This window comes from Lytechinus variegatus, chromosome 4 (genome assembly GCF_018143015.1).
Source record: "Lytechinus variegatus isolate NC3 chromosome 4, Lvar_3.0, whole genome shotgun sequence".
In the NCBI taxonomy this organism is placed as follows: Eukaryota; Metazoa; Echinodermata; class Echinoidea; order Temnopleuroida; family Toxopneustidae; genus Lytechinus; species Lytechinus variegatus.
This window is the reverse complement of record NC_054743.1, coordinates 12812756-12956934: the sequence shown is the minus strand read 5'-3', so window position 1 is coordinate 12956934 and position 144179 is coordinate 12812756. Positions and strand designations below refer to the sequence as shown.

The 144179-nt window shown below is 36.4% G+C and overlaps 6 protein-coding genes and 2 long non-coding RNA genes across 8 annotated transcripts; 2 read left to right on the top strand and 6 right to left on the bottom strand.

Moving 5' to 3' along the window:
- Positions 1–171: 171 nt before the first annotated feature.
- LOC121413422 lies at positions 172–1680 on the top strand. Its single transcript, XR_005969740.1, has 3 exons — positions 172–528; positions 992–1092; positions 1549–1680. It is a non-coding gene; the product is annotated as an uncharacterized LOC121413422 (long non-coding RNA).
- Positions 1681–7458: 5778 nt separating this feature from the next.
- On the top strand, positions 7459–8010 carry LOC121412808. The gene has a single exon (XM_041605569.1). The coding sequence runs from the start codon at positions 7459–7461 to the stop codon at positions 8008–8010; it is 552 nt and encodes a 183-aa protein (XP_041461503.1).
- Positions 8011–38755: 30745 nt separating this feature from the next.
- LOC121412807 lies at positions 38756–43786 on the bottom strand. The gene is made up of 6 exons (XM_041605567.1): positions 43730–43786; positions 43305–43409; positions 42203–42304; positions 41503–41583; positions 40368–40445; positions 38756–39987 (listed from the first exon to the last, which is right to left on the bottom strand). The coding sequence occupies exons 1-6, from the start codon at positions 43784–43786 to the stop codon at positions 39037–39039; spliced, it is 1374 nt and encodes a 457-aa protein (XP_041461501.1). The 3' UTR covers positions 38756–39036.
- Positions 43787–54298: 10512 nt separating this feature from the next.
- Positions 54299–56632, bottom strand: LOC121412806 (baculoviral IAP repeat-containing protein 7-B-like). The gene is made up of 4 exons (XM_041605566.1): positions 56029–56632; positions 55534–55685; positions 54928–55042; positions 54299–54558 (listed from the first exon to the last, which is right to left on the bottom strand). The coding sequence occupies exons 1-4, from the start codon at positions 56630–56632 to the stop codon at positions 54299–54301; spliced, it is 1131 nt and encodes a 376-aa protein (XP_041461500.1).
- A 17371-nt stretch (positions 56633–74003) lies between these two features.
- LOC121412561 lies at positions 74004–82776 on the bottom strand. Its single transcript, XM_041605351.1, has 7 exons — positions 82739–82776; positions 80949–81053; positions 78986–79057; positions 78788–78853; positions 77855–77914; positions 76734–76805; positions 74004–76114 (listed from the first exon to the last, which is right to left on the bottom strand). The coding sequence occupies exons 2-7, from the start codon at positions 81051–81053 to the stop codon at positions 75176–75178; spliced, it is 1314 nt and encodes a 437-aa protein (XP_041461285.1). The 5' UTR covers positions 82739–82776; the 3' UTR covers positions 74004–75175.
- Positions 82777–84079: 1303 nt separating this feature from the next.
- LOC121413195 lies at positions 84080–86954 on the bottom strand. The gene is made up of 3 exons (XR_005969691.1): positions 86909–86954; positions 85269–85323; positions 84080–84181 (listed from the first exon to the last, which is right to left on the bottom strand). It is a non-coding gene; the product is annotated as an uncharacterized LOC121413195 (long non-coding RNA).
- A 2745-nt stretch (positions 86955–89699) lies between these two features.
- LOC121413421 lies at positions 89700–102016 on the bottom strand. Its single transcript, XM_041606235.1, has 7 exons — positions 101907–102016; positions 101435–101766; positions 100654–100862; positions 98914–99013; positions 95309–95620; positions 91619–91821; positions 89700–90815 (listed from the first exon to the last, which is right to left on the bottom strand). The coding sequence occupies exons 2-7, from the start codon at positions 101742–101744 to the stop codon at positions 90669–90671; spliced, it is 1281 nt and encodes a 426-aa protein (XP_041462169.1). The 5' UTR covers positions 101745–101766; positions 101907–102016; the 3' UTR covers positions 89700–90668.
- An 8772-nt stretch (positions 102017–110788) lies between these two features.
- LOC121412805 lies at positions 110789–122159 on the bottom strand. The gene is made up of 7 exons (XM_041605565.1): positions 121851–122159; positions 117651–117844; positions 116436–116450; positions 114742–114841; positions 113240–113551; positions 112613–112815; positions 110789–112016 (listed from the first exon to the last, which is right to left on the bottom strand). Exons 1-7 carry the CDS (start codon positions 122131–122133, stop codon positions 111870–111872), a joined length of 1254 nt encoding a protein of 417 aa, XP_041461499.1. The 5' UTR covers positions 122134–122159; the 3' UTR covers positions 110789–111869.
- Between the last annotated feature and the right edge of the window lie 22020 nt (positions 122160–144179).

Sequence of the window (144179 nt, the reverse complement as noted above, 5' to 3'; positions counted from 1 at the left end):
CATTCATCGTAAACCCAGATTACTATATAAATGTAACAGAAAATGGAATTTGACCGTCATTTTAATGTGGTAAATTGAATTTTATTGCAAAATCATTTTTTCTTAGCGGAGACACCTTACGAGAATTTAAAGCGAAAGTGTATTTCTTTTTGGTCGATATGTTCCGTTGGTTACTCACCTGTTACATGTACGTAACGTCAATGATGTTATTACTCAAAGAAGTGAAAGTAGTTCCTCAGATTTATAGCTGATTATTCTCATAAATTCATGATGTGAATGATGTTTATGTTAAATTCATAGTTGTTTTCATTATACTTTTCATTTATACTAAATCTAGTAATATGTCATAAATATTTGTGATGTTGTGGAAGGATATTTACATCAGATAGCGTTCAAGTGTAGGTGGCGCGAAAGAATAAGCGTTTATGTTGTTACGACGGTAGGATAAATCAGAAAGCGATTTGTGACGACAGTGTACGTTAGGGGTATTATGTTCGTTCTTCCAAGTCAAGTTCGACAAGGAGGCATGTAAGTTTGATTCTAAGTTATATCGTTTTATCAATTTAGCAGCTAAGATTTTGACTACGTTGATATTCTTAAGAAAACAATTATCACAGTGAGTAGGGTTGAATATGTCAATTCAATTTTGTATATCTGGTACATGATCGTTATATGCTTCATGTTATTGTTATAGTCAATTTCACATTACAAGGTGAAGATTTCTTATGATCAGTTTATAAAATTAAATTATATTATGTTCTTTTCTATGATGAGATCGAGTACATTAGACGAAGTTTATATTCTTGTCAGTACTTTGCCATGATCAGTTTTGTACACCCCCCCCCGTTCGCTGTACTTAGAAAGTGAATGAACTTTATTTATTTTGATTATAATTGCCGAGTGGTAGTAGTAGTCTTGGAAATTCAGACTCGATTGAATTAGATGAGTTTTAAGGAACCATACTAGCTAATTTTGTTATGTCAATTTTTAGGGAATTTCATTTGACGTACTACCATGTATGAGTGATGCCGAGTGAGGTCTCCAGAGGGTGATTGGTGGATGTACCCTTGTTTTCTCTTGGCCTATAGTAGGGTGAGTTAGTCAGGATGGCCAAGTTATGGTTATTTTGTTATGATTTACATGTATAATAATTAAGGCAATAACTGTTCAAATGCTATGATATAATGTGCTTAGAAAGAATGATTTAAAATCAGTGCTACATTATTGTGATTATTATCATTGGTTAATTGGAATATATTTTTGTAAACATAAGACTTCATTGAAAAGCGATCAATAATTCTTAGTAATGTGATATAGCCTTACGAGCAAGAAATGAATTATGTATACTTACATGCAATTTATGTTGAATAATTTCTACTGGTACTTGAATTAAATTGTTATTGAATTAAATCCATAATCATGCAATTGATTAATGAAATACAATTTAACGATTAATGATATACCATTTATCAAGATATGATATGATAATCATGTGATCTTGGATCAGTATTGATTAATTTTTTATATTCATTGTTCCCTTATTTACAGGGGTTTGTTTTCCCTGTTTTTGCATGATCCACCGGCTGTCAATAAATGGCTGACCCACCCCTACTTCTTGTCTATGGTTCTATGGTTTTCCTGACTGAGTACCCAACCCCCAACCCATACTACCACCCAAGCCCAGTTGACTACAATGGTGTCAGGAGTGGGATCACCGGTTTGAGATTGATGCAACCCCCTACTACGTCAGAGGACGCCAGCAGGTCAAGAGGATAAGAAGACGCAATTAGATATAAGATATATTAAGGTTGAAAGGTAATTTGGTTGAAATAATTGAAACAAGTTAAGAAATAGTAACTATATTCTGTAAGAAGTTGTATTGTTTCAGAATTGTCATAGATTTCTTTCCCCAAATAAACCAGCAGGATGCCTGGAGGTAATGTTGGGACTGGGGCTGGTGCGACCCCTAGCACTAGCCTCGAAGACATGATTGCTTCTATGACTGGCGCGTTTCGAAGTATGTCTATGGCTAGGTCAATGCCCTCGATGAAGTTGCCTAAGTTTAAGGGCACTCCACAGAAGCCTGGTGATTTGACTGTACGTGAATGGTTTGATGAATTCGATGAATACTGCCAATATTACCAGTTATCGGAGAGAGAGAAAGCACAAGTTCTTGTGACTCATCTAAGTGGTCCTGCCAAGGATGAAATCATGTGTAGGGAGGCAAGCCTTCGTGAGGATCCGACCGGCCTGAGAAGGGTTCTGATGACTCGGTTTGGCTTAAGAGAGAGCGTCCAAAGCTTGAGTAGTGAACTTCACAGCCGTGTCCAACTTGACGGAGAATCACTTGCGGATTTCAGTAGTGTTCTCATCCGTTTGCATGATAGGATGGAAGCAGCCGCTTCCATACCTGAGAAGGAAGCTCTGCAAAGATTGAGAGACATGACCCTCAAGGAAAAATTCGTGAGAGGGGTGCGGGACAAACAGATCCAGAGAGAGCTGAGGAGGATCCTAATTTCTAGCGGATCTGGGACATTCCTGACGATGAGAGAAGAAGTCCTGAATTTATTTCAAGACACAGATACGGTCCCAAGACCTAGGGTGAGAGAATGTGAAGTAGAGACTGCTAGGGTCGAAGCATCTTCTGAGACAGCTGAGATAAAAACAATGAGGGAGGAAATATCTCTTCTTAAAGAGGGACTTAGTGAAGTTGTCAAGGAAATTCAGGCCCTACAGCTCCCCTCTCATCTTCGACAAAGGCCAAAGAAGAAAGGAGAGTTACATTGCTTTAATTGCAAACAGAAGGCCATGTACAGAAAAATTGTGTTAAACCACCTAGATGTTATGGCTGTGATAAGCCAGGTCACTTCAAGAAAGATTGTCCAGAGGTTATGGAAACGGTGAGCGGTAATCCTGGAAATCAACCGAGTGAAGGATCCGCTGAAGTCCTCGCAGTATCCAACCCTTCAAATTATCTTTCATCGCTGGTATCAGAAAGTCCAAAAGCCATAGTCAAGATAGCTGGAGTAGAGACTGGATGTATTCTAGACACAGGTGCCGAATCGAGTCTGGTTCCACTGAGTTACTACGAGAGATGTTTAGAGGGGATCATTGGGGATCTCGAAGGCACTGATAGCGGTTTAAGAGTGAATGGCATCTCAGGAGCCGTCCCAATCGTAGGTTACTTCAGGGCACCAGTTACAGCCAATGGGAAGACTGACGAAGTAGGATTTATCGTGATCAAGGATGTAGTCCCGAGTAAGAGAAAGGAATACCCAGTTTTATTAGGCTCCAATGCTCTTTATAGCTTTGTGGGAGATGATGAGTCCCAAAGTGAAAAAACTGACTGGCAGATGGTTGCGGAGGTCTTAAAGGCATTTCCCAAGTCTGTGTTGAAACCGGAGACTTCAACTGTGCTGAGGACTGGAGACGACAATGAGTTGATATCACCACTCACTGTCGGGAGATTAGAGTGTCACGGGGACAATGCAGTCCAGTGGGATGGTTGCACTCAGGCGAAGGGAGAAAGTCTTCAGGTGACAGTAGTCAACCGGAGTGAGCAGCAACTTGTCATTGAGCCCAATACAATACTCGCATCTGCTACCAGGATTGAAAGAAAGAGTGAAATAGTACTACAAGAACAGAACAATACAGTGGAAGTCATGGTCACTGATATAGAAGTTGAGCCTGGCGCAGTTAATAATGAGGCTCCAGTGAGTAATGCGGTTGACGGACCAGATACTGATAGTCCAGTACACACTTGCCTGGACGGTCGCAATCTCAAACTACCTATTAGAGTTAATTTAGATGGACTGGAAGCTAAGAAAACCGATGTTTTTGGTTCATTCAGCCTCGAAGAACTGAAGAAACTCCAAGAGCAGGATGAATCACTTGGGGTGATTTGGGACTGTTATCGGAAAGGATGGCAACCAGGTCAAGTGATCTCTGAGGATAATAAAGAGGTGCGAAGTTGGCTGAAAGAGTGGACAAGTTTGACTGAGAAGAAAGGTGTACTATATCGACAGGTCCAAGTGATGGGGAAGGACGTCTTACAATTGTTAGTTCCTGAGAAGCTCCGGAAGACAATTCTTGAATCCGTTCATGACAGATGGGGACACCAAGGAGTGACACGAACCTTGAGCCTGTTGCGTGAACGGTGCTTCTGGCCTGGTCTACATGGTGATGTTAGACGTCATGTGAGGAACTGCTTGAATTGTAATGTGGCCAAGGCTCCATCACCAACAGTGAAGACACCCATGAGGCATCTTATAGCTTTCAGACCATTGGAAGTGTTGGCCATAGATTTCTTGAAGGTTGACAAGGGGAGAGGAGGCTATTAAGATATCTTAGTCATGTCTGATGTTTACACGAAGTACGCCCAAGCTGTTGCGTGTAAGGACCAAACAGCGGTGACAGTAGCAAGAGTGCTCCGTGACTCGTGGTTCTCACATTATGGTATACCACAGAGAATACACTCTGACCAAGGCAGGGACTTTGAAGGGAAATTGATACAGGAGTTATGTAAGTTGTACAATATCAGCAAGTTCAGAACCACCCCCTACCACCCAGAGGAAACGGGCAAATTGAGCGTTTCAACCGCACCTTGTGTACTATAATTAGGTCGATGGAACCTAGTGAGCGCAGACACTGGCCAGAGATGTTATTCCATTTGGTGTACATATATAATAGTACACCACACCGAGTTACTGGTTACTCACCTTACCGACTGATGTATGGGAGGGTCCCATCAATACCTCTTGATCAGCTCTTATCTCAGCAGCAAGGGGACTGGGATCAAGACTATGTTGCAGCTCAAGCTGATGCTCTTACTAAGATGAATGCAATAGTAGAGAGCAACACGAAGAAGGTAGCAGAGTATAACAAGAGTAGGCATGATCTAGGGCTGAAGGAAAAGAAGATCACGATTGGGCAACATGTATTATTGCGAAGGACCGCATTCAAGGGAAGACATAAACTAGCTGATCATTATCATAGAGACAAGTATGTCGTAGTTTGGATCAATCCTGAAGAGGATGTGTGTAGCATCAGGCCTTTACATGGAGGCAAAGTACAGACAGTAAACAAGAAATATCTATTGGAGTACCCGAGAGAACCTGAAGAAGAAGGGGATCCACCAGAATTATGGCCTCCAGTAGAAGATGATGAAATGTCAGACACCTCTAGTAATGATGAAGATGACGAAAATCATATCATGCTCCCTAACTTCAATGATAGACTTCCAGTTCGGGAGGAAGTAGGTCAGAGGCAACTACGACGCTCGACGAGAGTAACCAAGGGAATGCATAGTAACCCTTATAACCTGCCCAGGACGGCAGTGAGATGATTTTTCCTATTTCTCTTCTGTCATTTTTCTTTCCATAATGTTTGATATTTACATTTTTTCATTTTGGAGATATTAAAACTACTCAGATGAGGATTTTTGCTTGAAGTATAAGTATAGATTTAAATATTTAATAATATGAGCATTTTACATGATATATCTGTTAAAAATGCAATTTTGTAAAAATGGTATGTCTATTTGAAGAATTGAAAAAATAATTCTAATAGAATGAATATTATTTGTAATATGGAAAAAATGTTATTCTGTCAGGATGGATTGTGGTAAATTGAATTTTATTGCAAAATCATTTTTTCTTAGCGGAGACACCGTACGAGAATTTAAAGCGAAAGTGTATTTCTTTTTGGTCGATATGTTCCGTTGGTTACTCACCTGTTACATGTACGTAACGTCAATGATGTTATTACTCAAAGAAGTGAAAGTAGTTCCTCAGATTTATAGCTGATTATTCTCATAAATTCATGATGTGAATGATGTTTATGTTAAATTCATAGTTGTTTTCATTATACTTTTCATTTATACTGAATCTAGTGATATGTCATAAATATTTGTGATGTTGTGGAAGGATATTTACATCAGATAGCGTTCAAGTGTAGGTGGCGCGAAAGAATAAGCGTTTATGTTGTTACGGCGGTAGGATAAATCAGAAAGCGATTTGTGACGACAGTGTACGTTAGGGGTATTATGTTCGTTCTTCCAAGTCAAGTTCGACAAGGAGGCATGTAAGTTTGATTCTAAGTTATATCGTTTTATCAATATAGCAGCTAAGATTTTGACTACGTTGATATTCTTAAGAAAACAATTATCACAGTGAGTAGGGTTGAATATGTCAATTCAATTTTGTATATCTGGTACATGATCGTTATATGCTTCATGTTATTGTTATAGTCAATTTCACATTACAAGGTGAAGATTTCTTATGATCAGTTTATAAAATTAAATTATATTATGTTCTTTTCTATGATGAGATCGAGTACATTAGACGAAGTTTATATTCTTGTCAGTACTTTGCCATGATCAGTTTTTTACACCCCCCCCCCCCCATTCGCTGTACTTAGAAAGTGAATGAACTTTCTTTATTTTGATTATAATTGCCGAGTGGTAGCAGTAGTCTTGGAAATTCAGACTCGATTGAATTAGATGAGTTTTAAGGAACCATACTAGCTAATTTTGTTATGTCAATTTTCAGGGAATTTCATTTGACGTACTACCATGTATGAGTGATGCCGAGTGAGGTCTCCAGAGGGTGATTGGTGGATGTACCCTTGTTTTCTCTTGGCCTATAGTAGGGTGAGTTAGTCAGGATGGCCAAGTTATGGTTATTTTGTTATGATTTACATGTATAATAATTAAGGCAATAACTGTTCAAATGCTATGATATAATGTGCTTAGAAAGAATGATTTAAAATCAGTGCTACATTATTGTGATTATTATAGTTGGTTAATTGGAATATATTTTTGTAAACATAAGACTTCATTGAAAAGCGATCAATAATTCTTAGTAATGTGATATAGCCTTACGAGCAAGAAATGAATTATGTATACTTACATGCAATTTATGTTGAATAATTTCTACTGGTACTTGAATTAAATTGTTATTGAATTAAATCCATAATCATGCAATTGATTAATGAAATACAATTTAACGATTAATGATATACCATTTATCAAGATATGATATGATAATCATGTGATCTTGGATCAGTATTGATTAATTTTTTATATTCATTGTTCCCTTATTTACAGGGGTTTGTTTTCCCTGTTTTTGCATGATCCACCGGCTGTCAATAAATGGCTGACCCACCCCTACTTCTTGTCTATGGTTCTATGGTTTTCCTGACTGAGTACCCAACCCCCAACCCATACTACCACCCAAGCCCAGTTTACTACATTAAGAACAGTTGTGTAGAATATAGGATGTTGCCATGGATCATCACAGACATTTGATAGTTGCAGCCATCCAACAACATAACAATCTTCTCTTCTAAGTTCAAAGTTTGATCCAAATACAGAAAAGAAAGCGAAGGAGAAATCAAAGAGCTGTCTGGGTAAGACCTTGGATTTGCAGAAGACTAGGTCTGAGCATGTAAGATAGATTGATGGTGGAGCTGCGTAACGAAGATCCACGTGCCTTCCAGAACTTTATGAGAATGCCCCCATACATGTTTGACGAACTGGTGAACCGGCTCACTCCTCGACTGCTCAAGACACAGACCAACTTCAGAGCGAACTTAGAGCCTGGACTCAAAGTGGCCATAACCCTACGCCATCTTGCCTCTGGTTCAAAATACAGGGACATGCAGTACGGTTGGAGGGTCCCTCACAACACAATCAGCAAAGTTGTCAGAGAAGTATGTACAGCCATATCAGAAGAGTACCTTGATGAACAGATGACTTGCCCTACCAACGATGAAGAATGGCGTGAAATTGCCAATGACTGGTTGCAGAGGTGGAACTTTCCTCACACAATCGGCGCGATTGATGGCAAGCATGCGGCATGCAAAGCTCCCCCAAACTCAGGCTCGGAATATTACAACTACAAGGGCTTTTTCAGTATCATTTTAGTTGCCCTGGTCAGTTCTGACTACAAGGTTCTTTGGGCTGGCGTATCAGGAAACGGTTCCGCACCAGATGCTCAAATATACAACTAAAGTGAGCTGAAGCAAGGTCTCGAGAACGGCGACATTATGGGTTGGCCAAATCCAGATCCCTTACCCAATGACACCCAAGATGTCCCATACTTCATTGTGGGCGACGATGCTTTCTCTCTGAGAACATACCTAATGAAGCCATACAGTGCAAAGGCCCTGACCAGGGAAGAGCGTATCTATAACTACATGCTGTCGAGGGCCAGGAGAGTCGTCGAGAACACATTTGGTATCATGGCGAATAGATTCCATGTTCTTCTCACGACCATGCAGCACCATGCCGACACAGTCAGGCTGATACTGAAGACTTGCATTCTGCTCCACAACCTAATGCGCACCCGCTACCCAGTCCTACAGAACAGGCTTGTGGACCGGCAGCTGGAGAATGGACAAAATAGTTCCTGGAGAATGGCGAAGGGGCCAAAACCTTGTTGACACAGTGGAGGTTCAAGCACCAAACACAGCTTCAAGAGATGGCAAGAGGCAGCGTAACCTCATCAAGCATTGGTGCGGTGAAGTTTAACGTACCAAGTATGCATACCCCGCCACCATCCCTGTAGATGCTCTGATGTTATCTCAAGCTCAGTGGCTTTTTCTTCCCACAAAGCTTTCTTTCTGTCTGTGTCTTTAAACATCCTACTTCCCTTCTCCACAAAAGCTCATTTTCTGCTAACCATTCGAAGGCATTATCTTCTTGGTCGGGTTTGAGGGTGAAGCTCTTTCGTGGCCTCTTCTCTTTCTTCTTTTCAGCTTTGTCATCTCTAGGCTGACTTGGACCAGGGACCTCATCGGCGCCAGGGAGGTCTTCTGGAGGTGGACTCGGTGACCTTGGGGATTGTGGAGGAGGTGGTACTGGTGACGGAGCCCTCTCTCCAACTTTGCTTGTCTTTTGTTTCTTCTTTCCTCTTGATTTGGCTCTTGTTGACATGTTGCTACTTTCTACAATGTTGATAAAGATAATGACGCTGAAGAGTGGAGTGCTCTTCTTTTATATGGTCTCGATTAAAATGTATCACATTCGCAATGCGACGGTTGTTTCCGCACCACGTGCGCATTGCATTTTCTATGCATACGTAATACTTCCGCAATAATCGTTTCGCATCCTATATTTGTCCGCAATGCATGTGTTATACTTCCGCATTACTTTCGTTACATTTTCGCAATGTCTGCAATACATTCCACAATTTTACAAGCAACATCCCTCGTAAAATAGCAATCGAAATGTAATTCGTTTTTATTCGTGATATTTCTGCTTTTAATCGTAATTTGTTCGCTGTACATCTTTTATGTATCCGCAATTTTAAAGCGGATTTTTATTTTTTTTGCCAAATTTAATGCGGATGACAACGAATGACCGAAACTTGTATTCGCAATTCATGCGTAATTCAACTTCCCCCCAGTGGGACAGGGTCTTAAACGTTTTGCGAGAACTTTTTAACCATCAAACAATGAAAATTTAGCTCTCATGACAACATTTGATGAGATACTGCTAAATTTCGTTCGTTCTTATACACCCCTGTATTTTAGACATTTTTAATCCTTTTTATATTTTATTTGTTTCTTCTCCCCCTTTGTCTCTCTGGAATATCTATACAAAACAAATATGCAGTTTTAGCGCCCTCTACACCTGCTTTTTATAATCCAGTAACTCTTTGTTACTTAATTCTGTTTCTAAGTTAAATGTATTTTTGTGCTTTCATCCGGGTCTTATTCTCCTTCAGGTTAATTCAGGTTAACCCAAGTTAATTGGAAACAATAAACAAATCATTAGGATAACACAACTGAATCACCACACTCTTAAAAAATGTTGGGCAACACAATGTCCACACAACAATTGGTTAAAAATTTTATTTCTTTAATTCTGGGTAGTTTTAGACCAATGATGTGAGCTTTGGATGAAATACACTGTGTTTGTTGAAAACTACCCAGAGTTGGTTTAAGTTATTAAACAATTGTTGTGTGAACAGTATGGTGCCTAGCAATTTAAGATGCAGGTATAGTATTTGCTCCAAAAATGTTGTTTTTTTAAATACTTGCCTACATTTTAAGGTGTTAAGGTGTGGTGGGGATATTAAATTTTCTTTTTTAAAGTTTTTGTTTTGTATCATACGACAGTAGTATAATAAACAAATATTGACTATTGGGGTGTGTAATATAAAATTCTTTGGACCGTCGGATTTATATTTTCCTCTAGGGGTTACATTTTATTGAAAAGTAATACCTCAATACATTTTGTTTATGAACCTGCAATTACACAGGAAATGAGTCTTTTTTATCCTGCTATTATTATTATTAGTAGTAGTAGTAGTAGTAGTAGCAGTAGTAGTAGTAGTAGCAGTAGTAGTAGTAGTAGTAGTAGTAGTAGTAGTAGTAGTAGCAGTAGTAGTAGTAGTAGCAGTAGTAGTAGTAGTAGTAGTAGTAGTAGTAGTAGTAGTAGTAGTAGCAGTAGCAGTAGTAGTAGTAGTAGTAGTAGTAGTAGTAGCAGTAGTAGTAGTAGTAGTAGTAGTAGCAGTAGTAGCAGTAGTAGTAGCAGTAGCAGTAGCAGTAGCAGTAGTAGTAGTAGTAGTAGTAGTAGTAGTAGTAGTAGTAGTAGTAGTAGTAGTAGTAGTAGTAGTAGTAGTAGTAGTAGTAGTAGTAGTAGTAGTAGTAGCAGTAGAAGTAGTAGTAGTAGTAGTAGTAGTAGTAGTTGTAGTGTCATTAATATTATCATCGTCATCATCATCATGAAGTCTTGTTTATCCAGGGTAGCCTCAAAAGTGACTCATACTGTTTTCCCAGAGGGCCCTGTTACATGTAAATAGACACAGATACAAAAAGCAAAGGACCACAAGAACTATATACAAAGATACAAACAAAATAAAGTTTATCGAGTTGTGTCTAAAATCGTGAGCTTAAGTCTACGGGTTCTCAGACAGGTTGGAATAAAGGATTGTATGGTTGATGCCTTTCTTATTGTGGGCATTTAATACAGAGAATTGAACATGGAACTGATATTATATGAAGTGATACGACATTGTTTATATTTGAGGAAAAAAATGGAATTAGAGAAGTAATGTTCAATTTCTTATGTGTATAACTTGAAATTTTAATATTTTAATTGAATTTCAATTTTTGATATGTTTTTTTATCATTTTAATTTCCTTGTATTTAGCTCCATTTTGAATAAAACCTTTATAGTCTAATGTCATTTTTTTGCACATTGAAATGGGTGAACGCCTATATTTTTTGGGTGCGGTCATGTTCATGAATAGTACATGCGACATTGCAGATAAGCTATGTTCTCTATGTATTTCCCCTTCCCCTAACCCTCTCTGTCTCTCCACCTCCCTTATGTCTACATTTCCTCCTTTTTGCATCGGTAAACCTGGCAAACTTTACAAATAAAAAAAAACAGCTAGACAAAAAGAAATGTTATGAAAGGATGAATGAGAATAGTGCAGTTTCATTTTGCCCCTGATAAATTGAATGAAAAAAATATCTGTCGTATGATTTCTTTTTAAAAAGCGTTCACGGTACACCTCCGACGAATTCGTAAATAGCATTGTTAGGCCGATGAAAACACAATGATGAAATGTCTAACCGTGACATGCACTTCTAATTTAATCTATGTACATGCTGGGGCTTTTTGATAATTCATTGCAAGAGGATTTAATACTGGTCAATTTTACCTAGAGCTATCAGCTATTATTTAGTTGAATCCCTATTCTGTTCATGATTCGAAAAAGTACTACGAATGTCCCAGTTTTTAGGTAATTCTTAGCCTGTTCATGATTTGAAAAAGTGTCACGAATGTCTAGTTTTTAGGTTGTAAAATCATGTATGTATGTGTGTGTTTGTGTCCCCCCTACCTTCAAGGAGAGATTTCCGCGCCCAAGTATATTCGAAAAAATATATCAAAAAACATTGTTGTCCATCACGCCTATGAAAATTTCTTTTGTTTCATTAATATTTCAAGGGAATTTTCATTCTAAAATTGCGCAATGCTGAATACCTTTTTTACATGAACCTTGCTCCACTTAGTATTATGTTTGTTTTCGATTATTGCCATGACACAGAGAGATATCCCACGGTGTCAATTGTTGACTTGCTGTTTCGGGTGAATGCAATAAATGTAAAATATTTCTTCATAATCTATAATCCATAATCTTCTAAATCCATTTTGCTTACAGCATTCGTGAAATCTCATAAAAATGTCATAAAAATAGCCATGTAGGGTCCTCCCTGACTATAACATGATCCCTCTTTTATCTGCGACACCCCTCTCTCTCCACCCTGTCTGTTTAGTTCTATTCATCTCTCTCTCTTTCTTTCTCTTCATATCTCTCTCTCTCCATCTTTTTCCCAAATTATAATATGCCACTTTTATATTGCGATTAATGTTTCTAAGCGCTGCATACTATTACCTAGGCTTTAGCATGACTACACTAAACGGGTACTTATTTACTAAACCTGGGTGGAGAGTGGCAAATGTAGATAAACGCCTTGCCAAAGGCCCCGAGTGCCATGGTCGGGATTCGAACTCCGGACCTTGTAGTTCAAAGTCCAGCGGATTATCCACCATGCCACAACAACTTATCCCGTGGATTATCGTGCATTATTATTACATACCGTGTGAGTAAAGAAAAAAAATTATTATATACCATACGCTTGAATAATTAGTATGTATTCTTTGCAGTCATGAAACTTTTGATTTGCGCCAAAGTAAGGCATGATTGCAATTAATAAATCCAGACCTTTTCCACATAATCAACATTAGACTTTGTCAAATGAACACTTTTTAGTATCAATTTTAAAGTAAATTTTATTGCAAACAAGGGATATGCAAATATATTAACTAATTCATGTAGGATTATGACATCATTGGCTTCTGAATTCATTCATTGCAGTCATGCCTTACTTTCATTGGCAAAAAGTTCAAAAATTTGATTTTCCAGGTGTGAAGACATACTACATCAATATGGTATCCAGTCATCAAGTAGAAATACACCTGTATAAGTCTTTCAGGCCATAATTTGTTTTCATGAGATTTTTTGCGGTATGGTGACACTATACATGTACAACAGCTTTGGCAACTCTTTGTATTTAGATATGTTGTGAAAATCTGTTTATCTGACGGTCAATCGGATCGGGGTCGCCCTAGCCACTAACCCATCTCTATGGTCTAGTGGTTAAGGCACCGGCGTTCAAAGCTGGAGGCCCGGGTTCGATTCTCGGCAAAGACATTTTTCTAAAGGGCAGATAGCTCTGGGGAACCTTGATCTGGAGCTACGCCTACCATTGTTCTCTTCATTCAGTTCTTTCACAACATTCAAATTTATTTAAAATATATGTCATGGGGTAAAAGTTTGAGTCACTAGTTGACCTAAACTGGAATAGAGGTTTTTTTATCATTTTATTACAACGGGAAAACTCGGCCACATTTAAAACATACACACTAAGAAATGGGGTTCAATTTTACACCCCTAGGGGTGCACAGGCTTGTCCCTATACGAGTACCCCTAGCGGTGCACACGTACACCCCGAATAGGGGTGTAGAGTGTGCACCCCTATCTGGGGTGACCATCTGCACTTTAAAAAGTGTACACGTCCACCCCTCAGCGTGCACAATGCACCCCCGCCTAAATTAACAAAAAGATTTTCTAGATTTCCGGTTCATTCACTATTCTGTATCGTTTATTTAGTTACCTTAATTGGGATTCAAACTAACAAAGCTAACTTGCACATCGATGGGATTAAGGGGTGTACGCACGTATCGTTTACCCCATTTCCACCGGGATTTCTTAGTGTGTATGTGCTTACTGGTTTACTCAGATTTAGCACTCGATAACCGCTGAAGGATCGATTACACTTCTTTAAGTTATTTTTTAATATAAATTATTATAATCATTATTATGTATTCTCTGCTTGGGGCATCTATGTCTAGTTCAGAACAGTCTGAACAGGTAGTAGCCCTGTTAATGTGTAGTTTGTTGGCAGATTTTTCAACGATAAATATGGAGCTGTTGACAAAAGTAATTGAAATTGGCTAGTGTAAGAACTACGATAGTCGCATCAATTTGATCTTAATGAATTAAGACAAAATTTAAGTGACATGACTTGCTCAATCAAACTTTGCTATCCCTTTTTTTTTGGGGGGGGGGGTGTAGGGATAGATAACAATGATTATATTGGATAGCTTTACTTCATGGAATACCAAAAATATTCCACTCGTTAGGGCCAATATTCCACCCATCTGCGATTTTGTGATTATGCCCTATTCAACTCTGGGCCATGCAATAAAATATAAATATTATATGTGCAATGAATAATGAATATTGATTAAATCATAATTATATTAGATTACCAGGGCAGGAGGTGGTCGCCTTGTGTATTTTATTTAAGAAGTAAAAACAAAATATAAAAACGGAGAAAAACGAAAAAAGAGGGGGAAGTGAAAAAAAGGAGGAATAAGAGTATGAAATAAGAGGTTTGGACTACGATTCTCCCTTATAGTCTGCATTTTGATAAAGAAAAGTTAGACGTAGCTACAGTTGTCCTCAAAATTATTCATACCCCTTGTGGAAAAACACTCTTTAGTAGATTTTTCACTTGTAAAAGCTTTATGATGTAACTATCTTTGTATCTTTTGTCCGCTTGTTGCTATGCATCATTTGACATATGAGCTGGCTCGTCTTCATTTGCATAATAATAGATAGGGTCGAAAGTTACTTTTTGCACTTGTTCAGAATTATTCATACCCTTGCCAATACCTCAACAAAAATGTCCTTTTATGACAATGTGCATTATTTTTACTGTCTGGGAATGTGCTATTCTTTGTTCTATAGTTATTTCAAGATGTTCCAATGAATTAAATACCTTCTTTGTTAAACAAATCATTAAACAATGATAGAAAATAGCATCTTCTGTAAGTGTATGAATAGAGGAAAGCATTCTGGTCATTCTCAGTCTCTGATAATCATGGTCAAGAAGAAGGATCTCAGTTAGGACCTACGACAACTTCTTGTGCATGCCCACAGTGAGGAAAAGGGTTATAAAGGCCATTTCAAAGCAGTATGACGTCCCTGTAGCGACAGTCCAGAGCATAATCAAGAAGCACAAGAGGTACAACACTGTGAAGAACCTTAGTGGGCGTGGCAGGAAGTGCAAGGTGTCCCCTAAACTCGCCAGGAAAATCTGCTAAGAGGTCACTTATAACCCTCGAACCACAATCAAGGCCCTACTTGAAACGCTTGACCGGTCAGGGATGAAGGTGTCACGGTACACCATCGAGCAAGTCTTGCACGAAGGAGGTCTCCATGTACGAAAGGCCTCGGAAGACACCGCTGCTCAGGGAGAAACATCTGAAGGCTCGACTGGCCTTTGCAAGAGGTCATCTGAAGCAAAATCCAAGCTTTTGGTCAACCATCCTATGGTCTGATGAGACGAAGTTGGAGTTATTTGGCCATATGGATGTTGTATACGTCTGGAGGAAGAAAGGGGAAGCATACAATCCAAAGAGCACTGTGCCAACCGTCAAGCATGGTGGTGGGCACATAATGCTATGGGGATGTTTCTCTTCCAGTGGCACAGGGAACCTCGTTAGAATCCAAGGAATCATGAAAAAGAAGGATTACATCCATATCCTTGATGAGAACTTGAAGGAATCTGCTGAGAAACTCCTGGTTGGCCCCAACTGGAAGTACCAACAAGACAATGACCCAAAGCATATCGCCAAGCTGGTGAAGAAATGGTGCAAGGACAATGATATCAACGTCCTAGAATTGCCAAGTCAGAGTCCTGACCTGAATCCGATCGAGAACTTGTGGCGAGACTTGAAGGTCAGAGTGATGGCTAGGAACCCAACCAACCTGACCCAGCTTGAGGCCTACACCATGGAAGAATGGGCCAACATCCCGCAGGATACATGCAGGAAGCTTGTGGACATGTACAGGAATCATCTAGAAGCAGTCGTAAAGAACAAAGGCTATGCTATTAACTATTAATGAAAGACATTGGACTCAGAAAACCTAGGGTATGAATACTTTTGAACATGACATTTTTTGAATATCTATGAATAAATTACCCCTGAAAAGAGAAATTTCTTAAATTGTGCATTGTTGTTATTCTTTCACTAGTAGGTCACATACAAATCATAGAGAAACTTGACAAAATGCATTCATTTTATCACAAACATGAAAAAACACAAATATCAACAAGGGTATGAATAATTTTGAGGACGACTGTATAAGTCGCCCCCCACACCATGTGACAAACTCAGACATAGCAATGTAGTCAACTTTTGCTTCAATTGCCAGAAACATAAATATAATTTCCCTTTCATTTCGGCATTTTGACGTTTTCAACGAGTCACGAGTATGCCAACCACCAAATATAGGGGTCCACCCGCCAGTCATAAGGACCACTGGTCATAATACCCGCTAGTTATAAGGACCGCTAGTCATAATAGTCATAAGGGTCGCTATTCATAAGGGGCTTTGTTCATAGAGGTCGCAAGTCATAATCAACGATGGGGTTCGCCATTCATAATCAAACAAGAGGGTCGCTAGTCATAATAAAGGAAGAGGGTCGCCAGTCATAAGGAGGAAAAGGGTTCGTTGATCATAAGGGTCGCCATTCATAATAGTGGATGAGGGTCGCCAGTCATAATAGTAGAAGGGGTTCGCCAGTCATAATGGTAGATGAGGGTCGCTATTCATAATAGTAGAAAGGGTTCGCCAATCATAATAATGGATGAGGGTCGCCAGTCATAATAGTAGAAGGGGTTCGCCAGTCATAATGGTAGATGAGGGTCGTTAGTCATAATAGTAGATGGGGTTCGCCAGTCATAATAATGGATGAGGGTCGCCAGTCATAATATTAGAAGGGGTTCGCCAGTCATAATGGCAGATGAGGGTCGCTAGTTATAATAGTAGATGGGGTTCGCCAGTCATAATAATAGATGAGGGTCGCCAGTCATAATATTAGAAGGGGTTCGCCAGTCATAATGGCAGATGAGGGTCGCTAGTCATAACAGTAGATGGGGTTCGCCAGTCATAATGGTAGATGAGGGTCGCTATTCATAATAGTAGAAAGGGTTCGCCAATTATAATAATGGATGAGGGTCGCCAGTCATAATAGTAGAAGGGGTTCGCCAGTCATAATGGTAGATGAGGGTCGTTAGTCATAATAGTAGATGGGGTTCGCCAGTCATAATAATGGATGAGGGTCGCCAGTCATAATAGTAGAAGGGGTTCGCCAGTCATAATGGTAGATGAGGGTCGCTAGTCATAATAGTAGATGGGGTTCGCCAGTCATAATAATAGATGAGGGTCGCCAGTCATAATATTAGAAGGGGTTCGCCAGTCATAATGGCAGATGAGGGTCGCTAGTCATAATAGTAGATGGGGTTCGCCAGTCATAATGGTTGATGAGGGTCGCTATTCATAATAGTAGAAAGGGTTCGCCAGTCATAATAATGGATGAGGGTCGCCAGTCATAATAGTAGAAGGGGTTCGCCAGTCATAATGGTAGATGAGGGTCGTTAGTCATAATAGTAGATGGGGTTCGCCAGTCATAATAATGGATGAGGGTCGCCAGTCATAATATTAAAAGGGGTTCGCCAGTCATAATGGCAGATGAGGGTCGCTAGTCATAATAGTAGATGGGGTTCGCCAGTCATAATAATAGATGAGGGTCGCCAGTCATAATATTAGAAGGGGTTCGCCAGTCATAATGGCTGATGAGGGTCGCTAGTCGTAATAGTAGATGGGGTTCGCAAGTCATAATAATAGATGAGGGTCGTTAGTCATAATAGTAGATGGGGTTCGCCAGTCATAATAATGGATGAGGGTCGCCAGTCATAATATTAAAAGGGGTTCGCCAGTCATAATGGCAGATGAGGGTCGCTAGTCATAATATTAGAAGGGGTTCGCCAGTCATAATGGCAGATGAGGGTCGCTAGTTATAATAGTAGATGGGGTTCGCCAGTCATAATAATAGATGAGGGTCGCCAGTCATAATATTAGAAGGGGTTCGCCAGTCATAATGGCAGATGAGGGTCGCTAGTCATAACAGTAGATGGGGTTCGCCAGTCATAATAATAGATGAGGGTCGCCAGTCATAATATTAGAAGGGGTTCGCCAGTCATAATGGCAGATGAGGGTCGCTAGTCATAATAGTAGATGGGGTTCGCCAGTCATAATGGTAGATGAGGGTCGCTATTCATAATAGTAGAAAGGGTTCGCCAGTCATAATAATGGATGAGGGTCGCCAGTCATAATAGTAGAAGGGGTTCGCCAGTCATAATGGTAGATGAGGGTCGTTAGTCATAATAGTAGATGGGGTTCGCCAGTCATAATAATGGATGAGGGTCGCCAGTCATAATATTAGAAGGGGTTCGCCAGTCATAATGGCAGATGAGGGTCGCTAGTCATAATAGTAGATGGGGTTCGCCAGTCATAATAATAGATGAGGGTCGCCAGTCATAATATTAGAAGGGGTTCGCCAGTCATAATGGCAGATGAGGGTCGCTAGTCGTAATAGTAGATGGGGTTCGCAAGTCGTAATAATAGATGAGGGTCGCCAGTCATAATAGTAGATGGGGTTCGCCAGTCATAATAGTGGATGAGGGTCGCTATTCATAATAGTAGAAAGGATTCGCCAGTCATAATAATGGATGAGGGTCGCTAGTCGTAATAGTAGAAGGGGTTCGCCTGACATAATGGCAGATGAGGGTCGCTAGTCATAATAGTAGATGGGGTTCGCCAGTCATAATAGTGGATGAGGGTCGCTATTCATAATAGTAGAAAGGATTCGCCAGTCATAATAATGGATGAGGGTCGCCAGTCATAATATTAAAAGGGGTTCGCCAGTCATAATGGTAGATGAGGGTCGCTCGTCATAATAGTAGCTGGGGTTCGCCAGTCATAATAATGGATGAGGGTCGCCATTCATAATCAAACAAGAGGGTCGCTAGTCATAATAAAGGAAGAGGGTCGCCAGTCATAAGGAGGAAAAGGGTTCGTTGATCATAAGGGTCGCCATTCATAATAGTGGATGAGGGTCACCAGTCATAATAGTAGAAGGGGTTCGCCAGTCATAATGGTAGATGAGGGTCGCTATTCATAATAGTAGAAATGGTTCGCCAGTCATAATAATGGATGAGGGTCTCTAGTCATAATATTAGAAGGGGTTCGCCAGTCATAATGGCAGATGAGGGTCGCTACTCATAATAGTAGAAGGGGTTCGCCAGTCATAATAGTGGATGAGGGTCGCTATTCATAATAATAGTAGATGGGGTTCGCCAGTCATAATAATGGATGAGGGTCGCCAGTCATAATATTAGAAGGGGTTCGCCAGTCATAATGGCAGATGAGGGTCGCTAGTCATAATAGTAGAAGGGGTTCGCCAGTCATAATGGTAGATGAGGGTCGTTAGTCATAATAGTAGATGGGGTTCGCCAGTCATAATAATGGATGAGGGTCGCCAGTCATAATAGTAGAAGGGGTTCGCCAGTCATAATGGTAGATGAGGGTCGTTAGTCATAATAGTAGATGGGGCTCGCCAGTCATAATAATGGATGAGGGTCGCCAGTCATAATATTAGAAGGGGTTTGCCAGTCATAATGGCAGATGAGGGTCGCTAGTCATAATAGTAGATGGGGTTCGCCAGTCATAATAATAGATGAGGGTCGCCAGTCATAATATTAGAAGGGGTTCGCCAGTCATAATGGCAGATGAGGGTCGCTAGTCATAATAGTAGATGGGGTTCGCCAGTCATAATAGTGGATGAGGGTCGCTATTCTTAATAGTAGAAAGGGTTCGCCAGTCATAATAATGGATGAGGGTCGCCAGTCATAATATTAAAAGGAGTTCGCCAGTCATAATGGTAGAAGAGGGTCGCTAGTCATAATAGTAGATGGGGTTCGCCAGTCATAATGGTAGATAAGGGTCGCTATTCATAATAGTAGAAAGGGTTCGCTAGTCATAATAATAGATGAGGGTCGCCAGTCATAATAGTTGAAGGGGTACGCCAGTCATAATGGTAGATGAGGGTCGCTATTCATAATAATAGAAAGGGTTCGTCAGTCATAATAATGGATGAGGGTCGCCAGTCATAATAGTAGAAGGGGTTCGCCAGTCATAATGGTAGATGAGGGTCGCTAGTCATAATAGTAGATGGGGTTCGCCAGTCATAATGGTGGATAAGGGTCGCTATTCATAATAGTAGAAAGGGTTCGCCAGTCATAATAATGGTCGCCAGTCATAATAGGAGAAAGGGTTCGCCAGTCATAATGGTAGATGAGGGTCGCTAGTCATAATAGTAGATGGGGTTCGCCAGTCATAATGGTGGATAAGGGTCGCTATTCATAATAGTAGAAAGGGTTCGCCAGTCATAATAATGGTCGCCAGTCATAATAGGAGAAAGGGTTCGCCAGTCATAATGGTAGATGAGGGTCGCTAGTCATAATAGTAGATGGGGTTCGCCAGTCATAATAATGGATGAGGGTCGCCAGTCATAATAGTACATTGTAAAAAATAAGGTGCTAATTTAGCGCTTACAGTGATTGTATAGTGATTGCACTGGGAGTGTTGGTTTTCTAGTTTAAATTTGAACTAGAAAATCAGCACTAGTAGTACAGTCACTATACAAGCACTGTAAGTGCTGAATTAGCAATTAATTTTTACAGTGTAGTAGGGGTTTGCTAGTCATAATAGTAGATGAGGGTCGCTAGTCTTATTAGTAGAAGAGGGTCGCTAACCATGATAGTGGAAGGGGTTCGCCTGTCAGTAGAAGGGAACTTTGCTACATAATAGCTGAGGTGGGCGCAAAGCGTGAGAACACAAAAAATGTGATTTTCAAGCCTAATATGTATTATATTGTAGTTCAAAAAGGGTATTTAATTTCGAATAAGAGCACATTTTTATTTTGAAAAATGGGATTTTTTTTTAAATCATAACCAGCAGGAGCTATTAAAAATGACACCCTTTAGAAAGATAAATTATCTCATGTTATTGACATTACTTTTGTGACCATCCTGAAATGTTTTGTTGGACTTCAAGAACAGTATTTAGTTTTGAAAAAAGAGCACATTTCATTTTGCCAAAAGGCTTTTTCCTTTTGAAAAAGGGCATTTTTTTTTACCTACGGCGATTTTTTTTTCATCATAACCAGCAGAAGTTGTTAGAAATGACACCCTCCCCTAAAAAAAAATCAAATTATCTTTAGGCGAAAAGGTGTAGATTGTGAATGATTCCAATAACAAGGAAATCTTCTTTGAATATATGCATTTAAGATAGTGTTGACCTAAACCTGTACCACAGTATTTTCTAAAAGCCTTTTTTTTTAATAGAGGTTTTTTTTAAGAAAAATGTCTTTTCTATCTATATTATACTTTTTTTTAGTTGATGTTGAATATGATATGAGCATGAAATTATTCCTTCATATTATATATTTCATTTTTTGAAAAGGAAAAAAAAAAATATTCATTGTTTACAGGACACTCATTTTGTAAAGGATTTGGAAGAAAGCATCTTAAAGGAGTGGGAGGAAGGTTTTTTTCTCATATATATCATCTAATGCAATGCTATATTATTTGATAAAAACATACAACTTGTTATTAAGAGAGTAAAATGCGACACTGATGGAAAGTATGTTCCTTATTTCATTGATTTCATTGTATGGGCAAAATGACCCTAAATTTTTTAGATGTATTGAAAGTATCTTATTGGACTATGATGATCCTCATAAAATCCTATGTGGTGATTGGAACCTGGTCCAAAGTTTTGAGTCAGTGAGTTAATTTAGTTGATCCATGGCGTCAGTTAAATCCAAATCCAAAATGTTATACTTGGAGACAGCCCACACCATTGAAGCAAAGTAGAAAACATTATTTTTTTGATATCTTCAGATATTATTTCTTTGGTTAGAAAATGTGATATTTTTATTTTTTTTTTATTTTTTTTTTTTAAACAAGTGCACACCTAGTTACCAATAATGCATACAGCATTTCCATTTATTTGAAAGCAGGATAAAAGAGCATTGTAGATTAAATGCCTTGCTCACGGGCATAGCTGCTGCGGCCGGGGATTGAACCCCGGACTTTCCATGTATAGCCAGGCGCCTTAGACCACTCGGCCACGGCACCTCCACGATATCCTAAATATTGATTTAGGATATCGTACCGATCACACAATGATCAGTTTAGAGATTGTGTTAGCTAAATGTTTTTACAGTATCTTGATATTGTCTTCATGGTAAAGCTTTTGAAACTGTTAGAAAAGAGAAACTCAGATTTATTATTGATTATCAGTTGTTTTTTTATACACTGTTCATAGGCGGATCTAGGGGGTCCGAGGGGCCCACCCCCCCCCCCATTGGCGGAGCAAAAATATTAAAAGGGGGGAAGAAAGAAAGAAAGAAAGAGAGAAAAAAAAAGAAAAAGAAGGGAAAAGAGAGGAGAAAAAAGAAGGGGAAACACAAGAAGAGGAAGACGAGTGAATAAAATAAGATGAGGGGAAGCCTAGGAAAATGATTTTTAAAATCCTTAATGTCACTATAAAAAAAAATCTCTTGCGCTTCTCGCTTGCATTGCATGTAAGGTGATTTACATATCAATATGGAGATTGAAATATTAAAATTTGAAGTCAACATAGAAAACATATTTCAGCTCAGAAATCGTACTTTCATTATTTTGTTTGATTTACAAAGTGATTTTTAAAAAGTGCTCAGCAAAACTTTTTGTTTTATGGTCTGAATTTTTAAAAATTTCGGCTCGCGATTATAGCTCGCATTGATTGTTGAAAATCTATCAACTCATGCATCTTCTTCATAAATCATAAATACAAAAGTGCTTTAAATGTATAGTTTTCAGGTCATAATATTAATAGATTTCACGCTCTCACATTAGGCTTATTAGGTTAATAAATAAGATATTAATTTAAGAATCAAATTGTCCCTTTTTTTCTTATAGTCATAATTTTCATATGATGACACAATGCTCTTGGAATGTCCTGGTCCTATGTCAAAACTCAAAGTAATAATAATGAAACTTTTGAATGAAATTAAAATAATGAAACTCTTTTTTTTAAATCTCATCCATATCCACCTCACAATTTTTCCTACAAAGTGCTTGAAATACAGAGCTTAAATTGACCCTTTTCAGATCGGAATATCAAATGTTTTAAGCTCGCGCTTCGCGCTCACACTTTATCGATTTTAACGATGACAAAAGGTATTTAGAATGCCCACTCAGATTCTAGGTCTAAATCTGAAACACGCGCGCGTTTATTCAGATACGCAGCTTGTTCTCTGTATAAATCATTATCCAGTTTTATTCCACAATATAAAAAAAATTGTGCTCGCGCTTTGCGCTCAATGTAGAAAGATATCCAATTACTCATCCTTTTCATGATTTACAAAACATGAATGGAGTGTCCCGTTTTTAGGTGTAAACAGCGGCGTAACAGGGGTCGGTGGCCAAGGGGAGGGGGGGGGGGGCAAGAGACAAAAATTTCCCGGTCATATCATGGAATAAACATGCGCAATGGTGTAATTAGGCGACGATTTCGAAAGGGCAAGACATTGTGTATCAGGCAGAATTTATCTTTTAACCCTATCTAGGCCGGGGTATTTTGGGAGTTCCTATGGCCGGGGGGGGGGGGGGCCTCCCAGGCCCCCCCTAAGATCTCGGCCGTCGACCGCGCGATCGCGCCGAAAATTGGCACGCGGGTTGCCTGGGGCATAATCTACAAGATTGTATAGTAATTTATTTCATGCGAATCGCTATTAAGTGATTATGCTAATTTATGCGTAATTAGTATGCGAAATCATACTTTTCCCTCTAACTCCCTAAATAAAGCTCTAAATGTACTAATTTTTGGTATAGAAACTCTTTGTGGTGTCCTTAGCAAGCGTACATGAAAAAAATTGTGATATCAAATCATTTTCTTATGTATTATATTGTTTTTTGCAATTTCTTATGTATTTCTTTGTTTTTTGGGCCTTTTGTTTTTCATTGTTTTTTCAATGAAATTTGTTGGGGACTCTTCTGTGATCATTAAAAGCATAAAATGAATACATTTAGACTAGAAAAACAATAAATAATCATACATTTATGAATTTTGGTTGAAAACACAATTTGCATTGACTTTGTACACGAAATCACGTTTTTGAGCAATTTTCGGTCTGACATGCACTTACATAATGTTGCGTAATTTCGGAACCACGTACCCGGGTGATGCAAAATTGGTCTCAAAAGTTGCGCAAGACTTGAAAGTAAAAAGTCAGCGAGCGGTGCGGTCAAAAAATTTCGCACGGCGAAAATATCGCGCGATTCGTTGAGGGGGGGGGGCCTCCGAGGCCCCCCCCGGCCTAGATAGGGTTAAAAAAAGTTGCGAGAGAGCGATGCGAGCGAGCAAAAATTTTGACATTTTTAATACAAAAATCCAATTTTGTGATAGATTTTGACATGATATCCAGAGAATATATTTCACTCTTCTCTCTTTCCATCCCTTTTTTGTGATCTGTACGCCACTGTTAACAGGATTATTTGCGGCAGTAGCGTGCAGAGTAAAGAAAACCAAAATCAAGGGGCGCAGTATGGCGCATGTGCTAAAAAAGCTGCTTAATATAAGTCCCGAGCGAGCGAAGCGAGAAAAAAATCACCTTTTCATGAGAATCTAAATTTGAGATATCTTTTTTTACATGGTAAAACTTTTGGGGACCATGGCCCAACCCTTCCATACTCATATACGGCAGTGCTATGCGTTTGGGGTCTGCGGCGTAGCCCCCGGAACTTCTTGATATCAAAGCCATTTAAACCTCGCAGATTGCCGCTATTTAATCAAATTGCGGGTATATACAGAATATAGCTTTTACACAACACATTTATTCAACCCAGTTGAACCAAATATTTTGAGGGGGCAAAACATAGCAATGTGGGGGGAAGTCGCCAGCGAGCAAGCGAGCTGGAAAAAAATGCCTATTGAAATTAAATTCTAATTATGTGATAGATTTCTCCATTATATTCAGCAAATAACACATTTAATTGTTTCCATTCATTTCATTATACGTTGTCTCCCATAAATTCTTTAATTTCCTCTTGGGTGTTGAACCAAGACCCCCCCCCCCTGCGCCTGTACGCCAGTGATTGAAAGTAAAGCTTAATGTAGGAAGGGTCCCTAAAGGGGGGGGGGGCGTAATAGAGCCATTTGAAGGTCATAGATGAAGAGCCCCTACTGCTTGGGGTCTGGGGCAAAGCCCCGGTAGCTTTTTTTGCATAAAATTTAGCAAGCTAATAGCACAATGTTGTATGCAGTTCCTCTTTCTTCTCGCTCTTTATTTTCTATCCTCGTCAGCCCGGTCGTGTTATTAAGTTTTTATTTCTTGTCCCTTTTCTTTATTTTCCAATTTAGCTTTTGACTAATTCCATTCTACCTTCATTTCCTGCTATTGTTTGCCATCTTTTAATTTATTTCCCATCATGCTATTGCACTATATAGGTCTATTTCAGAATGATTTGTTCTTTCTCAAATGTTTTTCTTTCGTTCTTCCCGCTTTCCTTCCTTTTCCATTTCAAAAAATATATTTTTCCTTGTTTTCTTTTTAATATATTATATTAACAATTTCTGCTCGCGCTTTGCGCTCGCTATATTAAAGGAAACCAAAACCCAAGAAGAAAAGCAATTTCACTTGAAAGAGTAAAATGAAAGGATCAATTTAAAAAAAGTTTCATCAAAATCGGTTATGAAATAAGCAAGTTATGGGAGTTTGAAAACTCTTGTTGTACTTTCTAAGGGCATCCTTAAATTGGCAAACGTGCTTCAATATGGCTGATTTTGTGGACAACTCTCCATTTGTTTTGTACACAAATTTTCAGATTTTCCTCATTATCTTTCAAGTTGCATCTTGCCTCCTTCTGAGCACAACATATGTCATGGGAAAATATAATCCACACCATATATGTCAAGGTCAGGAGGTGATAATGTGAAATATGTAAAATAAAGGGGAAAATCTGAAAATATGTGTACAAAACAAATGGAGAGTTGTCCACAAAATCAGCCATTCAGTCAATTCTGCTCGCGCTTCACGTTCGTAGTAGTTATTTGCATGCACATCTTTTTCAGAAAAAATACAAAGGATTTCCAAAAAATTAGCTCGCGCTTCGCGCTCACATTATATAAATAAAGATGATATTGTCTATAAATGTTCATTCATAGGAATAAAGCTAAGAAGTGAGTATTAGGATTACCCCTTCAAAGAAACCAAAAATTATCTTCGAGTGGCCGATCGGGGAAAATATGTCTGAAAAAAATTCCGCCCCCCCCCCCCCCCTATTCAACATTTGTTGAATTGATTCATGATAATGGTACAGTATTGCAAGAACAAACAGACATCTTAAGAGAAATTGGGTCATATAATGAACAGTTATATAAATATAAATATCATGGAAATAGTGATGCTGAAGAACTTTTTTTATCTTATTAGAGAAGAGAGTTTCCATAGTCTTACAGAGGAAAACGATTCTTCTTTAGGAGAAATATCTTACAGTGAAGTTGATTTTGCATTAAAAAAATATGAAAAATAATAAGCCTCCTGGACGAGATGGATTTACAACTGATTTTTTTAAAGCATTCTTTCAGGACTTAGGTATATTCTTGGTACGAAGTATGAATTTTGCTTATATTTCTGGAAAATTATCCATCTCACAAACAATAATGGCTTGATAACATTAATTCCTTAAGGTGACAAAGTAAGACATTTCATCAAAAATTGGAGATCAGTTTCATTGTTGAATGTTGTTTGTAAACTGTTGTAAAGTTGTATTGCTCACAGACTTTAAAAAGTATTACCATATAATTATTCATGTTAATCAATCAGGATTCTTGTCTGGACGATTTATTGGTGAAAATAGGAAAATTTTGTATTATTTAATTGTGTATATGGAGAAGAAACATATTCCTGATTTCTGATTTTTCATGATTTTTTGTTTAAAACGCTTTCCATTTTTAAATTTGGCAAATCTTTCATGACATGAATAAAAATACTTGATCAGAATGCATTTTCTAGTGTTATAGTCAATGGGCAAATGACATTAAGATTCGTTTTTGTTAAGCGCTAGAAGTCTTGGGTTGTTAATTCGAAATTCACACTCTGCCAAACGAATTTATGTTGGCTTAAAAGAATACAAAGTTCTTTAAAATGCGGATGACACAGTTTATTTCTCAATGGTGCAGCTGCCAGATTCTGTAATGTACTAAATATTTTGGAATCATTTGCTAAATGTAGTGGGTTGAAGGTCAATACGCAAAATCTACCATATACCTCAGCTACCATTTTGACTGGCGAATCCCTTCTACTATTATGAAAATCGACCCCCATCTACTATTATGACTGGCGAACCCTTTCTTCTATTATGACTGGCGACCCCAATCCATTATTATGATTGGCGAACCCTTTCTACTATTATGAATAGCGACCCTCATCTACCATTATGACTGGCGAACCCCTTCTACTGTTGACTGGCGAACCCCTTTTAGTATTATGACTGGTGACCCTCATCCATTATTATGACTGGCGAACCCTTTCTGCTATTATGAATAGCGACCCTCATCTACCATTATGACTGGCGAACCCCTTCTACTTTTATGAATAGCGACCCTAATCTACCATTATGACTGGCGAACCCCTTCTACTTTTATGACGGGCGAACCCCTTTTAGTATTTTGACTGGCGACCCTCATCCATTTTTATGACTGGCGAACCCATTCTCCTATTATGACCGGCGACCCTCATTCATTATTATGACTTCCGAACCCTTTCTACTATTATTAATAGCGACTCTCATCTACCATTATGACTGGCGAACCCCTTTTATTATTATGACTGGCGACCCTGATCTATTATTATGACTGGCGAACCCTTTCTACTATTATGAATAGCGACCCTCATCTACCATTATGACTGGCGAACCCCTTCTACTGTTATGACTGGCGAACCCCTTTTAGTATTATGACTGGTGACCCTCATCCATTATTATGACTGGCGAACCCTTTCTGCTATTATGAATAGCGACAGTCATCTACCATTATGACTGGCGAACCCCTTCTACTTTTATGAATAGCGACCTTAATCTACCATTATGAATGGCGAACCCCTTCTACTTTTATGACGGGCGAACCCCTTTTAGTATTTTGACTGGCGACCCTCATCCATTATTATGACTGGCGACCCTCATCCATTATTATGACTGGCGAACCCTTTCTACTATTATTAATAGCGACCCCTATCTACCATTATGACTTGCGACCCCCATCTACCATTATGACTTGCGAACCCCTTCTACCATTATGACTGGCGAACCCCTTCTACTTTTATGACTGGCGAACCCTTTTTAGTATTATGACTGGCGACCCTCATCCATTATTATGACTGGCAAACCCTTTCTCCTATTATGACTGGCGACCCTCATTCCTTATTATGACTGGCGAACCCTTTCTACTATTATGAATAGCGACCCTCATCTACCATTATGACTGGCGAACCCCTTCTACTATTATGAATAGCGACCCTCATCTACCATTATGACTGGCGAACCCCTTCTACTATTATGAATAGCGACCCTCATCTACCATTATGACTGGCAAACCCCTTCTACTATTATGAATAGCGACCCTCATCTACCATTATGACTGGCGAACCCCTTCTACTTTTATGTCTGGCGAACCCCTTTTAGTATTATGACTGGCGACCCTCATCCATTATTATGACTGGCGAACCCTTTCTCCTATTATGACTGGCGACCCTCATCCATTATTATGACTGGCGACCCTCATTCCTTATTATGACTGGCGAACCCTTTCTACTATTATGAATAGCGACCCTCATCTACCATTATGACTGGCGAACCCCTTCTACTATTATGAATAGCGACCCTCATCTACCATTATGACTGGCGAACCCTTTCTACTATTATGAATAGCGACCCTCATCTACCATTATGACTGGCAAACCCCTTCTACTATTATGAATAGCGACCCTCATCTACCATTATGACTGGCGAACCCCTTCTACTTTTATGTCTGGCGAACCCCTTTTAGTATTATGACTGGCGACCCTCATCCATTATTATGACTGGCGAACCCTTTCTCCTATTATGACTGGCGACCCTCATCCATTATTATGACTGGCGAACCCTTTCTACTATTATGAATAGCGACCCTCATCTACCATTATGACTTGCAAACCCCTTCTACTATTATGACTAGCGAACCCCTTTTAGTATTATGACTGGCGACCCTCATCCATTATTATGACTGGCGAACCCTTTCTCCTATTATGACTGGCGACCCTCATCCATTATTATGACTGGCGAACCCTTTCTACTATTATGAATAGCGACCCCCATCTACCATTATGACTTGCGAACCCCTTCTACCATTATGACTGGCGAACCCCTTCTACTTTTATGACTGGCGAACCCTTTTTAGTATTATGACTGGCGACCCTCATCCATTATTATGACTGGCGAACCCTTTCTCCTATTATGACTGGCGACCCTCATTCCTTATTATGACTGGCGAACCCTTTCTACTATTATGAATAGCGACCCTCATCTACCATTATGACTGGCGAACCCCTTCTACTATTATGAATAGCGACCCTCATCTACCATTATGACTTGCGAACCCCTTCTACTATTATGACTGGCGAACCCCTTTTAGTATTATAACTGGCGACCCTCATCCATTATTATGACTGGCGAACCCTTTCTCCTATTATGACTGGCGACCCTCATCCATTATTATGACTGGCGACCCTCGTCCATTATTATGACTGGCGAACCCTTTCTACTATTATGAATAGCGACCCTCATCTACCATTATGACTTGCGAACCCCTTCTACCATTATGACTGGCGAACCCCTTCTACTTTTATGACTGGCGAACCCTTTTTAGTATTATGACTGGCGTCCCTCATCCATTATTATGACTGGCGAACCCTTTCTCCTATTATGACTGGCGACCCTCATTCCTTATTATGACTGGCGAACCCTTTCTACTATTATGAATAGCGACCCTCATCTACCATTATGACTGGCGAACCCCTTCTACTATTATGAATAGCGACTCTCATCTACCATTATGACTGGCGAACCCCTTTTACTATTATGACTGGCGACCCTGATCTATTATTATGACTGGCGAACCCTTTCTACTATTATGAATAGCGACCCTCATCTACCATTATGACTGGCGAACCCCTTCTACTATTATGAATAGCGACCCTCATCTACCATTATGACTGGCGAACCCCTTCTACTATTATGAATAGCGACCCTCATCTACCATTATGACTGGCGAACCCCTTCTACTATTATGAATAGCGACCCTCATCTACCATTATGACTGGCGAACCCCTTCTACTTTTATGATTGGCGAACCCCTTTTAGTATTATGACTGGCGACCCTCATCCATTATTATGACTGGCGAACCCTTTCTCCTATTATGACTGGCGACCCTCATCCGTTATTATGACTGGCGACCCTCATCCATTATTATGACTGACGAACCCTTTCTCCTATTATGACTGGCGACCCTCATCTACCATTATGACTGGCGAACCCCTTCTACTATTATGAATAGCGACCCTCATCTACCATTATGACTGGCGAACCCCTTCTACTATTATGAATAGCGACCCTCATCTACCATTATGACTGGCGAACCCCTTCTACTTTTATGACTGGCGAACCCCTTTTATTATTATGACTGGCGACCCTCATCCATTATTATGACTGGCGACCCTCATCCATTATTATGACTGGCGAACCCTTTCTACTATTATGAATAGCGACCCTCATCTACCATTATGACTTGCGAACCCCTTCTACAATTATGACTGGCGAACCCCTTTTATTATTATGACTGGCGACCCTCATGTATTATTATGACTGACGAACCCCTTCTACTATTATGACTGGCGACCCTCATCACCTATTATGACGGGCGACCCTTATGATTAATGTAGCCTCTTCCTTTTTATGACTAGCGACCCTTATCTAGTATTATGAATACCGACCCTCGTTGTTGATTATGACTAGCGATCCTTATGATCAATTACCCTTATGGTCCATTATGAATAGCGACCCTTATCTTGCATTATGAAAATCGGACCTTATGACCCATGGTCCTTATGACCTTATGACTAGCGACCCCTTTTGCCTATTATGACTAGCGAGCTTTTGGGTATAGGATTTTACACGTTATGACTAGCGGTCCTTATGACCAGTCAGTATTATGACTTATGGTCCTTATGACTGACGGGCTTATCCCCAAATATAAGCCTTTTTATGCGTTTCTTTTCTAGTCGCCCTGCGAACAACAGTATCGACTGATCCCACCACTCAGGAAAAATATGCGTAAGTGTGGAATGAAGATTGCTTGTTTTTTTAGGTAAATATGAGGTATATTCAAGAGAGTAATGGTCCCAGGATCGAATAATTTGATTTTATTTTCGTAAAAACCAGGTGTGTGTGAATATTTATCGTTGAATTGTTATTTCCCATCTAGTCTAGTCATTTTAAGTTTTCACTTGGAACAAATTGCAACAAAATTTATTCCAATGCACAACATTTCTTTGAGGTCCATAGAAGACCATACTAAAAGTCCCAGAAAATCCGAATAGGGGAAAGTGTTCTAATTTGCATAAACATAATGGTTAACTTTGGTCATATTCGCTCATTAAGTTTACGTAGCAGACGACGCTAGTGTATACTATGTACTCAGACCCGATTACAAATCATATCAATTCCGGCCTCGATATACTATAAACATTGACTTCCTCAAACTATCGCTATATCATAAATATCAGTAAGCAAAGATTTATACTACAAGAACATTGTTACTATTAACATTAAATGCATTAATTCGATTCTGTTTGGACTGCATTAATTGTTTAACATGAAAGGGTCTAGGCACGGAAACTATCATATGCTAGTCACGTGACATTGTACACCAAAATAATGACATTTTCTGCTTGCTCGATCTCAGAGTTCAAGAGAAAAATAAGATGTAGCTATTAGACCTGCCACATCCTATTATACTACAGTGTACTATTAAACTATATACCGAAGTCACACTTTTTCCGTATTTTGCCAATTTATGGGAAAATCTGTCAATTTGGAGTCCTTGAAGAGGGAATGGTCGATGCGCTGATAGACTAAACCTACTCATCTTTAAGTTTCAAGTAATAAAATTGACTGAACCATATAGCAGAAAGGCCTTTTGCCTGAATAGGAGGGGGGTCAAAAACTGCGATTTGGTTTTAAGAAAGAGGAAAAATTAGCAAAAAGGGTGGGGAGACTTAGGGAACCCATGAGGGGGTAGGCTTTGCTGAGCCAGCACTTCTTTATATGTAGCTGATAAAGGATTTTTTTATTGGTTACGAAACAATGAAAGCGGTTTGCTATATATAAATATATATAAAACATTTTTGCATCAATGAGGGCTCCGAATTAATAGATTTTTCCATAAATAGGCAAAATATGGAAAAGGGATTGTTATCTTCGGCAAACCCCTGAGAGGTTGGGTTTGCTGTGCCAGCACTTCTATGTATGTAGCTGATGAAGGAAAATCTAATTTTGTTATCTCCAAGTGGTTCCAAAGAATAAAAGTGGTCTACTGCAAAGGGGGAAACGACTTTTACCTCAATGGGGCTCCAAAATTTAGGAATGGGCAAAATACGCAAAAAGGGTGGGGTGATTTCAACAGCCCCCTAAAGAATGTAGGCTTTGATGTGCCAGCACTTCTTTATACGTAGCACATAGCAGAAAGGCTACTCTTTTGTTTCCAAGTGGTTCAAACAATAAAAGTGGCTTACATTGTAGCAGAAACATCTTTTTGCCTCAATGAGGGCTCCGGATTTATAGATTTTTTTCCATAACTTGGCGAAATATGGAAAAGGGGTGATTGACTTTGGCAAACCCCGTAGGGGATAGACTTTGCTGTGCCAGCACTTCTTTAAATTTAGCTGACAGAAAAAAATCTATTTTTACATCCCCAAGTGCTTACAAAGCCATTAAATCGGTTTACTGCAAAGGGGAAACGCTCATTGCCTCAATGGGACTAAAAATTGTGCGAATTTTCCAAGAAATGAGCAAAATATACAAAAAGGGGTTGGTGACTTCGAGAGCCTCCTGAAAGGGTAGGATTTGCTGTGCCATCACTTCTTTATATGTAACTGATAGAGAAAAGCCTGCTCTTTTGCCTCCAAGTGATGTCAAGACAATAAAAGTGTTTTTCTTTGTAGCAAAATACCGCTTTGTCACATTGGGGGGCTCCAAAAAGCACGATATTTTTAATAGTTGAGCTACGGATAAGGGGGTAACTTTGACAAGCTATTGCGGGACTATGCTGTGATGTTCTTGAACGGAATTGCATGCAGCATGCAGAGCAATGCATCCTCTAACTTTTTGGTAAGAGATTTCATTTACATAAAAGTTGCTTTAATATGTAGAAAAAGCCCTTTGCCCACATTATCAATTTAAGTAATATACACCTTTGTATCGCTATATGTCATTGTATTCACGTGTGTTCACACCAACAAAGGCGAGGCAAGACCGATTTAATATCATGAATATATTGTACTATTTTCAAAGGCATGCCAGCGATCGCGTTGTAGTCGATATAAAAGAATGACTGGGACACGGAGGTTGGTGTTTGGTGTCACTTTATCGCAATATCGCATAATACATTCGGATGTATATGCCCTTAATCTCAGCAAGTTAAGACATTAATACTGTTATGAAGAATTTCAATTTTCTCCTTGATATATCCCTTTCTTGTCGAATGCTGATATTTTACATTAGTTGTTGATGCTAATGATAAAACAGAAAGATTTCAACGCACATGTAATTTTTTGACCGAAAACATGGAAATTTTGACATAATTTCTCACATTTTTCGAAAAATATGAACCGGACAGTCCCAGAAACGATTGCAATCGATTTATGATATCTTAATCAAGTGAATTGCGTAATCATTTCAAAATTTTTCCATTATCTGTACAAAAACATTAAGGATAAGGCATATCAATCAATTTTGGTAGCCATCTTGGATTTATGCAAATTAGATGTCTTTCCCCTATTCGGAAAGTTTGGGACTTTTAGTATGTTGTACTAGGGACCTCACATAAATGCATTGTGATAAAAAAATCTGTTGCAATTTGTTTCAAGTTTGGTCAAAATTTGGGTTAAAATGACTGGGCTTATCCCTTGATGTATAGGGATAAGTAAGCTGTCATCAATGATCTTTAACATAATGTAGATGAAAAGTTATTACGAATACAATGTAAAATAATGTGAAATCATCAATAATATATATTTTAATAATTCACTTTGTAAGTAGCTAACCATATATCGTTGAAATGAAAAAAAGACTTACCCTTCACATAGAAGCTTGTCAGTACAGTGGTGTATTTCACAGAATAAGGGATGCGAGATGTGATTTCCTACATGAATACATATCATTAGGGTTCATAGTACAAAATCAGGGTTAAGTACACCAGCGCAAGCGTTTAGATAGATGGATGTCATTTGCATAAATCCTCTCCGATTGAACTCAGAATCACGTACCAGAGGCCGATTCTTTGCAAGAGGTTGTATGTCTAACCTACGTATGTTCTTGCCTCTGTAGACGGTTTGTAAATATGGCTTGTGACGAAAGTCAGTGTTTGCAGAAAGGGGGTTGAGTTGGGGTGGCCACACCCTTTCGAGACAATCAGAAATTTTTTTTTTCGAAAAGAATAGATGGAGGGATGGGAGTCAAATTAACGTTCCTGTTTTAATGGGAAAATCAAGAGTTAATATTTGGGCATATCTACCCTGCACAGTGTGCAAGGATGAATTCAGTCTAGCTTATTACCTAGCTACAGGAACACTGATTTGCTGTTTCTTCCACAGAGGTAGTCTTGTCGTCATACCATATTTATTGAACGAAACCTTCAATAATAAGCTTTGTTTTTCAGAAGTTTTCTATTTCATTTCATTACGTTATATTGTAATTCGCTTTACTTTGTTGAAATTTTGGAATGAAATAAATTCGTTATCAATCAATGAAAACCATCGACTGACGTGATACTGGCCAATGCCGGTTGTATATCTCAGTGCAACCTCACCAATTGCGGTGTTGCTATAGTGGCACGTAGAATTTTGAGCACGAACCGCAATTTTACTGTCTCCGATGAGGTTGCGAAAAATCCGTCTTGGAGTTTGTTTAATATGAAAGTTCAAAGTAGTAGAATCATTTTATTTGAAATTCAGCATACCCTTAGGAATACTAGAATAAGAAATTCTGCTATGTGTAAGCCTTATGGTTGAAGTAAATTCAACATGGGCTTCAGGTCGCATCCGATTATGACGTCATTCCTTTTTTAAATTCAATTTTGCTGTTGTTCTTACTGAGAGACTAGACATAGGCTGGATTATTGATTTCTGTATTCATACCACTAACTGGAATTTCGTATCAAATGCTATTTTCATTTTTGTAAAAATCGGATCCAAACGGTTTATGCCGTATGCGCCGTCATTTAGTAAGATAAACAGCGCTCAATGATACGATGCTCATTTCGGGTACCTTTTCCTTGGTGGAAAATTTTTGAACCAAAGAAATCTATGAGAAATAATCGACTACTCGGTAAAAAAATAGGAATGTACTGTACACGGTCTTCTTATGAAAATTTACCTGTTTTACATTTATACTAGCAGGAACCGCGGAAATGTTTTGGAAGTGGGGGGAGGGGGCAAAACTAAGTGAAAATGGGAGCTGGCGATGCAAAAATACATTCCGATGATAATTTTTACGTTTATGTACACGATTTTGGAAGAAGGTTGGGGGGGGGGGCTGAAGCCTACCTAGCCCCCCTTCCCCGGTTCCGCAGCCGCTGACTAGTACGTGAAAACTCATGTAACTGCTGCATCTGTTTTTCCCCTCCTAATACACTTCTTCTATTCATACAGTCGCCCACACACAGTTCATGTGCCTCACACACCCACACGCGATCCAACAGTCCCCAACTCTTGTAATTTTAATCGTTCTTTCTTCATTTACTTTCTTTACAAATCTCAAGTAGATCCCTTAACAGTAATATCACACATACACACACACACACACACACACACACACACACCCATACACCATAAAACTGCACACGCCTACACACACTCACACTACAAAACAAACACAACAGTTCAGTCTCAGAGAGAGAGACGGAACCTTTATGTTTCTCTCTTTTAATTTCTCCAGCATTTGCAACTATTTTTTTTCTCGTTGCCAATTGTCTTTATCAGAATTATATACAATAAAAAAAATAAAAACAGAGAGTAAATATTTGCCCAATATTGGGCAAGATGCATGTTTGAAGGGTAAATTTCAACGCAATATTGAGTAAAACTTACAAACCATTTGGCATCTTTTTACCCAACAAACATGCATGTTTCCATTTTACCCAAAATTGGGCAAACTTTTTTTTCAGAGTGTAGACTATTTCTTTGCTACTCTCTCTTTCTCTTTTACTTCTTTTCTCATCTCTCCTTATTAGGCCTAGATGCTATCTATAATTTTCTTCTTCAACCCTCGATTATCTATCATTATTCTTGTTTACTCTTTCATAATTTTTTTTCCATTCCTATCTTTAGAATGACATGACTACATCGAACGGTGTTGACATTAGGAAGACAATGGTGTATTTTGGACCCTAGATATCTGAAGTTCAGTAATCAATTTCATAAATCAAATTGTAGATATATTAACGTGGCAAAATGCCAAGCATGCTGACGTTGCCCCTGTTCAATTTTCTTCCTTCCTTGCAGGTGCAGGGGGGGGGGGCTTTAGCAGAGAGCCAAAGTGATTAGAAATACACGTTGTACTTGTAGCCCCATTTGGGGGGAAATGAGATCTTTGCTAAAGGATCTCTCACATTATTTATGATAATTACTTATCTTGCTTTCACTTCCTTTTCAGCTTTTTATCTAAAACAGATATTCACTCTTTGTGAGTGATATTATTTTTTTTTCTATTCTCTTTTTTTTGCTTCTCCCAAATACAATTAGCCATCACTTTGTGTTCCCATAAAATCCTGGACCCCACCTCACCTTCTTCTTTACAGTTCTCTTATATTTCATATTGATTAATTTCATTACGACATGAGACAAAAACAAGACGTCTTTAGTTTCAAAAGGCTGTAATTGGTATAAAACTTTTGCAAACTGGTGACTTTTAATATTCAAAGAGTAGCTATCTTACATTTTCATGATATTTGTGAGTTTTTACTTGAATAATTTTAGAGTCGAAATACGCATGAAGACATACAACATACATGTACAAACCATGTCAGATCTGGGTCCTGTTACGATTGATCCAATCAATCTCAACTATCTGGAAATCCATCCATACATTATTTTTTTCTGCAGGAAATTTGCACAAATCACAATGAATCTTCAAGAGAATGATGAATGAATGTAGTGCACCTTTATATCTAGAAAATACTGAGAACAAATTTGCAATTTAGATATTGACGTTCCTGGCCGTCCATAGTTGTGATTGGTCGGATCAATCGCAACTCTTTGAAAGACGGGTCCCTGGTATATTCTTTAAAAATAAAACAATTTATTGAGATGCTTATAATAAATAACAAAGTTTAGATAATGAAAACTTCTTTGGAAAATAAAAAAGCAATTGAATATTCATTGAATTTCAAAACATTTCATGTATAGTTGAAGTTCATAAATGCAGTTGGCAATATTTTTTAACTGCTTAATATCAACAAATAAGATATATTCGAAAACCCTCAAATTTCTCACACAACTAAATGAAATGTTTTATGACAACAAATTACATATCGGGGGATTTATGTGATCATATATACATTTATTTTGCCTTTAATATAACATTTTCTTGATATGTACATCTCAGCTAAACACCAATTGGATTCATTTAACAAAGATAGAGCCTGTAGCGTAAAACAGAATTTCAAAAGATGTGTGCTTTTTAAACCAACTAAACCTAACAAATCATGAAATAAACTAAAAATGCAAGTGAAGATACAAGCGCTATATTGCAAAGTATTCAAGTAAGAGATTTCTAATTCATCACTGCCCATGTATATATAAATGTCTTTATTTATTATGGTATACGATGGTATCGGTAACTCAGTTGAGTTATTTTATTTATTCAGTGACACTTTGGATAGAGATAATGGGTATACCATGGACCTACAGAGTAGTAGGTCCATGTGTATACTTTATAGGTATTGTGGCTAAGTGGAGAGTCTCCGGACTATGCACCACAAGGTCCTGGATTCAAATCCCACCGCAACACTCACGTCTTTTGGCAAGGCGTTTATCTACATTCGCTATTCTTCGCCGAGTTATAGTAAATGTGGTTCCCAGTAGGAAGGAATTCCTTATATATACTCAAGCGCCCGGTAAGGGTAACCGTGCTAAAGCCGTGGTAATAGTATGCAGCGTTTAGAAACATTTTGTTTAACTAAGCTATATAAATGTATCATATATTTATTTTTATTGTTGTACTCATTATCATTATGATAAAACAGACGTGTGATTTTTTTAGCAACAGATATATAGCTTGATACGCACAAATCCAAAGCACAAAACATCATCGCATAATTGATTGGCAAAACAATTATATTTACGATTCTCTTCAATGCTTTAACTTTAAATAATCATAATATATTTGTGTTAAAATTGTACTACAAAAGTGTATATTATGAATGAATAGGTTTCACTGTTTCAAATTTTGTTAATCAGTATCCTGCATTGCAGAACCATGACTATTATCTCCTTATGTAAATTTCCTTCTTATGTGTTCGAAAAAATAGCAACCCCATTAAAGCCATCGAAAAGAAAGAAAAATCCAATCAGACTTATAAAACGTGCATCGAACTTTGTTTTCTAGGTCGGTCATTTTGGTCATATGAATTGAAAGAAAATACAAAGAGACAACACATGAACTTCATTTTCATTGCGAGATTGTGTTAGGGATTCGATATGCAAGCATAAATGAAAAGCACGGCAAGAGAGATGATAAGAGCAGACCGGTTACTATTCCGATCACATCCCGAATATGAAGGATAAGGCGGAATGTTTTTATCTGGTTTGAATATGGGTCTTGTTATCTGCGGAATTTCTGTAGCAATTTTCGGAGGTTTGGGAGTAGTGCTAATTTTAGGGTATTCGTAGGGAAATCTGAATTGGTTACATAACGTTTGAGTAATAGTAACGCTTATGTCATGAGAACAACAAAATACTGGGCTGTCTATATCCATGAGCCAAAAATTCCGTCTGTGAACTACCTGAGAATCGCTCTCTTCATCGCCATTTAGGTAAAAATACGGAATTTTATCGCCTTTTTGAAAGCAGCTAAGAGTGGAATTACCAGTTCCGCGTTCAGAATGGCAATGAATCGTATGCCGATTCTGTGTAAGTGAAGTTCCACTGAACTTTATATAGCAAATCACCGGGCCGGGGGGAATGACTATAAAGACAGCTCTTTTCATGGTATGAGACTCAAGTGTATCCCCATGGACAATGAGTATTGCAATGTATGTCCCCTGGTCTTCGACGGAGACAGATGCTATATTGATTTCTATAGACATTTGATTGTCGTTCTCGACATATCTCACGTCGAATCGTCCAGCTTGGTCTGGTGACATCAGTCCTTCGGTGTCAAACAATCCATCTATGTAGAAAGGACGGTCTTTGTCCTCGAACTTGACGGTGTAGTATTTAGGCGCAGACGGTTGTTTGTTCTTGCACCCAAACGGAATGACGCCACTTTGGCCGGCGGTCAGTGTCAAGGGTGGTTCCTCCCTGGCACTTGAAGGTGTTGCATGTACCATTATCACGGAAAGTGCCAGGAACAATCGAATCGAGAACCCTGACGTAGACAATGTAATGCTTATGCCGTTCATGAGTCTGTCCAACTTCTGAGGAATTTGATAAGAACAAAATTGGAAAGGACAGTTAATCTGGAAGTTAATGCTAACCATGGACGTTTTATAGTCAAACATGATACAATAATATAAATGAAAGCGATTCTGTATAGCGATGATTTGAAATCCTTGTGTAATGATATGAAAATTAATATTTTAAAGTATTTTTCATAATTTCATAATACTTTATTGTATAATACAAAAACGTAACCGTTGTATGACATAGTTACCTCTTTTTTAATATCTGTTTTGTTTTTAATATACATATTTTGTGAATAAGCACAAATCTAAAATGGCATGAATTACGTGTTAACATCCGATCTTAATATGTTCAGTATTGTGCTTATTTTGCTTTTATATTATGATAACCTTACCATCTTCCCTGTAAGCTGATACGGTAATACATCTTTCACGTAGTCCTTGATCTGCGACCTAACTGGACTGATGTAATCCTGTATAATAATCATCATGGTATATGTGTTTGTGGTTATTCATATTACAAAGGAAAAATCCAAAGCATTTCATGCAATGAATCTGATGTTATTTTAATTCACGTTTCAGGAATTATATCTTAATTATATCTACTTTTCAAGTATCCCTTCGTGATGTTTGCCTTTTGGGGGTTTAACTAAAAATGATTTTACTGGTCAGGCCAGAGTTTTGCAGGATTTTTTTCTTTCATCTCGATTCCAAAGAGATTATTTTTAGCAACAATATTAAGTAATGTAATGGTATATCATTATAAACACTAATAATAATATTCCATACTCATCACTCTAAAAAATGAAGTGCTAATTCAGCTCTTAAAGAGCGTGTATAGTGACTGCACTTCGGAGTGCTGATTTTTCTCGTTCAAATTTGAACTAGACAAATCAGCACTCCGAAGTGCAGTCACTATACACGCTCTTTAAGAGCTGAAATAGCACTTCATTTTTAGAGTGATGATACAATTGATAATTAGTGAAGGGTAGGGTTAATGTGAAATTGAAACGTTAGAGGTTAAATTACGACAAGACAGCGTGCACTAGTTCAAGAGAATATTAAAAAAGAGTCAGTTTATTTAAGCAAAATGAAATAAGACCATGCAAGGCGAAGGCGTACCGCGAATACAGTGTAATATTTTCTGGTATCATTATACCTTCGTCATATTTGTAAATACCCCAGACGTGGTGTGAATATATTGTCTGAAAATATTGTTTGAAATATATTGAATATTGTTTACTGTATTCAACAAGGGCCGAAAGAGTGAAGCCGTTTTTTGCGAATAGATTTATACAACAGTTCGAAATGTATATAAAGCCAATGGTTAGCGAATTTAAGTATTGATTTATGTAAATTGATTGCGATACACATTTGGCTTCATATAATTCAGTTTTCTATCAAACCGTTATTTTTGCATACCTAACGAAGCGCTCAAATCACCCGGACTATATGATACTGACTCATGTAATGAAAATTTCATTGTTCACTGATGATTCGGTTATTCGTATTTTGCCAAATAAAACTTACCCAGATTCTGAATGACTCAGGCCCTCGTGGATCCTCCGAATATGTAATTTCATCATACTGCTGCTGTGGATAGCAGCCTGACTGTTGGAAAAGGACAATGTTTTGATATGAAAAGGACGAAGATAATAAACATTGTAAAAATGATAATAACAATAATAATATTGATAATCATAATAATAATAAGACGAAGAAGAAAGATAAAAAGAAAGAACAAAAAATGCATCTAATTATAATGATAATAGCTGGATTGTTACACATAATAGTTTCACCCAATTTGCCAATAAAAATCATTTTCATTCAATTAAACACCTTTTTTCACTTTCAGAATGTTGTATTCAACAAGCCAAGATGTAAATTTGTCCGATATGTGCCAAATGTCTTAACGAAAAACAAGTCTCAATAGCTATCATGTATTCCTTTGGGTCTTCATGAAAATATATGGGGTTGTGGGGCTCCATTTCCACTCACAATTCAAGACTCTTCGAGAAGTAAAGACTTTATTGCCGACAGAAATAGGCGAAAAAGAGGGGTGGGAGATACCAGTATTTGTATGTCACATGTTCGTTTTTTAATCAATACTTTTATTTGCTTTTTAAGAGAAAGAGTAAAATATTAGGTGGTACAAAGAGAAGGCATGAACTTCGATTCAAATGAAGTAACTTGATAAGTATAATGTAAATTAGCGATTTTGATTACTTACTTCGTACTGAAAATAAGGAGTAGTGAGTTCAAAGTAATAATCTTCTTCTTTTAAAGATCCGTTTCCAACTGCTTCAAATGCTGATTCAACGATCTCAAACATCTGTATGATGAAAAGAAAGGTATCTTACTGATTACACCGACAGATCCATAATGCAGCACAGATATTAATAATATGCGACATCAAATGAAATTTGTCTGTAAGCGCTGCGTTATATTACCCCGGCTTAACACGGTTATCCTGATCGGACGCTCGAGCAATCAATGATTTCCCTTATGGGTACCCATTTACTACACCTTAGTTGAGAGTGGCAAATGTAGATAAACGTGATTTGAACCCCGGACCTTGCAGTTCAACGTCCGGAGACTTATCCACTAAGTCAAAACACCCCACCGTTTCTATACGAGATACACCCATTTATATATTTGATGAGCATCTTTTCGAAAATATATCAACATAACAATGAACTGGAATATTGTAAAATATATGTCTTTGGATAGACTCTCACAACCTATATACCTTATCAAATAATTACAATTACATGCATGTTTTGAAGAAAAAACAACTATTAATTGAAAAAAAATTGCTTAAATTTCCTTTTCTATTTCTGAAATTACAACAAATAATAACATTAGAGACCAGGAATCTACTAACTTCTTCACTGAGCTCCCGACACCTATTTGATCTTCTTTCACCATGTTCACAGCTTCCAGCCTTTTAAATAGCAATAAAAATGGCATATTTCGATTAGTGATCTTTCCTCGTATATAAACAGTCATATTACAACCAACTACCGTACAAATGATCCTGTGCTTTACATATATGCGATTATGCAAATCGAATAAATACTATCGTAGATCGTACAGCAACTACGATTGCTACACAGAATTAAAATGGTCTGATAAAGAAGTAAATCATATTTATGTAATACGATTAATATTTCAGGAGAATAAATTGATGTAAACTAAAAAAAAAATTGTATGACCTCACAACGTATATACTATATAATAGAAAAAACCAAAGGTACGATTCCTCAAATAATCGTTGAGTATCAGTCTTCAGGATTAGATGGTATGTCAGGAAAAAGTGTAATTTGACTAACATATTCATTGGAATCAGCAGTGCAGAATTTGAAATAGTAGTCTTGCTTTTGCATCCTTCCATCTCGTACGGCCAATAGCGCAGATTCCAGGGCCTTCAACATCGCCTGAAAAACAATCAAAAGTGAATGGTGATTAATAAATATAGAAATTGCAACAATAATATGAATGCTACTTCTACTACTACTACTGCAGCAAGTAGTAAAATGATAATGAAAACAATAATGGTAATGAAAATATTGATAACGATGATGACGAATGTTTTGATAATGATAATAATAATGACATAATAAACAAAAGATAGTAATAACGATGATGATAAAAATCACAATAATAATAGTAATATTAACAATTATAATGATTACAATTATATTTATTACTACTTATGATGATGATGAAAATATATTAGTATAAAACAAGATTTTACCTCCTCTCCGACTTGTTCCCCATCCGTACTTCCCTGTGAGTGCGGTTTCCTTCCCATTATGCTGTTTGAATTAAAACAAAACTAATATATTTACTAATAAATACGGTAAAGCGATAGGTGTATGAATATTAACTTTTAACTTGAAAATTTCACTCGTATGTAGCATAAAGGAGACATCCATTTTCCACAGTATCTATCACCTAAACAAGACGGATGTCCCCGTTTAAACGAGGAATCAAGTAGTGCGTTGGGATCATTAATTCAAAATGTTCTTGTTGTTGAAAACAGGATGAATGGATGCTAGTCTTCATTGCTTTATTTTGATCCTAAAATACCACATATACCACATTTTGTACGGTTTCTGTTTTTTGGTGCAATTTCTAATCTCATTTTCCGTAACATAAAGAAACATGAATACATTGACTTTTTTCAGATTTAAGGATTAATATGTAAACGATTACATTTCTAAATATAACAGAATTGAAGCTGCCAAATAAGATTCACATAATGGACTACATGTATCAATATACAGTGCGTATCAAAAAAAGTTTACACTTTGAAAAAGCCCTGGGAATTAAAAAATATACAACATGTGGGTAATTTTTTCACATATAATTATGGGTTTGAGTCTCATCTATCCAATGAAGGTAAAAGTTTTGACAGAATGTTACACTTGAGTGAGCACTGTCCATTTTTGTAAAGCTCGCAGAAATCTGTTTGCGCAGAAATGCTTGTTTTCACGCTGTGTCAAGGGGAAAGGGCGAAATCAAACTTACCCTGTGAAGCATTTCTCATACATTTCCCTTGCACTTTTAGCCAATTGAAATAAAACGGATACATTCAAGCATTTTGTAATAATTTTGCCGCCCAAATTTGAAATTTCAACACTTAGTAAGCACAACCTTTACCCTTTTTGTGCCAGCTGGATCTGAGGACATAACTGAATCTGAACAAAAGTTTATATCAGACATCTCCACAATTTTCACTAAGTTTTTAACGTTGATTTACATTTCATTTTCATTTAATACTTGTTTCTCCACACTTTTCCCAAGCTTGGCAATGATTAACACAATGAAAATCAAGCCTAAGCCATTTCATGTAATCACAGCTCAGTGTAAAGCAAATATCGTCACGATGGACTCGGTGTGTGGGGGAGTGGGATGGGGCGCAATGCACTCTTCGAAGTGTTTTGGGCAAGGAAACAAGTTTAAAAAGGTAAAAGATATCTTCATATCAATTTTACTTGCTAATTTCCTTGTGTTCTTCATGATTAAGGTCTACTTTATTCGCATAACTATTTCAAAGTTCTACGCAAATCATTTTTCACCAACTTTTCAAAACTAAGTGGTGCTCACTCAAGCGGAAATATTTTTCGACAGTTATATCGTCATTTGCTTAAATGGATCTGTACCAATGCTAAAATGTGGAAAAATCGTCAGAATATTACAAATATATAATTTTACAGGATTTTTTCTAAGTGTAAACTTTTTTTTGATACGCACTGTATATACAGGTATTTTAGTAGAATACATTAAATAGCACAGCCGTAAAAGAAAGTCGTTTAAATATATCAATCAACTCATATTTATATGCAGTATGGGTTAATATCAGATCGACTTAAATGAAAGAAATTGTGATGGCAATGATGGAAATTATGATTATGATTAGGAAAAAAATATCTTGAATTTCATATTCATCACAAGAAGTATGACCTCTCAAGTCTCAATGTTGATTATTTTGAAATATTTCAGACGAGACGAAAATCACGAAATGCACGATTATGATGTATAATATATTACCTTCTTTTTGTGGTTTTCTCTGCTTGAACTGCAAGTTGATAGTTGTCTCCTGGGTTGGGTATTTTCCGTTTGGTTAAATGAAAAAAAAAAGAAAATAAAAAAATGAAGATAAAAATATCATGCTATGATGCATGACAGACTTGCCTTGTTGATGTCATAAATATGATCTATGATAAAGGCAAACAAACTATTGTTTGCTTGATATGAAGCTTGGAATTGATTGGTTATAGACCATCGTTATTTATTGCTATTGTATGCACATTTTTTGAGGTCTCGATGGAAATACCCAGCCTACACGTATTAGATAATCTGTGATAAGTCTTGACTGTCTGCCATTTCGGCGTAATCCTTAAGGCATCTTAATACTTTTGTTGTACTATCATTATTGATCGCTTGATAAATGATTATCTTATATTCCTGACACAATCTTACGATATCTAAAATAAAAATTATAATATCTTATATGAAATATTTTCCTAACAACTCTCACCACTCTCTCTATAAGGATTTGTCTCTCCTTAAATATTTATGTTATTGTTTACATCTTCTAGTATATCAGCTTCATCTGTTATCATTGAGATCCCGTCTTTCATTTTTTTAATTATCTTTTATATTTTTTTCAGTGCACATGAAATGTTACCAGTGACATTTTGCTTGCTGATTGCTTATTAAACGCAACACCATAACTGAAACACGACCACACTGAAACATGCGAAAAAAGCAATGCAGAATAACATTGTGGAAGACAATTAGTGCACCGACTCAGTTCAATGCTATTAGTATTTTAGTCCAACTGTATTTCTTGTAAACATGGTAAACTGAAATACATACATTAATATGAGCATAAAAATACATTTAGATGTAAAATTGTAAAAATCAAAATAATGCCACACTTACTATCTATCTGCAACGTCTCTCCGTTTTAACAATTGATGTATGTTGTGTCTTTGCGTCTCAATGCTCAACGTAGAGTGATTCGATATCTCTGTTTATAGATATAATTTCTGGGCCGTGCGTAAAGTAAATATTTGACGCCCGTTACATTGGATATCACGTGATGTAATGTAGGGTCGTGATTGGATCAGAAGAACGTGATATCAGACCCCTACGACAAAGATTTGGAAACCCGACTGGAAAATCATTGCGAAATCTATATCTGATGCATTACGTCATATATTTCATTTCCTGCAAGATCATGATCTATTTTTTGCCAACCCACCTAGATAAACGTTTTGGCTGGAGCTCTTTAACAATCAAACAACGAAAACTTAACTCTCATGACAACAATATTTGATGCGATACTGCTAAATTTCGTTCGTTCATTTACACCCTCTTTATTTTAGATATTTTTTGCTCCTTTTTAGTATTTTATTTGTTTCTTCTCTCCCTTTTCTCTCTGGAATATCTATATAACTATATGCAGTTTTAGCGTCGTCTACAACCGCTTTTTATCATCCAGGAACTCTTTGTTACTTAATTGTGTTTCTAAGTTAAATGTATTTTTGTGCTTTCATCCGGGTCTTATTCTCCTTCATTAATTCAGGTTAACCAAAGTTATAGAACGTTTAAAATCACGCCAGATCTAGTGGGTTCCAAAAGAGATGGGTAACAATAAACAAAAAATTGGGAGAAATCAACTATATCACAACACTCTTAAAAATGTTGGCATCATACTGTCCACTCAACAATTGGTTAAAATACTAGATTTGGGTGAAAACTAAACAATATTAATTGAAAACTGCCCAAAGTTGGATAACTTATTGTTGTGTTGACAGTACGTTGCCCAACATTTTAAGAGTGCATGCATAGTATTTGCTTCCATTTTTGTTTAAATACCTGCCTACATTTGACGGTGTGGTGGGAATACTATATGTTTCTTTTTATTTTTGTTAGGTATTATACGGCAGCAGTATAATAAACAGATATTGACTATTGGGGTGTGTAATATGAAATAATTATAAGTAATACCTCAATACATTTTGTTTATGAACCTGCAATTACACAGGAAATGAGTTTTTTTCACCCTGCCTAATTAATATCATTATCATTTTAATTCTCAATATTATTCTCATTATTATTACTATTATTATTACTACTATTATTATTATTAGTAGTAGATGTAGTAGTAAGAGTAGTGGTAGTAGTAGTAGTAGTCGTCGTTGTCGACGTCGTAGTAGTAGTAGTAGTAGTAGTATAGTAGTAGTGGTAGTAGTAGTAATAGTAGTAGTAGTAGTAGTAGTAGTAGTAGTAGTAGTAGTAGAAGTAGTAGTAGTAGTAGTAGTAGTAGTAGTAGTAGTAGTAGTAGTAGTAGTAGTAGTAGTAGTAGTAGTAGTAGTCATGGTAGTGGTGGTAGTAGTAGTAGTAGTAGTAGTAGTAGTAGTAGTAGTAGTAGTAGTAGTAGTAGTAGTAGTAGTAGTAGTAGTAGTAGTAGTAGTAGTAGTAGTAGTAGTAGTAGCAGCAGTAGTGGTAGTAGTAGTAGTAGTAGTTAGTAGTAGTAGTAGTATTAGTAGTAGTATCATTACTATTATCATCGTCATCATCATCATAATTAAGTCTTATTTATCCAGGATAGCCTCATCAGTGATTCACACTGTTCTCCCATAGGGCCCTGCTACATGTAAATGCACACAGATACAAAAGGCAAAGGAACACAAGAACTATATACAATGATACAAACAAAATAAAGTTTATCGAGTTGAGTTTTAAATCGTGGGCTAAAGTCTACGGGTTCTCAGACAGGTAGGAATAAATGAACAGGTTGGAACAAAAGATTGTATGATTGCTACCTTTCTTATTGTGGACATTACAGAGAATTGAACATGGTACTGATATCATAATTATATATATATATATATATATATATATATTGTTTTCAGAGGGTCGTGTGTTCGAATCCCACCATGGCCTAGCGTCCTTTGGCAAGGCGTTAATCCACACTTTGCCACTCTCCACCCAGGTGTTAAATGGGTACCCGGTAGGATGTGAAAGCCTATATGTAGTATGCCTAGCAATTTAGTCTTGGAACTCTTGATGGAATGCTCCCCAGGGAGTGGAGAAGGTGCATACATTGTATGCGGGCATGCAAGGATCCGATGACCAGGGTAATAATATGTCTGTAAAGCGCTTAGAGACGTCGCACAGTGGGCCAAAAAGAGAGCAAAAGTGCGCCAAAACTGTTTTTTGGTCATGAAACAAATTTTGTTTTTTCACGTTCTAAGCAAAGATAAGAACCTGTAGGATGTCTCCATACAATATTTCTCCATGAAATCGATTATTAGTTGCCCATTTTATTCAATAATAATGGAAAATTACCCTTTACGGCTACCACATGTGAAAATGACACGTTTTTAGATATTTCACTGTTTTAACAAAACGGATTGCTTGATTTACTTCTAATTCACGGTACTCTTTGATGAATGATTGTTTTATGTGTTAAACATTTTTAAAGATAAAATGATAATCCGTTCAGAGGAAATTTTGGACGAAACCATTTGACAATTGGGGGTTTTAGCAATTTTTTTTTCATGAGCATTTCTTTTACAAATTGCTGCCGACTGCTGCGCTGTAAATACCATGACGGTCTTTGTTATAGTTCACGCTTTACAATGATACCAAATTTAGCTGCATATACGTGCATTTTCTGGAGATATAACCAATTTTCCAACCACATGTATTTATCACAAAAATCGTTCCAAGTTAGTGTCCCATTATGCGCGTGCCAAACGTTATGGGTGACATTAAACTCCCCGCTCCCTTTGGGACCGTATAAGACCGTATCTCTCTGAAACTCACACCGTCGCGTGGTAGGAGAGAGAGAGGGGGGGGGGTGTCTGGCTCAGGTATCTTCTTTTGACTGGTATCTTCATAAAATATTTTCGTTAAACATACGTAAAGACAAGCTTTCATTTCCACTTCCACTAACTATATAATAATACAATCATGTAAAGCAACTCCATTTCAAATGATGTCAAACTGTTCCATCCCGTGTTGATTATGCTGTCATTCTGAGAAGATTAATTCTTAAGGTAAGATTCTCGGATAAGATTATTAATTTGTTTTGTTGTTCATAAACCAAGTAGGGGCTACTGTATATCGCTACAACACATGACTAGGGATGAGATTGGTCTCACTCAGTTTTCTGCCAAAATATAAAATGTGCAAAGGACAGATACGTGGGATCTATACATAAAGTTGCATTATCATTATTAGTATTTATCCCCCCCCCCCCAAAAAAAAAAAAAGAATGTATAAATTCGTTCATCTCTTGGCTCATTCTAAATTTGCTATAAATTATTGTTAAAATCAATCAAGAAGGAAGTGCATATTATCATTTCAAGGATTGTTTGGTTTATGACTCTTATTGACTTTATATGTATTCCACAGACTAATGGTAACAAGTGACATTGTGATTAGTAGCAAATTTTTAAGAGTACAACAAGCACAGCCTCTTCCCCCTGATGTTCAAAGTATGCTAAAAGATCCTCTCACCAAAGACATAATGGTTGGTGAGATAGCAGAGAGAGACTCTGTTTCGGAATAACTTTGTATACGCCGTTCTTGGTGAAATAGGAAGGCCTTGTACCGATTAACCTGCAGAGGACCCGGCCTGTATTATTTATCATTGGAATAATTATTTCAAAGATTTCACTGTCCACTTCTGGTATCCATTTTTATTCATGTAGGTGTGGTTAATCATTGTACCCAGGGAATGAAAACACTCCTTTGCATTTTGTTTTTACAATATCACTTTGAATTTTACAATTCCGGATTCATGGTAGGGCGCCCTCTTTCAGGGACACACAAGTCACAAATTGAATTGTTTGTACCCCGAGCACAGACTTGTTTGTTTGCCTGTTTATGTGTTTGCTGTTTGCTAATATGCTTCCTTATTGCTGAAATTTTTCTAAAACTAGTTTCTGAAAATTTGAAACTTGTTGTAGAATTGGAAACATGTAATTTCTTCTTAAATGTTAACAGCCAGTCAGAAGAGTATTTTAACAACGTCATCAATATTTGAAAATACTTTTATTGAATTCTACGGGTGAAATTACCCCTATCTACCAAATTTAATCGTACAAATTTGTGAATTAAGGGTTTTGGCGCACTTTGGGTTAATTCTGGCCCACTGTGTGTCGTTCCGATGTATTGAGCGCTATATAAATGCGGAATATTATTATTATTATATGAAGTGATACGATATTGTTTATATTTGAGAAAAAATGGAATTAGAGAAGAAATGTTCAATATCGTACGTGTATAACTTGAAATTTTAATATTTCTTTTTTTTATTGAATTTCAATTTTTATATGTTTTTTTATCATTTTAATTTCCTTGTATTTAGCTCCTTTTTGAATAAAACCTTAGTCTAATGTCATTTTCTTGCACATTGAAATGGGTGAACGCCTCTAATTGGGTGCGGTCATGTTCTTGCTTTCTCGCAACCAGTACAATGGATTTTTTTTCATGAACCTAAGTGGGGTCTTCAGTGATCCCTCCCAAATTACTAACTTCCTGTTGAAATAAAATAATGGAGATATCAAATTCTGTATACATATATGTATGTATTTCATTTATTAAAAAAAACAGAGTGATAACAAAATTCAGATAGCATGTGAGTCATTTCTACTGAACATATTGGGTCGATTATTTCATTCTTATAATATCTCCAAATAAAAAAATGATTTGAACAGTTTAATATTAAACATACATCGAATCAATCGATATGAAATGGAACAATATAATTTTTTTAAGATGACCCATAATGAATCCCGGTAGCAAGGATAGAATTTCAAATTTTATTTACGAAAAATTAAGTATTTTATTTAATCAAAATCAATTGGAACATTTAATCTGATGGAAATTATATACTGAAATAAATAACTGTTTCAAAAAAAATCTTTCGAAATATTTATATTCTCCTCAAAATTTTATCGTAATTCAAGATCATGAGGTCTAAAGGAAGATAGACTTGCATGATAATTTTGAATCATTATTTCCATTGCATCCACAATTTCAAAGTGTTCTCTATGCATGCGCATTACAAGATAATGGTATAATGCAATACGATGAAAACATAATGAAAGTACTAAACGATAACAAAATAAGGAGCCGTATATAAAGCATAAAGAAAATTAAATATTTTCATTCCATATTTTCCTATAATCATCACTGTAAACAATCAAATATTTAAAGGTGGATAAAACATGTGAGAGTAATTTAGGGAACATGTTAATTAATGAGCTAGCTAACCTTTTAACCTAAAGACAGACAAAGTGTTGCTTGTAACCTGTGATAGATGCGTGGTAAACTTGGTAAACACTGTGGTAAAATATGAACCCCTTTTCAATTTTTTTTCACTAAAAATCTTGGTCCCATTTATATTACTAATTAAAGAGAATATATGAACCAACAAAATCATGGGTTTACTTATTCGTGATATTCATGTTGTAAATTTGCAGCTTGTTAAGTTAATGATTGGTGTCATATGATTTTACTGCAAATATACTGGATACAAAGGTGCGTGATGATCTATGCGAAGACAAACATGACACCCACCCCTGAATCGGTCCTAAATCGATAATAACAAGACTTTGGCCTCATATGAATTGCTTATCAAATAGTTAGAAAATCTGATAAACAAACAAACAATATATTAATGGATGGATTACTACTTTACTCATGAACAAGATTCATGCCACGTTTTGCAACCTGTTTACTTGGTGATATTTTCATTCTTTAATAAAAGCAAACGTACATGTACTTTGTATTATAGGCCTACTATCTCGGTTGTATCTGAGCCGCCATGATCATGATGATAAAGACACCAGTTTGTTGCGCCTTGGTATTGGTATTTATTTTCCATATCACAATGTCAAAAACAATACAAGGTAAATGTATGTACATAATAAAATCAAAAGTATGGTGACATGACGTCCAGTGGATGGATGGGGAGAAGCAAAATTCAAATAACCCGAATTATTTATCAATTTCTGAACTATTTCGCATGAACATTATTGATCTATCTTTAATACTCCTTTCTCGATCAAATCCTTATAATTTGTAGTTCTGTTATTTCTAGATTTTATTAAGGATTTTATTTTTGCTTGATTGCAGGCCGAGACATTGACGAGAAAAGATCATGTACAAATCAAACCACTCTTCTTTACTTACACTGTAGTAGGTTTGTTATACGAATGGCAGTAGATTATCCATATTCGATAATTTATCAATTTTTGCTGATGTAGGTCTATGAAGTTGAATTATAATCATGAAATGGAAACTGATTGCTAACTTGGCCAGCAAAAGTCAGTTCAATTAGTCTATGACTCGAAGTAACAAATAGCTTTCGATTTTCAGCGTTCTGTGAAATTTCATGCAATAAGACTCTATTTACATGTTCATGTATTAATATTTCATTTTGATTTCAACTCGGCTGTCAAAAACCTTACCGTGTTGAAATATATTTAACTTTCTATCGTATCACGCTAAACGTCAAATGCAATTCGCCGATAGCTGGTAATGTGTACGCCACACGATGGGCATTTGACAGCAACGCGGGTACATCGAAGACATGCCACTTCATGGTTACATGGAAGCAATTTGGTAGCAACATCTTGCGTCCTACAGATCAAGCAGGATGCACTCCGAGTAGTCTGTGGATAGCCAGTCCGTGGTGATGTTGGCAAGGGTTCTGCAATGTCGAGGAGATGGGTTTTGTTATAAGACGTTTGAGCAGATGACCTCTCAATAATATTTTGAATAATGCAAAATATGTTTAGCTGTCTTACATGTCTAATTGATCAATCACCAAAACACTGTGAAAAGGGGTTAAATTTTTTGCACCCCTACAGGTGCACCCGACTGTTACAATAGCAGCACTCTATAGGGCGCAAGTTTGCACTCTTAATATTGGGTGCAAGTGTACACCCTTAAGAGGGTGTTGATGGTGTTGATATTGTATCAGTCCAGGGTGAAAAATCGAACCCTTTCCCCATGGTGTCCACCTGCTTTCAATGAATAAAATAAGTTATAACTATTTATAAAATTATTCCTTAAGTTGGAAAATTGATTTGTTTCCGGATTGTCAAAATCTTGCGATGATGTGAAGAGGACACAATTCGAGGTCTATATCCGACTTTTGTGACCTTTAACATATTTAAGTCATTCCGCGTAGGCATAGTTAATATATGTAATGGATAGAACGCCATATTCGGAAGGTAAAAATATGGGCTTTCCATCTCCATCCCATCCTAAAAAATATTACTCACGATTAACATCTGGAGATCTTGAAGTGCCGAAGCCGTATTGATCTGATCGAGTGTTATATGAATGAAACTGTCTGTGACCACCGTCTAGTTCAATGGCAGCAAGCCTTTGCCTCTGTGTAATTAAATGGAAAAAAAACAATCTTGACATTGTCTTCCTTCCATTTCTTGCTTTTGATGAGACATTTTGTCATTTGCAAGCTTGTTATGAGCGACGTAAATTGTTCATTATTAGTTATCTTTTACATTTGGTTATTCTTGGTTTTTCTCTTATTTTCAATACATTTATCATTATCATATTTTCAATATAACTGTACAACAAATGCAATCTATATTCAATATTTGAATATTTGAGAATCAAACTTCAAAGAAAGGTCTATGGATCATTCTGAATGTTAACCATATTATTACTTAGTTATGATGTAAACATTATCTTTCATTCATTTCCTTATTTTCAAAGCTGTGTTATTTTCATAATGTATTAATTTGTACTTTTTAAACAACAATTATACATTTTGACCAATAGTACACATGTTACTGTTGTTCACCTGCATCTCAATATTGGGCACTGGAGATTTCGGGTTGTTCTTCTCTGCTGCCTCTAAAGCCTTGATGAAGTTGTCTGAAGATGAGAAGTCGATGCCTGTTTGACGCAGTTGCTCCTCGAGGACGCGGCATACAAGGGCTGCGTCGAATCCAGTCTTGAGAATGATTCTCACTGTTGGGCTGTCCATCATCTTTACTAAGTCGTTCGCAGACACTTGATCTGAAAAAAGGGTATATTAAACTTTGCTCTGTAGAAGTTTTTCCTTTTAATCCGATTACCTTGAACAAACAATTAATATTACAATGGCGTCTTAGCATAAAAACACCTTAAAGTACTTTCCGATGTATATAATATCAATCTTGAACAATCTTGATTGAAATCAACCTTCTGATGATGTCCATTTAATACATCAACCAAGCCTTTTTATGTTACTTAATTTAAAAGTATATCTGTATTTGAATCAGTCTGTTAGATGGAATTTTCAAATTATTGTTGTTGGATTTATTTATTTAGCACTATGTGTAGGGTGCATATTGACTTGGAGCAACACATTTAAACACTATACATTCCTACTATGAGCATCATTACTTGTCTTGATTGGGGGTGACGCAGGAGCATTCTGGTGATTCAGCGAAGAAGCAGTTGAAGTGTCTCTTGATTTCTTCTCCTCTTCCTCGCGTGTTTTCTTGTTCTTAAAGTAATCCTGTGAAACATGTCATAAGTTATTTCTAAATTTGATGCATCATGGATAGATAATTTATATATTTGTAATTTTCAAAACATTCAATAAATGAAGAAGACCACATAAAATTAACACATAGACAAACATTGTGGAGAGATTGCCCACAATAGTTAAGAAAATCGTATATTAACTATTAAAATACAAATCTTTGTAGACTCCACGAAGCAAGGCAAACAAACATAAAACAAAAATAAAACAATGACGAATATGAGGGTTGTCAATCTATAAAACATTATGTAATACCAGCAACATACAATTCACCATTCGGGATAGACTTAATTTAACGCATTTTAAGTTGGAAAGGATAATGAACGTCTTCATCAAGAAGCTAACAAATTCAGCCAATGGGCTGCGAACAATATATTACAATATGTTAAAGTTCAAATGAACCAATGGTATCGATCAAAATTGAGAATACGAAATATCAATAGAGACTGAGATCCCGAACTGACCTGTACGTCATTGACGAAGTCCTCGCCCTTCACGTCAAGAAGCCACTTGCATGTAGGAAAGTTTCTTGCATGCTCGCACCAAGGTTCATCATCTTCCTCCCAGCATTCAATACCACCACCGCAATAGAAACATCTAGTCCTGTCACCAGGACCTGCAAAGTTGAACAGTTAAAATAATTGTAATACATGCTTGCGGAAAGTAGAAGTAGTAGTCCCTGAGTGGGGAAGGGGTAATAGCAATATAACAAGGTATAACGTATTTAATGTAGCTGGAGAAGTGACAGGGTATAGGCACCCCAAGCAAAAACAACAACAAACAAACACACAAATCAAAACAAACAAAAAAGCAACAAAAAAAAATCTCCCAGAACCTTCAAATCAAGTGTGACGCCCATAATGCATCAAAAGAAGATAATTGATTGCAAATAATTGATAATCATAGCATGTATTAATAAAACACCTTGTTTTAAATACTCTATTACTTTATCGTCATACCATTTTTGAAAAATCCAGCGTTGGCCAGCCACCTTAGGGATGAGGAAGGCAGTTTGAATTCGTCTGACCACTTATCACGGAAGGTGTCGAGTCTATCGAGTTCCCCCGAATGTTCAGGGTATTTAGCTAATGTCAGCCTTCCAGAGAAAGATGTTCCACAGAAAGCGTCTACATAATCATCTGGCATGTCTGGGGTGATCAAGTTACTGGTATCGGATGGATCCATTACCACTTCTCCATCAGTTTCACTTGTTGACTGAGGGCACTTCTTCATTTCATTCCACATTTCAATCGTAATATTAAACTTCTCCTCATTTTTCACCATCTTACATAGTGAATTCTTCTCTTCATGTCGACCCTTAGCGGTTTGTCCCTTTTCCCACTTATCAACTTGGACTCTGCAGGAAAAGCACTCCACTAAGTCAAATATTCCAACGTAGAAAAAGCCAGCCTTCGCAAGAGGTGCCGGTCGAATCGGGCATGATTTGCTCCATGTTTTGAATGTTTTTAGTCTTTCCACTTCAAACCTCATTTTCTGCAGGTCATATCTTGCCTTGAACTTGCCCCGTACGCTAGTACGTGGGAGGGTAGTATTGGCAGCCATATTATCCAAGCATATAACCTTTCTTTTTAGAAGAACTCGTTGATCTCAAAGTTCGGCGTTTTCGAAAACTAGTTGCACATGGTATGCCTATATATTAGATTTGGCATTTTGAGACACTCTTGTACCTGTAGAGTTTAGACGGATAAATGAGAAGAGAAATCGAACAATGAAACATTTAATATATATGCAACACATGAGGCATACAAGATGATCAAACTTGGGCGTTCGTTTCAACATGATAAAGAGCTAGCCTAGCAAAATTCGCAGTATTTTGCTTTGAGAATGTCTGTTGAATTATTGTTGTTTATATCTTCTTCTTGTTTGTGTCTACAGGGTCATTGACACATCGTAGTCTTATTGTGGGTATTTAGAGCATAAGTTATCAAGTCTTTACGAACTCTATGTTGAAAGTTTACTTCACGTTTGACCTGTTGCATAAGATTTTATGGTTAGCACGCTTCTTCCATTGAAGAAGAAAATATAAATTGTAAATGATAGAAAATAATCTGAATTTTCTTTGATGTGCTATTATATCATTACAACATTATCCACCCACTGATCTCCTCCCAAGCACTCTTTTTATTTGAAAAGGGGTGGGGTGAATGAGCCACAACCCTCCAAGCTAATAACCACAAGTTATTCCCTCTGCCACTGCCGTCATGATCGTACGTCAACTTGATAATTCCTCGTTCCATTGTCGTAACAGATCGCGATTTTTTTTGAAAAATTCAAAAATATTCTACTATCAACACGATTGCCGAGATTTATCTGATATGATCTGATACGATCTGAAAATATAACTACGATTACACCACGATTAAGTACGACGTTTGGATCTTGGCGCAGATCGTGACAGTGGGAACTGGGTATAATGAAGTAAGATTAACATTCTTGTACACTTTTACAATTTTCTTTTTTTATGAGGGGGGGGGTAATTGCGTTGGCCTGAATAAAGAATATGACATTATTTTTTAACTGGCTAAACCTGAGTCGAGGGTGCAAATTAGCAAATGTACCGCTTAAGTAAATCCAACAAAATAAGTTAAGATTAAGTTAGGCAAAGTAGTATAGGCGACATTAACTGCATGCGCTTTCCGTCATTTTCACGCCCGATTACATCATGTTTGCAACTCCCATATTTAGTGCTAAGGGATTTTTTTATTCAGAATTTCGAAATGGTGCGAGATATTAATCTGAACCTTGTGATTCTTGAAAGTAGTGTATTATCATATTTACATTGATTTTATAGGAGCAATCATGATATGGGTCATACATAGTAGAAGATAACTATTGACGGATAATTCAATAAACATAATTTAATTGTGATTGCATATTCTATCAATGTTTAACTTCATTCATCTGATGATAGATTAAAATCATGATAAAGGTAATTTATGGTCAACTATCACAACAATCAGAAGTATATTTAAAGAGTAAACTGAGCTAATGAAGTTACATGCGAGTCGCACTCTTTTGTTGTCGTTTCTCCTTTCCTCTCTCTATTTTTATCGCTTTCACTCTCTTTCCCTCTCTCTTCCGCTCCCCTCCCCTCTCTCTCTTTCCACACCACCTTTTTTGCATCCACTCCTCTTTATTTAAAAAACGATCTCTTCAAAGTAGATCAGACATTCAATTCCGAATATCGGGTACAATATCCTTTTATAATGACAATCAAAGTTATCTCTGTGATCCACCAACTTTGCGTTATGGGCAGGAGAGTACACTGTTAGAAAATTTCTACTAAAAGGGATGGTCCGGGATGAAAATATTTATATCTAAATAAATGAAATAAAAGTAACAAAGTAAAATGCTGAAAGAAATCATCAAAATCGGATAACAAATAACAAAGTTACTGAATTTTCAAGTTTATCAATATTTTGTGAAACAGTTATATGTACATCATCATGAATATTCATCATGTTCATTAGGTGGGCTGATGATGTCACATCCCCACTTTCCCTTTTCTTAGGTTTTTACATGATATCATAAATGTTTATTGTTTTCATACATGTGTAAATGAGGTGTTTCATTACAATTAAAAGAAAAAGTGGGGATAAGACGTCATCTGCCCACCTCATGAATATTCATAAAGACATGCCTCGAACTGTTTCGCCGAAATAACGCAAATCATTAAAACTCAATAACTTTGTTATTATCCAATTTTGATCAAATTTTCAGCATTTTGCTTTGTGAATTTTACTCTATATTTTGAGATATAAATATCTCTAGACTGGACCATCCCTTTAACAGAATTAAAATTCCTGCAGCAGAGTCTCGAGAACACCTGTAATCTTACTGTACTGTGTAGTCTACCACGCATTTGTGTAAGATTACAGAAAAATGGTATTTGAAGTATGTAACCTTACAAATTTTATTGTTATAAAAATGTTTCCTACTGTTTTAAAACAGACCTGTTTGTACAAAAATTGTAGAAAATCTTTCCTGTTAAAACAATTTACAGATTGATTTGTTATTTCTTTCTGTAAAATATATGGGTTTTTTAAAGCATATTTTTCTTCTGTAAAATCTTCTGGGGCCTGTTGCAAAAAAGTTCTTACCTGAGTAACTCTGGTAAAAACTGAAAACTAAGGTTAGCCTTATTTCTGCCATTGACTTTAACACATGCAGGGCAAAAACTCTGGTAAAAACAACCCCAGTTTTCTCAGGTAAAAAGTTTTATGCAACGGGCACCTGTTTACTAACAGTGTATATAGGCCTTTCCTCCCTGAGAGAACCCTATCCGGATGTTGATTTGAACAAAATATATCATAGAAACAACCCGACAAGTATACAGTGCGTATCAAAAAAAGTTTACACTTAGAAAAAATCCTGTAAAATTATACATTTGTAATATCCTGAGGATTTTTCCACATTTTAACATTGGTACAGGTCCATTTAAGCAAATGACGATAAAACTGTCGAAAAATATTTCCGCTTGAGTGAGCACCACTTACTTTTGAAAAGTTAGTGAAAAATGATTTGCGCAGAACTTTGAAATAGTTATGCGAATAAAAGTATACCTTAATCATGAATAACACGTGGAATTTACCTTGTAAAATTGATTTAAAGATATCTTTCACCTATTAAACTTGTTTCTTTGCCCAAACCACTTCGAGGAGTGCATTGCGCCCCACCCCACTCCCCCACACACCGAGGCCATCGGGACGATATTTGCTTTACACTGAGCTGTGATTTACATGAAATGGCTTAGGCTTGATTTTCATTTTGTTAATCATTGTCAAGCTTGGGAAAAGTGTGGAGAAACAAGTATTAAATGGAAAACGAAATGTAAGCCCACTTTAAATGATAAAAACTGAGTGAAAAAATGCTAGAGATGTCTGATATAAACTTTGGTTCAGATTCAGATATGTCCTCAGATCCAGCAGGCACAAAAAGGGTAAAAGTTGTGTATACTAAGTGTTAAAATTTCAATTTGGGTGGCAAAATTGTTAGGAAATGCTTGAATATATCCGTTTTATTCCAATTGACTAAACGTGCAAGGGAAATGTATGAGAAATGTTTCGCAGGGTAAGTGTGATTTCACCCTTTCCCCTTTGCACAGCGTACAAACGGGCATTTCTGCGCAAACAGATTTCTGCGAGCTTTACAAAAATGGACAGTGCTCACTCAAGTGTAACATTCTGTCAAAACTTTTACTTTCATTGGATAGATGAGACCCAAACCCAGGATTGTATGTGAAAAAATTACCCACATGTTGTATATTTTTAAATTCCCAGGGCTTTTTCAAAGTGTAAACTTTGTTTTTTTGATACGCACTGTAGTGTTGAAAACGTCTTGAAATCTGGCAAGTAAGAGGTTATTGAAGTTCTTAGAAATTTCATCTTTCAAATGTTGAACTTCACAACTTCGAAAGTTCACTTCATCTTATGTTTTCAATTATTTTATATTTCATCTTTTCAAGATCTTAATAAGTGGATTTATTGGATAGCCGTAAAATCATAGATAACTATGATGACGATTTTACATTTTCCATGAGGAATCAACACATACCTTGGTTGGGTAGTACACTTTCAAAAGTAAATTTTGTTCTTTCTTAATGCCGTAGATCAATTATATGAGCTCAATCATAGTTGTTCTAATAAAAAAGGGTCTAAAAACTACGCGAAGGCTAAAATTACATTTGCTTATTCTGTGCGTTAAGCATGACATACTGGAAAAGGTAGAAATATCAATTGCATTTCCAAAGGCATTGTTTCAAAATAAAACTTACCTTTTACACCGTAGAGAATGCTGGTAGCTAGGAGAATGGCTTAGAAATACAACACGGCGAATCTGCCAGGAGTGATTCAATAAACATCATGTCATGTATATTTGTATAACAGTTCAAAATTCAAAATCGTTGTTGGTGAGGTACGTGCGCGACGAAATAATGTATGTACGTCATTTACGACCTGGGTGGAGGGAGGGGTCGGTTACAAATTGCAATGTGTTAATATAATTTCTGACTGTATTAGTCAATCGAGAAAAGAGGGAACGTTTATCTGAGCTGCTAAAATTTATCACTTTTTCGCATTTTTTTTTTTTTTGGGGGGGGGGGCATTAACATTTTCAAAAGTCTGTGTGTGAGCGAGTGGGTGACGAAAAAATGTATTTATTTTTTTGTGTGTATTTTGTACCGCTTAGTATTTGTGGTAATTTTAGATCTGTGAGTTGACTTCGTTTACATTTGTACTATTATATTCAAAGGATCCGTTGCTGGTGTAGCGCCATGAGTGTCTCTGGACGGTGTGTGCTTTAAATAAGACACAACCATTTGTATTACTATTATTATTTCTCAGGGAAAGGCTTGGCGAGAGTAATTAGCTTGGAATTTTATGCGGAGGTTTTAGGTCCTAGCCCTGGTCATGCCTATTGGATGATGGCGTTAAAGTTCGGTCCCTGACGTAAATAATCATCTGATTGGTAACGTCTGACAAAATAATACGCCTATCCACACGCGCGCGCACACACAGACTGTTTAAAAGGGTCATTTCACAAACACTTTTTTTTTAAATAATATTTTATTTTCTTCCTCTTTCAAAACAATAAGTTGACAATCACAATTCATATAAATAAAGATTCTTTGCATGTATACAATCAATTAACAATCAAACAAATATATCAATATCAATTAAATTACAACAATTTTAAAAATGATTAAAAATGAAATCAAACCGCCGTATTTCTCTTTTATCATGTCTATAACAATATGAAACTTTTTTTTGTAATAGAAAAAAAAATTACCTCAATATCATGTTAATATCCAAATTATGTCAAATCAAATAAGAAACTCTACAAGCCTTCAAGAGGAAGATTACATATATATGTTTCACTCACCCACGCACCCCACACTCCCTACTACACAATATACCACCCCCCCCCCAAAAAAAAAAAAAAACACACACACACCCTCACACACACAGAAGACCCCCCCCCTCCCAGGCAGCAAACATACCATTGCACACTCGCATTCACACGCGGACATACCATTACACACTCACAACACCAGCAGACACATCACACCTGTTTGCATTCAATGTCTCATTCACCTTCAGGTCTTCCCATTTCTTTACATGCAAACTCAATTTGCCCGATTTTATAGCCAAGCATTTTTCTTCCTCCCTACGTTCTGCAATATATTTTTGTATTTTATGGCAGGAAGGAACCTGACTATTGGTTCTGGATTGGAAAATGGCATGTTTGATTAAAAAGATTATACTGTTTACACAATTATTTCTATTCGTACTTCCAGATAATCCCAAATGTATATCTCTCCATTCTAAATCTCTTAATTCAGATATACAAAAATATTTAATAAAAAATTCCCATAAAGGTTTTACTTTAGAACAATTTAGAAAAATATGCATGTATGATTCGGTTTCCCTGCCACAAAAAGAGCATAAACTGTCTTTAACATACCCAAATCTCAATAACTGTTCTTTGGTATAAATCGCCCCGTGTAAAAGTAAGAACTGGAATTCTCTTTGTTTCCTAATCAACGTTGTGCTCCTGGTTTGGGAAAACCTATTACACATTTCAACATCTGTAAAATTCAAATTAATGTTTTTATCTTTCAATGTTAAATTATACGTTTCCCGTAAATTTTCAACAAAACTATTATATATCGTTTTTTATTTTATCACCTCAAAAGTAGTTTCCAGCTTACTGATATTCAAATTAACATTGAAGTTCTCATCGTCAATCTTTATAAATTTAATAGAGCTGTAGGCATTTTTCCAAGTAGTTGGAATAGCATGTACTATATCAATAATGTGGAGCAGTTCATCTGCAGTTACCCCAAGATTTTGAAAATAAGCCACAGGTCTCACAACCCCGTTATCAAAAATATGATCTACAGTGTAAATTCCCTTATTATAAAGATCAATGTCAAAAATCATTTTACCTCTTACACATATATTCTTATTATCAAATAGAATCGGATTTACTTCCTATTTTGTATATCTATATTTTCTCATATCTTGTCAAGCCTTCAGCATTTCAGAATAAAATTGTGGCATTGTCTGTGTTAATTTGCAAAAATCAAAATCGCATAGAAATAACAATCTCCCACCAAGTGATCTAAAACAGAAATCAAAATACAATTTCCACCCAGCATCGCGTTCCCCGTATAATAGACGTTTCAGCCACATTAGACGTTGGGCCTTTATGAACAACTTAAAATTCATCATTCTTAACCCACCGTGTGAGTAATCCTGATACATAATGTTTCTCTTTATACGGTCTTTACCCGACCATAAAAACTCAAAAGTGATCCGTTCCACCTCAACGAACAACCAGTTAGGAACAACTAAAAGTGACGAGACGTAATTTAATTTTGATAATGCATAACTTTTCAACAGATGTATTTTACCCATTAGGGTTAGATCCCTTTGTTTCCACCATCCCAAAAGTCTTTTTATTTTGCTAAGTATCTCTTTGAAGTTTAGATCTTCTTTTATTATTACATTTAGAGAGAAATAAACGCCTAAGATTTTAATTTGCTGAACCAAATTTCCAAATAGTGGAGTTTGAGGTCTGTCTTGATCTTTTCCCATCCAAAAAAAATTTGTTTTCCCTTTGTTTACCTTCAAACCGCTCACTTTTTCGAATTCTTCCAAAAGATATTTAAGCCGTTTAACAGAATTGCTATTTTTAACAAACAGAGTGATATCATCGGCATACAATATTTGCTTAATTTCATGAGATCCAAACTGAATTCCTTCAACTAGAGCGTCCCTTCTTATTGCCAAAGCTAGTGTTTCTATGCACAGCAAAAACAGATAAGGAGAAAGGGGGTCCCCCTGTCTTACCCCTCGTTTTATATCAAAATAACCAGTGGAATAACCTCCATTCATAATACAACTAGTTATATCTGTATATAAAACACGAACCCAAGAACAGAAAGACTGGCCAAATCCAAATAATTTAAGAGTCTGAAAAAGAAAATCATGGGAAATAGAATCAAAAGCCTTTTCAAAGTCCACCGTGATCAAATATCCAATATTTCCAAAAGAGGACTGAAATAAAATATCATCGATTAATCTCACACCATCTCCAATGTTCCTATTTTCAACATACCCTATTTGATCAATATGAATTATTTCATTCAGAACCTTTTTTAATCTTTTTGCTAATACCTTTGATAAGATCTTGTAATCAACATTTAAAAGCGTGATCGGTCTATAGTTTGAATGTATAAAGGGTTTTTGCCTTCCTTTTCTAATAGTGTAATCACGCCCTGCCTTTGTGAAGTTGCTAATAATCCCCTATTATACACTTCATTTAACACTTCCACCAAAAGTCCTCCAAATAAATTCCAAAAGGTATAATAAAATTCAACAGTAAAACCGTAGTTTCCAGGGGTTTTATTAAATTTCATTTCTTTCAAAACACTTAAACAATCCTGAATAGTAATTTTACCTTCACAAATATCTCGACTTTCTTTGGATAATTTAGGAATATCTTTAAAGAAAAAAGAGTTTTCATTTACAATCACTTCATTCAATGAATATAATTTTTCGTAAAATGACTTTAGCTTCTTTAATATTTCACTCCTATCTTTTATAATCTGTTCACCTTGATCATATATTTCTTTTATTACACTTTTCCGTTTATTTGACTTTAATAACTGTTCAAAATATTGTGTTTTTTGTTCTCCGTCCTCAAACCAAAAAGCTCTTGATCGGATTTTTACACCTTGTCGGCTATAATCAAACAATTTGTTCAATTTAGACTTTTTCTCCTCCATTTCATCAAGTATTTTCCTCGAAGGCTGAGTCGATAGGTGGATTTCCAAACTTTTTATATCTTCCTCTAATTTTTCAATTTCATGTTTCCTAAGCTTTGCTTTTTTCTTTGTGTACTTATTAATAATCTCCCTCATTTTCATTTTTAGAAAATCCCACAACAATAATTTATCTTTTATTTTCGGGAGCCATTCTTTTTTTAATTCAACTACTTTATCTTTGAATAAATTCACGAATTCCTAAACTGCGCACAGACTATTGTTAAACTTCCAATATGAATTGCCTAAGTGCGGCTTGTCTACACTGCTTGTCAACTGAAGCAGAACGCCCGAATGATCTGGCGTGATTGACGCTACAATATCACAACCATTAACTAAATGTTGAAAAGCAGAGGACCCGAACCACATTATCCAATCGACTTTGCATAATAGGACATTTTTGCCTGAATGTAAATTGTTTCTTTTCAGGATTTATCCTCCTCCATATATCTTCTTATCCGAATCCATCTAAAAATCCCTCAAATTTCTCGTTAAATCTGTTTTTATGAAAGATTCTTGGACCTAAATAATCCAAATCTCCATTCATTATTGTATTAAAATCTCCCCCAATGATTATCATTTCTTCAGAGCTGTAAAGCTTTGAAATACATCCAGTTCCTCTAAAAAATCAATTTGCATCTTGTCCTTATCTCTTGTGGGGAAGTAACAATTAACTAAAATTATTTTAGATTGTTGAAATTCTAACTTCATAACGACATATCTTCCATTTTCATCAAAAACAACATTATCTATTTTTATATTTAAATTTGGAGAAATGAGAACAGAAACACCTCTACTATGGTTCGTTCCATGACTAAACAATAAAGGCCCATTCCACTCTAATTTCCACTTCTCTTCAACCTCTTCCGTACTGTACGTTTCCTGTAAAAACACAATATTACTCCCTTTATTTTTGCAAAATTCAAAAATATTTTTTCTTTTAGCCTTGTCTCTGAGACCCCTGACATTTAAAGTGAGTAAAGTAAAATATAACCTATCCATAAACATTTACCAAATCCGAAAAATACAAGATAACTTGAATGAATGAAAGACATGAAAGACTATTCATAAAATGCAAACAGGCAACACAAAACTCCATACAACCACGCCCTCTCATAGTATCACACTCCAAACACCCCCATTCATTCAACATCCAACACAATAATTCGCCAGTCACCCAAACACACTTCCTCATGCCATTAACGTGGTGATCATGCATATCTAATATGCCAACACCAAGTTAAGCCTAACCCAAACATATTATATCCAAAGAACTCCCGTCTATTTCCAAACATTAAATTCTATAGGAACCAAATAATGCGTGAATAGGGTGGATCCTTTTGCAATTCAAGGAATTAATTGTTTAACACTGCACCTGTCTGGTTTACTGTGGAAAAGAAAATACCCTTTCCATTACTTTCTAAATTACCCCCCCCCCACACACACACACACACACATTAAACCCACTGCAATGAAACTTTTCCGATGTGCCTAAATTTGTTTGAGAATGAACATTCTCACCTTTACGTCAGTCATGTACCATAACAAGCATAAAAAAGTAGGGGTTTGGATTTAAAAAAAAATCTCATCTAGGTTTTACTCAGATGCAAACATGACATAAAAGAGAACGATCTACTAAATTATTCATCTTCATACAACAAAAAAAAGGAGGCTATACAGCTAGCTATCCGTCAAGCTGCAACTAGCTATAACATATCTCACGTCACTGAAGTAAGGATAATCAAACGATGGAAATCATGCACCATTACCCTACAACTCCATATCTATATTTTTAAAGTGAGTGTATTATAGTAATACCAATTCATAAATCTTCCATTTCAAAAACCACTGCGGTGACAAATATTATTGAAAACAAAACACCCCCCATTCCATTATCAACATTCCATGCTCTGACAGTAAAGAGTAAGCAAGTTGTAAAGCTAAAACCTCATATTATTTAGTTTCATTAAGACGCATAACTAATCAAATCGCATTCTTTTTTTCCACAAATATTTTCCAAAGACTGATAGCATTGCCTTGCCCGGGTTATGCATCAGAGCCCTAATTAGAGCAGAGAGAGACAAAAAGCTAGGAAGACCTACACTTAAAAAAAAACTATTTCATTCCATACACAATTAAAGGAAATAAATAAATAATGAAGGAATGGTTTCTTGTTCCTGCTCTTAGCATATACATGTTTTCAATAATATCAACATTCCGGTCCCTTTTTTTTCCCTTGATAATGAGGACTAAACCTTTTTTTTCACTCAAATCAAATTCATTCAACATCCAAACATATCCAACGCATCATTCCAACTCATTAAGGCGCATTACTAATCAAATCGCATTCCTTTTTTTCACAAGTATTTTCCAAAGACTGATAGCCCTGCCTTGCCGGAGTTATGCATCAGAGCCCTAATTAGAGCAGAGAGAGACAAAAAGCTAGGAAGACCTACACTTTGCACGAAAAAAAAACTATTTCATTCCATACACAATTAAAGGAAATAAATAAATAATGAAGGAATGGTTTCTTGTTCCTGCTCTGAGCATATACATGTTTTCAATAATATCAACATTCCAGTCCCTTTATTTTCCTTGATAATGAGGACTAAACCTTTTTTTTCACTCAAATCAAATTCATTCAACATCCAAACATATCCAACGCATCATTCCAACTCATTAAGGCGCATTACTAATCAAATCGCATTCCTTTTTTTCACAAGTATTTTCCAAAGACTGATAGCCCTGCCTTGCCGGAGTTATGCATCAGAGCCCTAATTAGAGCAGAGAGAGATAAAAAGCTAGAAAGACATACACACGTTGCACGTGAATGGTTAACTACACCTGCACTTTGCACGTAAAAAGCAATTACATTCCATACACAATACAGGAAATGAATAAATGATTAAGGAATAAATTCTTGTTCCTGCTCTGAGCATATACCGTTTTCAATAATATCGACATTCCAGTCCCTTTTTTTTCTTGCTAATGAGGACTAAAGACCTATTTACTCTAATCATATCTGAATGACAATGCCCCCATTTACACTTCGTATTTGCTCGCAATGAAAAATCACCCCTTATACATTTTTGTAACAATACATGAACTGTATAGTGTACAGTAATAGGTATATTATTTGGATCACATTCTTCTCCCTCTTTTGTATATGCAATTTACATGATCTAAGCTCACCACATCAATTCCATTCACGAAAAGAAAGAGAAATAAAACGAGATGCTGTTACCTAGAATTGCTTGGTGTATTGCCTACAATAGGCACCAACATAACCAGTGATGCAAATCAGACCTACAACCCGTTCAAGATTGCATGAATCAAATTAGAGTTAAACTACTGGAGACACATAAAAAAAAAAAGTGGCCCCACGACCCAATTATTACTACCGAAATGTGATCGGAATGCCATTATTATTCATCCCTATCTTCACACTTGTTCGGAGGCAACTGAAATTTTTTTATCCTACAGGTGCACTTGAAACCTCCAAGTTAGACAATAATTGAAGGATTCCAATCACAATCCCAATCCATTTTCGAGTTTTGGTATTTTTTTTTATTCACACCTTGACCGACCCCCCCCCCCCCCATGCCGTAGTCTGACCTTTTCTCACAAAATGAGAAATATATACAAACAAAGTAAATCTTTACCTTAAGTTGAGGGAACAACGCAAAAGCGATTAAATGATTAAAACAAAATCAAAATAGTGAAGGACAAACATGAAAACAGCAACTGCCCTTACTATACTCATTGACAATTATCTGTCTCATCTTTCTTTCTTCAGGAGGAATTCGTGACCACAGGGGAAAGAGGAAAAAATAAAATGGGTTAATGTTCTTATTTAATGGTCTTGTCTTTACCATCAAAAGTTTAAAAAATCCCATTTCACTTTCTTTGGTGAATTCTTCTTCATTCATCTGTTTGTTTTGAAGGTTTTGTTTTCCTTTTTGAAAACACTAACCAGACAGTGTTTTTCAACTCTGAAAACAAAGCCCTGTATCTTTACTACAATTTTTTTCCTTCCCCTATAGTGATCAAACATAATAAAAATAAAAAAAAAGTTTACGCATTCCTCCATAATGTAAAAGGATCAGAAGTCGTATATTATTCTATACCTTCAAACATCATATCTGTTTAAACTTTCTAACTTATAATTCAATCTTCGGTTCTTTGATTTAAATTATTTACATGTTAAACATGCTAATCTAATCCATGTCTACTCCTTATAGTGATTTTTCTTCTTTTAGTCAACAAAAACAAACTGTCTAAATACTATTACAGACTAACAAAGGACATTTGCATTTAATACTCTCCTTTGTTTTAAATATAAATAATAAATCAGAAGTACAAGGCCCTGCAAGGTCTCTTATGACACCATGACTTTTATCGGATTAAGACAAACAATTAAACAATATTTCTTGGTTTTCAAATCTTAAGAATATCCTTATTATAGAAGCAGGTCCTGAATTTTGAACTTGTAATATTTGACTCATGATCCACTTGCCTTCACATTTTCTCTTCCATTCCAGGTTGTTCATGGTCCCCTTGATTATCAGGGTTATCATCTTCTGTATAAACCGCTACTTCTCCTTCACTACAGTATTCACACTCATATCTCCATCAAATCTAGCTCCATGATCAAATGAAAGATCTGTATAGGTAAATAGTCTAAACACAGGAAACACACCATCATATAGCTTTAAATCTTACATATCATGATTATTCCACTTGCTTGTGCCCTTTTCCTTCCATAACAGGTGAAGCTCGGTACCTTTCTGAAAGATCCTTGTAGAAACTCCCTTCTCCTTCCTTAATTATAGGCTTCATTCGCGAGGATCGACCTGCGGATTTTCATTGCTGGCGGCAAATCGGTTCGCACAGTAAGTCGAGTGAGAGCATGGCTGGTTTCCCCGGAGCTCCTCGTACGCTTCCTCTGCTGATCTTCGAAAGCCGTCAAGATCCTGTTTCTATCATGCATGTAGCAAAATCTTGCAATAATCGGAGGGATGCTTGGGCGCCGGCGGCTTGGCCTTCGGATTCCCGTCGTGGAAGACGATGGGCGTTGGCTATCGCTATGAGCATTGCACTCTCTTCCTCTATCCCAAGGGAGACAAACGCCTTTCTGAGCACTTGGTAGACATTTTCCCCGTCTGTAGATTTAAGTCCGTAAAAAAGTAAATTTGACTTCCTATTATGGATTTCAAGAAGTATGATTTTTTGTTCTAAGGACTTGATTTTTTGTTGAAGTGAGTCTTCCAATACCGGCAATTTTTGTTTTTCGATGTCCAAGATTCGTTCAGAGTTGAAGTCCACGTTCTCTTTGAGGTCGTTAAACCTCTTGTTCATAGAGGAAATATCTGCAGCAATTTGGTCCAATTTAGACGATACAGAATTCTTAAAATCTAGAATGCTGGCATGCAGATCTGCGAGTGAAAGTTGAGTCTCTATTTCTCCATCCTCAACTTCCGGTGCCGCAGAGGCGTCGGGTGGCTTTGATTTAGAAGTAGTGGCTTTACCTTCTTTGGCTTGCGTGCGAGTCATCATGCCTCTTCTTGTTCTATCTCATGCATGTGTATGAAATATCGTTATAAAAAAACAGCTTCCCCGCAATACAAATCAATGCAAAACGGCTTTATATCACCAACTCCGACCCAAAATCGTTGAAAACCGGCGACAATCAGTCAACAAAATTCAATTCCAGTCAAATCCAATGGGAGAAATCATATGGAAAAGTAAAATTGGGTGTTGGCTGGAGAGCTCATTTGCTACACGTCCGCTCTCGTCGATGGCATGATGGCATCACACACACACATCACCCCCACCCCCCACACACACACATCCTCACACAAAACAATCATGTTTAACACCGCTTGCGAAATGGAAGGATCAATCATAGCAAAAGGGTGTTGGATAAAAGAAATGTTTTATTTCTTGACCCAATCACGACCTCAGTGATCATTTTGGCCATTTATTGGCCATGTTGGCCCAAAATGACAATTTTCAATATCTTGGTATTTCACTACATGTATATTAGAAAAGTGTTGATCAAAATGATTATTACAGGCGTATTCCGAATGGTCAATAGGCCTATATATAGGCGTATCCTAAAATACATTTACTCCTCGGTTTCTGGGTTTTAAATCTGCTTCTACGGACATGATTAAAATTCATACTAATTTTTTGGTAGTATATAATTGATTTGTAAAAATTAATAAGTATGAAAATTGATGAAATGTCATGTGGGAGAAAATAAACGTTTACTTGAATAACGATGTGTTGATCATACCAACAGGCAGGCTTGTGAATGACTTTTTTAATAGGGGGTCCTGGATTGCACAGTTTAACAAGCCCCCAAAAGACATTCAATCCAAAATGAACCGACTTTGAGTCAGGAAAGTTTGACAAGCAAACAAAAAAGAAGGGGTTTCACTAATAAATGAAGATTATTTTGGTTAAATTACTACATTTCAGCATGGACCTGCCTGATTTCCAGGGGTTAGGGCATGCTAAGTTTGCTAACAGACCAAATAAGCCTTGCTCACAACCCATCTTAATATTCCATAATTAAAATAATGCAGTTGGTTCCTAATATTACAGTATAGTTGCCTCTAATCCTGCAAATTGGTGAGCATGTATAGTTATTTTTGTCTTTTTGAACATAAAAATGTGTAATGCCATTATTTTAATGTGAAAATGTTAATCGTTATCAGTATGTGCTATTTGACTTATCTCTCTCACAATCAGTGGATATCAAGTACAATGGATTTGGTCAAAACTATTTTCTCCATTTCTGTTCTTTGGACCAACTTGATCACTTAGGTTCAACTTTGTATTGATCAGCATGGAAATGGTACGTATAATACTGCCGTTTTTATGGGCAAATGCTAATCTACCTGTTTACTGCAAAATTTGTGGTAATTCCTAATACTTTAGTAATAGCAGATGTTTGTAGAAACGTGTGCCATTTTGGTCACTTTGTGGCCACAGTTAACAATTATATCATTTAAAGGACAAGTCCACCTCAACAAAAATTTTATTTGAATAAAAACGGAAATATCCAACAAACATAACACTGAAAGTTTCGCTTAATTTCACAAAATAGTTATGCATATACTGGTCGTTATGCAAATGAGGAGACTGATGACATCATCCACTCACTATTTCTTTTGTATTCTATTATATGAAATGTATATTCAAATTTTTCTCCTCATTGTCGATTGAAACAACTATGATTCCTCCCTGAACATGTGGAATTAGCATTGTTTAATACTATGATGGTTCAGTCAGTTGGTCCATATTGTCAAATTTGTGAAAAATAAAATATTGTATAATTCAAAAAATTAAAAGTAAAAAAATAGTGATTGAGGAACATCATCGACTGTCTCACTTGCATGTAATTGAGTTGTGCGTATCACTGTTTTTTTTTTAAATAACCAAAAGTTTAAAATTTCATAACTTTCTTATTTTACATCCGATTTTGATGAAATTTTCAGCGTTATGTTGATTTGATTTTTTTTATTTATTCAAATCAACTTTTTCCTGTGGTAGATTTGGCCTTTAACAGTTCAATGTATGCTAAGAACTATTATCAGTTTGGACAAGGCATCCAACTCGGCTCAAAGGTGCTCTATTAAAGCCGGACTAATAATAATAGCAGGGGCCGCTGGGAGAACAGTTTTTCGAACTGAATAGGCTAAACTAGGTAAATATGCCGTTATTATTATTATTTATTTTGTATTATCAATACAACATGTACAAGCAAAAGCTGTAACACTATATTTTAAAAGAATTTTGACCATTCCATTCACTTCGGCCTCCTTGGCCATTTGCACAATGTGTACACAAATTTCCAATTAGTAAGCAGTAAGTTCAAATATTTTTGTAGATACAATGGATTTGAAAATAATAAAAAAAAGGCCTGATATAAATGTCAGTTTTAGTGACCCTTTCCATTGCTGGAAAGTATTTTTGTCAATGTGTATTATACGTGCGTGAAAAGACACTCCGAATCATTGCAAAGTGTTTGATGATTCTAATGCAATCATGAAAATCGTATATGAAAAATCTTTATAGTTTGTCTGCCTCTGTTAATTGTTCTACACACAGAGGATGGGGTTTTCAAACTTGTTAATGCTCTTAAAACCAACTTTCACCCCCCTGCTCCCTCTCTCTCTCGATCTCGCTCCCCCCCCCCCCTCTCTCTAGCTCTTGCTCTTGCACCCCAATGTCTTCTCCCACGCACACACACATATCATCATCACACACAAATACACACACTTCTTTGTATTGTATACCTGGATGTAAATTGAGTTACAGATATCATATCAAAGGATTGTATAATGTGAAATTAAAGAGACATTGCTATATATTATATATTCAAGATGGAGACACTATAGAAAGTAAAGGAAGTAAATTCTGTATTGTATACCTGAATATAAATAGAGTTTACAGTTCTACATCAAAGCATTGTAATAAAGTAAAATCAAAGAGATATGGCTATATTATGATATATTAAAAATGAAGACATGATAGAGGGTAAAAGAAAAAACTTTTGCACGCAGCAACGTGATATTTGAAAAGATCAATATTTGTTTGGAATAGTTGCAAATTTATCGATGACCATGATATCATGAACTGGACATATTATAAAATCAAAGACTTTCTACATGCCTGACATTCTAACAAATAGAATATATGAAACTAGAAGTTTATAACAATTAATAATATACGATCATAACATGTACAGAGAACGACAACAATTTTCCTGAAGTAGCGTTTTTAATGAAAATCGAATGAATACTGTTTTAAAGCTCTTTATGAATATTATGTATCTTAATATGTAAAGTGATTGAGATCAAAGGATTGAAGTATCAACATTAAGGGAACTAATATATTGGAAATAAGGACATAATAGATGGTAAAAGAAACACCATTTGTACGCAGTAACGTCGAAATACATCAGAAGAATACAACAGAAGCGGATAAAACAAATCCATGTATAGTTTTTTATTTGACATAATGGCATCTACATGTCATCGAAAAAGATTAAATTTCTATTTTTAGAACAAAGAACTCAGAATCTGCTTCAGGAAAGGCAACACTGTTTACTTTAAAAACATATATTAATTGTGTAATTTATAAATAATATTCAATCAATAATGCCACCTTAAATCATCTATATTAATAAACCAATTAAAATATTTCTAGAGAAAATATTAAGAACAGACATTTCAAGTACATAAACATGATAAAGCACGGACCATATTAAAGGACAACATATCTGGGCGACTTCATGCCTTTGTTGTATTTTTATCTCTTTTTTTATGTTCGTGTGCAGTACAACACGGTACTATTTTGTCATGAGTAATCCAGCCAAGTTAAGTCTTGGTTCTTGTTCTCCTTCTGGTACTTGTTTGAGGAACGCCATCAATCAGGAAATCATTCTTTTAATTTCATATCAAAAAGATAAGAGATTGTCAGAATGTCCTGTAAGACAAGGCAAGGAATCACCAATTGGATATGCTAAGGGACAACTTTCCTTGAAAATATAAAAATATCCGTATTTCAGCTATACACAAATACACTAATAAGCATATGTTACCCCTACACGCAACTCAATATGCATGGTTTATTCTATAATTAGGCCAGCTTCAACTAGTTTTTAATGTTAAGAAAGAAATGTTGCATGTGCCATGTTTGAAACAGTGATTTTCAGATCAGCTTCCCTAAACTCTTAGAATTACACCATTTTTAAGAACAAGAATGAGGGTTTTTTTAACTCTCACAAAAATGATATTGCTTCTCAATTTGATATGCTAGTAACGGAATATTGTCCTCTTTCACTTGATCACTTGAGATAGAAACAACACTAATGTAGGAAATAAAACTATACTGTTTCTTTTCTCTTTTCCATAAATGAATACCTAAGAGAATTAATTAAAAATACCGAATCGCAGGAAAGCCTTCTATACACACATGAGACTGAGCTCTGCTTCAGATAATAAGTAAATTTCCTCATTTCTATACACAGGTGAGGTGACATTGTTGTGTACAAGCTTCTGTGATAAAAACAGATGTTACTGTACAATTTCATAAATTGATCTGTTCTTGATGATGTGTAATTATATTGATTTGTACTTGTATTGAAGTTGTACCTGTGATGGAAATGAAGTGAATTTGTTAAATCTCTTGAAATAAAATTTGGTGTTTTACAAAGAGACCTACTTACTGTAAGTTATGAATAAAAACTACTCCATGATAAGATAAATGATTAAAAACATAAGAGGAACTATTAAAGAAGACCTGTCAACATTTCGATCACTTCCAGAAAGAGAAGTAGTTTCGGAGGAAGGGTTGTTATTATCTTCTATGAAAATGGATTTTGTAATTCGCGCAATTTTAGTCGATTTGTAAGGCTTTAGGGTTGTACTGATTTCTGGTTCTGGTTCCGGTCCTGTGGGGAATCTGAATTGGTTACAAGACTTTTGCTGAATAGTCCCAATTTCTTCGATATCATGAGAACAACAATATACCGGAACATCTGTATTAAGCATCCAGAATCGTCTTCTGTAAACTACCTGCGAATCACTCTGTTCATCCCCAACCTGAAAATAAGGTATCTTGTCTTCTTGCTGAAAGCAAGTGAGTGTCGAGTCGCCACTTCCACGTTCAGAGTGACAGTGTATCTCATGTCTATCAGGAACAATTTCACTTGGCATTAAGAAGCAGATCGCTGGGCCCGGCGGAATTACTATCATGACAGCTCTTTTCATGACATGAGACTCCGTCGTATCCCCCTGGACAATGAGTATGGCGATGTATGTCCCCTGGTCTTCAACGGAAACCTGTGCAATATTAATTTCTATTGACATTTCTTGATCATTTTCAACAAATTCCATGTTGAATCTTTCGACTTGATCTGTTGACATCAGCCCTTCCGGAACAAAAACTCCATCCATGTAGAATGGGACATCTTTCCCCTCCAGGTGAAGACTGTAGTATTTGGCTGCGAATGGATCTGCTTTTCTGCAGGCAAAAGGAACGATCCCATTTGAACCAGCGATAAGATTTACGGGTGGATGTTCTGTGTTTGCCGGCAGTGCCTCAGCCAACTGATTCCGGTGACATATTACGTACAGCCAACTGATCATCAAAATGTATCCTAACTTCCCTCCAATTTTTCGATTCTAAATAGATACAGAAATTGAACAGACGCATCTTGATTTATATATTTAAAACCACTTACATGTATGTATAATGGGGAAGCGGGGGTAGCGCCAGGGTATTTTAAGGGAATGGAAGGCGGCATATGCCTTCAGGAGGCGTTTATAGGCAAGGGATACTCCTTGATGTTGGTGATTCGTGTGGCAATGTTAGCCTAAAAATACAATGATGATGTTCTCCAATAATTTGAATAAAAGAAGTTCCTGCTACAGAGTCTCGAGAGCACCTGTAACCTTTCCAGATTGCGTAATCTTACAGGAAAATGGTATTTGGTGTATGGAACCTTACAAATTTCCTTTAATAAAACACCCTTTTGCCCTTTAAACAGACCTGTTCTGTTAAATTACAAAAAAAATACTATTTTATGAATTTACACAATGATTCTGGTATTGCTTTCTCCAGAATCTTCTGTTTTTTTTCTGTAAAATCAGTTTTTAAACATTGTAGTCACCACAAATCAATTGCATTTTACTTGAAAATAGCGAGATGGACACTGTCACAGCTTTATTGATCAGTCGTTTAAACCAAATGGAAGGATATATTAACGTGGCCATGTTTGTTCCGAATATGAATTAAAATTACCCGAAATAGGCGATGCTCATTCAGATTGACATGTATCATCTGTTCCGCAGCCCATTTCACACGGATGTTGTTCTGTGAAGCAATAAGCATTTCATTAGTGATAAACAATTTATTTGTAATGAATAATTATAAATTTTTAACATTACTCCTGTTATCGTAATTAGGATTATTTCATTACATTTCTTATCACAATTACACTATTATAAGTTTAACTTTAATCATTATCAATAGAGTAATAACAACCCTGATTTTCATTGACTCCCAACCACGAGTGGAGGATCGGGGCACGGGCTGGTTGTGCCCCCCCCCCCCCCCTGAGACTCATGGTCAATATTGTTAATGTAAAGATGGCCTTCATACAAAAAAAATGTGCCTCCTTTTTATATTCTGCATCCGCCCCTGTTTATCTTTGAAAGAAATGTTCTTAACCATGGGCGGATATCTCTCCCCAAAGTTAGGGGGACCAGGTGCTGGAAAATTTGACAAGCAAAAAAAAAAAGGTTATCACCCAACATGTAAGGTCATTTTAACCCAACATTATTGACAAGCAAAAAAAAGAAGAAAAAAGTTTTTTTCACCCAAAATGTTAGGTCATAAATGCATGTATTACTTCGATTGTGATTGATGTATTTTTCTCCATCATTAACGACGAAAAATAGTAGGGGGACATTTGATATTGTGTCCCCCTACTATCTTTGGTAGGGGGACACGTCCCCCCCCCCCCGGGGATTTCCGCCCATGCTCTGAACAGAAAATTGGAATGAGTTAATTTCATCCGAGAAATATGACAGAATCAGCTCACTTATTAAGCATTCACACATACGTCCAATTTTCACCGTCATTTCATGAAATTTCCTTATTTGATTTCCATTTATATTAATTTCAGACCGCGGTTATAGAATAAGTTATAGTAGTTTACGAAATTGCAGGGAATAGCTTTTTGTCTAATTGCATATTTTTTTTAATTCTCGTAATGAAATTAACAATCCAACCAAAATATAATCAAAATTGATGATATTCATGGCATGTAACTTCTCTAGACGTTTCGTTCGACGGTTCTAATTTCAATTCATAAATACGAATGAGATATATTGTAGTAAACAAATATGTATTAGATTTACCTCTCTGTTTCCTTTCATTTGGTAGTTAAGATCCTTGCAGTTATCGATGATGAGTTGTACCTGGAGAGAAAGCAATGGTTACCACGTATGAAGAAAAAAAATCAAGTATTAACCTATTCCCAGCTACTTTTTTCGTTTTCATATCTTTCATCGAATTCGCTATATTCATTTGTGTTTGGTGACATACAGCGTGGTGCAATAAGGCTTGAAAGCTAGGGTTACACCAAAAATGAATTCTCCTGAATACATTCGTACCGATTCTGTGGTTTCGGAATCTATTCGTCTCTGATTCTGAGAGCTCCCCGAATAAAGACGAATGTGTCCGGAAATGGACCCGATTCAGCGCAGAATCGCCAAGAATTGACCCATACTAATTTTGTCCATCTCGAATAAAGCCAAATGCCACCAAAATAATGGGAAGGATCGAACCAAAGGTGCCCAGATTCTAGCTGAATCTGACCCAATTGCTCCGATTACAGCCGAATGATGACCCGAATGTTGACCCGAATCGGAACGAACATGGATAAATGCGCCGAGCTCGGACCGTTACGTCCCGAATGACACGAAGAGGTGCGAATCTGCCCGGAATGCCATGCCCTAACCTAAATTGAATGTCATCCGAATATATCCGAAATGTGGCCGAATTGTTGTGGTCACATTCTGGAGTAATCGGCTGGTATTGAACACTTTAAAACGAATGTTCCCGAATCCCTCCCGAATTTTCTCGCATTCGCGGAGAGAGAACAGAATACTCGCTGATTCGGTTCTGATGTAACCCTGGCTTCAGTGTATTTTGTTCGACCAAGTTTTATCCATGTCGATACACCAATCCACAGGCACATCCCAATACTGTTTTATTGCATAGAGTTGGGGAAAAAAATAACCCATATTCATTATAATGAGAAAGTAGAGCTAGAATCATCGTTTCTTTACCTTGAGATCGTAAGATCCATTCAACGTCGGAAATGCAATCAAGATATTTGCTTCATCTTCTTCGTCCTGATATGCGAATAAAAAGGAGATAAGACGAAAACGTCATTTTAGAACTTATTTTTTAAATTAAAAAGAACCCTGCTTTTAATTTCGGGCGGAAAAGTAAGGGAAACTGATAAAAACTTTGTTTAACCTTACCTGCAATCTGGAAATATTTGACCAAGCTAACATTGTCGTCATAAGTTGGCCGGCTTGGTGGTATTCCCCTGACTAAAAAAAAAAATGGTGTGAGAGAGAAATTGAAATATTAAAAATTCACTACAAATTTATTATCTTAAGACCATTGATAAATAATACTCTGAAAATAAACTAATGAGGGTACTGTGTTAGTTTAACATTTTTAAGACGTTTTGTGTGGAAGAGGTAATGTACCTATTTATGACTTACAGAAAAGTGAATGAAAAATAATCTATTTATCTATCTGGCTCATCCATCTACGCATATATTAGATAGCCAAGACAGATAGCCAAGCGCGATTGGTCAATTGCGCGTCACGTGATATGATCGAAATCCATGTATTTTCCCAGCCGGTCCACCTTCGATGAATATATTGACTAACCGGTCCATGAATATATTTTTACGTGTATGGCGCCCTCTTGTGGATTAGATGTTACCATGCATTATCGGCCTGCCTTGGACCTGGACTGGGCTCAAACTTAGATTTAGATCTAGGGCTAGGCCTAAACAAAGTTGATTTGAATAGAAAAGGGTCATTCACTGCGTTAGACTAACGTTACTTAGATATATATAGATCAAGATCTAATGTTAGATCTATACCAGTTCAATCAATCACTTTGAATATCATAAACATGCTGCACGCATCGTTAGGCCTAACTTTATCTTCATCATTAGAGGCTATCTAATATAACAGATATTGACTGATGGGATGTGTAAAAAAAACATTCTTTGGACCACCTAAAGGATTAATATTTTCCCTCGTGATCATATTTTCCCTCAGAGCTGCGCACTTCGGGAAAATATTACCCCTCGGGAAAATACAAATCTGGCGGTCCAAAGTATGTTTATATTACACACCCCATCAGTCAATATCTGTATAATATTTTCTGTTTTACTGCATGTCTCGTTTAAGAGTTTAAGGGAGCAACGGTCACTTTATTCAAATCTAATATTATACCAACTTAAAGGAAAAATGATTCAATTGTGTGTCTATCATTCTCTGCTTTCTTTGTATTAAAAAACGTATAATAAATTGAATGAATAATTGGAAACATGAATTATTGAATAGAGAATAGACATATAGAGAATAATATTCTTACAGTAGACATTTGAAAAAGAATAGATGAAATGTTCAACTTGGTCGAACTTCATTTTAATCATATTAACACATTTCTAGACGTGACATTCGAAGAAGATAGTCATTCCTGCGGACTAGAATATCGCAAGTTGGATTATAATTACATTGTGTAAGTTACATCTAGTAAACTATTTTTCTCATACGGCATGTTCAGTTTCTAATGTGTGAATGAATGAATCAAAAGATGGAGGAAACACTTATTTTTCAATATCTTTTTGTCAAATCATATGTTATTTGAGGGGAAAGGGAAATATTCCAAACGCATAGAATGATAACACCAAATTTATTCCGTCCACACAGCTTTTTAATGTACTCTAACATACACCTAAGTTGCTTGAACACGAAAGCTCCATCCTAGCCGATAAAAACTTTATCAAATACAATCATAAATTAAAAAGATATACATATAAGCAACACGAAGACAACCAGAACTAATATTATAAAGGATGGATAAGCAAATTGTTTTCAATCAAATGCAGATTATCATCTCTGCGGCATCTCTGTCAAGTACATTGCACATGCTACTATGCTAAAACAATATTTCTGAGAAAAGAATCCAATTCTACAAACCTAGATTAAATAATCTTGAAATAATGAATGACACAAACTGATAAAATTACCTTGGTATTGTTAAAGGCTAAATGATCCCGATTCATATCTGTATTTTCTTGTTTTATTATATAAAAATCCTAACAGTTTGTAATATATCAGAATCTGATACTAAAATATTTCCCATTTTTTAATTTCGAACTGCGAACGCCATATTGCACTGGAACACACACTTACAGTGTAAAAGAAGGAAGGTGAAATGAGTTCGAAAAAGTAGTCATCGTCGGTCATCAGTCCCTCTTCTACTGCTTCAAAACATGTCGTTAACATTTCCACCGCCATCTAAAAAAAAAAACAAACGGTTAGTATGGTAATGAGAAATAGTTATGCCTATTACCAACACCGACAGAAAATATCCTCTCTCAGAAAGGTCTATACCTGATTTAAACTGGATTTCTCGGAATTTAATGGTGTTTGAATTGACCCTTTATTATTTCGATTCGTATGTGTATTATATATGCATACTAATTTTGAATCGTCTTTTTTATACCCCACCCCCCCCCCGTCTATCACTCTTCTGTCTCTTCTTTCCTGTCATTGTTTATCGTTCTATCCATTGATGACTTTATTTTTGTTCTCGTGTGGTGTAGATTTCATCCAATTCAGCTTTGGACTGCAGGATGGTTTGTATAAATGAATACGTTTGTTGTCTCACCCACCAGAGGTGAAGGCGAGACATAGTGACGTCCGTCTGTCCGTCTAAAAAAATTATATGACAAATAACTCTGCAACCGTAACTAACTTTATTCATTATACTTTTCACCCAAACTTGGGTTCATGTACTTAGGGGACTTATATGTTATGCTGCAGTCGGAGGTCCCATGGTAAGGTCAAAGGTCATTTTCAGGTCAATGTTTAAGTTTACCTGCAAGACTCTTAAGATACACAAATCCGCAACCGAAAGTCACTTTTCACCCAAACTTGAATTGTAGATGTACTTAGGGGACCTGTATGTTATGTTTAAGTCACAGGTCACATGGTCAGGTCAAAGGTCATATTCAGGTCAACGTTACAGTTTACGTGCAAGAATCCCTTATGACACATAACTCCGCAACCGTAAGTCACTTTTTACCCAAACTTGGGTTGTAGGTGTACTGAGGAGACCTGCATGGCACAATCAGAGTCACATGATAAGGTCAAAGGTCATTTTGAGGTCAATATTATGACACACAATTCTGCAACCGTACGTCACCTTTAAACCAGACTTGGGCTGTAGATGAACTTATGAGACCTGCATGTTATTTTGTTCGGAGTTCACATGGTAAGACCAAAGTTCATTTGGAGGTCAACATTAAAGTTTAGATGCAAGACACTTTTAACAAGTGTTATTCCATCCCTATTATCATGATTATTTCACAATGAAGTTTTGATACAACTGTGTCCCGTGTCCTCGCAAATCACGAAATTTCTGATTATTTTCGCAAGTGGGCGAGACACAAAATTGTTTATTCCTTGTTTTTTTTTTAATCTAATCAAATCAAATTATTGCAAGATATTGAGTATATTGCTCATTGATGCAAGGGGAAATTACCAGAACAAAACTATCAAATATGATTTGAGTAGACGAGTATTAATGATTTTGGAGTGCAAGAGATTACATGGGCTTGAAGTGAAGACGGGCAAAACACAACTTCCAAATATGTATAATACTTTGTGGCCATGATCAACAGTTAACATGTACCCTCCTTTGTCAAATAAAGCAGAGCAATATAGCGGATCAAGCCAGTTCCTCAATTTACGCCCAACATGCCCAATACTCTCCAGAGCTGGCATACATTTTGTTAACGATTCTTCAGAAAAGACATATGGGGGACTCGTTAATTCATTTTTGGTCTCGGAGTAAAGTTTGGAGTGAAGTCGGACAAAAGATTTTATTTCAAATGTGATTGATACCGAGATGCCATGCTAAACCATTTTTCGGGTTTTCTCATGATTATGTCGGCAAAAAGATAATGATAAAATCTTACCTCAGTAAGATTCGTTGTCAACTCGACATCAGTCAAACAGCCAATCTTTGTATAAATCCATTCGATTTGTTATGAGAGGGGAAAAGGGAGACAAACAGAGAGAGAGAGAATTCGTTGATCTGATTTACTTCAACGTGTGAAATGACTCAAATCCCGATAATACGATTCCTACAAGAAAACTTCCCTTTTCACGTTTTCTTCTATATACCCAACCTAAAAACTATTATAATTATGTTAATTTTGGTTCATTTATTTATTTAGTTATAAAGTTATGCATTTCGGTTTCACATTATCAAATTATAAACCAGCATCAGATGACAAATTCAACAATATCGCTTAAAAACTTGCCCAGTATCATTCATAATAAAGTAAGATAACCCGTTTGCTCATGAGGAGACATGCATAAGTTAACAAAACAGATGATAACTTTAGCTGATTTGAGCAAAATTATGAAGGATGGCATGTCAAAAATAAAGTCAAAGCTTATATATAAGAGGCAAGTCATGAACCACAATATATGTTCATGGGGTGAACTTTAAACCAGCTCGGTCAAAAACATAATGAAAAGATATAACCTTCTATAAGAAATATTTACAAAGTAAGGTAAAGGAGTATGAGTGATAAAATGGCTCCTCTCTCTCTGGCGGCAATTGTTCGATGAAATATGTGCATGTTCAGCCAGACATAAAACCTATAACACCCAAAACTAAATAAACCTTAATGGTTATCTTTGCATTATTCTGAACAAAAAAAAAATATATTACAATCCTAACTCTAAAGGCCACCGCACACCTTACGACTGTTCGCGATCCGATTTTGGAAAAAAAAACGCATTTTGCTCATTTTCTGAAAATGAGAGATTGCAAGGAGTAAAGGCCAAATTAGTTTCAAGTCGTAGCCAATCGTACATGTACAACTGCTATGATTTCATTAAGACTAGATACTAAATTCGTTTTTATTCTAAGAAGGATGAGAGCATAGTCACAGATATGAACATAGGTATTCGTACGATGATTTAGAACATTACACAGTAAGAAATTCCAAGTCTTAATATTAGCATTAAATTTTACTACGTTTTATTCTGAAATCGGGTCGCAGACCAATCGTATGGTGTGCGGTCGCCGTAACCCTAACCTCCCTGAGCTTTTAAGACTGAGCAAATGTCGCTGGAGAAATTGTCGGGTCAACAATAAAATATGTATACTTACGAAAAACCACATAAACTTCACCGAGTGCATGAAATTATGTATATTTTGTATATGAATACACAGTTCAGTAAAATGACATCAAATTTTAGAAAAGATCCCTCAACTTCAAAATTACTAAATGCCCACTAACCTGTTGCCCAAAATCCTTAGTCACTAACTTAAAGTGATATTCTTCTTTCCTGATGGTCCCATCTTCTGCATTTTCCAGCGTGGATCGTAATGCATATATCATCACCTAGAAAATATTTGAAAAATGAAGAATTCATTTATTATTTACTGGATTTTCATATATTTTCCTCAGACAAAGGGCACTCAGGTCCGCAAACCCTTTGTGTGTACAACAACAGCCGCATCTGAAAACAATCTGACAGTTGTTACAGTTCGGTTTTCCCAGGGTTCGTTATCCCGAAATTTTGAATAATCAGAAGATTTGGTATTCCGAATTTAATCCAAAATTAATTTAGTTTGAAGTTTAGATAATCTGATGGTTTGTTAGTAAAAAAAATGAGGTTGTTCGAGAGTCCGAAAATGAAGGAAGGTTCATCGAACCATATATTATTGTCGGATGAATGAACATTTGGGATAAAAAAATCTCTTTTTTCATGAATATAAAATAAACTATCGAAGAAATGAACCGTCGAAATAATGCCACATATATTTGGGTTTGCGGCCCTTTTTCATTTTGGTAATAATTAATGCCTTGGTTGGGTGTTTAAGAACATGGACCTTGCATCAAATGAACTTTCAAATTACGAGCATGTCTCATCATGGTCCCTTGAACTACAGTATGCTGCTTTCAAGAATTAACGATTCTATAGATGTGGTATTACAAAAAGTAAAAGGAATAGTTTCTCTTTTGATATTTAATTAGTGGTATTATTTTTTTAAAAGCACCGTTTGTCATATGTGAAGATTTCTCAATAAGTTTTGAATATCCTATTGCAAAAGAATATTGTGTGCAACAATGTACTATTCTCCCCAGTGGCGGACCGTGCGTGACTCGAAGGAGACAAATGATTGGAGGGGCACTGTATTGGTATTCTTTGTGAACAATGCTGTGCCCCTCCAATGGTTTGTCTCCTACGGGTCACGGTCCGCAACTGGTTCTCCATGATTATTTTTGAATGAATTACCAATATGATTATTTTCATGCCAAGTCTATATCCCAGAACCAATAATTGGCCTTGGTTCAAACATTGTCACTTCATTTTTTTTGGTTTAGGTGCTTACATCAGTAAACGAAATATCGTGGATTCAAAAGCATCAGATTCGAATGATTAATTCTTGTAAATTGATTAAAGAAAATCTTGTCGATCACTTACCTCCTTATCTACTTGTTCCATATTTTCTTGCTCTAGTTCTGATCCTTCCGGCATTCTTTTTGGGAGGCACATAAAATTGAAAAAGAAACACAAGGGGCTGTTATCAATGTTGTTTAGTTCAATGGTGCTGTCATTTAAAAAAAGATGAATAAAGGCCTATGCGTCATGATTATTTTGGAAAGATGAGATAGGATAGGATCATAAAACCAAGTCAGAAAAATGGAATAAAAGCAGTATTCATGAATAAACATTTGACATTTTTTTTTAATATGCCTCATTGCTTCTTACTTTTTTCATATGTTAACAATTTTATTCGATCCAATCATTACGTCATGTAATATTGCACTCTTCTCCTGTGCTTTTTTCTCCACGTCTATCATTAGCTTCCACTTCTATCCTACCTTGTTCACTCCTTCGGGTTTGCCTATACCTTGCCTCTCACTCTGAGTCTCTAATTGTATAAGCTTGCTTATTTCATCCTAACTTTATTATTCAGAACAATACATTTTGATAATGTAAAACGAGGGCGAACAATTGTTTATTTAAACTTGTACTTTAAACTAAAACAAGTACGGCACAGGAATATCAAGATTCCATCATTCTTGATCGAGGACTTCACAAATTGAATAGATTGTGTAGGGTTGCCTAATACATTTGAGGATGTTGAACACTGATCGCTGAGTGTCACCCCCCGGCCCGGCAGATCGCCACCCATGCATTATGTAATGTTAAATCTAAAATACCCTTCGTGGAAAGTATTTGACCTGCTTCTGATTTTAACATCCAAATCGACGCAACTCTTTCTGCAAAGGGCCCATTCATTAAACATGAACATAGTTCTATTAGATATCTTGGTTCAAGCACTTACAATTTTCTGAAAGTACCATTTTCAATTACAAAAAAAATATTCTCGCTTAATTTTTTCTCCGTGTCTGTGTATAGCCATTTTCTTCTTCCACATCCACCTCTGAACCTTTTTTACAACCCCATTTTTCGATCTTTTAGCCATAAACCATTATCATTTTACTTTTGCGAAATGCGTTGATATTGATAAAATTTGAAATACATTAAAGAGCTAAAGAACGCTGGAGCAATGTCCAACACCAATGCAACTGAGGCGTCTACTTAAAGAACAAGTCCACCCCAACAGAAAGTAAAAAAAGAGAATCTGTAAAAATTGAAATATTGTACAATTCAAACAGTAAAAAAACAAAAGAAATAGTCAGTAGGGGACATCATCGACTCTCTCATTTGCATGTTGCTGAGTTGTACATATAACTGTTTTGTGAAAAATAAGCGAAACTTTAAAATGTCATAACTTTCTTATTTTACATCCGATTTTCAGCATTATGCTCATTTAATTTGTCTATTTTGATTCAAATCATCATTTTTTCTGGGGTGGACTTGACCTATGATGTGGGGTATAATTCCTGCGCTAACATTCTTCATCTGTATATCATTATCATTACAGTTGTTGTTATTGATATCATCATCATCATCGTCATCATTATGTTTTCTTTTCCAATTTTCATTTTTGTTTCCGATGAAGAAGCTTATATGTTAAACAAAAAACATGTAAGTCATGCAAAGATATCCATGTAACTACAGGAAAATCGAGAGGTTAAACCTAACATACTCACTTCGGTTGCTAATCAAGGTGTCACTACAGAAAAATTCTTCTCCTAGATACTTCCCTCTTCGCACCACCAAATTGCGTTGAACTGAATCTATATTGGTTATTTTTCCTAGTTATCCATCGAGCTGAATTATGTAAATATGAAACACCCCTTTGCCCGCTTGAAATCAACAACCTCATAATCTCATGACAAATATGATATCATGTTTTCAGTAAAGGGAATTTCCATACACGTTTTTCACAATATTTGTTTATCAGTATTAACTGTTCAGTACATATCGTTAATTTTTTGTTCTGTTATCAGGATATCTTGGCCATCACCCAACACCAACCAAAGGGCAAGAAATAGATTTTTATTGCTAAGTTGTGTTATCTTTAAAAAATATTTGACAAATGAAACCTAATAATATCAATATCGTAGTGAATTTGATAATGATTAACTAGCGCTGTAAAGATAAGGTTGGTGTTCCGCCATCAGGACATAAGTCCATGTCACGTAAGCCAAAATCAGAGCCCGGAACCGGGCGACTGGGGGCTACAGTCCCCCACCACTTTTTACCAAAAAATCGAGTAAAAAACGTAAAAATTACCCTCTGATTGTGATTTTTCGTATGGCCAGTCACCCTGCCCCCCCCCTTTTGAAACCGTTCCGCGCCCCCTGATATAACATGATTTCTGGAGGAACTGCATTCAATTGTTCTCAAGCATAAATATTGCATTATTTAAATGTAATGAATGAAACGGATTCTTCGAAGGCGTAAGGATTAGAAAAAAAATGTATTGATAACCGATGGATAGGGTGGAAAATTCAATTGAACAAGTAGCAAAATTCGTGTGCTATACTTGAAATATTTTGAGCTATATTTTCTTCCTGTATACAATGGATGTAAACCATAATGGAGAAATGGGGGGGGGGTGTCGTGATCGCCCAGTTAGGTAATCTATTCTAAACTATACTCTGGAAAATTGGGGTACATACAACGTTAAACTGTCTTTCAAATAAATTTGCATCTTTGTTTGATAATATATGAGAGCAAACCAAAGTTATGTAAACCTGGTAGTGTTGCATGGTATGAAATATCTCTTTGACATCATGTTTTAGAATGAATTTAACGATATTTTTTTAAACTTAAGAGATTTGATTTAAACCCCCCAAAAATCATTAACAACACGAGTGAGAATAATAAGCGACCCTTAAAATGACTAGTTACAATATTCGATTTAGTCTAGGAGCATGAGCTAAAGGGGTGGAGGATAATCCAAATTTTATCTTAATAATGCCCTATACATTTAAACAAAGTCTGATAGTCAAATTACAATGATGATTAACAAATATTAGAGTAAAGTCTTCTAAAACTACAATTTAATTTCCCATCATAATTGTATGTTTCTTTCAAATCGAAGAAAAATTATTTACATTTAATTAAATTGATTGACATAATTTCAAAAATCAGATTAAGTTTATTTATAGATGATTTAAGAAAGGAAAAATAAAGACAGTAACTCTTTATATAGGCAAAATAGTCAACAGGTAAGCGGTGAAATGCATAGACCAGTGTCCTGAAAGGGTTTTGTAGTTTCCTTTTTTTCCGATTTTTAAAGCTTGAACATTGAATGATGAACATTATGATAAGCCTACTGGGAGGATAGGTTTATATTTATGTATTTATAGCTCATGGAATTATGTTCATTCTTTAGCAAGTATACGTCTACTGAATTTATTTAAGCGTATGAAACTTAGACCAGGAATTTTATAGTCTTCCAGTTTGCAAAATTTGAGTTATTGAAGCTTAATTACCAAAATGATATTGATCGGATTCATTCATAATAAATTTAGATCAATTAGGATTTGCTGAGTAAACTTATTGCTTTAAGAAATCAATATTTCATGCACGACTTAACAGCAATCGAACTATTTATTATGGCATTGTGAGTTTCCCTGCTATATGGAGGCTTACTCATAGTATTGCGTTCATGGGAATCGGGATGGGGTGATGGTACATGATTTTGTTAACTTGAAAAAGAAATATGTACGAAATTAATACAAAAATACGTTTAAAAAGACATTCGAAACACTCGCTTGAAAATAATATTAAACATAAATAGTTGACAATTTTTCGGTGAGCTTATAGTGCGCAGAATTCTGTTCTATAATTTGGCGCGCAGAAAATTGATGACCACCCCCCCCCCCCGAAATATGGAAGGACGTCTCTGATGGTAAGAATTTATTGAATGATCAAGGATTTTTGTAGGGATAGGATAAGGGGCAAGATAATTCTACCCCCCCCCCTTTCGTCCCTCTCATTCTCTCTCTCTCCCTCTATTTTATATCGTACTCTCCCTACAATTCACCAACCTGTTTTTCTTGATATCATTTCCTTCGATGCTTACTTCATCGATCTCGCTCTCATCCCAAGAAGAAAAACAAGAACAAGAAGAACAAAACCGAGCAGGAGTTAAATGAAGATGAGAAATACAAGAGATTAAAGATTACTTCAAGTACGAAATATAAGATTTCATTTGCAGAAATAATAAACAAAACATACTACATTTTCATTCCTGATACCAATGCATTATTTTATTATTACTAATTTTAACATAGAATAGACACCATTCAACCATTCCTACAAAGCATTATATTTTCCATATAAATATATAAAAAGAAATGTATCTTAGAATTTCAAATTTCATTTTTACATGATCCTCCTTTTTCATAATGATTTGTTTAAAAAAAATGGGCATTACAATATAGTTATTTCAATCCAATTCCAAGAAAATATTTAAAATAACAAGCTGAAATACCAGCCCCCTAGGAAATGATCTTATTGAAAGTTAATAAATTAGGCTATTACACGGTACACGGGCTATAATTCTTAAGTGATAATAAACTTATTACTCAACGTGAATGTAATTTTCACTGGCCTACATATCAAATCATATTTCAACCATCCCCAATTGTAGTTCAAGGAGTTCAGTTACTTTGCTGGAGCTTAATTTATTTGCTTTGCAGAGTGTGTGCAATTCAGAAGGTAAGACAGTTGAACTATAAGGGAAATGGGGGGAGGGGTAATATATAGCGCTCATCCTCGATAATGACTGTGTATTATGAGAAAGTGTACACACGTCACAGAACAGATCATGTTTCCTATATAAGCCTTGATCGGACAGATCCTCTAATTGGCAGAATATAAATTCGACGGATTAATTGTATCATAACTACGAATTTTCATATGACATGTGAAACCAGAAACACCGTCACATTTGGAAATCTTCTAACTATGAATATTTCACAAAATTAATACCCCGGGGTAATAAAGTATGAAGTTATATAAATTAATTTGAATGTGTAGACTTTCGATAGAAGCATCGCCATCCTATTTGAGCATATAAGTTAAAATATAGAGATGTTCTTTTAGAGTCGAACATTCTATAAACAAATCACTAAAATAGGATTGGTTATTATGATCAAGTGCAACTGTTTTTCTAGTCGTATTTAACTATTTTCTAGTCGTGTTTTACTAGAACAGAGTTATTTCTGAATATATATCAAACATAAGACTATAGGCATATAAAGTCAAATATAGTATAGTAATGCCAAAATGATTATATTCATTGATTAAGAACGATTTTCAAATAAGAGAGCAAAAACGTTATCAATAACAAAGGCCATACATCAATTATCAAAAGCTAATAAAATACTTTAATCATCGTGATTTTGTCGTCATCATGGTAAAACAGGCTGTGCCAATGGCGGTGGCTTCTTGCTAGTTGTAGTAACAGAAGGTTAGCTTGATGTTTCCACCGCTAGCAGTCACGCCAAGATATGGGTGTTCACCAGACTGGATATCAGCATTAGAAGAATCCTCGTTATCCCAGTAGAACCATTCTGAGACCACTGTCTTACCAGCCACCTGTGGGCAAATATTGAAACGTAATTCCTGATATTCAATCATGGTCTGGCTTGTAATGTATACATCAAGCCCCAAGAAGTTAACTAATTAAAAGAAAACATCCTGTTTAATCTTAGATGTCAATCTGATCATGGTGATGGTTTTTATTATTAATCCCCCATTTAACACCTGCCAAATTCTTGAATGTCACTGTTACGTCAAGGGATGCAGTACACTTTATATTAATGTGTTATGTCTAAGAAAATAAACTAAATTAAGAAATAATATAGGGTATTTATATCGCGCACATATCCACCTTGTTAGGTGCTCAAGGCGCTCCTATATTACCCGGCTAAGCTAGGCGTTCATAGCGCACACAGCTTTTTAAGGAATTACTTCCTACCGGTACCCATTTACCTCACCTGGGTTGAGTGCAGCACATTGTGGATCAATTTCTTGCTGAATGAAATTACGCCATGGCTGGGATGTCTGTTGGTTGGACCAATATTTGTTTTTACGAAGATTAAGTCAAGAATAGTATTAAGGTTAATCAAATCTTCAATTGCGTCGTGTCATGTGAGTCACGACGAGAAAATAAAATATCTTCGACAAGCGAGTTTTCAGATTTGTATGATGATCAACACGTTGATTTGTCATTTGTATAGGTATGCAAAAGTGATTTTTCGAGTATGCGACTTATGAAATTGAAGTTTTAGCAAATGTCGCGCGAGCGAAAATATATTGGTAATGGTGGACTTATCATAGGTAGGTTTATGTAAGTCTATTTCTTAAATGTTCATGACGAATCATTCAATAACACTTACCTGCTGACAAGTATCTCCCACTGCAAAGAGATAAAAGTTATCTGTGGTCGGAAGGTTGATAGCCTGTGAGACAACACCGTCATCTCGGCAGCAGAACTTGTACTTTGTGTCATTGGTGTATTCCCCATCGGGCAAAGTGCCCCTTTGAGTATTGATATTGCTGCTATCTTCATCATCCCAGTAAATGTAACCTTCCTGGAAACCTATTACAGGATGATACATGTAAGTATGAAATTCAGATCGATTAACATGATTAAAGCATGGAGGTACCTCCATGATTACAAGGCATTTACATTCATTATGTGAAAGCATGGAGGTTCTACCTCCATGATGAAAGTTACTGCTTCATGAATACCAACCTTTTGTTATCATTCTGACGGATCATAGCCCTGGGAAGCGGGGGTGCGGGGGAACACCCCCAGGTATTTTAAAAGATATGTAAAAATGTGCAAATGTAGCCAAACCGACCTTCATTTTCTCGCGATTCTTTTTTATCTTTTCAAATTTCCAGGGATCAATTTGATATCCATTTTGTATTGAAACCCCTTTTTTTTCTTTTTCAAATTCACTTCAGCATCCCCACTTAAAGCATCGTTCTCAGGGCCCTGTGACGGGTCGTTTCTACGTAGGGGCAGTACGTTTGCAATGGGCGGAAATCTTAACTAAGGGATCGAACAGGAATACATTAAATTTATGAAAATATAAAAGATTATCATGAAATATGTTAACACAATTTCGGGGAGGTGGGGGGGGGGGATCGGGAGTTAACTCCCATTTTACTTTCTACTGCGTACGGACATCAGTAGGGCTACTAGGATCGGAAATCTAATCAAATTACGAAGATTTGCTCGCAATCATGCATTAAAGAGGAAAAATGATGACGAAACGGAAAGGAAGAAGCAAATATCCAAACAACTAAAAAAAAAGAAAATGAGCAGGGTAAAAGAAAGGAAATAGATTGATCAGAACGTTTTTGCATCAGTGGCGTACCTAGGATTTTCCAAAGGGTAGGGGGGCAAATTCGTCCGCCAAAAGTTTTGACAAGCAAAAAAGAGGTCTTCAACCACAAATATAGGATTTTGTACCAGAAAAAATTGACAAGCAAAAAAAAATCATCTAATTCATTGTTATATATAAGAAGAATTGTAAGAGCAATTACATTCATTATCTTCTCTTTAAAGATATTCATAGAATAGATAAAGAACTCTTATTAAGCAGGCCTCTGCCTATTTAAAGGCCAAGGATTTTTTAATAGAGATTGCTTTACAATAGACTTGTATTGGTAGTGTAAATGAACAATAGGTTTAGCTTTTTTGTTGACATTGTTTATTTCAATGAGGTCATTCAAGAGTGTTTCAAATGTAAACTGCTCTAGAAATGGGCAGAATGTTCTTAATGACAAAATGTAAACAATACTAGAACCTTCCATAATAGTGAATACTAGTAGCCTCTAGAATATTGAATGCTAAAAGTTTCTAGAATAGTTGAAATGTGTATATATATATTATATTACATTGTTATTATTAAGGTCGCAGTTTCTTCAAGGATCATCATATCATACCAGATCACTTCATCAGATCATATCAGAGCTAAGAGTTTCACGCCAGACTTTATGTCAGAGCAGACTTTATTTCCACCTGGAATATTTATCTTCAGTAGAATTATTTGCCCGCCATCAATGAACTGTTCGCAGTTATTTTTAGAGAGGAATTCTCAGTTCTCATCGAGATCATCAACCTGTTTTAATGAACGCTTTTCAACCCATGGATTGCTAAAAATTGACTGTAAATCACCATTAACATCGTCTTCACGGACATTTCAACTCATTACAGTGACTCATGTTATTCATCGTGCTTCAACATCGGTTTCATCTTTCGCCAACCAACTTTCATCGTGCTTCAACATCGGTTTCATCGTTCGCAAACCAACCAACTGTGGAGGTGCCGTGGCCGAGTGGTCTAAGGCGCCTGGCTATACATGGAAGGTCCGAAGTTCGATCCCCGGCTTTGGCACCTATGCCCATGAGCAAGGCATTTAATCTGCAATGCTCTTTTATCCTGCTTTCAAATAAATGGAAATGCTGTATGCATTATTGGTAATTAGGTGTGCACTTGTTAAAAAAAACCAAAACAAATTGGAGTAAATTTTGGATTTTACTTTGGACTTTTATCTGGATACTATTATTTGGAATACCGTAATTGCCAGAACTAATCTCAATAGACGTACGCTCCATATTTATTCATGTTTTATTTATGATTATCAATGTATAATCAATTTCATGTAATAAAAGAAAAGGAAATTCAATTTCAACACTCAAATTTTACTTGTTATTTGTTGCAGTATAGTAACATCCAGGTGCGTACGCAAGGGGGGGGGTTTAGGGGGTTCAACCCCCCCCCCTTTCGTTTCCTTTTTTTTCCTTTTTTTTTTTTTTTTTTTTTGCTTTTCTCCCCAGAGGTCGGTCTGGTCAAGGAGTTATCGGGCAAGCGCCTGATAACTCCTTGGTCTGGTTACGGACAGTTCCCCTACCCAGTAATGTATATGACAGCAATAATGAACAGAATCTCATGTTTCCGACGAAAAACACAGAAAAAATTTCCGCTCGCTTCGCTCGCTCCATTTTATTATATCTTTTATTTCCGCATGTCGCCGACATGATCACGGTATCGCCATTAACAAGGCCATACATGATTATCATGATGTATACTTATGAATACAAGTGAACCAAGACAAAGACATACGTTTTCTTACAAAATATGTTTTACCAATATGAAAACCAAAATGACGGAAAACGCTAAAATGTCGGTTAGCTCGCTCCGCTTACTCGTAATAATTTATGAAATTCCATAAGTATCTAGTCTCCTGTTCAAGGCCGTATTATGAGTGTTACGAATAGAAGGACATGTAGCATCGACTAATACTTGATTTACTAACAAACTGTTGACAAGAAATGTATGTTTTGACGGGAAAACGCGAAAATTTCGGCTCGCTCACTCCGCTCGCTCGTAATCATTTATGAAATTTCTTAAGTTTCTAGTCTCTTGATCAAGGCCATATCATGAGACTTACGAGCAGAAGGACATGTATCATCAACTAATATGTAATTATTACCAACAAGCTATTGAGAAGAATTGTATGTTTTGACGGAAAAACGCAAACATTTCGGCTCGCTCGCTCCGCTCGCTCGCAATTATTCATGACATTTCTCAAGTTTCTAGTGTTCTGATCAAGGCCATATCATGAGTGCTACGATCCGAAGGACATGTAGCATCGACTATGATACCAACAAACTATTGACAAAAAGGTTATGTTTTCAACGCAAAAACGAGAACATTTCTGCTCGCTCGCGGGTCATGACCGCACTGTTACATACCCCATCCCCACTTAAATGTTATTGTCTTATTTGCAGCGCTGAAAAAAAAGAAAAAAAATCATCACCTCCCCCCCCCCCCGCTCAACACTTTTTAGAGACTGGGCGGGAGATTTTAAAAAAAATCAGCTCGAAAACCCCCCCCACCCCCTTTCAAAATCCTGCGTACGCGCCTGGTAACATCATTTTCAATATGATTAATATTATTTCACCTCAAGATCAAGTTCATTGATTGGGAATATGGGTCTATCATCATCAGATTCAAAGAAGCTACCCATCCATTGACGGTTCGCAAATTCATATATCAATCACATGATTACCTGATGGACACGCCCATTTCTTGTAGATGCAGTAGTCTCCTGCTGGCCAGCGAGAGCTACCGGAAGTAGAGGTCTTCATGCAGAATTCATGTTCCATGCTGCTGCTTTGTTGATAACCAGCCAAGTGAAGAGGGTCACTCCACAAGTTGAGTGGATGTGTGTCCTCAGTATCATGCCTTCTACGTCCTTCAACCCAGCCAGCTGGGCACCCAGTCAGAGGTTTAGGAAGACCGTAGGTACCAGATGGCCAGGCACTTGTACTTGCAGGTTGGTAGTAGCAGAAAATCAGCATTATTCCCGAAAGTGAAACACCTTTTAATATAATAAAGAATAAAATTATGATGGAAAGTCTCAACTTTCTTTGAAAGCATCCATGTTTATGAGGATCAAAACTTAGGATCGAAACAATAGTAGTTAGTGACGGTGAAGCTTTTTCTTTACCAATGCGAGTTTTCGGGTATGCTATGGTCGTCTCCTGTGCCCCGTAACCAACACAAAGCTTATCAATGATCGTAGAACATTTTTTTCTACGATTGATTGCACTGAATATAATGCACAATCAATCATGAAAATCAAGCATACGATCAATCGGTAACATTCATGTTACGGGACCCAGGTGTACATACTTGATATTACTAAATCGATTGAATAGCATTAGAAAATGCATTTATCAGATGAGTTATTTTTAAGTTACAATCTAAAAACATAGAATGAGCATCAACAGGGTGACACTCAGGTCTGGTGACACTACAAAAATATAAGAGTGTAGGCATATACGTAATATATATATATATCAAAGCTGGATCAAAGCAATACCTTTGATCCGGCTGAGGCATGGCGGCTGTCATTGTTCAAAACCCACCTTCACCCGACAAAGGAAATTATAATTGGCATAGTGTCAAAAATATGTCTATCTGACGGTCAATCGGATCGGGGTCGCCCTAGCCACTAACCCGTCTTTGATGTCTAGTGGTTAAGGCACCGGCGTTCTACACTTGGTGCCCGGGTTCGATTCCTGGCAGAGGCATTTTCTCGGCATTGCCATTTTTTCAAAAGGTCAGATCTGGGGAACTTTGATTTAAGATACGCCAAACATTGTTCTCTTTATCCATTTCTTTCAAAATATACGTATATATATATATATATATATATATATATAAAGGAAGAGGGCCCTTCGCAGAACGTGTATTGCAGCGCATCATGTTCTATGTACAGACGTAAATAACTCAATCATTGATGCAAGACGTAGCTTCAAGTATCTCTTTATTTCGGCTAGCTTTCGGCCAGAATTAGGGCCTTCATCAGGCCTACAATGCATTGAAACAAAGTGGAACAAAACCATACAAATAAAATCGTAATACCAACAAAGTAAATAATGGGTACAGAACAGAATGATTACACTAGGATAACTAAATGGCAAAGTAACAACAGAGGGGGTTGAGTATTGAACAGAAGGATTACAATAAGATTACAAAAGGATAACAACAGAGGGGGTAATGGCTTAAACGAGACGGTGGAATACAATTGAAATGATGGAGGACAAGGTATTTACCGGCAATGAGATTAACTGTGGATTCTGTTCATCTGAAGTAGTAGTAGATCTTGTGTAGGTAATACTGTGAAAAGGAGGATAATTTTTCAAGTAAAATAACAATTCGTTTCAATATTATACTATATCTGTGTTTGAGTACATTGTCAGTTTTCGGGATTATATTGATCCGTTAATATAGTATACAAGTAACTGTTGATACAGGTAATGTGCAATACAATGTACTTTTTACCTGTATCAACAGTTACTTGTATACTATATTAACGGATCAATATAATCCCGAAAACTGACAATGTACTCAAACACAGATATAGTATAATATTGAAACGAATTGTTATTTTACTTGAAAAATTATCCTCCTTTTCACAGTATTACCTACACAAGATCTACTACTACTTCAGATGAACAGAATCCACAGTTAATCTCATTGCCGGTAAATACCTTGTCCTCCATCATTTCCATTGTATTCCACCGTCTCGTTTAAGCCATTACCCCCTCTGTTGTTATCCTTTTGTAATCTTATTGTAATCCTTCTGTTCAATACTCAACCCCCTCTGTTGTTACTTTGCCATTTAGTTATCCTAGTGTAATCATTCTGTTCTGTACCCATTATTTACTTTGTTGGTATTACGATTTTATTTGTATGGTTTTGTTCCACTTTGTTTCAATGCATTGTAGGCCTGATGAAGGCCCTAATTCTGGCCGAAAGCTAGCCGAAATAAAGAGATACTTGAAGCTACGTCTTGCATCAATGATTGAGTTATTTACGTCTATATATATATATATATATATATATATATATATATATATATATACACACACACACACACACAGACAACAAGTCCCCTCTAAATCAAATTACTGTAACTTTTGAACGGAATAATTTTGAGATATGATATTTCGTAGGTGTTCTTTTACACTCATTAAGCAACTCCTGTGGAAAAATGAGATTGATCGGTCGAGTTGTGCATGAGTAAATAAAAATTGAATTAAAAATTACTATTTTTGAAAGTCAAAAGAGTCGTTTTTTCAGATTTGTGTCAATACAAAGTTGGGCAAGGGCTGTTTTGGGGTGAATTTTAAGGTGTTAATGCTGTTTTACTAGCCAATCTACACACAATTTTGATATCGTCTGTTTATGGTTGAGTGAGCACAATGTATTGTGACGTATCAACGTAGGGGTTTATGGTAGTATCCTCTACAACTTGTTAAAACATGTATAAAATTGGAAAATGTTGGTGGCTCCCCCGATTACTCGCCCCTCCCCCATTTTATAATTCTGGATCCACCAGTGATTTGTCCATAAATCCAACTAATCCTGAGAAATTGTTAGGAAAAGAATACGTTAATGGAGTATAAAGAGTATTCATTCCCAGGTTTTCGAATGTGCTCGCTGAACCGTGAAAATGTTTAGAGTTCGGAAAGTGTGTGGTGCTAGAAATGATGGATGATAAGAACAACAGCAATTACATGTAAGTCACATCTGGAACCGAATTTGCCTTCATTATTCATTTATTACCCTTCAAAATGAGTCTGTGACATTGAAATGCACGTTTTCTCACTTTGATGCGTGCTCACTCATCCATAAATTAACAAATCGATTCCATTTTTGCACAGAATTCTGCCTATAGGTTAATGATAAACATCACTGCCAAATGACATTGCTAAATAAAGTATATGTATGTACACAATTTCTATGAGAGAGGAAGTCAAGATTTCTTAACAAATGTGAAATTAGGGTTTGTTTCATCGACGTTTTTGTTACTTCTGCCAACAGTTATTTTACGAAACTTCGCACATGGCTTCAGAGTAACGCACACCAAAATAACCATTCGATACCAGATACTACACAGAGTGGGGCCAAGGCCTTAAACCTTCTTTTCATTTGCATGATTTTCGAATATTGTGTGCTCACTGATGCATAAGATATCGGGATTTTCATAAAAATCAGATCAAATGAACTAGGCAAAGAGGTTTGTGATCTAACATGAAAGCATTATGCCATATGCCAAAAATATAGTTGAAAAGGGCTCAGAAATTGAATTGTCAAACGCACCTGGATAGGGAGTGTTGGAACCGGAACTTTCACCGTCTGCATTCATGTAATCTTCATTGTCCCAATGGAACCACTCACTTGTTACATCCATGCCAATAACCTGTTTATATTTCAAATTCCGATCGTGATTCGAATATTAATGAAAGTAAACACAAAATTATTTTGAAATTGCAAGTCAAATCAGAATGGGGAGCTGAGAGGCTTTTGTTACAAGTTGGTGGACCGGGATAGCATCGAAGTGTCGTGGCTCTGGACAACAACATTATTTGTAATTGTTTGTCAGGTGCAAATCTTCTGATGATCTGCTATCCCGATCCACCAACTTTCGACAAAAGCCTCTCAGCCTTCCATTCTGATTTCATTTGCTCTTTACACACTAAGAAACAGGGATTCGAATTTGAACCTTTGGGTTGGTACAACAGCAGCACCCAAAAGACACAAATGGGTGCCACTAGGTTTTTCTTTGCCAGTTAGATATATTAAAGCCCCAGTCACATATAGACCCCTGACCATCCCGGACGACCACGGATCTGATCCGGGATAGTCCGGGAAGAGATCCATGTTGGTGCCTTGGGCATCCTTGGTGGTCCGTGGTGGGCTGTGTTGGTCCTTGAGGCAAACACGGCAGTTTTTGACTGTCAAAAACATCCGGTGTCATGCGTGGACTGCCGGGTAGATAAGCAATCCGGGATGGTCCGTGTTGCTGACGTTTTGGTCCGGGTAGCTTGTGTGTTGGTCCGTGTTGCTAACGTGAAGATCCGTGTAGCTGACGTGTTGGTCCGTGTAGCTGACGTGTTGGTCCGTATTGCTGACGCGTTGGTCCGTGTTGCTGACGTGTTGGTTCGTGTACACCCTTGTGAAGATGCCGTGTGTGCTATCATCAACGCTCGTCGACACTTAATCCGGGGCAAAACGATCCCGGACCTCCCCGGATCATGCCGGCTTTGCCGTGTTGATCCGTGAGGATCCGTGTCTATATGTGACGGAGGCTTAACCGCGCTATATAGGGTGTAGAGATGAACAATTTAATAAAGATTCACATTTGAACCTTTATCAGAGTCGATTATTATGAACCTTATTAAGTGAAAATTTGTCCCGTGCAAATGATAATGAACGGGCACATGTTTGGGCCCTTTTCCACTTACAGGGCAAGACTGCATCCCCAGAGGTTGATACCAGTGTTCCATTTTGGGTGCAAACATTCTTAGTGTGTAGATTACTCAATGATAACCTGGTCCTCTAAAAACATCATACGTCATATCGAGGCTAGATAACTAGAAACTGAACGATAGTGACGCGTCGGATTTTTATGCATCGATGTTGTAAACATTTAAAAATATTAAAGAAAGAAATTTGATTAATTAAATCCGGAAGGGTAATTCAAACTGACAACCTGGTAAATTTTGTTAATCTATTCATTTCATCCAGCCCAAGAAGAAAAATAAAAGATGGAAATGGAAATGCTCAAATTCAACAGTGTGAAGATATTTCCACACTCTGGACACCAGGACAGGGTGATTGCAGCGTATTCACAATGATAGTCGGCTGTGTAAATATGTCGTTCACACATTGTTTACCACACTGTGAGCACTGAGCACAGTGTAGCCTGTTGGACGCTGTTCTTTCCAGTCGGGTTGTGTTATTCAGGTACCATATTGACACAGATATGTCAATTTTTTAAGGAATAGAGGGGGTTTATGAATACTACAATAAATGAAAATTACAAATATTTTGACTCACCCGCTGACAAGTAGACCCAGCCTTTATGGCGAAAAGATAGAAATTGTTTCCTGTTGGAAGAGAAATGGCCTGCCAAGTATCACCGTCATTTCGGCAGCAGAACTTGTACAATGAGTTATTGTCGTATATGCCATCGGGCAGAGTCCCACTCTTGGTATTCATGTTATTGGTGTCTTCATCATCCCATAAAATGAATTTTTCCTGGAATCCTAAAAAAGTCAATTTGAAAATGGGTTGATTAGTACGCTCTAAGAAAGTGTCTCTGACCAAAATAAGTGTGCATTCAAATATGCAACATTCCTCTCCGCACAATTATTCATGGCAATTTCAATTATGTGTCTAGACAACGAGGTTTATATATATATACATACTATCTATAAAATATTTCTCAGTTTTCTATATTTTGCCATCTATGTCTCATCTTTCCCCAAAACTTTTCACGTTAATTTGTGTGATTTTCTTTTTAAAATCCAGATACCACTCGTCAAGTGACTACTTACTCAGTCATGCCTGAATATGGAATCATCTTATATAAGCTTTACAATGATTCGTCTGTTGTATTTGTGATCAATTTATGATAAATCACCGATAATTCTCGGTTTCGGGTTTTGTATGTGGGGTGTACTGTTTTTTCCGTGTTTCGTTTATTCCTTGTGTGGGGGTGTGTGTCTGAGAGAGGGGTGTCGTAAATAGATACCTATCCTTAATGACTTTTTGCTTCAATCTAGACCTATGCTACCAAATTATAGGTCAAATTATAGGTTTAGAAAAACAAAATTACCTGATGGACAAGACCCATATTTGTAGATGCAGTACTCCCCTGCTGGCCAGCTGGAGCTACCAGAAGTAAAAGTCTTCATGCAGAATTGATGCTCCATGTTGCTTCTACCTTGATAACCGGCCAGATTAATCGGGACACTCCACATGTTGATTGGATTTGTGTCTTCAGTATCATGCCCTCTACGCCCATCAACCCAGCCAGATGGACACCCAGTCAGAGGTTTAGGAAGACCGTAGGTACCAGATGGCCAAGTCTGCGCATAGCAATGGCACACCATCAGCATCAAGAGGAAGTAGATACAAGCAGCCATGATCCACTTCTTTGATGTTGTGCTGTTTAAAAGATAAAAAAAAATCGGACTGAAAATAATTCAACAAGATGATGATAATAATAATAATAAAAGTAATAATTGAACACCAAAGCTTATGGTGAAGCTTGACATGAAAAGAAATTAAACTCGACAGCGAAGCACCTTTGTTATACTTTGATATCTGAACACGGAGAAATGCTGATGGGAAGCTGCTGAAGACCTTTTTCGCAAGAAAGTACGATAAGTTGCAGGAAGACTCCCAGTGGTATGTTAGTGAACTGCAAATGATAGAAAGGCCTCTATTTATCTATTTTAAAAAGAGGTTCAGACATTGATTTGTACATATATCGGCCATGCATTTTTAACTGACCAATAAGGAAAGCAAACGTACCACTCGTCAAAAAGGGCAGTAACCAATCTGGAAAGCGGAAATGGGCGGGAAATGAAAGTACTGGTTCTGTCCCTCCAATCAGGTGATCGAACATGAATGACGTAACCTCCTATTTCACTCAAAGGTAAGGTCATATTTTAGTATAGTGACAAAGCCTCACAAAGGGGAGGAAGGCTGGTGTTTATTATTATAATTTTTATATGTATTCAGTGAAATGCAACACTTTCCTCTATTGAAGTTAATTTTGGCAGAAATCCAGAAAGTATTGATGGCGTAGGATTTTCTTTTTGTGTTGCTATTTTCATTGAGTTTGTTTATTTTAAACGGATAAATTTGATTAAAAGCAATGGTAGGCGTAGCTCAAATCAATATCAAAGTTCCCTTGAGCTTTATCCTTCCTTTTGAAAATGTTTGGGAGGCCGAAGCTATTTGCCAAATATGTTACACATGTATAATTTCTCGCATTGTAATAAATTCATGCATTTGCTTTGCAGCAGCTGAGGCAAGGTGGCTTGTCACTGCTCGAAACTAATCTACACTCGGCAAAAGAAATTCGTGAGGTTGAAAATCTGTTCATCTGATGGTAAATCAAAATGAGTTCGCTCTTTACATGTGCACTGTCACTAAATAAAATAAAAATAGTGGCAAGTCATGAAAATATCATTGATATCAATTAAAAACAATGAAGGCCCTAAAATTGATCCCTGGGGTACGTCAGTATCGATTGATTTAAATCAGGAAAAAAATGAATTAATAATTGAATGCATTTCTTTCTATTACGAAGACAAGGGGACAAGTCATGAAAATATTGATGTGAATTAAAAAAATAATGGCCCTAAAATTGATCCCTGAGCCACGTCAGTATCGATTGATTTGAAGTCAGAAAGAACGAATTTATGATAGTAAATTCCTTTCTATTACTAAGATACGATTTAAATAATTAAAAACAACTACCTCTGAGACCATATTGCTGTATTTTCTTTAAAAAAATAATAATGAGATAGTGAATCAAAGGCCTTAGAAAAATCGTTAGAAATCCTATTACACTTTTGTTTTCATTTATTTCAGATATTTTTCTCTCCTATATATCAACAATGACCATCTGAGTGGAAAAGCACTGCCCCTGATAGAACGATCCATTTTTAATAAAAATCGGTAATAACGATTAAAACTGTTTTTCAACACTATTGACTTTCTAAATATCAGAAATACAATGTATAATAATTTTTCGCTTCAGATCTAAAAATTCAAAAAATATTTTTGTTTTCATGAAATCATTTGTCTGTATTTCTTTCAAATGTAAAAACAAACACAAGTAGAAAAAAAACAAGAACGAAAATGTTTATTATTCCATATATTACAAATACATGCTCAATACTAATAATTCAATGTCCAAATTAACTGACACCTTGACACAGAGCGATGATAGAGAGCAATGCAAAAACTAAATAAAAAAAAACACTATTCAAAACCAAACTAAACTAGAAATACAGCTCCTCAAAAATATCAAATATCTAATAATAAACATCAATCTACCCAGTTTCTTTGATCTTTTATTTAAATATCAGAGTCATATAACACACACCCTAGTGTGTATTTTTTTATCAAATGAGAAACAAAAACGAAAAATGGAATCTCCAATATTTGATTACATTGGTTTGATAGCTCTGAATAAAAAAACAATGGAAATACAGAGAAGAACTTCAAAGAGTTTCCTTTTTTGGTTTTGTTTTCATTTTGTTCTTAAAAATACAAGAGTTGGGCCTTCGATATGCATACATAATTATAGGTAGGACTCAAAGTTAAGTGTCAAATCTACAGAAGCATGAGGTTTGGTTTTTTGAGGAGAATAAATTGCAACACCATCATGACTATCATGACTATAGAAATGCTTTAATTTGGTGAAATTGGGCGTGATGAATTGAATTGAAATGAGTCGCAGAGACGATTATTATAATTACGCTAATAAATCCCTATTTGTGTCTAAATTATAGATTTCATCCTACATTGTGCTGTGTTTCTTTTACTTTCCCCTTTTTTTACGGGGGGGGGGGGGCACTTACCCACTGGATCCAAGCCTTCTCCCATTAACTGTTGAACAAGTGGGTATTGGATCAACTTTCTATTGGATAAGAATGGCATTTGGACCAACTGGCAATGAAGGTAGACGAACTGGCTATTCTATGAAGTGACTATTAAACGAAATGGTATTTACACGAAGTGGCTATCGGGTAATATTACTCTAAGACGGAGTGGCTTTTGGACGAAGTGGCTTGACTAACTGGCTTTTGGAAGAAACGACTATTGAACGAAAAGATATTGGGCCAAACAGCAATAGACAACATGGTCATTTAGAGGAAATACCATTGGAGGAAAATCACACACACACATCCTCACACACACACACCCTCACATACTACCCCTGACCAAACGAGTCTTTATTCTCACTTAGGAGAAATGCCCTGGGTGTATTCCTTCTTTGAGAAACATAATAATAATAACAGACTATTCATCTATTTTAATTTGACGTCGTTACCGTGACCGTGACAGTGTCCGACACATCTGATGTTTGTGTTATTGTTTGTCTCTTCCCGAATAACATAATTACCAACCTTTACTCCATCCGATGTCTCCCCTCCAATATGAACCAATAAATTTCACAATTTTGCCCCCTGCCACAATTTCCTTGATCGCACCTGTTAGTGATGACACCATATACGTGAATATCATGAGTAGGTTCCAACCCATCTAGCAGATCGATTGATCGATTGATGTGGCGCTGCAATCTGAATCATATGGATGACAAACAAAAAACATAGAATGTTCCTTCTCATGTTCATTCTCATGATTGTGCTCAAGATATTGGACACCTTCAAGGTCGTATTTCGCTTTATCGTTATTAATGTCTTGTAATAATGATATATGTCTATCTTAATTGTTTTCGATCCAAATAAATGTACAGAATGTTCCTTTTTCAGTGAAGAATATCGGGAACTTTTCCTTAGTTAGATATTAAATAAATGTTATATCTTGTTCACGAGTAAAAGAAATACGCTTAGGATGTTTTAAGATAAGATATCGGTAACTTTCTAGCTAGAGTTACGACATTTCATTATTAATTTCCTTAATAAGATATCTTGTTTGTGACTAAAAAGAATACTTGGGATGTTCCCTTTTTAGCAGGGATGGGGAGCGAAGTTGAAAGTGAAGGGGGGGGGGGGTGGAGCACAGGAAAAAATGGAACATTTTCTTTTGAAAAGCAAAGCTAAAATGACTTATTTAGTGTGGTGTAATGAGCCCCCGAAAATAAGGGGGCCTGAATATGACGTATGACGTAATATCACGTAAAGCTGCGAACGAGCCAAACAAATTTGACATTTTTAACACGAAAAACCAATTTTGTGATAGATTTTTACATAATATTCAGAAAAAAAATCAAATATCACCCTTTACCCTTTCCATTTATTCATTTTCTCTTTTTTTTATTTCGAAAGTTTTTTTTTGGCGGGGGGGGGGGGGGCTCCTGAGTTCCCCATCTGTACACATCTGCTTATCTACCTTACTCACAAGACTCATGAAACTTAAAGGTCAAGTCCACCTCAGAAAAATGTTGATTTGAATCAATAGAGAAAAATCAGGCAAGCACAATGCTGAAAATTTCATCAAAATCGGATGTAAAATAAGAAAGTTATGACATTTCAAAGTTTCGCTTATTATCAAGAAAATAGTTATATGAACGAGCCAGTTACATCCAAATGAGAGAGTCGATGATGTCACTCACTCACTATTTCTTTTGTTTTTATTGTTTGAATTATACAATATTTCAATTTTTACGAATTTGACGATTAGGACCTCCTTGCCTGAAGCACAAAATGTTAAAATAATGGAATTCCACGTGTTCAGGGAGGAATGAAACTTCATTTCACATGCAATGATGAGAAAATAAAAATATTTCATATTTCATATAATAAAATACAAAAGAAATAGTGAGTGAGTGATGTCATCAACTCTCTCATTTGGATGTAACTGGCTCGTTCATATAACTATTTTGTTGAAAATAAGCGAAATTTAAAAATGCCATAACTTTCTTATTTTACATCCGATTTGATGAAATTTTCAGTGTTATGTTTGTTGAATTTTTCTCTTTTTATTCAAATCAAGTTTTTGTTGGGGTGGACTTGTCCTTTAAGGCACGTTTTTTTTTGGACAAATTTTCCCTCTTTATAAGTGGCAACTTTTTGCAATAAGAATATTTTTTTCAAAGGGACATTCATTAACACATAAAAACGGGTCCTTCTCAGGTGAAAAGGACACAGAACACGTTCGTGAGGAGCGCTTTTCTTGAACAAGGCCTCTTGCCTATAATTCACAGGGATTATTCAGTGATAAATGTCTTTATGTCTAGAAGGGACTTATATCGTATATTTACTCGTTTTGCTCTTCAGTGATTGCAAACATCTGGATTAATGTTGAAAGTATGGCTCGAGTTCAATACACATGGTCCCTGACATTCGCTCTTACAGAGCGAATACAAGGAACAAGTTTTCATCAGGTGTTCATGAAAAGAGTCCTGCTGGTAACTGCCATGTTTTACTTTGCGCAATGATGTTGCAATCTTGCACATTCGTACAATTGAATTCAACAATCGCAATAATTTGTTTTTTCCCTAACCTTCAAACAAGATAAACTAAGAATGGATAACATCTATATTATTATTATATAATGATAATAAGTAACATTGGTGCAATATTGAAATGTTGAATTAAAGAAAATAACATGCAAACAATTGTCATTATGATCCCCCAAAATCAATTCAGCGTGCAAATAGTTAACCATTTGATAAAAAAAATCCTATTACATTCTATGCAAATTATTCACTGCTCTGAAGTGAATATTCATTATAGAAAATTGAATCGAAAGTTTACCAAACAAGTTATTCATGTGATTATTCATAATCTAGGACATATTCATGACAGTTTAATCAATGCTTTATCAAGGTGATGCTCACTGCTTTTGATCTGCTCTGAAGCGCCTTGAGCATCTAATCAAGATGGAAAGTGCGCTATATAAATCTTAATGTATTATTATTATGATGATGAATATCAAATTTAGTAAGCATTTTTAAAGGATGGCAACACCTTTCATCATTTTTAAATGTATCAAGTCTCTAAGTGTATTATTTCATAGTTTCTGAAAAATATGTTGGTACTCGATCGGGAACTGAGAGTAACCCATGTTACAATACATTTGGAACCCAAATCTCTGATATATTTCTTAGGCTATGTATATCTGAATTTCACTTTTATATGATAGAAGACATTCTGTACACCACATAGGCAATGTATTTTCTCAAATTACTTTTATTCAATTCAAGGTTTGGAGAATTTGTGCTTATTGAACAGGGAGGGTGCTGAGAACAACTGGAAACTGGGGTGCGGAAGTAGATTTGACAAGCAAAAATACACAAAAAAAATGGTTCAACCCCGATGCCATTGACTTCTCCCGATACGTCTGTTGGTTTGTTTCATGTGCGAAAATATCTAAATCTCTCCTCAAACGTGGAGGGGGAGGGGCACAATTGAGTCTTCGATTGCATACTGTTTTCAATTAAGATTGTAAAAGCGTCATTAAGTAATTATATCATTGACGCTAGTTATTTTTCTGTCTTTGATAGTCAATACTTGGACAGATCCTATAACAAAACATGTACACTGTGAAAAAATGAAGTGCTAATTTAGCAGTGCTTGTATAATGACGTCACTGTAAGTGCCAAATCAAATTAGCACTTCATTTTGTACAGTGTACAAATCAAATATTGAATAAAAAAATACATACGAGTTCAAAGAACAATAAAACACATTAGTATTAACCGCTATGTTATATTTTAGGGCCGGATGATTTTTAATAATGCTTCGAAGGTTGTCTTTATAACTGAAAATAAATGATATCATCATATTTCAAAATATTCATAAACTTGCATAATCAACTAATTATAAATAAATAAAGAATCTTCACTAATGATACACAATATGTATGCAGGGTTTTGCATTATCCATAATAATGAAAGCGACTGTTTTAAAGAATCTTTTGTAAATAAGATCATGAAGTGGTCAATTTGGCAGCTATTTTGTCTATGCAAATTAGGTAGTCAAAACATGATAAATCAGCTTGGGGACCGGTCTGATCTAGTCTGCTGGGCAAACCCTTCACTCGAAATAAGGGTCTGAATGTGCAGCCTACTCATGCCTTGTGTACTGAAGGCTCTCTCGCTCCTGTATTGGAACAGCAAGTTTTGTATGTGCTAGTCTTTGCGTGGAGGCACACTTGTTGATCAATGATCCAATCAGGGTCTGTGCCTGCAGACTAGGTCTGATCAGATTCAGCACATTTGAATTATGGGCAATAGACCGATTCTCAACTTTTGCCCCAAAATGCCTTAAGAAGTTTACACAGGCCTCTTTTTTTCTAAAATAGGCCCAGTCTATGCGATCATTCAGAATCTCAATTCTCTTATCTGACTAGGGAAATCCCCGTGATCTTACTAGCTCCATCAAATTGCAACCTTGGGCATGTTCGGAAGGTCTGATCAGATTCAGCACATTTGAATTATGGGCAATAGACCGGTTCTCAACTTTTGCCCCAAAATGCCTTAAGAAGTTTACACAGGCCTCTTTTTTTCTAAAATAGGCCCAGTCTATGCGATCATTCAGAATCTCAATTCTCTTATCTGACCAGGGAAATCCTCATGATCTTACTAGCCCCATCAAATCGCATCATTGAGCATGTTCGGAAGGGCATTTTTGATATTTCCTTCCAAGTTTGATATTCAATGATGGAGACAACAGATCGTGTTTCATGCCAAACTCCAAAAATATTGCATTCTTGGTATCAATTGATAAAGCTATTAATTAACTGTACACTGTAAAAACTGTGATGTTAACTGACACCAGTTCGTGTTAATAGAGGACCACACCCTGAGGTGTTAAAATTACACCCAAGAAATTAAACGTAACACCAATGAGTGTAAATGTAACAACAAAAGGTGCTGTAATGACACCTATAGGTGTAAAACTAACACCACCAATTTAACACCGGTGTAAAATAAATGGTGTGGTCTTCTATGTACACCGGTTAACACCGCATTTTTTGCTGTGTTCCCTTTTAAAATAAAAACCACAGAAACTTTTTAATGGTAAGCGCATTAACAGATCAAATTAAATAAATTAATGAATTAAATTGTACTTATCCATCATTTTTTAAATTTCCTTTAAGTTGTTGGACTGAATCCCCTATTAATCATACAAAAACTTAATTTGTATATTTCCAACCCTTCTGAACATGCCAATGTTTTGAATTTGATGTGTCCTTGTGGATCAGGAAAATGTCCTTGCTCAGACACCGGATGGTAATATGGTGGTTGACATGATATAGATAATTATATGTTCCAAACTTGGAATGGACTGAAATACATCACTGGTACGTTATAGAAAATGTGTATTCAAACCAGCTAATGCGAGACAAATTCAATTATCATAAAAGTTAGAACATGAAATGAGCTTTATATTCGTGCATATTTAATTGAGAATACTACCATATTTTTTAATTCATTCAGACCAACGTCAGAGGAACATATTGCTGTTTTTTGTTGGGGGGGGGTGGGACGCGATATATGGAGGCTCAGTGTTGCTTTTTTATGCGAGTCGGGATGGGATAATGGTTCACCAGTCATGGATCTCCATAGTATGAAGAGGCGTCGATCACGGAGGGAGGCAGGGGGCGATCGCTCCATGGAAATATTGGGGGTAAGCATATCGATTTTCCACCCATAAGACAATTTGAAATAAAATGTGATAAATCAAGGCAAAAATGTTTTTAAAAACATTGGAAAATACTAGCTTGAAAATATTATCAAACACACATTGACAATTTTTCGACGAGCTTAGCGCGCAAAATTCTGTTCTACAATTTGGCGCGAAGAGATTTGATGACCACCCCCCCCCTCCCTGAAATATGAAAGGACGCATCTGGGATCGGTTGCATAAAACGTTTTACCTGAGAAAACTCAGGTTGTTTTTACCGGAGTTTTTGCTGTGTGTTAAAGTCAATGGCAGAAATCCAACTAACCTCAGTTTTCTCAGGTAAAAAGTTTTATGCAACAGGCCCCAGATGGTAAGAATTTGTTGATAGATCAAGGAATTGTGTATGGATGAAATAGGGGGCAAGATAATTTTACCTCCCCACCCTCTTCGTCCCTCTAATTTTCTTGCTCTCTCCCCTTTCTCTCGCACTCTTCCTATAACTAAATTTCAATTCATCAACCTGTTTTCCTTGATATCATTTATTTCGATGCTTACTTCATCGATCTCGCTCTCATCACATTAAGAAAAACAAGAACAAGAAGTAAAAAAACCGAGCAGGAGGAAAATGGATTTCAAGAAAGAAATTTAAGATTACTTCAAGTACAGATTTCATTTGCACAAACAATAAACAAAACATATTACATTTCCATTCCTGATACCAATGCATTATTTTATTATTACTAATTTTAACATAGAATAGACACCCTTCAACCATTCCTACAAAGCATTATATTTTTTCATTTAGTATATAAAGAAATGTATCTGAGAATTGCAAATGTCATTTTTACTTTTTACATGATCCTCCATTTTCATAATTATAGTTGTAAAAAAATGGGCATTACTATCTCATTATTAAATATTTAAAATCACAAGCTAAAATATTAGCCCACCAGGAAAATGATCTTATTGAACATTAATAAATTAGGCTATTATACGGTACTCGGGCTATAATTCTTAAGTGATAAATAAAATTATTCAACTGCTCAACGTGAATGTAATTTTCAATGGCCTACATATCAATTCATATTTCAACCACCCCATTTGCATAAATTGTAGTTCAAGGAGTTCAGTTACTTTGTTGGAGCTTAATTTATTTGCTTTTAAAATGAATGTTTGCAATTCAGAAGGTAAGACAATCCAACTATAAGGAAAATGGGGAGGGGATTAATACCACTCATCCTTGATAATGACTATGTATTATGTCACAGAACAGATCATGTTTCCTATAAGAAGTGTTTTACACAATGTAAGCCTTGATCAGACAGATTCCCGAAATGGCAGATTATACATTCGACGGCTTAATGGTATATCATAACTACGAATTTCTATATGACATGTGAAACCAGAAACATCGTCACATTTGAAAATCTTTTAACTATGAACATTTCACAACATTAATACCCCGGGGTAATAAATTATGAAGTTATATAAATCAAGATGAATGTGTACAATTTTCGATAGAAGCATCGCCATCCTATTTGAGTATTTAAGTTAGGATATAAAGATGTACTTTTAGAGTCGGACACTCGAAAACCAAATCAGAAAAAAAGGACTAGTTAATATGATCAACTGGGTGCAACTGTTATTCTAGTCGTATTTAACTATTTTCTAGTCGTGTTTTACTAGAACAGAGTTATTTCTGACTATATATCAGAAGTGTGACCAGACATATATAGTCACATATAGTATGGCAATGTCAAAATGATTATATTCCTTGATTAAGAACGATTTTCAAATAAGAGAGCAAAAACGTTATCAATAACAAAGGCCATACACCAATTATCAAAAGTTAATCAAAAACTTTCATCATCGTCATTTTGTCGTCATCTTGGTAAAAACAGACTCAGGTTCTGTGCTAATATCGGTGGCTTCTTGCTAGTTGTAGTAACAGAAGGTTAGCTTGATGTTTTCACCGCTAGCAGTCACACCAAGATATGGGTGTTCACCAGACTGGCTATCAGTATTAGCGGAATCCTCGTTATCCCAGTAGAACCATTCTGAGACCACTGTCTTACCAGCCACCTGGGAGCAAGTATTAAAACGTAATGTCATAATCTCAAGATCAACGAAAAATAGAATATTTAATTCATGGTCTGGTTTGTAATGTATACATCTAGCTCTAAATCAACTAAATAAAATAAGTTTGATCTTAATGTTTATCCCCTTCTAAATTTTATCATGATGAAGATTGGTTGCCCTATTTATCCCAGAATAAAATAACACCTGCCAAATACTTGAATGCAGTACACTTTATATCAATGTCTTATGTCTAAAAAATAAACTGAATTAAGAAATGTGTGTTGATCGGGCCAATAATTTATTCCGAAGATCAAGTCAAAAGTAGTATTCAGGTTAATTAGTCTTCAATAGCGTCGCGTCACCCGATTTACAATGAGAAAGTGAATACCTTCGACAAGCAAGTTTTCAGATGGGTGTAATGATCAGTCCACTGATTTGTAATTTGTATAGGTCTGCAAAATTTAGTATACTATCCTGATGAAATTGACGGGTGTTTTTTTAATATAAATGTCGCATGAGTTACAATGGATAGGACATGGTGGGTTGATCTGAGTTTATTTTTTTTTTGGTAAATGGAGAAAGTTCTCAATAACACTTACCTGCTGACAAGTATCTCCCACTGCAAAGAGATAAAAGTTATCTGTGGTAGGGAGGGTGATGGCCTGTGAGACAACACCGTCATCTCGGCAACAGAACTTGTACTTTGTGTTATTGTCGTATTCCCCATCGGGCAAAGTGCCACTCTGAGTATTGATATTGCTGCTATCTTCATCGTCCCAGTAAATGTAACCTTCCTGGAAACCTGTAGAAGAGGATGACAGGTATGATATAGAGATCGATGAAAGGCACTTACATCATAACAATTACTGTTACATGAGCACCATAATGATAAACTTTTGTTCCTGACAGACTGATATAAGCGTTATTTCTACGGAGGGGCAGTACATTTGCAAATTGACAAGGCCATGGGCTGAATTTTTTTAGGGGAACCAGAATTAATAACATTTTTGAAAGCATAAGCAAGAGAGAATGTCAAAAATTATCGTACAAATATGTTTCTAAAAATTATGGGAGCCGGGTGGGAGGTGACAACCTTCTAAACCGTCTGCTGCGTACGGTCACCCCAGGATCAAGTTCATCGATTGGGAATACGAGTCTATAATCATCCGATTCAGAGAAGCTACCCATTGACGGTTTGCAAATTCATATATCAATCACATGATTACCTGATGGACACGCCCATTTTTTGTAGATGCAGTAGTCTCCTGCGGGCCAGTTAATACTCCCGGAAGTAGAGGTCTTCATGCAGAATTGATGCTCCATGGTGCTGCTTTGTTGATAACCAGCCAAGTGAAGAGGGTCACTCCACAAGTTGAGTGGATGTGTGTCCTCAGTATCATGCCTTCTACGTCCTTCAACCCAGCCAGCTGGGCACCCAGTCAGAGGTTTAGGAAGACCGTAGGTACCAGATGGCCAGGTCTGGGTACTTGCAGGTTGGTAGTAGCAGAAATTCAGCTTTATTCCCCCAAGTACAACACCTTTCAAATTAAGAATATTTATGATAATCACAACTTTCTTTGAGAGCACCAATCTTTTAGATGATGATATTTACCAATAACATTTTTTTAAATCGTTTTGGTATAATGGCTCTTTACATTTTGAAAAGGTGTTTTCAGGTGCAGGTACTCGTTGTAGTTATGTTCTTGGAAGACGCGTGATGATAAATAATAATAATAATATAGGGTATTTATATTGCGCACATATCCACCTTCTTAGGTGCTCAATGCGCTTCTATATTACCCGGCTAAGCTAGGCGTTCACAGCGCACACAGCTTTCTAAGGAATTCCTTCCTACCGGTACCCATTTACCTCACCTGGGTAAATAAGACTAATGTAGATGGTTATTTTATTTATTTTTTGTTTTTGACCTTTCGGTCATGCTATATCTACTGGAAAGAACACAGTGTCTCGCAACGAGTGCCATAATATATTCAGAGTGTGAACAATGTGAAATCAATTCACATTACTAAATTTGAGCATTTCAACAGTGTGAATAATATGTTCACATAAATAAATGTGTGAACACACTGTGATCACACTATGTGACACTGTTTTCTTTCCAGCAGCGGATGCCCCCTGGTCAACAAACTTGATATAACTAAATTATATGAATATTAAAAGAAAACGAATTTATCACATGAGTTTTTTTTAAGCTACGATCTAAAACGTAGAATGAACATCAACAGTTGTGCAACCACAAAATATAAGAGTGTGTACTGTACATATTCCCACCTTGCAGCGAATTTCAAACATATATGTTTCGACGATTGATCACCATGATTATGACCGAGGTAGATGATTGAAGGACTCTACCGATTGAAAAAAATAATTTAGACTCTTATTGCATTTGGTATAATACGAAAAATTATTCAAATTATAAAAAGATGAGCTTAATTGTGTTGAATAACATTTTTTACATATAAATAAATCGTGTTGATCCTTTCTCCTCTCTAATCCTATAGACTTGAGCCCTCCGCCCAACTTTCACCAAAGTGATGAACTTTTAAAGAAGAAAAAATAGAAAAAAAAGACATAAAAAGCGTGACGAACATACAATAATATTTTTTTCTCCAATTTTGACCTTCTATAACAAACATTCATCAGTCTATGAATGTAAATATTTCCGAAAACAAAATACTTGGAAAAGAAATTCAATTGTCAAACATACCTGGATAGGGAGTGTTGGTACCAGAACTTTCATCGTCTGCATTACTGGAATCCTCATTATCCCAATAAAAATACTCCAGAGTAACAGCCATACCATTAACCTGTATTTCAAAATCAAATTGTGATATGAATGATAACTGAAAAAAAATCTAGTCAAAAGGGGTTCGTGGTACAGCTATGAAACATGAAACAAATGTATAACTAGATGTCTGATTCGTCATGAAGACGATATTAAGTATTCTATCAGGAGTAATGAGTTCTTGTATTTCGATGTGATCATGATGACCATATAACTTAGAACAGAGTTAGAGTAGTCTCCAGTCTTCGCTAAAACATATCGAAAGCTTTGTAATAAACTGCATGCCAATAAAAGGAGTTGTGGCTCACGAAAGACACGGATGTAAAAGACATATCCCATAGAGAGTACACGTTAAATTATTTCAAACATGAAAAATCTCCATAAATTGCTAATGTGCACTGATGGCATCTAAAAAAAAGAAGCATCGTATCGAATGGAATGGCATAAAAAGACATCCTGCGCTCACCCATACCTTTGAAATGCTTTAAATAACCTGAATAAAAACCATGACCTGTCAATTTATGACCTAGATTTGATATGACATTTTGTGTAAATGATATCAATATGATTATTTATATTTCTTTATGATGATATGACCAACAATTAATGAGGTACTTTTACAAAATGGCGCCTAGACCACTCAATGATATTTTGATCCTCTAAAACATCGTACGTCATATCGAGGCTAGATTGTATAGTGACATGAAATTGAAGATTAACACATTCGATTTTGAATTATCAACGTTAACCCGATCATAAAAATAATAAAGAAAGGAATTTGACAAAATCAACAGGTGATATGCCGATTCCAACAGACAACCTAGTAAAAAAAATAAAGAATTCCACTTTTGAAAGGATACAAATTACTCATCCATTTGCAGCAACATATAAAAGATAGAAGATTGTCTAATACAGATATACGTTAGTTAAAGAGATCATGTTCATGTCGGTTTTTAATCTCCATTCCACAGACAGCAAGACCTCTGAAAAACCGCTGTAAGAAGACCATAAAACTTGCTTGCACTTTCAAGGGTTCATCAATGAACTTTCAAAGATCTCTGAGGTCTTTCATGGTTCCTGATTGATCTTTCAGTGGTCTTCATGGTCTCCAAAATATTTGAAACGGTTCAAAACAGTCTTTCAAAAGATTGGTCTTTTGATTGCCTTTCAGCAGTCTCTTGAACTTTCAAAGATCTTATCAGTCTTTCCATGATCTCTTGATAGTCTCTCAAAATTTTTGCGGAAATCTCTGAAAGACTCATGAGAGATCATTAAAAGATCATTGAAAGAACCACCCCCCCCAAAAAAAAAAGTCCATGGAAAGAATTCTGAAGGATCGCGGAAGACCATTGAAAGATCACGAGAGGACTAGTCTAAACCCAGTAAGACAAAAAGAATCAATCAGTCTTTCTGAGTTATTTGAGGGGTCTTTCAGAGCCATTCCACGTAGATGACAAATTTCAGTGATCTTGGAGACTGCTTAACACATTGCCATTTTTTTTTTAGTCTTTCAAAGGTCCCTCAAAGGTCTCCCTTCTTTGGAATGGGGGCCTTATTGAATAGAGGGGGGTTAATGAATACTGCAATGATTAGCCATTATAAATATTTGGACTCACTTGCTGACACGTAGCCTTTATCAGTGTAGTAAAATAACGAGAAATCGTCATTACGGTGTAGCGTTAATTTCGGTGAAAGTTACGTAATCTTCGCACACCGAATTCGCATAGCGGCAGCATGGTCGAGTGATTTTTGTAGCCTGTTATTAGTCGTTTCGCGCGTATTTGACACACAAGCTTGCACCGTGCAATGATGCACACAGCAACCACGCTCTTGACCGAAGAGACGACCCAACATGCCCAATGAACTTACACACAAACTAAGGCCTATACCTCGGCTATCTTTCCTTGTATTCACACGTTAATGCACACACCAAACCCCATTTCCCTGGTATACACATGATACATGTAATGATAAGCATGATAAGAGAGGATTGAGATGAATGAGGGAAATTGTTCTCTGACCATCGACGTGATCATTGTGAATGTAGGCCTACAAACATGCACGCTAACTGACCACGGGACCATACAGCCAGTACCAAATTATTCACCGTTTCCCCCTTTTCTGCACTTAACAGTCATAAGCCAAAGGAAAAAAAGGGATATTAATGATTCATGCGATATTGGACAAGTCATGTAAGTTTTATAATTTCATCATGTTCATCTGTTTTGTAATTGACGATCCTGATCCTTCACTGTGTCGGTGAACTGCATCAAGGACTCATCATTTTTAAATAGTTTTTACTGGTTTTTATTGTACATGTCAATCTTATGTTCCCCGTTGCTATCACCTATGAATATTAATACTATAACGAACCTTCAAGTACGACGTTGTGTGCATATATTGGTCAGTACACTACGTGTAGAATGAAAGTTTACATATCGGATACAAAAGTTTACGTGAATGACGGCTGTCATAAACGCCTATCAGTCGTTTTATTCAGCTCGGCAAAACTGATGTACAGGTTCTTTTGGTAATTTATAACAAAATGCCACGGTAAAAAAAAAATCGGCGCGGATAGATCGAATGCTAATAAAGTTGAAAAACAAAGTATCGTACTTTGCAGAAATCCTTTTGTTTTGGGACAAATCGCCGGGAAGGGAAAGAAGGGGGAAGAGCTCGTGGAATCGTTCGCTCTCGCTCGTTTCTCATAGGTTTTGCGTGCAAATCTCCGTGAACCGCTGGCAATGTGCAGCGCTCTCGCTGTTATCGATTCACTGTGGTGACCTCATTTTATTACATGTTTGCGTAATGACGATTTCGCGTGATTTTACTACACTGTTTATGGCGAAAAGATCGAAATTGTTTCCCGTTGGAAGAGAGATGGCCTGCGAGGTATCACCGTCATTTCGGCAGCAGAACCTGTACTTTGTGTTATTGTCGTAGACGCCATCAGGTAGAGTCCCACTCCTACTATTCAAATTACTGCTGTCTTCATCATCCCAATAAATGAATTTTTCCTGGAATCCTAAAAAGTCGATTGGAATATGGGTTGACTGGTACGCTCTTAAAAAAGGATCTCCGACCAAAAATAATGTGAAAATCAACCAAACGTTTAGTATTATAAAATTATTTCTTTATTTTGTTGACCTGCTCAATTCACACTCATATTGAAAGAGATACATGTAAGATAGACTATAACTCTCAGGTACCATGGTTGCTCAGACGACAATCCGATGGAAAATGTGTGTATCAAACCAAACATAAAACCGAACCTCCGAAACTAAATAAACCATAATCGTAATCATTACATTATTCTGAACCAAAGCCCATATTAAAATCGTAACTCTAATTCTATGCCGCCTGGGGTGTTTCACAAAGATTTAAGTATGACTTAAGTAGCACTTAAATGCCGACGCGTATATGATATGCAACGCGCGATCTTATTGATAGATACGCATTAGTGCGCGTCCTCACGACACGATCTGACCAATGCGGTCAAGTCTTTCAAACCGTACGCAACTCGGTATTTATGTGCGACCCATGCATGGTGCGACCCTAAAGGCGACCGCACACCTTACGACTGGCCAGCGACCCGATTTCAGAATAAGATATAGTAGAATTTGATGCTAATATTGAGACTTGGAATATCTTACTGTGTAATGTTCTAAATCATCGTACAAATACCTATGAACAAATCTGTGACTATGTTATCATCCTTTAAAAGCGAATTTAATATCTAGTCGTAATGACGTCATAGCAGTCATACGATTTGAAACTAATTTGGCCTTTACTCCTAAATAGAGGCTTGCAATCTTTCAAAGTCGGTTATAATATTATTATTTGAATTAATTCAAACCTCAAATAAAGTGATATGTTCCATTCACATCTTCAGAAAATCAGCAAAATGCGATTTGTTCCAAAATCGGATCGCGAACAGTCGTAAGGTGTGCGATGGCCTTAAGTCATTCTTAAATCTTTGTGAAACACCCCCCCCCCGGGATATCAAGACCGAAGCAATTGTCGCAGAAGCAAATGTCGTGTCACCACCTCGGTTCAATTTCCTCGATTAAAACTGTTCAACTCTTGATGAGTCATGACGGCAGTGCACCACCCTTTTCTTGCTTGGTAGATTTGTTGCTTTAAAAATTTAACGAACACACGATTCATGTCAATTTCAAGTATGTGTCTAGACAAGGAGGCTTTACATAAAAACATGTAATAATAATAATAATGATAAACAGTTCTTGTATAGCGCATATCACAATTATGAATAATGTCTCTATGCGCTTCCAAATGACTTGGATATTATTACCCCAGCTGTAGCTTGGCAGCCGTAATTACTAAGATTACAGCGCACACGCATTAATTTCAAGGAATAAATTTCTGCCAGGTAACCATGCATCTCACCTGGGTTGAGTGCAGCACAATGTGGATAAATTTCTTGACGAAGGAAATCACGCCATGGCTAGGATTCGAACCCACGACCCTCTGTAACATCATTGATAGTACCCGAATTAATCCGAATTAGCGAAAAAGTAATGCCGATGATGTCAGAACATTTTTTTATCTTGAATTGTGTTATACAGGTGAGTTAACTTTAATATAAAACAATAAATGTCGTTGATTATTCGCAATAGCCGTTCCAGCGTTCATTATTTCAGCTCTACATATAGGGTCCCCATCCTGCAGGCGCATTTAACAAAATAAATATTTTATCTTTTGGCGTCAAATTAATAAGAGCTGTCATCTGATCAATATAGAAATGATAAAAGAACAAAAATCTATGCGTAAAGAGGGTAGAACCTATGACTTGCGTGTGCAGTCCACATCCCCTGAGACCACTCGACCACGTCCTCTTCACTAGTACTACAAGCCCGGGGTGGGGCACTCGACCAAAAAAGTGGTGGGGGTGTGCCGCGGGCGAGACAAAAAACGGGGGCCTTGGAGCGGTCTTATTGTAAAAAGGAGGGTCCTCGGAACGGGCTTCGGAACGACAAATGATTGTGAAAACGGGGGTCCTTGGAACGGATCCCCAGCGTGTGAGTGCATATGCATCCCTATGGAACGGTCATGCGTGCATGATGCAGCTAGCGCGGCCTGCGCCGGGGAGCTCTGCGGCCGCTTTTCACCATAATTGCAGCTCATTCTATGCGATCGGAGCGGCGTAACGACAAAAATGCGAAGCTTTGGAGCGGATTTCTCTCTTCTTTTTTTCTCGATAAGAAGAAAATTCTATGCCTTGGAGCGACTTTCTTTGTTCTTTTTCTCAACAAGGCAAAAATGCTATGCCTTGGAACGGAAATTTGAGTGTAAAAATGGGGGTCCCCTCCGCGGCACATACCCACTATGCATTATATACTGAGTGCCCCCCCCCCCCCGGGACTACAAGTGACGTAACTTTCAATATCCAACCAGCGGTTACACTTCGTAATTTCGAAAGCTCGGCATAATTCCGAAGGTTCGTAATTCCGAAACACGTAAATTGCCTATACCTCGATGTTCGTTAATCCGAAAAAGTAAAAGGGTGCGTTAATCCGAATATTTGTGGCGTTATTCCGAAGGTTCGTTATTCCGACGGTTCGATAATGCGAAAACAGAATAAGGTTCGATGTTCCGAAGGCTCGTTAATCCGAAAACAAAATAAGGTTCGTTGTTCCGAAGATTCGTTAATCCGAAAACGAAATAAGGTTCGTTAATCATTTCGTTTTCGGACTAACGACCCTTCGGAATTACGAACCTCATTTCGTTTTGGGATTAACGAACCTTCGAAATTACGAACCTCACTTCTTTTTCGAACTTACGAACCTTCGGAATTACGAACCTCATTTCGTTTTCGGACTAACGAACCTTCGGAATTATGAATCTTCGGAAATACGAACCTTCGGAATAACGAACCTTCGGAATATCCGAACCTTCGAAATAACCAAGCTTCGGAATTACGAATGTATGCGCTAACGAGCAATCCTCTAATAGCTGTTTTGAATTGTTACCTATTTACAGTGGTCCCAGAAAAAGAGAATTATTGATGATTTATCAATAGACAAATGACCTAATATTATAAATTTTACAACTTCCCCTTTCTTTAGTTGCTACAATTTAAAAGATTCTTCAGTCACGCATGAGTGAACAAAACAATTTGAAGAAAGGATACGTTGACGGACGGTATCTGAATTTCAAATAAGAAGTCACATGTCCAAAAATTTCAACATCTGCTTTTTCATTTAATAACTTCGATCACATGCAGAAAATGGTCTAGACAAAAAAAAAGTTTGTTTCTGAAATAATTCCTAAGACCGAATTTGATAAAATAAATACGTTGTACAGGCTTGCTTCTGTCTTGAGTTTATTACTACGGTAGAAAATCTGTGAACACACATCTGTTTAATTGAATTATGGAAATACATATTTTATTTTAAAGCGACAGATCATTTTTACCTAACTTCTTGACAATCCTCTGTGATTGAGGTATCAAATTAAAGAACAGATTTTGATATTTTTAAACAAGTGATTTTCTTTTTGAAATCCAGAATTCGCGCGCCAAGTGATTTTTGTATCCTCTCTTCAAATAACGTATACTCACTCGTGTGAATGAGGAATGATCTTCTTGAAATGAAATTGGTTTTTTTTTGTGGGGGCGCACTGTATCGTTTCAGTCATTGTATGTGTGTGGGGGGTAGAAATACATACCTATTCATGATGGCTTTTATTTTATTTTTAGTTTTTGCTTACATCTGAAGGTTTCCATGGTGAAGAAGAAGAGTGTAGCAGGTTTCCCGGTACATCATGTATCGTTCTTGGGCAATTGTTGGTCCTGAATAGGACCAATCAAACTCGACGTTCTTGTCTTCAGGAGAATTAGCAAAAGTTTGTATTTATTGGTCCTTTTCAGGACCACCACTTGCCCACCAAAAATACACGGTGTACCGTGAAACCCACTACACAATGTTTCCTTGTCTTTAACATAATTATTTAAGACATGCAGGCGTGAATTGGCGCCGCATTTTTCTAGATACATGTGCTGAAAGTCTTACCTGATGGACAAGATCCATATTTATAGATGCAGTACTCTCCTGCTGGCCAACCAGAGCTACCAGAAGTAGAGGTCTTGATGCAGAATTCATGTTCCATGCTGCTGCGATATTGATAACCAGCCAGATTAAGAGGGTCACTCCAGTTGTTAGTTGGATGTGTGTCTTCTGTATCATGCTTTCTACGTCCATCAACCCAGCCAGATGGACACCCAGTCAAAGGTTTAGGAAGACCGTAGGTACCAGATGGCCAGGTCTGTGCATAGGAGTGGCACACCATCAGCATCAGGAGGAAGAAGATACAAGCAGCCATGATCCACTTCTTTGATAGTGTACTGTTTAAAAGATAAAAGAAAATGTATTCGGATTGAATAATAATTGAACAAATTATTTGAACAATAATGCTTCTGGTGAAGCTTGATGTGAAAAAAGCTTTAAACTCGACAGCGAAGTACCTTAGTTTCTTATTACTTTGATATGTGAACACGGACAAAGGCCACGAAGCTATTGAAGACCGTTTTCGCAAGAAAGTAAGATAAGTTGCAGGAAGACTCCCAGTGGTATGTTGATCTGCAAATGATGTACAGAGAGTAGAAAGGCTTCTATTTATCTATTTTGAAAAGAGATTGATGACATTGATTTCTTACAGATCGGGCCCATATTTTTAACTGACCAATAGGGAAAGCAAACATACAACGCGTAACGCGTCATGAAGACTAGTAACCAATTGAAGCAATCAGGAAAGCGAAAATGGGCGGGAAATGAAAGTATTGGTTCTGCCCCTCCAATCACGTGGTCCAATATCAATGACGTAAACCCCTGTTTCACTCAAAGGTTAAGTCATCCTTTGGTCAGGGTCCTGGGAACGATTTTTCTTACTGGGGTGCTGGATGGAAGAGCTTTGATGTAGTGGTTCTAGCTCTCGCCTTGTAAACAAAGGATCGTGTGTCCGAATCCCACCGCGGTCTAGCATCCATTGGCAAGGCGTTAATCCACACATTGCCATTCTCGACCCAGGTGCTAAATGAGTACCTGGTAGGATGCAAAAGTTATGGTATGTTTGATTTTGCCAGCGCCATAGTGAGGCTGCGATGAATGCAAGGAATGCTTCCCAGGGAGTGGAAATTGTGCACTTTTCGTACGGGATTGAAATCGATCAAATGACCGGGGTAATACTGTAAAGCACTTTGAGCCATTATGGGAAAAGCCCTATGTAAAAGCCAACTTTTACTATTATTGGACAAACAAAAAGTGTGGGGGTCGCAACAAAATGAACGTAATGTTGGTTCAGAGAAATTTGACAAGCAAAAAAAGCATTTTTTTTTTTGTTGTCATGTACCAGAATTCCAGGGGGTGCTGCGTATGGAGAATAATACACGCAGCGCCCCAAAGCAAAAATATTGTCGGGGCTTCAGCACCCCCGCTTCCCAAAGCAATGCCTTAAGTATTGCATTCGACTGGTGACAAAATGTGAGAAAGGCTGTTTTTTTTTTGTTATTTATTCCGTAAAACACAACCCGCCCTTTATTCAGTATTGACGTTCATTTTGGCAGAGATATTTTTAGCTAGGGATGTCTAAATAGATAAACAGTGTCCCATCCCAGCACAAAAAGGGTAGTAGTAGGAGCAATGTAGTGGTAATAGTAGTACCGGTAGTCTTAGTTGTAGTAGTAGAAGGAGGAGGAAAAATGGTAGTAGTAGTCGTAGTAGAAGTAGTAGAAGTAGTAGTAGTAGAGTAGTAGTAGTAGCAGTAGTAGTAGTAGTAGTAGTAGTAGTAGTAGTAGTAGTAGCAGTAGTAGTAGTAGTAGTAGTAGTAGTATAGTAGTAGTAGTAGTAGTAGTAGTAGTAGTAGTAGTAGTATAGTAGTATATAGTAGTAGTAGTAGTAGTAGTAGTAGTAGTAGTAGTAGTAGTAGTAGTAGTAGTAGTAGTATAGTAGTAGTATAGTAGTATATAGTAGTAGTAGTAGTAGTAGTAGTAGTAGTAGTAGTAGTAGCAGTAGTAGTAGTAGTAGTAGTAGTAGTAGTAGTAGTATAGTAGTAGTAGTAGTAGTAGTAGTAGTAGTAGTAGTAGTAGTAGTAGTAGTAGTAGTAGTAGTAGTAGTAGTAGTAGTATAGTAGCAGCAGCAGCAGCAACAACAACAATTGTAGTAGTCGTCGAATTCGTCGTAGTAGCAGTATTGTAAATATTTGCTATCATTATTGTTTCGATCTACATTTTTTAAAATGACAATATCAGTTCCTGCACGTAGGGTATTTTTTTTTAATAGACGCCTACATTGAAAGTATAGGCCTACAAAACTTTGTTTTATCCTTGGGGTAGGTGTACCAGCATTTTCTATCACATTGCAGCTCCAAGTGATCCCCACCATCATAACAACTATTTAATAGCTATATGATCTGGATTAAACCAATACTTGAGCGGCGATTTAATTTCTTCTTGGAGGGGTTTTGTCTAGACTTTGTACCACTTCTTTCCCGGATATACCCTTTGCATGACGATAGGAGCACGGATCTATACCAGGGGAAAATAAGTGCTTACAAAATTGGCAATTCACGCGCTGGGCCCTGGGAACTTTTTTTACCGGGGTGCTGCTGTAAGTTCGAAAAAAAAAACCAAAAGTGGTTTCATTTAAAAAAAGGAGAGGGCCTACAATAAAAATTTATAGATAACGCTTCGCGCTCGCTATTTTGAAACAGGCAAAAAAATCTTGCCCGCCTTTGCCTCCTTAGCCCGGGGAGGGGCAACTTCCATTCACGAGTGGATGCCATGCGCGACCTTGAGATCTATAAAAGCACCTTTAGCACGTATTTTCAATATTCTGAAAATGCACCCCTTAACAAGTAATGGCGTGTGAAACCCTACCCTTAACAAGTATTGGAAACAAAACGATAGTATTGGCAAGTATGCGATATTTCTATGTGTTATGTCACGGACGTCGGTCGTCGGTTTTCCCTTTACCTACATCATTGGGTATACCCTCGCAAATTTGACCCTAAACACGTAACTTTCCTAGCGAAATATATACTCTTTTTTCATTATTTCAGTGTCTTTGACACCCTTATTACGTTACGTACGTAACGTGCCCTATCTTGAAAAAGACATCCTTTTCTACGTGTTTTGGGGTCGCGCATGGTATCCACTCGTCAATGTAAGTGCCCCCCCGGGCTCCTTAGTTAAAAAAAAAAATCCTGTTGCCGCCACTGCTCAAGACCGTGACCCCAGACCCAGACAGCGTCCCTACAATGCAGAAGACTATAGTGTAGATGTTTAAAAGAAACAAAACAAAAAAGGAAGACAAAAACAAAAATAATAGGATTTATAGAATGCTATTCATTTCCTTAGGCCCGGGGGCCACTTACATTGACGAGTGGATACCATGCGCGACCAAAAAACACGTAAAAAGGGTGTCTTTTTCATGATAGGGCACGTTACGTACGTAACGTGATAAGGGTGTCAAAAACACGAAAATTATGAAAAAAGCCGAGGGTATCTATTTCGCTAGGAAAATTACGTGTTTAGGGTCGAATTTGCGGGGATGATTAAACAAAATTAAAATGTTTTATAAAGGATTTCCTTTTTGCCCCAACACTTCGTGTTTAGAGTCCGATTTGCGCGATGTGTAGAAGGGGGGGGGGGTCGTACTAAACCAAATAAGGTAAATCCGACGACCGAAGGACCCGTAACAATAAAACATTCCTGCTCTTGTTTAGGGGTTCATTTCAGGAATATTTGCCAAGAGTATCGATTTGTTTCCTATACTTGTAAAGGGTAGGGTTTCACACGCCAATACTTGTTAAGGGGTGCATTTTCAGAATATGGAAATTACGTGTTTAGGGTGCTTTTCGAGACCCCATGGTCGCGCATGCTATCCACTCGTGAATTGAAGTGCCCCCCCCCCCGGGTCCTAAGGCCAGGGGAGCGTTTCATCAACATTTTTGTCCGACAAGTTGTCAGATCTGACATCTTTCCTTGATTTTGATTGGCTGAGAGGCAGTGTTACTATGGTAACTGTCGGATGAAATAGGACTTGTCCGAAAACGTCCGACAAGTCCTTTCATGAAACGCTCCCCTGGTCCCACTGGCCAACGGATACAGTGGACAAGCCGGGGGTGGCTCCATCCGTTTTCCACAGTGGGCGGATGCTCGATGGAAATGCGTATGAAACACGTATGCAAAGAGTACACAACGGATACATAACGTTTTCTAACGAGGGGGGCACACCACTGTTTCAATGGCATTTTTACATTACAAATGTTTATTTTGCTTCTCAATAGGGGGGCACGGGCCGGATGTGCCTCCCTGGATCCGCCAGTGCCCAAAGGCTTTCGCGGTGTAGACTATCGGAAGCCATTTCAAAATCTCAAAGTTGATGTAAACCTGCATCTGCCCTAGCTCTGTGCATTGTTCTATGACCTTTCTTATGACAAATATGAAGTGGTCGATGCACCCCCTTCCTCCTCGAAATCAAGCCTGTTCATTCCTTAGTTGTGCATCTATATACTTAATGAGAGATTCGTTGTACAGTATAATAATTCCAAAAAAACGACACGATACTAAATTGAAGACAAAAATAAAGAATAGAACATAACATTTTAATAAACGGAACATGTTTCGAGGTGTCGCACCTCATCCTCAGCCTGAAAATTATTAACAGAGTCATTGGTATTTATCCAGTTGGGATGTCAAGTAAAAATTTCAATAATGTAGTTACACAGGATTACAAGGAATGCAATTGTTGAATGGAATGAAGTAAAAAGTTACAAAGTCTATGGATTTATCAGATAGGGGTGGGTTTAAATTAAATGGATAACATTATTTGGTAATTGTACACCTGTTGGTTTAGTTGAGGGTGTTTCCATTTGATGAAAAGCCCTTCTTTTATTTTTAGTTGAAAATCTGTTTGAGCAGTATCGAGAATTTTGAAACAGTGGGTATTGCATTCTAACAAGCATTGGGGTGACGATTGCAAATGTCTCCAGACATGGGAGTTTTTGTCCTTCCCCAGGTGCTCCTGTACTCGTGTCTTATAATGACGCTTGGTTTGACCAATATAGCGAGCTTTACATCTCGCACATGTAAATTGATATATGACACGAGCACGGAGCTCCTGGGGAATGGAGTCTTTCAAAGAAAGTAGAGAACTGAGCTTGAAAGATGAGAAAGAAAGAGTAATATGAAGATCTTGGCAATATTGTTTAACCATAATTTTGATTCTTCTTTCAAGTTCCTTTGATCATGTTGATGCTTTACCAATATATGGTAACTTAAAAAATCTTGTAGTCTTTTCTCCTGACCATTGTTTGGGTTTTGGATGTTTTGAATGTATTTGTTCAATGACCTTTCGATTAACCAACCTGGGTACATGTTTCTGTTCAACACTTCTTTCAAATTCTCGATACAATCAACTTAAGGGGGAATGAAACCTTTGGAACAAGTAGGCTTGTGTCGAAACAGAAAAATCAAAGAATAAGAACAAAGAAAGTTTGAGAAAAATCGGACAAATAATGAGAAAGTTATGAGCATTTGAATATTGCAATCTATAATGCTATGGAGATCCTCCCATTGGCAACGCGACAAGGATGTGTGATGTCACTGATGAACAACTTTCCCTTTGATGGACTATGAAATACCCTGAAAATGTGTCTTTTTGCTTTTTCGTATGGTGATACAAACTCTTTATCCATGATGTATTCTTTAAAAATCTGTATTACATGCCCTCCTATAGAAAGAATACATGTTCTATTGATAGATGTAATACAAGAGGCAATTTAAGTGAAATATATACTAAAGTAATGGGGAGAGTTGTTCAAGAGTGACATCACACATGTTTGTCGCATTGCCAATGTGAGGATCTCCATAGCATTAGTGATTGTAATATTCAAAAGCTCATAAGTTTCTCATTACTTGTCCGATTTTTCTCAAACTTTCGTTGATCTGTTTCTTTGATTTTTCTGTCTTCACACAAGCTATCTTTGTCCAAAGGTTTCATTCTCCTTTAATAAAGATCCCACCTTGACAAGGGAACGTCCTCTTCAACGAACATCATGTGCGCATTTTAGGTCACATGACCAGGGTCAAAGGTCAATGAACTTTGGCCATAAATGGGGGTATCTGTTGAATTACTATCATAACTTTGCAAGTTTATTGATCTGACTTTTGAAACTTAGACCTAAGAGTAATCAAGTATCACTGAATATCCTGTGCAAGTTTCAGGTCACATGATCAAGGAAGGTACTATGCTTTCGTAGTGGAAGGACGCTTTGGAGCGGAGCTCTGACCACCCATTGCCTTACATATTTAAATTGATTTCAGCTCGAACTTGCAATGTTACCTCATCCTCAACGCCCCAACACCCGCCAAGCCTCGGCCAAGCACACGGCTGGCGGCTCATCGGATAAAGATAGACCTACCTCACCCACAACAGCCATGCCATCGAATGCCGATTTGCAACGGGATATTTCGAATTTTTCGAACAAAACTCTGGCAAAACTCGACAGCATTACTGCAGATATTCAATCAATTAATCATCGTTTGAATGATGTAGAAGCTACTGTGGAAATTAACTCTGCCAAAATCACCGATGTCGAAAATGCAATCCCTATCAAAATCGCGCCCCTGCAAGAGGAAATTTCAAATTTGAAGGAAAAGCTGTTGCTGGCCGAGATATATAACCGGAAATCTAATTTATTATTTTATGGTGTTGAGGAAGAAGATCAGGGAAACATCTACAACACTCTGCTAAAAGTTTTCACTATTCTCGGCATCGATGAGGAAAAGGCCAAGGACATACAACTCGTGAACGCCCACAGGCTGCCCCGACGCAACCCGATTGGAACCCAAGATACCCGTTCATCAGGCCGAGCAGCCCCCGCCCCGATCATCGCAAAGTTTGTTCGGATGCCCGACCGGGACCTGATCCTCTCCACCTTCGAGAACCTGAAGCGACCTACTCCGCAGCCCGCCCCGCAGCCGCAAGGATCGGCCTCAGCCATGCTGCCACGCCCCCCTCGCATAACGGTGAGGACGGACCTACCACCCACATTGAAGGCTCGCCGCGGTTACCTCGCCGAGGTCGCCTACAAGCTACGGAAGGAGAAAAACCTGTCAACCAGAATTAAACTACAAGGAGTTAAAATAATCCTCCAGTGGAAAGAGAAGGGCACAACGACGTGGAAAGCATACGATGAGTAGTTAAGCTGCATTATCTTCACATCTAGATCATTATCGTCAACCTTTCTTGAGGAATTCAAAATGTATGTATAAATAGGAAATAATCGTGATACCCCATGATACCAACAAGTCAGAACGGAGTGAACCTGTCAACTGTTTTCAAAATTGTCAAATCGTCTAGAGGAGGAAATGAAAAAAGGGACATCAACATTCCATCAGGTGATATCTACATCTTCTCATGAATAATACTTATAATGTAATAATATTGAATAGTAATGTACTCATAAAATATGTTTCAAGGGTCAATTCTCGTTCATCTGCAGTTTCATGTTAACCCCCCCCCCCAAAAAAAAAAAAAAAAAAAACAAGAAAAACTCCGTTTCTATTTCATAATCCAGATGTCTGTATCATTTTTCATAAGAAAGAGAATTCAATATAGCTTGGAACCCAAGATTTACTTTAGAAAACATTGAAGTCATCAAAACTTTTGTCCATCTAACCATCGGACATTTTTTTTTTTTTTATTTATTCATTATTTGAAGTTACCTGAACATGATGCTATTCGTTCTTGTTTTAGTTTGCCCCCCAACCCCCTCCGAATAAAATGAAATGATTTGATTTGCAAAGGAAACAACAGACAATGTTATCTATGTTGCTCAGAATTCTCACCTATGCTGTTTTGTAAAATTCAACGGAAATTTTATTCATAGTCATAAGGACATTTTTTTTTCTCTAATTATTCTTTTCATTATTCATTAATTGGAAATCCTATTCCAATTTCAGTCAAGCCAAATTGTACCCGTAACTGTAGTAAAAACATAGTTTAGTCGAATTGATATTCGATATTCAGTATTGATAATGCTGCTTGTTTGCCATGGGTATGGTTTTCGATCGAGTCACCCCAAAGAATAATAATAAACTTTGGTCAAAAAAAAAGACAAAACAAAACAAAGAAACCTGCCCCTCCGGCAAATTTCGCACTTTTTATTTTATTACTGATTACATCACTACCATGAATACGATACGCATTGCTTTATCATTCTGAAATATGTTTTATGACCAGTTAAGAGGTGTCCTCCAGCACACATCGAGAATATTGTAATTGATATGGATTTTGTCACTCGACTATTATTGCTATAAACCTTTGTTTTTATTTACCAAATGGCCATTTTGCACAGATAAATATTCCTAGATTTATGATTTCTTATGTGTGTAACCTGTTGAAATTATGAGCCTTGAATTTTGCGATCATGCATACAGTATTTTTCCCGCCACTTTTTCAATTCATCCCATAAACGACAACTCTTTTTAGCTTGACCCGTCCAATTAAGCATTGTCTCAAATAGGATTACGATTGACTTGTCAAATATCTTTTGAACGGTTTGTCATGAAAGATTTGGTCGTTAAGTGAGCATGTATTAGAACATGACTAATGATCATGGGTAAACTGCATTGACCTTTGCCTAATCTTTTTATTTCTCTTCTCTCTCCCTTCACAATGGCAAATCATTACGTAACACATACTGCACAATCGAACGACAACCTATACTGAAAGTCAAGTTTTTGTACTTGCTCTGTAATTACAAACGCTATTGGTTTTATTCATAAAACAACCATTGTTTGTTTTGCTATTAATAAAAGAAAAGAAAAGGAAAAAAGATCTTGACCTGTTCGATAAAAAGAAAGAAAGGGAGAGAGAAGGGGAAAAAACCCTTTCACGTATCATCACCAGTATGTTGACTATGCTTATACAACTGTATGTCTATTGAACTGCAATGGTTGAACCATTATCGTACTTAACATTCTTTTAGTATTTTTTTTCCCGCCATTTCTCAAATTTCATCCCTATATACGCCCACAACTTGTATGTCAACCATTAATCTCTCAATCCAATTAAGCATTGTTCCAAATTAGTTTACGATTGACATGTCAAAATATTTTAAACGGTTTTTTCTTTTATATAAAGATTTGGTTGACATGCGAGCATGTATAAGAATATGACTGTTGACCCTGGGCTAACTGAATAGTCCTTGCCCGATCTTTTTATTTATTTCTCTTCTCTTTCCGTTTACAATGGCAAAATTCATTACGTAATGCATACTGCAAAGTCTAGTGACAATCTGTATAACAGAAACAACTTCTTTTGTACTTGCACTGTAATTACATTCTTCAACGTTGTATGTTTTATTCATAAAACAAACTTTATTGTGTTTTTTTCCTATTATAAGAAAAACACTTTGAAAAAAAGGAAAGAGAAGAGAAACATTTTACCCTTTCATGTATCATTGTCAGTGTGTTGATTATACTTATGCAAACTGTACAATATGTCATTTCAACCACCTGGTTGGAACAATTACTTTTAGTCTCGTACTTAACATTCCTTCATATAGTATTTTTCCCGCCACTTCTCGAGTTCATCCCTACATACGGCCCACCTTTTGTGTATTAATCCCTTTATCTTTCTCTATCCAATTAAGCTTTGTCCCAAATTGGATGACGAAATTCATTCTTGGACTTTTAAACTGTCAGGAAAGACACGATTAGCATATTTTTATTTCATAAAAGGTTGTTCTCTATTATTTAATCTCAATGCATGCAATCACCTTGAATTATCGCATCCACAGGTTTCATGTAGGCGTGATTATCATGCACCATCGATCATTCCCCGCCTACCAAATTGTCCATGATTATTATTGGTCGATACGTGAGCATGTAAGAACATGAAGACTGACCATGGGCAAACCTCATTGACATTTGCCTAATCATTTTTTGTTCTGTTCTCTGTCCCTTTACAATTACAAATCATTACGTAATGAAGTTTATGTACAGCTAGCAAAACCAGAATACCGCAAGTGAACTTTTTTGTACTTGCACTGTAATTACATTCTTCAATGGTATTCATAAAACAACCTTTTATTGTTTATATTGTTATTAGACGAAAATTTGTTAATTCAATTGCTTTTATCCTTTGATTAAAAGAAAGGGAGACAGAAGGGGAAAAATATACCCTCTTATGCATGCTGATTACGCTGATACAAGTGTATAAACTGTGCATTATAATGTCCTTTCTACTACATGGTTGTACCATTATCTTTAGTCACGTACTTAACATTTTTCCATATAGTATTTTTCCCGCCACTCCTCGAATTCATCCCCACATTTACAAGAACCTTTTTGTGTACCAAACGCTCAATGTCTCTATCCAATTAAGCATTGTCTCAAAGCGGATAACCAAATTCATTATTTGACTTGTAAACGGTCTGCTGGTGAAGATATGCTAAAAGTTTGTACTGTACCTTCATTTCATGTAAACTCAATGTAATCAATTTGCATTATCTCATCCCCAGGTTTCAATCACTAAGGCATGGTTATGCACCACTGATCACTTCCCACTCCTCAATGAAACTTTCGATTAAACAATAGTTGGCGGGTTCGTGTAGTCACTGACCTTGTCGTCCCCACCAGTCTTTTTGACAGTGCTTATCATCCTTTTAATCAATTGTTTGTTTGTTTTTGTACTTCAACATTTACTTCAGCTACTCTAAATGATCGCAAACTTAAACAAACTTTTATGTTCGTTTATGACTGTCTTAGCAGTATTTTGTTTTTCTAAGATGTGAGAAACCTAATCGTTTCTGGCTAATGGATCTGACATCATGTTTGCTTTTTTCCCTTCTTTTCATTTTTCTTGATATTCCTCTCTCAAGCATACCAATTCATGTCCTTTCAAAACAGATTTTTTTTTTTACCGATAGAAACCACTGTAAATAATCAAATGTTCGATATAGCTGAATTTAAGCTCTGTTTGTTAATTATGTCTTGTCTCGATTCCCCCTTTGTTAATTCTAAGTATTGCTGCTGAAATTGTTTTATTGTATTTTTTTTTTGGTGGTCGGGCTTTGCTCTTCTGCCTATTCATCATTGACCAAGATGGGTCTTATTCATTTTGTACTTGTATATTATGTTCCAATTGCTGATACACGAGCACCACTTTCAAACATGAACACACCTTCACGCACACACACAATCACCTGCACCACTTGCACACTTGCAGTTGACCTCTCTCCAAACCTCCGGTACTTTACATTTTCACGCCCCCCTGTCTGAGTCACATACCTTTACCCCGGACATCATTATTGAGAATTCGCAAGATAGCAAATATTACACTCCCCAAGAATTTAATAACAAATTTAATAATACTTCAGACAATATTTCACTTTTTCATGCAAACATACGAAGTATAAATAAAAACTTTGAATATTTAGTTAACCTCTTACACTCATTAAACAACTTTCCCTTTTCCGTAATTGGCTTAACCGAAACATGGTTACATGAAAATTCCCCTGATATTTTTAATCTGCCTAATTATAATTTAATAAGGACTGACCGTAAAGAAAGAAGAGGTGGTGGGGTTGCCTTTTATATTTCACATAATCTTAAATTCACAGTTCGTTCTGATGCAAAATTATCTCATGCAGAGTCTTTGTTCATAGAGATCGAAAATACTAGTTCCAAAAACATTATTATAGGATTGATTTATAGACCCCCTAATTCAAATACAGACCTCTTTCATGATGAATTAGAACAATTTCTTTATAAAATAGGGGATGAAAACAAACATATTTTTCTACTCGGTGATTTTAATATTAACTTCTTGCCATCAATCGATAATAATAATGCAACTAATTTCATGAAATTGATGTACTCATTTGGCTTCCTTTCTATCATTAATAAACCCACCAGAATTAATTTAAATTCATCAACTCAAATTGATAACATTTTTTCGAACATCCATAATAGCAAAGCTATCGGAGGGATCCTCTGTTCTGAAGTTTCGGACCACCTACCTATATTTTTAACTTGTAAATGTAAACTATCTTACCCAAAATCCAAAAAAGAATATTTCTATCGTAAAGAATCTAAACAAAATATTGAACTATTAAAGCAAGATTTATTTTTAGAAGATTGGGAAGACGTTTACGATGAAGTAAATCCCAATATTGCCTACAATCACTTTAATAATAAATTAAAACATTATTATGAAAAAAATATCCCTTTAGGTAAAGCTAAAACCAAACGTAATAAACCCCAAAATCCTTGGATAACAAAAGGTCTACTGAAGTCAATACAGACACGCAATCGACTCTATAAGTCCCATTTGCGCAATCCAACTGATAATTCCTTAAAAACATATAAAATATATCGTAATAAACTAACTAAATTGATTCGAATATCCCGAAAATTGCACTATACTAACAAAATAAATAATGCCAGTGGTAATACAAATATAACTTGGAAAATTATTAAAGAAGTCTTGGGTACAAAAACCCACCCTCCACCTAATGATAACATTACTCTCAATGGATCTAAAATACTTCATCCCAGTCTTTATGCAAACTCATTCAATTCTTTTTTTACGAATATCGGACCCGAATTAGCAAATAAAATAAATACTCCCAATGCACATTTTGCAGATTATCTGTCAGATCCAAATCAGGAGTCTCTTTTTCTAACCCCAACGAACCCTTCTGAAATTGTCAACATTGCCCGTACCCTTCACAGTTCTAGATCTTCTGGGTCTGATGGCATCAGTATGTTTTTACTTAAGCAAATAATTCACCCTCTTGCTAGCCCCTTGGCTCACATATTTAATAACTCCTTATCTCAAGGCGTTTTCCCAGATTTATTTAAGATAGCTAAAGTCAATCCAATTTTTAAGAAAGACAATCCTCACGAAATAAGTAATTACCGTCCCATCTCTTTACTTCCAACAATATCAAAAATTCTAGAAAAAATAGTATACACAAGACTTTACAAATTTATCAATAAACACAATATTCTAAATTCGAATCAATATGGTTTTAGGAAATATTATTCAACAGACTCGGCTTTACTTCAAATTTATGACAAAATAAGTAATGCCATAGCAAATAAAGAACACGTAATTGGTATTTTTTGTGATTTAAGTAAAGCATTTGATACTCTTAACCACGATATTTTACTCTCCAAACTCAATCATTATGGAATACGAGGCCAATCTCTCTTATGGTTCAAAGATTACTTGAATAATCGAAGGCAATATGTCACTTTTAATAATAATGACTCTGATTCTCTTTTAGTTCAATGTGGTGTTCCACAGGGTTCGATTTTAGGTCCTCTTTTATTTTTACTCTATATTAATGATATTATAAAAACCTCCTCTATTTTGTCATTTGTCTTATTTGCTGACGATACAAATATATTTTATTCTCATCAAGACCTTAATTCATTAAACTATGTAGTAAATCGTGAAATTTACAAGGTGTCTAACTGGTTTAAGGCCAACAAACTTTCTTTAAATACAAAAAAGACTCATTTTATGTATTTCAGACATCAATCTCATAATATCAACACACCGATTTACATTAACATTGACGGTACGCCTTTAGAACAGAAAACCAATTCAAAATTTTTGGGTGTAATTATGGATGAATTTCTGTCTTGGAACCAACACATACACCATGTTACAATGTGCGTTTCAAAAAATATTGGAATCATTTCAAAGTTAAAATTCCTTCTTCCTCATAAAACTTTATTCTTATTATACAATTCGTTAGTTCTTCCATATATATCATACTGTAATATCGTTTGGGCAAACTGTGGCTCTTCTAAACTAAACTCTATATTTAAACTACAAAAAAGAGCTATCCGTATGTGTACAGGCTCACATTACTTGGCTCATACTGACCCATTGTTTCACAAACTCAAAACATTAAAAATCTTTGATATTAATAAGATTCAAATTGCTATATTTATGTTTAAGTATTTTAATAATCAACTTCCTCAGTCTTTTAATAATATGTTTAGATTCAACTGGTCTGTCCATTCCTACCCAACCCGCATATCTGGAAACCTCCACCTCACTAACCCCAAATTATTAATAACCCACAAATCCATTCGACATTACGGTCCCGATATTTGGAACAATCTTCCAGACAATATCAAATCATGTTCAACAATCTACTCCTTGAAAGCTAATATTAAACGTAACATTATTACATCTTACGCAGCCCCCTCTTAAACTTAATATCTCAACTGCTCTCTGCCGCACCTGCACCTACACCTGCACAGCACCCACTTGATCAATGAAGAACTATTACGTACCTTTTATGAGGCCTCCATCATCATCAAGCCTAATCGCTCACGATGGCGGTCTCCTGCATTCATTTATAACCTTGTTTTGAAAAAATATATAACACATCTTTTTTTTGTTAATATCTATTTACAATATTTATACTATGCGACTATTATTTTGTTATGTATTACCTTTGTAAATATTGTATATATGTATTCTGTAATTCTATTATTTTGTCATGTATTACCTTTGTAAATATTGTATATATGTATTTTGTAATTCTGATATTGATGTGAATGCATAAATAAATAAAATCAAATCAAATCGAAGGTCAAAGGTCATGTGAGATCAATGAACTTTGGCCGCATTGGGGGTATTTGTTGAATTACCATCCTATCTCTGTAAGTGTATTGGTATAATTCATAAAACGTGGAAATAAGAGTAACCAAGTATCACTGAACATCTTGTGTGAGTTATAGTACTTTTCAAAGTCAGCACTGCTGCTATGTTGAATCGCGTGATGCAGGTGAGACGGCCAGAGGCATTCCACTTGTTTATTCCTTTTACCACGTCTCACATGATCTCCTATGCCCATTTCAAAGTATAAAACGAGATTAAAAGCACTTCTTTCCAAATACAGTACATTAAAATACGAAATCAACAAACCCTTACCTTGTGCAAGAAATATTATAAACAAAAATATTTTTGTATAAATTTTGTATTACTTCATAATTGGCAGCCAAACCGTTGAACCCGTTGATTATTTCTACTGCTATTGGTGCGTCGGCCTACTCCTCGCATCATCTCGCTTTTTTTTTTTTTTGCAAAACACACACCAGCTATTCTTAAATTGTCGACCCGCTCATCACATTATCTCGGTTTCTTTCTTGTTCTTACAGAACACGCAGTAGGTGTTTAGTGATAAAAAAAAAACCTGAGTACCCTATGGCTGCATATTGTGTCCATATGCACCCTTCCTACTTCAAAGCCAGCTTTGAAAATCTCTCATTTTCCTTACATCATAGACATAATGAAAATGTTCGGTGTCAACATGCATTAGTTTTCCATGGGCGCTTGGGGACTTCTAGCCCATGCACTAGGTTTTAATGATTTTTGCATTTTGATTCCTTTTACCACGTCTCACATGATCTCCTATGCCCATTTCAAAGTATAAAACAAAATTAAAAGCACTTCTTTCCATGTACATTAACATACGAAATCAACAAACCCTTACCTCGTGCAAGAAGTATTATAAAAAAAAGTATTTTTGAATAAATTTTGTATTACTCTCTAATTATGTCTTTTATACAATGACATAAATAATTATGCTTACTTTGTGTTATTATTCATATGTTAGTTACAATCTGAAAAGTTTTAAGTTTGTACAAATGTTTTCTAAACAGTAACTATTTTATTTCCATTTTTCTTGCACTTCTTGATTGCTTCATTTCATTCTGACTCCCATCCCCTCCAATGTCGCTCCATTTTTAAAGTCAACCTTTATTCCAACCTTGCTTATAAAATTGATATAAGTAAAAAGTGACATGGTATCTACGAAAACGCATAACTCGTAATGATAATGTTAACATTATAATCACAATATGTTATAGTGCATTTCTACAACTCATATCCTTTGTTTATTTTTCTTGGTATTAAAATTTACAACTTAAATCAAATTATGACGTTTCACATTGTACAAAATTTGTTTTATTATTGTGTTTTACATTGGTGGTATTATGCGAATTAGTTGTATGTAAACATATGATGGTTTATGCAACTTAATTGTATGTAAAATATATTGTGAGTGATAATGTTAACATTATAATCACAATAAGTTATAGTGCATTTCTACAACTCATATCCTTTGTTTATTTTTCTTGGTATTAAAATTTACAACTTAAACCAAATTATGACGTTTCACATTGTACAAAATTTGTTTTATTATTGTGTTTAACATTGGTGGTAAATGCGAATTAGTTGTATGTAAAAATGTATGATGGTTTTATGCAACTTATTTGTTTGTAAAAATGTATTGTGAGTGATCATAATAATAATGTTAATTATACTAATGATGATAGTATGATGATGATATTGATGATGAGGATGATGATAATGATGATGATGGTTTCAATGTTAATGAGAATGATTAAAATAGTTGTTATAAGAAAAAAAAAGAACTGAATGGACAAGTTCACTTCAACGAAAACTTTAGTTGAATAAAAAGAAATCAACAAGCATAACACTGAAAATTTCATCAAATCGATTGTAAAATAAGAAAGTTATGGCATTTTAAACTTCTGCTTCATTTCACAAAACAGTTATTTGCACATTCTGGTCGGTATGCAAATGAGGACATGATAACATCACTCACGATTTTGTTCGTATTTCATTATATGAAATATTTTTATTTTCTCGACAATAGCATGTAAAATAAACTTTCATTCCTCCCTGAACATGTGGAATTTCATTATTTAAAAATTTTATGCTTCAAGCAAGGCAGTCAAATTTGTAAAAATTGAAATATTGTATAATTCAAACAATAAAAAACAAAAGAAATAGTGAGTGATTAACATCATTGACTCTCATTTGAATGTAACTGGCTTGTTCATATAACTAATTTTGTTCAAATAAGCGACATTTTCAAATGTCATAACTTTTTTATTTTACACCTCATTTTGATGAATTTTTCAGCATTGTGTTTGTCTGATTTTTCTCTATTGATTTAAAACAACATTTTTCTGAAGTGGACTTGACCTTTAAAAAGATAATTCGGGCTGAAAATATTGACAGCATCACAAATCATGTAAAATTCACTAAGGAAAGTGCCAAAGATGTCATCAAAACTGAATAACAATAATAAAGTTATTACATTTTAAAGTATAGTAATAGTTAGTGACAACAGCTGTCATGAATATTCATTAAATGGGCTGATCATATGACATCACCACTTCATTTTTGTATTAATTTTATGAAATTACATCTATTCCAATTTTTCTTCTAAAAAAAAAATTGAATTGACAACTAATTTTGTGCATTAAATATTCATTGCTGCAATTTATTTTCATACAAGGAAGCCACAATAAGTAAATATTAAGATAACAAGCAAAATATATCGTAATAATATCAATCACACAATTAACATGGAAATTATTTAGTTTATACAGAATATATCCATCATCAAATTTCACACACATTAAAGTATATAGTACAATATAACATTTCCACTATATAATAGTGAACGAATCTCCATGCACACTATAAATAAAATACCAATCAAAATACAACGTTCATAGAGATTGTGTCTGTCTACCATAAGGCAGATTTTTTAAGAGGGACGGAGGTGACAGAAATAGTTAATTTCTGAGCATGTTTCATTCTTCATAATTACTTTGAAGCAATACAATAGTATACTCAAACTATTTTTGTGTATTATTTATTTTTATCTTATTCTAGCCTTTATCTACCAGTAATAATATTTTTGGTGTGATAGGCCTATTAATCAAGAAAAATAATCTGAAAAAATTACTCTCTTGGAAGAAAAGTACATTCCCCTTTTGATAAAAAATGAATTACATTACATATTTATTACATATTAAAATTTGACAATCGCTTTAATATAATCCCACCCCCATATCAACAATTTAGTCATCTCACATATTTTTTTTATTTTGCTCTTGTACACGTTACCCCCTCCTTTTCTCTCCCTCTAACTGCACCTTCCTCTCCCGTCCGTCCAGTCCACTGAAAACATCTCTGATTTGGCCACTAACAATATCCAATTGAAAGCTCTAGTCTAGTCAGTTCACGTATGGCATCATCATGTCAGCAACAATGATTCCTATCGACTGCAGCTCTGAATTATTTCTTAGGACTTTCAACACCAATAATGATAAATGCCCAAACTGTATTATCTAGTCAATTACTTGGTACCATCAGGCTGTATTGCACTATGAAGAGTATGAAGCGTTCTCCTGTAGCTCTTTTCCAGACAGTAGCCTAATCACAACGGCTTACCATATGTAGCACTCAACTGATTCCTTTCTGTAGGCAATATATCTTTACCTCTCGAACTTCTTTGTTAATTGAGAGACTTTGTAATGAGCACAGACAGAGCAAGCAAGCAAGCACCACACAGCCCCTAACATGATGTCTCACAGCCGGTGGAAAATCTGAAGTCCTGGGATATCGACCCCGCTGCTGAATGGCCAGCAAAGACAGACAACTTAAGGTGACACCTGCATCAAGATGAGACCTACAGAGTGCTATCTAGGAAAAAAGAAGTATGAGGTTAGCATGCCATGGAAAAGAGTGGTGAAATGTCAAAAGGCCGATGGTCAACCGATCTCAAATTGGGGCCTCCTGACAGAACCTTAGCGCTTCTTTAGCTGAATTGGATATTAAAGTGGGAAACGGAGAATGTTGAGCCAAGTTTCCACCAGGGCCTGCAAACGTCGGGACCCTGCTAGTAATTTTGCGCATATACATTCTGGCGATGAGGAATATTTACAAGTATGTTTCGACATCAAAGCATGGTCATATCCCCAAACAAACCTTAGATTTGGACTCTCCATCCCCTAAAATCAGTATATTTCATGTTTTGACAATTCTAGGTACCCTATACAGGAAATAAACATTATAATGCATGTTATGGCAGCCATCTTGGAAAATGGCCGCTACTTGTATATTTCGACATCGAAGCATGGTTATATCCCCAAATAAACCTTAGATTTGGACTCTCCATCCCCTAAAACCAGTATATTCCATGTTTTGAAAATTCTATAGGAACCCTTTACAAGAATAAACAATATAATTCATGTAATATGGCGGCCATCTTGGAAAATAGCCACTATTTGTATATTTCGACATCGGAGCATGATTATATCCCCAAATAAACCTCAGATATGGACTCTCCATCCCCTTTAACCAGTATATTCCATGTTTTGAAAATTCTAGGTATCCTATACAGGAAATAGACAATATAATGCATGTTATATGGCGGCCATCTTGAAAAATGACCGCTATCTGTATATTTTGACATCAATGCATGTTTTTTCTTTCCTCAAAATAACTTCAGATTTGGATTCTCCGCCCCCTAAAACCTGTAACTCCCAAGTTTTTAAACATCTTATTATGCTAAAGTGAGTAAACAGAAAATCCAAGATGGCTGCTGGCGGCCATTTTGGATTGCTCAATGCTGACAGAGCTCCAGCATGTAGATTCTTCAAATAGAAGGTGTCACCAGTCAAAATCAGTTTAAAAAAATATGACATTCTAATGCAACCTTACCCCCCCCCCCCCAATCAGGGTTTGGCTCCCGGACTATAATGTTTATCAACATATGGGCAGAATTCTGTGCAAAAATGAAATCGATTTGTTTATCTATGGATGAGTGAGCACGCATCAAAGTGGGAAAATTAGTATTTTCAATGTCACATACTCATTTTAAAGGGTAATAAGGTGAAAACTGGGGAATATTCAGTTTCAAATGTGACTTTAATTGCTGTTTTTTTATCATCCATCATTTCTATCAACACACACTTTCCGAACTTTTAACATTTCATGGTTGAGGGAGCACATTCGAAAACTTAGAATGAATACTCTTTATTTTGCATAAATGTATTCTCTTCCTAACAATTTCTCATGATCAGGTTTATTTATGGACAAATCAGTGGTAGACCCAGAATTTATATTTGGAGGAGGGGTCTGTAATCGGGAGAGCCACCAACATTTAAACTTCTAATATGACCTAACAAGGTGTAGAGGATACTACCAAAAATCCCTATAATGAGACGTCACAGAACGGAACGGTTTTCAAAATGTGGAGGGAGGGGCTGAGCCAAAAGTGGGGGGCTGACAATACATATAATCACAATCGTATGGTCATTTTTACATTTTTGTACATGCTTCTGGAAAAAAAAGTGGGAGCCCCCCCCCCCCCCCAGCCCTGCTTCTTCGGCCCCTGCAATATTGTGCTCACTCAACCATGAACATACGATATCAAAATTGTGTGTGCAGTGGCTAAATGATGAATAGTAAAACAGCATTAACACCATAAAATTCACCTTACAACAACTTTTGCCCAACTTTGTATTTGCACAATCTGAAAAACGACTCTTGTGACTTTCAAAAATGGTCATTTTTAATTACTCATGCATGACTCAACCGATCAATCCCATTTTTACCCAGCAGTTGCTTAATGAATGTAGAAAACCACCTATATCAAATATCATATCTCAAAATGATTCCGTTCAAAAGTTACAGCAATTTGATTTAGTGGGACTTACTTTTTTGTTGTGTATTTCTTAGGATATGTATATCTGAATTTCACTTTTATATAATAGAATAAATTCTGTACACCACATAGGGCAATATATTTTCTCAAATTACTTTACGCAATTCAAGGTTTGGGGGATTTGTGCTTATTGAATAGGGAGGGTGCTGAGAACATCTGGAAACTGGGGTGCTGAAGTAAATTTGACAAGGTAAAAAAAAGGTTCAACCCCGGAGCCATTGACTTTTCCCGATAGTCTGTTGGTTTGTTACATGTGTGAAAATCTCTAAATCTCTCCTCAAACGTGGAGGGGGGGCACAATTGAGTATTCGATTGTATACTCTTTTCAATTAAGATTGTAAACGCGTCATTAAGTATTCATATCATTGAAGCTAGTTTCTATTTTTATATTATAGTCAATACTTTGACAGATCCTATAACAAAACATGTACACTGTAAAAAAAAATGAAGTGCTTATTTAGCAGTGCTTGTATAATGACTGCACTGTAAGTGCCAAATTAGCACTTCATGTTTTTGCAGTGTACAAATCAAATATTGAAAAAAACAAAAAAAAATACATACGAATTCAAAGAACATTAAAACACATTAGTATTAACCGCTATGTTATATTCTAGGGCCGGATAATTATTAATAATACTCGAAGGTTGTCTTTATAACTGAAAATAAATGATATCATCATATTTCAAAATATTCATAAACTTGCATTATCAACTTATCATAAATAAATAATCTTCACTAATGATACACAATATGTATAGTAATATAATAATAATGAAAGCGACTGAATCTTTTGTAAAAAAAGATCATAAAATGGTCAAATTGGCAGCCACTCTGTCTATGGAAATTAAGTATAGTCAAAACATGATAAATCAGCTTGGGGACCGGTCTGATCAGATTCAGCACATTTGAATTATGTGCAATAGACCGGTTCTCACCTTTTCCCCAAAATGCCTTAAGAAGTTTACACAGGTCTCTTTTTTTCTAAAATAGGCCCAGTCTATGAGATCATTCAGAATCTCCATTCTCTTATACAGTGCGTCCCAGAATAAACGAAACCGAGATTTAGCGATCATTTATCATAACTTAATCATAAATAGAATAGACAAATGACCTACCAATTTAAAGCTTAGAATCTCCTCTTTCATCTGATATTACTTAGGTTACTTCTTATTCACGCATGAGTGAGCAAAAACAATATGAAGAAAGGATACCAAAAGGTCATTTGGCGGGGGGTATCAGGGTTTCAAAAAGAAAACCACATTTCTGACAAGTTCAATATCTGCTCTTTAATTTGGTACCTCAATTATAGAAAATGGTCAAGAAATAAAAAAGTTCTGGTCATTTGAAATAAGGCTTGTATTTCCATTAATTCATGAGATAAACGTGTTTTTACCGGTTTCTTACAGAAGCTTCCGCATGGTGAACAAAAGATTTAATGCATGGCTGATCGTCAACAAAACAGAGTGTCGAGTGAGTTTGAAAGCCAGCCTGGAGAACTTCTTCATTTCATGAAATTATTGAAATTCAAGCATTATTTCAAATGATGGATTAAAAATATATTTCAAAATATCGATTTTCCACCCATAAGACAATTTGAAATAAAATGTGATAAATCAAGGCAAAATTGTTTTTAAAAACATTGGAAAGTACTAGCTTGACAATATCATCAAACACACATTGACAATTTTTCGACGAGCTTAGCGCGCAAAATTCTGTTCTATAATTTGGCGCGTAGAAAATTGAAGAAATATGGA

Coding starts and splice junctions, on each gene's coding strand:
- LOC121412808 (XM_041605569.1), top strand. CDS start 7,459: ATGGTGGAGCTGCGTAACGAAGATCCACGTGCCTTCCAGAACTTTATG.
- LOC121412807 (XM_041605567.1), bottom strand. CDS start 43,786: ATGGGAAGGAAACCGCACTCACAGGGAAGTACGGATGGGGAACAAGTC. Junction 41,584..42,202: donor CTCCTTATTTTCAGTACGAA/GTAAGTAATCAA, acceptor CTTTTCCAACAG/TCAGGCTGCTATCCACAGCA. Junction 39,988..40,367: donor ATCAGCTTACAGGGAAGATG/GTAAGGTTATCA, acceptor CAAATTCCTCAG/AAGTTGGACAGACTCATGAA.
- LOC121412806 (XM_041605566.1), bottom strand. CDS start 56,632: ATGGCTGCCAATACTACCCTCCCACGTACTAGCGTACGGGGCAAGTTC. Junction 55,686..56,028: donor CGCTGGATTTTTCAAAAATG/GTATGACGATAA, acceptor TCAACTTTGCAG/GTCCTGGTGACAGGACTAGA. Junction 55,043..55,533: donor ACTTCGTCAATGACGTACAG/GTCAGTTCGGGA, acceptor CATGTTTCACAG/GATTACTTTAAGAACAAGAA.
- LOC121412561 (XM_041605351.1), bottom strand. CDS start 81,053: ATGGCGGTGGAAATGTTAACGACATGTTTTGAAGCAGTAGAAGAGGGA. Junction 77,915..78,787: donor ATGGATCTTACGATCTCAAG/GTAAAGAAACGA, acceptor CTTTCTCTCCAG/GTACAACTCATCATCGATAA. Junction 76,806..77,854: donor AAATGAAAGGAAACAGAGAG/GTAAATCTAATA, acceptor ATTGCTTCACAG/AACAACATCCGTGTGAAATG.
- LOC121413421 (XM_041606235.1), bottom strand. CDS start 101,744: ATGGCTGCTTGTATCTACTTCCTCTTGATGCTGATGGTGTGCCATTGC. Junction 100,863..101,434: donor ATATGGGTCTTGTCCATCAG/GTAATTTTGTTT, acceptor TGACTTTTTTAG/GATTCCAGGAAAAATTCATT. Junction 90,816..91,618: donor TGGGAGATACTTGTCAGCAG/GTAAGTGTTATT, acceptor ATTTGCCCACAG/GTGGCTGGTAAGACAGTGGT.
- LOC121412805 (XM_041605565.1), bottom strand. CDS start 122,133: ATGCTGATGGTGTGCCACTCCTATGCACAGACCTGGCCATCTGGTACC. Junction 112,816..113,239: donor AAAATGGGCGTGTCCATCAG/GTAATCATGTGA, acceptor CCTCTTCTACAG/GTTTCCAGGAAGGTTACATT. Junction 112,017..112,612: donor TGGGAGATACTTGTCAGCAG/GTAAGTGTTATT, acceptor ACTTGCTCCCAG/GTGGCTGGTAAGACAGTGGT.